General features: G+C 38.0%; 3 protein-coding genes and 1 long non-coding RNA gene across 6 annotated transcripts; 2 read left to right on the top strand and 2 right to left on the bottom strand.

Moving 5' to 3' along the window:
* The first annotated feature begins 521 nt into the window (after positions 1–521).
* Positions 522–103,218, top strand: WDR33 (WD repeat domain 33). 3 transcript variants are annotated; one of them, XM_079130430.1, is made up of 22 exons: positions 523–814; positions 38,386–38,612; positions 40,067–40,135; positions 40,955–41,059; positions 43,501–43,596; positions 43,785–43,936; positions 45,600–45,697; positions 79,987–80,113; positions 81,219–81,373; positions 81,471–81,549; positions 82,376–82,486; positions 83,005–83,099; positions 83,308–83,394; positions 83,724–83,863; positions 84,740–84,892; positions 85,544–86,632; positions 90,852–90,960; positions 94,224–94,662; positions 99,659–99,822; positions 99,921–100,013; positions 100,755–100,970; positions 102,568–103,218. In XM_079130430.1, exons 2-22 carry the CDS (start codon positions 38,409–38,411, stop codon positions 102,795–102,797), a joined length of 4,011 nt encoding a protein of 1,336 aa, XP_078986556.1. In that variant the 5' UTR covers positions 523–814; positions 38,386–38,408; the 3' UTR covers positions 102,798–103,218. The 3 variants fall into 3 exon arrangements, with proteins under 3 accessions (XP_078986557.1, XP_078986556.1, XP_078986558.1); XM_079130431.1 differs by lacking the exon at positions 94,224–94,662 and having other exon boundaries at positions 522–814; XM_079130432.1 differs by lacking the exons at positions 79,987–80,113; positions 81,219–81,373; positions 81,471–81,549; ... (10 more) ...; positions 100,755–100,970; positions 102,568–103,218 and adding an exon at positions 48,732–51,780 and having other exon boundaries at positions 549–814.
* On the top strand, positions 88,085–90,671 carry LOC306655867. The gene is made up of 2 exons (XR_013762333.1): positions 88,085–90,019; positions 90,069–90,671. It is a non-coding gene; the product is annotated as an uncharacterized lncRNA (long non-coding RNA).
* A 1,175-nt stretch (positions 103,219–104,393) lies between the features above and the next one.
* SFT2D3 (SFT2 domain containing 3) lies at positions 104,394–109,928 on the bottom strand. The gene has a single exon (XM_079130520.1). The coding sequence runs from the start codon at positions 107,541–107,543 to the stop codon at positions 106,623–106,625; it is 921 nt and encodes a 306-aa protein (XP_078986646.1). The 5' UTR covers positions 107,544–109,928; the 3' UTR covers positions 104,394–106,622.
* Positions 109,929–110,325: 397 nt separating this feature from the next.
* On the bottom strand, positions 110,326–111,713 carry LOC306657025 (PRELI domain containing protein 3B-like). Its single transcript, XM_079132681.1, has one exon. The coding sequence runs from the start codon at positions 111,636–111,638 to the stop codon at positions 111,054–111,056; it is 585 nt and encodes a 194-aa protein (XP_078988807.1). The 5' UTR covers positions 111,639–111,713; the 3' UTR covers positions 110,326–111,053.
* Between the last annotated feature and the right edge of the window lie 423 nt (positions 111,714–112,136).

Raw genomic sequence — 112,136 nt, forward strand, 5'->3', positions numbered from 1 at the left:
TGCATGAACTTTGGGTTACCAGTTTTTGTTTATTAGGAATAAAGGTGCTATAAACATTCTTAAACATTCTTTGGTGGATGTATGCACTCTTACCTTTTGGAGTGGAATTTCTGGGTCGCAGGGTGAGCATATTTAGCTTTAATTAGAACCATGAAATAAGTGTTCCACAGTGGTTGTACCATAAGGCTGTTTTTCTCACCTGGCTTCCAGAGAAAAGAAAATAATCTAGAGGCACAGTTGGGAACCGGTAATGCGTGAGTGAGCACTAATCATGTGCCTGATTCTGGTACGTTTTCATGAAACACAAGGAAGAACACAAAATTAGCAAGTTTAAGTGCCTTGCCCATAATTTGACTCTTGGTGGGCTTTACCAAACTGCCACCTTATCCATCTCTGAACAAGTATCGTATTCAAATTCTGAAAAATGGAGTGTTTTTGAAAGCATCCAGGCTGTGGATGTGAAAAACCACCCATCATTCGCGCTCCGGAAACCAGTTCACACGCTCTCACCGAAACAAAGGAAGCTTTGGCTAAGCCGCGTGGAGACTGTGCCAGGCCCTGCCCCTCACCTATGCACATGTGCAGAACGAGGATTACCGAGTCCGCGGCTTAGGCACGCGTGACGTAGTGCCGTACGCTGGTGCGTGATGACGCAAGGACGTGCGCTCGGTGGCTCATTGGGGAAGATGGCGGCTGCAGTTTTGGAGGAGAGGGATTGAGAGGGGAGGAGGAAGGAGTCTGGAGAATAGAGACGTTCCCAACTGTGAAGACGAACGCTTCGCTCGCCGTTAGGAGCTCTGCTCAACGCCTGACGGTGAGTGCAGCGGCGGCGCGGGACCGCTCGCCTGCAGTAGGCGGCAGCACTCTCCGCCATTTTCAGGCTCGGCCGTTGCGTGCTTTGGGGGACTGGAGGGGCTCCCAGGGACAGGTCGGAGGCATTGGGAGAACCAATATCGGGAGGGCTGATTGGGGCAAGTTTGAACCTTTGGGGCGGGGACTGGAGGCTTAAGGCCGGCCAGAAAAGGAGGGCATGGTGGAACCAAGGCCCTGCTCGGGGACCGGTGGCGATGGAGAAGACGTAGGTAAGGCAGGCATGGTTAAGACGTGAAGTTTGGAGGAGGGAAGCATGTTTAAACATTTTGAACGGGAATCGAAGGAGGTGGGCCTAGAGTCGAATGGAGTATGTGGTTTGAGTGATTGGTTAAGGAGGGTTCACGAGAAGTTAGTGTTAAGTCTATAAAACAGCGGAAGGTTTAGCCTTGATGTTATTGTGGCTTGAATTCGATGTTTGTTACTAGGATAAAGACCCCATCTTGACAAGCAAAGCCCTGCTCCTTCAGAATGTTCGTCTTCGTATTTGTTTTGCTTTAGATTACGCTCCCTACATATGTCCTTTTGATAACTTACTTCCTTTCTCCAATTTTAAGTTGCTTTCTGGCAACTTATTTATCCAAGTTTAAGCTCTTAGAAAGCATTCCTGTTTTTGCATTGTTTTGGTCTTGAGACGGGGTTTTCCCTGTGAAGCCTAGGCTTGTCTCAAAACTTGCGATCCTCAGCATCCCGAGTAGCTGGGATTATAAGGCGCCACTGTACCCGGCTAGCATTCCTGTTTTAAAGAAAGAAAGAAACAAAATGGAAACGAAAATAAATCTTGTTACTTGGTTGTGACCCTTATGGTTAGTGACTTCCGGAATACGGAGGAGATGTGTCGATGGGGAATTCAGTAGTTGGCTCTCTTTAAATCAAATCATAGAAGTACTGGTTACTTGTAGAAAGCCTATCAGCATGTTTTAAAGTAGTTTCTTTACAGACGTCATTAAGCTAACTGTTCAGGAACTTGGGAAGACGGCATAGGAACACAAAAGTTTGTGCTGAAAGGCATGCTTCTTAGAAGCATAGCTTTTAAGTACACACTGGAGATCTGTTGCACCCAGTATTTTATGCTTGTGAACGCGGTGTAGTGGTAGATCTATTTAATTCAAGCAAAACTATTAGTGACCGTTTTCCCCTGGTGGCATTTTTCTTTTTTCTAATCTTAATTGCATTTGACACTCATCTTTCCCTTCTTTTCTTTTTCCTTTTCGCCCAGGGGATTGAACCTAGGGGCACTTAACCACTGGGCTGCTACTTCCCCAGCCCTTTTTATATTTTATTTTGCGACAGGGTATAGCTAAGTTGCTTAGGGCCTCGCTAACTTGCGATCTTCCTGCCTCAGCCTCCCCAGTCGCTGGGATTATAGGCGCGGGCCACTTTGCCTGACTGGACACTCATGTTTTAAAAGATACTTTTGCATTTTTAATTGATCTCCTTGCCCAATAGGAGAAAAATATACTGTATAGATTTGAGTTTGTGCTAAGACTTAAAGTTCCATATTTAGCCTATTTTCTAGTAATTTAGGGGAAATTTTTATTTTCTGTACTCCTGGGAAGAATTTTGGTGGAAAGTTGGCTTACATCACAGTTTGTTAGGGAAAAGTTAATTGCTATCTGTGAAACTGAAGGCCTAATCTAAATTCTTTCCTTTAGTTCGTGAAAAATATCAGATTCCCAATTTTGCCATTACAGATTTATCTTGACCTAAACCTTTAACCATATTTTTATTAATGACTTAAGGTGCTTATTCAAAGCTCTCTTTGATAAGTTATAAGAAATTCATGTACTTTTCATGTTACTTTGGAAGGAAAATGTTACTTGATTATTACCAAGTTCAAACTGTTTTATATTTCAAAATAAGAAAGGAAGGTTGTATAAAGCTTTGTAACTACAACAGATACTTAAGTTTTTCACTTATGAATGCATTTATATAATCTTTTTGAGGTTACTTAGCAAAATATTTGGAATTTTACAAATATTTTTAGGACAGATAGGATTACTTAGTAATGTAAGTAGTCCCCGTGTTAGAAATCTTCGTTTTCAAAATATTTAAATAGCATAAAAGTTATTTAAACAAGCATGGATTCAAAACAGTTTTCTACAAAACTTTAAGAATTTCATGTGTTGAAACTTGCTGATAAGAAATGTTCTCTTTTGTTGAAACAGTTGAAGTTTCTTTGTTGCTGAAATATGTTGTGTGACAAGTTACCTGACCATAGTTTTAATACTTAGAAGTATTGTCTTTGGCCAGGAGTGGCGGTGCTTATCTGTAATGCCAGAGACTGAGGAAGCAGGAGGATTCCAAGTTCAAAGCCAGGCTCAGTAATGTTGCAAGGCCCTCAGCAGCTTAAGTGAGACCCTGTCTCAAAAAATAAAAAGAGGATGTGGCTCAGTGGTTGAGTGCCCTGGTACCAAAAGACAAAAAATATTGTCTTTTGTTATTAGCAGTGGTTTAGATTTAAAACTTTACTCTTGAACATGAGTTTTCAGTGACTTTTCTCTCCCCATTATAAACCATTTATACTAATCCTAGACATAGAAGTTTTTTAGCACATGACCCTTAGAACATGATCGTTTCTGGCCCTTAATTATTTTAATAACTTTGTAGTAGAGTTAATTGATTTCATAAAGGTTTTGTTATACCTTATTTTCATAATTTGATTGCTTATAAATCTCTAGAGCTGGGTAGCATTGAAAAAAAGCATTATGGGTTTCAGTAGCAGTAGACCACCCAGGTTTGAATTACAGACTCACCACTAAAGTTTTTTGTGTTATTGCTGTGGATTGAACCCAGGGCTTCACCCACCATGCTAGGTGTGTGCTCTACCATTGAGCCATACCTGTCAGACAGCCCTAAACTAGCTTTTTTGTATTGGGTCATGTAAACTCTGAGCTTCAGTTTCCTTATATATAAAAAAGTTAATTATAATCCCTCGGAGGTGAAAATGCCTAAAATATATAGTTGGCATTCAGTAAATTTTCACATTTTCTATATATATATTTGTTGTTGATGGACCTTTATTTTTTTATGTGTGGTGCTGAGATTCGAGCCCAATGCCTCACACATGCTAGGCAGTTGCTGTACCACTGAGCCACAACCCCAGCTCTCATATTTTCCTCTTTTTGTGACTGAAATTTACTTGGTGAAATCATTTTCAGTTTTTAAACAGAAACACAAATATCTTTCGTGAAAACTTATTGAGAATCTCTTTAGGTAAAATATTCTTTTCTCTGTGTTATGAAAGCCTTTTGAGTATATTTCTAATTAATGTGCTTTGTCTCTATTCTTGACTTTGTGAACCTTTTTTTATTTTTATTTTTTGGTTGCTGGGGTTTAACCCAGCGGTACTTTCCACTGAGCTATGTCCCCAGGCTCTTCTGTTTTTTTTTAATTTTGAGACAGGTCCTTGCTAAGTTGCTGAGGCTGGCCTTGAACTTGGAATTCTCTTGTTTCAGTCTCCGGAGTCACTGGGGTTACAGACATTCCCCTCTGTGCCTGGCCTTCATGAACTCTTTGAAGAAAGATACCATAGTGACTTATTTTTATATTTTTAAGACCTTACAAAAACTGAAAGATGAATGCATTTTCTATAAAAATTCCCCTGTGATTCTGCAGGGATCCATATTTCACAGTGACCTAGTTTATTTCTGATTTGTTGCTGTACTTTGACTTTTGCTTAGACTAATCCTTGCTAATTTTCTCCTTTCAACTTATTTATATCCTATTCATTGTTCAAAATCCAAAGTCTCATTGCATTGACTTTTCCTTTATTTTTGACTTGTCTCTTTAGTCAGTCTAAGGTCTGTGTAAATAAATGCCTTCTGTAGATTTGTGTCCCATAGTACTTATCATTTCTAGCAGGTCCTTGAATGGGTTAAATGCAAAACTCCTCAGGCCAAATTGTTATTAAAGGCACCTGATCTCTTCTCTCTTTGCTGTCCCACTTAGTAGGATACTTTATTTTTTTGAGACAGAGTCTCACTAAATTGCCCAGGTTGTCCTTGAATACTTTTGAAAGCCTCCAGAGTAGCTGGGATTACAGGCATACACCACCATGCTCAGCCCTATTAAGAAACTTCTAAGAAGCAATTTTCTTTCTTCTTTTTTTTTTTTTTTATTTAATATGTGAGATGTTATGATAACTTTCCAATATTGTACATTATGAAACATTTCAAATATGTAGAAAAGTGGATGAAGTACAGTGAACACCCATATAACTTGTGTGTAGATTTAACTATTACTAACATTTAGCTGTTTTTTTTGGAGGGGTACTGGGGATTGAACTCATGGGCACTTGACCGCTGAGCCACATCCCCAGCCCTATTTTGTTTTAGAGACGGGGTTTCACTGAGTTGCGTAGCACTTCACTTCTGCTGAGGCTGGCTTTGAATTTGCAATCCTCCTGCCTCAGCCTCCCAAGCTGGGTTTACAGGCATGCACCACCACACTTGGCACATTTAGCTGTTTTGCTTTAACTCTACTTACCACTCCACCACCACCATTTGAAATTAAATTGCAGAGATGCTGATTCTTTTAATATCTTAGGAAACATTTCTTTAGGATAATACTATTTCCTATACTTTCATGCATTTTTATTTCGAACCACACTCAAACGAAGTACATACAGAATCATAATGTCTTTATCAGGGTTATGGCAATTAGCACTAAATCTGTAGCATCCTTTTTCAGGCTAGGGTTGCTGGGGATTGAATCCAGCATCTCCAGCATGCTAATCAGTTGGTGTATCATTGAGCTACACTTCCAGCTCCTATAGCAACATCTTTTTTAAAAAATATTTTGGGGCTAGGGAGATAGCTCAGTTGGTAGAGTGTTTGCCTTGCAAGCATAAGGCCCTGGGTTCAATCCCCGGCACCGCAAAAAAAAAAAAAAAAAAATTTTTTTTTTAGTTGTAGATGGACACAACTTTATTTATTTATATTTTTTATGTGGTACTGAGAATCAAACCCAGTCCCTCACATGTGCTAGGCAAGCACTCTACTACCGAGTCACAATCCCAGCCCCATATAGCAACATCTTTAAAAAAGAAAAAAAAAAAAAAAGTTCCAGCTAGGCACCATTGGTGATGCATGCCTGTAATCCCAGGAAATCCAGGAGCCTGAGGCAGGAGGATCACAAATTCAAGGCAATTTAGTGAGGTCCTGTCTCAAAATAAAAAAATAAAAAGGGGTGGGGATGTGGATCAGTAGTTAAGTGCCCCAGGGTTCAATCCCCAGTACCAAAATAAAAATAAAAAATGTTCCACATTAGTGGGGCAAGGTGGAGTGCACTTGTAATCCCAGCTACTCAGAAGGCTGAGGCAGGAGATGCCTGAGCCTAGGAATTTGTGGACAGCATGGTGTGCCCTGTTTCTTTAAAAAAAAAAAAAAAAAAAAAAGTTTCATGTTTTGGGATTTCCAATTGTGTGCTTAAAGTATCATCTAACCTTTTTTCTCTGTTTTCTTATAAACTGGAAATCAGACCTCAAGTTTGTTTTTTTTGTTGTTGTTGTTTTTTTCATTTTGGATTAGGCGAGTGCTTCACTATTGATCTACAGCCCTACCCTTAAAAATTTCTTTTTTTTTTTTTTTTGAGAGAGGGTCTCTTGAATTTTCCCAGGCAGGCCTGGAACTTATGATCCTCCTGCCTCAGCCTCCTGAATAGCTGAGATTATGATACAGAAAGGTTCGTTATATTTAGCTCAGGTGTTTTAGCATTAAAAACTTCATAAGAGGCTGGGGATGTAGCTTAGTGGTAAAGTATTTGACAAGCACATATAAGGCCCTGGGTTTAATTCATAGTACCACAAACAAAACTAAACAAAACAAAACAAAAAAAAAACTTCCCACAAAAACAAAAACTTTATAGAAAGGTAGGTATGGTGGCTCATACCTGTAATCTCAGTAACTCAGGCATTTGGCTCAATGGTAAGGTGTCCCTGGGTTCAATCCCCAGTGAAAAAAACCTTCACAGATGATGATATGCAATTTACATTACATTACATCAGGACAATGTTATAAATAATGCTAAATTTACTTGGTTAGTGTGGTATCCACCAGATTCCTTCATTAAACAGGTGTATTTTCCCCTTTGAAATTGTATTTGATGTGTACAGTGATAACATTGGCATATACCCTGTTGCTCACATTTTTCATCTAATGACTGATGATTGTTAGCTGAGCCATTTCTGTCATTGGGGGTTTTCTAATTCTGGTTATTTGTATATACTTATTAGCAGTTTTCTGTAAAATAGCTTTTGGGGCCTGGAGGCATAACTCAGTTGTAGGCTGAGTTATAATGCAAAAAAACTAAAAACAAAAAACATGAAAGTGGGGGAAAGGTGTTTTTTTTGGGGGGGGGGGAGCAGTGCTCTGGATTCAACTCAGGGCTGCATATGCTAGGCAGGTGGTTTATTACTGATCCACATCCCCAGGTCTCACTCTCCATGTATCTATTTTTTGTTTTTATTTTATTTTTTGGTACTGGGGATTGAACCTAGGGGCACTTTACCACTGAGTTATATCTCCAGTCCCATTTGATTTTTTATTTTGAGACAGGGTCATACTAAGTTGCCTAGGCTGGCCTTGAAGTTGTGATCTTCCTGTCATAGACTTCTGAGTTGCTGGAACTGTGGATGTGCACTACCATGCCCTGCTTTTTATCTCTTCTTGATATTCTTGATATGAAACTTTTATCACACATATGATTTGTGTGTATTTTTTTTTTTCCCATTTTGTAGGTTGCCTTTCACTATGTTGTGTCATTTGATGCACAAGCTTTTCTTTTTCTTTCCTGAGACTGGGTCTTGCTGTTTCCCAGGCTGACTAGGAGCTTCTATACTCAAATGATCCTTCCAACTCAGCCTTCTCAATAGCTGGGACTGTGGCTTGCACCACTGTACTTTGGTGATGCACAGGTTTTTAAGTTTGATGTGCTCACATATGTGTGTATGGCCCTTGTTTTTTTAACTTCATAATTTGTCAGGAAATCATTCCATTATCGGTTTTGAGCTCCTCTACCTTAAAAAAAAAAAAAAAAAATTAAAACACCGTTAGCTTTGAGAAACTCCATTTTGTAGATGTATCATAGTCTGTTCCCTCAGCTCCTATAAGATTCAAATGGAATGTATTTGAAGGTGAAGAGGAGACTTATTGTGCCAACGGGCATAAATGGGCATAAACTCGGAATTCTGGAGGCTGGATGTGTAGCTCAGTGGTGGAGCAGGAAGTTTGCATGCATGAGACCCTGGGTTCAGTCCCTAGCACTGAAAAAACAGAACAAAACAAAAAAACCAAAAAAAAAACAAAAAAAAACAAAAACCGCATGTTTTGGGCAAATTTAGACATAGTCACTCAACTACTAATGGAATCCCTCCACTCCGTCCCCCAACTAGAGATTGAACCCAGGGCACTTTACCACTGGGTTATACCCCAGTCTTTTTTATTTTTGTCTTTGAAAACAGAGTCTCACAAAATTGCTGATGTTGTCCTCAATCTTTGGTGCAAGAACTTTTTTTCTTTTTTTCTTTTTCTTTCTTTTTTTTTTTTTTTTTGCGGTGCTGGGGATTAGAACCCAGGGCCTTGTGCTTGCAAGGCAAGCACTCTACCAACTGAGCTAGATCCCCAGCCCAGTGCAAGAACTTTTTAAATATTTGTAGGGCCTGGGGATGTAGCTCTGTGGTTTTAGAGGGGGGGAAATCCACTCAGGACAAGCAGAGTTCTTGGCATTCATGATGGGAAAGAATTTCAATATGTGTCAGTAGAATCACAAAGATTTATTTAAAAAAGCAAGGAATATGCATTCAGGAGAGAATGCAGGCCACCTTGAGAGTGAGAGACATATTTGGGGGTTCCTGGCTCCTCTTTTAAAGGATACTTGGTGAGGGCTGGATATGAGAAGGTATGTAGGGATGATACCAGTGCGGTGATCTTAGGATGATTTAACAGTTTTCAGAATCCATTATCTGGTTAATAGATAACATTGGAAAGCCCTCTAAATTATAGGTATATCAAAATATTGTATCTCTCTTTGCTTAATCTACTTATTGGTGGGCTAATTAACAGTGCAAAAGGTTATCATCATAAGTGGGTGAATTTATGGTAACTTTAAGATTTGCAGATTTCTCAGAAATTTGTGAGTGACAAGCCTGGGAGAGAGACTGGTGTGGGAAAAGTATGCTGAACTTTAAATTAAAATTGTATTTCCGTGTCTTTTCTTTGTGACTTCTTTCTACCTGGTTTTTATTTTTTCTATCTGAAGAGCATATGTTCATGCAGGAAGCCCTGGGTTCAATCCCCAGCACTGGGGAAAAAAAGTTATGGTAAAACACACATGTGTGACAACTTCTGATCATTCTTCTTTTCAACATACAGCTCCCCATCTTAAGAATGCAAAGTGAAGCCAGGCGTGGTGGCACACTCCTGTAATCTCAGTTGCTTGGGAGGCTGAGGCAGGTGGATCCCAAATTCGAAGGCAGTCTCAGCAATTTAGCAAGGCTTTAAGCAACTTAGTAAGATTCTGTCTCAAAGTAAAAAATAGAAAGGGCTGGGGATGTGGCTCAGTGGTTTAAGTGCCTCTGGGTTCAGTCATTTAAGCGGATATGATTTGCTGGTTTCTTTTCATGACTTACGTTCCTTTTATAGATTTCTTTTTCCAGGTGGGTTTCGAACTATATTTTGATAACTGCAGCTGTTTTTGTGTTATAAGAAACCTCCTTTAAGCCTGATGTGGTGGCTCATACCTGTAATCCCAGCAGTAGGCTGACACTGGAGGATTTCAAGTTCAAAGCCAGCCTCAGCAACTTAGCATGGCCCTAAACAACTCCATGAGACCCTATCTCAAAAAGTAAAAAGGGCTGGTGATGTGACTCAGTGGTTAAGTGCCCCTGGGTTTAATTCCTGGTACTCCCCCAAAACAAGTTATAGTAAAAAGAAACTTTCTCTGCTCATTTTAAAAATTTTACATAGTAATAGTAATATTTTATCAGTATAGGTGTTAATCAAAAGTTAGATATTGTCTGGGTGCTGGCACATACCTGTGATCCCATCTACTTGGAAAGATGAGGCAGGAGGATAGCAAGTTTGAGGCCAGCCTGGGCAACTTAGTGAGACCCTGTCTCAAAATAAATAGGCCTACTGTCATGTACAACTAATTAAAACAAATTTAAAAAGTAATAAAAAAAAACAGACCTGGGGAATGTAGCTCAGTGGTAGAGCACCCCTGGGTTCAAGCCCCATTACCCCCACCCAAGAAAACAAAAAACAAAAAACCCAAAACAACCAAGTTAGATATTGAAGGTTTTGAAGGTTTTACTGAAGACCTTTAACCAGTTTATTGTGGAAATTCTCTGTATACAATCACAAATATTTTTCAGTAGAAGGAAGGAAATTTCTGTTAAATTTTTGTTAAGTAGGATGCCTACAAAGAGCTCTAACAAAATTTCAGTTTCATGTACAACAGTAGACTCAAACTAATTTTGCATCAGGCCAAGTATAGTTTTAAAAAAATAAGCTTTATGAGTTCTTGAACTAAGTTCAGGTAGTTGCACTGAGACCTCTGAATTTTCTTTTTCTTTTTTTCTCTTATATGCATTACTGGGTATTGAACCCAGGTGTGCTCTACCACTGAGTTATATCCCCAGCTTTTTTGTTTTTATGAATTAATGCTGCTGTGAACACAAGTGTACACACTTTTATGTGGATATAATGCTTTCTGTTCTCCTGAGAATATTTCTAGGAATAAAATTGTTGGGTCACATGGCAGTTCTTTAACATTTGAAGAAACTTCAGACTGTTTTCCCAAGAGGTTGTACCATTTTGCATTCCTACCTGTGGTGTTTGAGGGTTCCGATTTGTCTATAAAATCCTGAGTTGAAGGGATTCTCCTGCTTTGTCCTCCTGAGTACCTGGGACTACATACCTGTGTTCCAGTGCACCTCATTATGGTTTGTTTGTTTATTTATATATAGTTTTGGAGATTGAATTTGAGGCTTCCTGCATGCTAGGCAAGTGCTCTACCACTGAGCTATATACCTCAACACTTGTGGTTTTGATTTGTGTTTTCCTAAGTGAACATCTTTTCATGGGTTTATTACCATTTGTATATCTTTTTGGACAAATAACTTCAGGCCTTTGCCCATTTAAAAAATTGAATTGTCTTTTAATTATTGAGTTGTAAAGTTTGTTACATATTTTCAAGTCTCTATCAAATACTTGATTGGGGATATGTTCTGACATTTGTGGAATTTGCTTTCTTCTTTTTTTATTTTCTGCTGTATTGTGTAATGAACCCCGGGCCTTGAGCATGCTAGAGTTTAAGCTCCAACACTGAGCTATACTTCCAGCCCTTTTTTGACTTTTTTAAAAATTGTGTCATTGAAGTACAAAAGTATACTTTTTGTAATATTTGTATTATCTAAGAATTGTTGATTGCACCTTTGGTGTCATATTGAAGGCAGATTTACTTAACCCAAGGTTGAGTGTATTTGCTATATTTAATACAGTTAGCAATTGATTACACAATTGATTTTTGCAGCTGGGAATGTGGATTGTTGTTTATAGGTGTAAATATGAGTTTTGTTTTTTGTTTATTCTTTTTTCTGGCATTGGGGATCTAACCTAGCATGGGTCTTACCCATGCTAGGCAAGCACTCCCATGTACCTACACTATCAGCCCTGAAATATAAATGTGAATTTGACTTTTTGACTAGAAGGCTATGGTGAGTTTGATTTTGTGATTAGAAAGCTATAGGCTTTAGTTTTGCCTCTAATGAAAGGAATATTCAATAACTGTATTGAACCCTAACTATTATGGAAAGGAAAGATAAAGTAAAAAGTAATGAAAGACGTGGTTTAATGGTGAAGTTTTGTTTCTCGTTATTTAAAAATATTTGATTGACATTGCATAAGTAAGTGGTGTACTTTTTTTTTTTTTTTTTGGTAACGGAGGTTGAACTCAGGGGCACTTGACCACTAAGCCACATCCCCAACCCTGTTTTATATTTTATTTAGAGACAGGGTCTCACTGAATTGCTTAGTGCCTTGCTTTTTGCCTGAGGTTGGCTTCATACTCAGAATCCTTCAATCTCAGCCTCCTGAACAGCTGGAATTACAGGCATCTACCACCATGCCTGGCTTTGGTGTTATTCTTTTGATAGCAGGATTGAACCCAGGGATGCTGTACCACTGAGCTACATGCCCAGTCCTTTTTACTTTTATATTGAGACAGGGTATCACTAAGTTGGTCTTGAATTTGTGATCCTCTAGCTTTAGCCTCCTCAGTACCTGGGATTATAGGTATTCCACTGTTCCCTGCTAAGACTGAGTTTTTAGAGAGGACTTATCAAACTATTATGAACAGTATATATTGTAAGACAGTTAAAAGGCACAGTGGGGTTGAGGGTGTGGTTTTGGGTAGAGTCAAACTTAAGGTCTTGAGTATGATCCTGAACACCAGCAAAAAAAAATTATACTGAAGAATTTTTTTTTAGGTCAGTATGGATACTAGACTAGAAACTGAGAACTGCTGTTCAGAAATCAAGTTTTTCTCAAAAGCTTAAGCTTGTCATCTCACTTTACTATTGACAGATTTTTTTTTCTTCTTCCTGGGGAATTGAACACAAGGTCTTGCACATGCTTGGCAAGTACTCTGAGTTACTTTCAGTCCTTTTTAAATTTTATTTTATTCAAAAAAAATTTTTTAGTTGTCGATAAACCTTTATTTTATTCATTTATTTATATATGGTGCTGAGAATTGAACTTGGTGCCTCACACATGCTAGGCAAGTACTCCACTACTGAGCCACAACAAAATATAACCTATATTTTGAGATAGGTTTTTGGTAAGTTACCCAGAATGGCCTTGAATTTGGGATCTTCCTGTCTTAGCCTCCTGAGCCTCCTGGAATTACAAGTGTATGCCACTATGCCTAGCATTAAAATCTTTATAGAATCTTTTTAGAATACCTCATAAATTGTTTATCTTAATCTTTATAAATCACTTATCTAGCTATCTATCGAATCTATCATTGTGCTGTGGATGGAACCTAGGCCTTCATTATGCATTTATTAAAGCTACTAGTTCATCAGGTACTTCCTTGAGTGCCTTCTGGTTTCCATGCCTGCTTTATTTTTAAAGATTGTGGTGAGTATGTGTAACCTAAAATTTCGTATTCTAACCATTTTTAACCAGTAGTGCTAATCACGTTCACTTTGTTAAGCAGTCTCTAGAACTTTTCATCTTGCAAAACTGAAACTCTACTTCGTTAAACAAGGAACCCCTAGCCTTTGCCAGTTACTTTTTTTTGTCTCATATGAATTTGACTATTCTAGGAACCTGAAGAGAAATGATACACTATTTATCCTCTGGCTTATTTTATTTGGTTTAATATCTTCAAAGTTCATCATATTGTAGCATGAGTCATAAGAGTCATAATTGCCTGTTTGTTTGGTACCAAGGATTGAACCCAGGGTTGCTTAACTACTGAGCCACATCCCTAGCCCCTTTTTAAAATTTTATTTAGGGACAGGGTTTTGTTGAGTTGCTTAGGACCTCACTAAGTTGCTGAGGCTGGCTTTGAACTCAGCCTCCTGACTGGGATTGCAGGAGTGTGCCACCTTGCCCAGCAGTCATAATTTCCTTTTTAAAGCTGAATAACACACCATATGTATGTATATATCATATGTATGTATATATCACTTTTTTTTTTTTTTTTTTTTGCATTGGCAATTGAACCCAGAGGTGCTTTACACACTGAGCTATATCTCCATCCCATTTTATTTTGAATTAGCATTTCACCAAGTTGCTTAGGCTTCAGTAAGTTACTGGGGCTGGCCTTGAACTTGACATTCTTCTGCTCAGCCTCTGGAGTCTCTGGGATTATAGGCATGTGCACTGTGGTACCTGGCTTATATGACTTTTTCTTTGATCATTCATCTGTTCGTGTATATTTGGGTTATTTCCACCTTTTAGTTATTTTGAATAATGCTATGAACATGAATGTACAAATAACTTTGTATCCCTATTTTCAGTTCTTCCAGTATATACTGAGAATTCTGTAGCATTTTGTACATACTTTGTAGTCTTTTGCTATAGCAAAATATTTGAACCCAGGGTTGCTTAACTACTGAACCACATCCCAAGCCCCTTTTTAAAATTGTAAATATTTGCATGTCTGAAGATTTTAAGCAAAGGCATAGTGGTTGGGAAGCTTCAGAGGTAAAGAAATTGAATCATGCTGGGCTTGGTAGCATGGTAGCACTTGTCTGTAATCGCAGAAGTTTGGGAGACTGAGGCAGGAGGATTGGTGTTCCAGCCAACTTGGCGACTTTGTGAGACCTTGTCTCCCCCCACCCAAAAAAAAAAAAAAAATGAATCCACTTCTAGAACTAAGTGATTATAATACGGTTTCAGAATACAAGGTAAATATTTAAGTCAATTTCTTTCTTATATGTCAGCAGCAGACAGTTGTAGTTTGAAATTTAAAATACAGTGCCATCCAAATTGGCATCGAAAAAGAAAATATTTAAGATGTAAATCTAACTAACAAAATATGTACAAGAAAACTACACAAAGAAAATCTGGATAAATGGAGTAATTTTCATTGTACATGGATAGGAAGATTCAGTGTCAAATTGGTAATGCTTCCAAATTTGATCTGTAGTTTGAATGTTATCCCAAACAGCATCCTTGTAAATTGGTTTGTAGATGTTGATAAACACAGTTCCTTTACTTAGGTCAGTATGGTCAGTGCCTACTAAGTAAATAGTTACCAGGTACTCACAGGATTCTTAGATAGTACCCAAGTGTATTAACAATTTTTAGACAAAGAAAAGTTGAGGGCTTGGGTTGTGGCTCAGTGGTAGAGTGCTCACCTAGCATGTGTTAGGCACTGGGTTTGATCCTCATCTCCACATAAAAAATAAATAAATAAAATAAAGGTGCTGTGTCCATTTACAACTAAAAAAATAAAATAAAAAAAGGAAAGTTGAAAGAATAGTACAGTTAATACCATGTAATTACCGCCTAGATTCAACGTTATAATTTTGCTGTATTTGCTCTTTCTCTGTATTAGTTTGTTAGTGCTGCTATGACAAAATCCCGCTGAGTAGTTTAAATAAGGGACATTTATAAGAGACATCTAGTACCATTTGTCTCATGGTGCTAGAGGCCTTGTTTTTGAGGATTACAGGGCCGCGTTTTCTCTGAAGGGAGAAAGGAAGGATTAGTTCTAGACTTGTCTCCTAGTTTTTGGTAATCCTTTGACTTGTGTTAGCTTAATTTTATTCTTTACGTGTATCCAACTTTCCCCTTATCGACGACACTGATCATTTTGGATGAGGAGCCATCTTACCCCTATATAATCTCATCTTCTTTAACTATATTTGCAGGGACTCTATATTTGAGGTCCTGGGAGTTTGGACTTCAGCATGTGAATTTTGATGTGATATAATTCAAACCTTAGCAACCATTATAGTCTATCTTTATGTACTTCCACTACTCAAACACACATAGCCCTTAACCATTTGAAAGTCAATGCAAATATAATGATATATAACCTGAATACTTCAGAATGCAGTATCTCATCTAAAAAAAAAAGTGAACAGTAGTTCCTAAATATTATTTAATATCTGGTTCACATTCAGAGGGTCTTTGATAGTTGGTTTATTCAAACCATGATCTATTCAAGGTTCATGTGTTCATTTAATTATGTCTTTTTGGTCTTACATAACTAGAACAGTGTTTTGCTGTTTAGTTTTATATATATATTTTTTGAAGAGTTTCAGCAGTTTGTCTTGCAGATAATTCTAATATGTTCTAGATATGCTTGATTGTTTAAGTTGTTCTTTTTAAAAATATTCTTTTAGTTGTCCATGGACCTTTTTAAAATTTATATATATATATATATATATATATATATATATATATAGCTGAGAGTAGAACCCAGTGCCTCACACATGCTAGGCAAGTGTTCTACCACTGAGCCACATCCCCAACCCTAAATTGTACTTTTATCATCTGTTTTTCCTGTAAATTGAAGTTGGGACTACACATGTTTGAATCAGATCAAACATTTTTGACAAGAATATATCATACCTGAGGGATAGGGGTGTAGCTTAGCATGTGTGAAGTCCTTGGTTTAGTCCCTGGCACCAAAAAATAATTAAATAAATAAGGAATATATGATAAGTAATGTGAAGTTACTTTGTAGTGTTTCACATCAGGAGGCATATGATGTCAAGTTTTACCAGTATTGGTGACACTCAAGTTTGATCAGTTAGGTAAGGTGGTAATAGCTCTCACCACTGTTTCTTTTTGAAATTAGCAAATTGAGGGGTAATATCTTTGAATCATGTGATAATCCTGTCCTGAGTTATCATTTTTTTGGTAGATGTTCACACATATTCAGTATTTTAATTAGATTATCCCAAAATACTCTTAGTGACTTGGTGAAAACCTTAGTTCATTCCTTGTCATGTAGAAACAAAAACATTATTGCTATTCTGTCAGCAAATGTTGTGTCTGTTGGACTTCTCCACTGTATAATTACTGTTCTTCCTTTGTAATTAATAAGTATTGTGGGGGAGGTACTTGGAAACTGTGCAAATAAATTGTTCTTAAACTTTTGCCCACTAATTTTCTAAAATTTTTTATTTATATATTGGTATAGGGGATTGAATCCAGGGGCGCTTAGCTCCTGAGCCACATCCCCAGCTCTTTTTTGTATTTTGTTTAGAGACAGGGTCTCACTGAGTTGCTTTGGGCCTCGCTAAGTTGCTGAGGCTGACTTTGAACTCTTGATCCTCCTGTCTCAGCCTCCTGAGCTGCTGAGATTACAGGCGTGTACCACTGCGCCCAGCTGCCAGTAATTTTAACGTTAATTAGATGAGCTTGCTTGTAGCGATTATTGGGTTGGTAGATCAATCCAAGGTTGATTTCTGTTAGTGCATATATATTTATATATATATATATATATATTTTTTTTTTTTTTTTTGCGTGGTGCTGAGGATTGAACCCAGGGCCTTGTGCTTGTGAAGCAAGCACTCTACCAGCTGAGCTATATCCCCAGCCCCTGTTAGCATATATTTTAAAACACATTTGTTAAAATTTTCATGTGTGGCTAGGCTCTGTGTGAGGCATGGGGGAATATAGATTTAAAACATTCAGTTCCTGCTTTTAGGAACAAAAACATAAAGTTTAGACAAAAGACATAGTTTTTACCAGTATGATAATGCTTTGCCTAAGATTTTGCATGTTATACATGTAAATAACATGTAAGATTTTACATGTTATACATGTTTTATGAAGTGAAACTTCATAAAAACTGCTTATAAATGAGCCTTAATTTACAAAAGTAATTCAGAATATTGTTACAAGACTGCACCAACAAAGGGTAGTGGGGACATGTGACAAGGTTAGTTTCAGAACCTTTTTTGTTTTTATTCTGCAATACTAGGTATCCAACCAAGGACCTCATGCATGTGCTTTATAACTGAGATTACACCACCAGTCCGAAAAAGTATTTATTTATTTATTTATTTGGGGATTGAACCCAGGGGTACTTAATCACCGAGTCACATCCCAGCCCTTTTTATTTTTTATTTTGACACAGGGTCTTGCTAAGTTGCTTAGGGCCTCACTAAGTTGCTGAGGCTGGCCTTGAATTTATGATCCTCCTGCCTTAGCCTCCTGAGCCACTGGGATTATAGGTGTGTACCACCGAACCCAGCTGCAAGAACATTTTTCAAAAACAGATGAACAACTAGGTGCCATGGTATACAGCTGTAATACCAACTTCTTGGGAGGCTGAGGCAGGAGGATTGCAAGTTTGAGTCTAGCTTGTGCAGTTTAGTGAGGCCTTGTCTCAAGATAATATAAAATTAAATTAAATGAAAAAGGGCTGGGAAATGTAGCTCAGTGGTAGAACACTTGCCTAGGATGCCTGAGTCCCTGGGATCAATCCCTGGTATCACACAAGAAAACCAAAGTGAAACAACCCAGAAAAATACCATCTCCTACCTCATTATAAAAACAACCCATATTTATTGTGGACAACTTGGAGAAAAAAGATAACAAAGATTTTGCCATATTCCTACACTCTTACTAATTTTTCACTGTGTTCTTTCTCATTTTTTGACTTATACATACAAGTACACATTATTTTTATTTATTTGTTTTTGAAGATAAAATAGAGTAATATGCCAGGTGTGGTGGCGCATGCATGTAATCCCCGTGGCTTGGGAGGCTGAGGCAGGAGATCATGAGTTCAAAGCCAGCTTCAGTGATTTAGTGAGGCCCTAAGCAACTCAGTGAGACCTGATTTCTAAATAAACATACAAAAGGAATGGGGGTGTGGCTCAATGGTAAAGCATCCCTGGGTTCAATCCCTTGTACCAAAAAAAAAAAAGAAAAAAAAAAGTAATTTATTTGGTATGTGAAAATGAAAATGGGATTCCTCATTAGTGTACAACTGATAAATATTCATGAAGATGTAGAATAAAATACATGCTTGCATATTCTATTTCCAAGTTTCTTAGATAAAAAATGAAGAAGTATCTATACATCCTTTAATACCTGATACTCTGGAGGCTGAGACAGAAGGAGCACCCTTCCAGGCTGTGCCCTGTTTTAAAGAGGACTGGGAATGTAGTTCAGTGGTAGAGCACTACCTAGCATGCTGAAGGCCCAGGGTTCCATCTCTGGTACTGCCCTCCCCAGTTTCAGAGGTCTTAATCCATAGATGGCCAACTCCTTTCCTCAGGGGCTGAGTAAGGCAGGACATCACAGCAGAAGAGTGTGTTGAAGGAAAGTAGCTCAGGTCATGGTACGAGGAAACAGAGAGAGAAAGAGCTTCTAGGTTTTGTTTTGTTTTGTTTTGTTTTTTGATGCTGGGGATCGAATCCAGGGCCTTGTGCTTACAAGGCAAGCACTCTACCGACTGAGCTATCTCCCCAGCCCCTCTAGTTTCTAAATAGTTATTTTACACTCTGATTTTTTTCATTTACCATTGTTTAAAAATTTACAAGCATTTTTAATGCTTATGTAAAATCAAAATGCATAGTGATTTATGGTACAGAAATACTGAAGTATAGTTGCTTATGTTCATGAACAGAACCCAGAGATCTTTTTGCAAAACATAAATTTTAGTTGTCTATGTGAATCTCTACTGTCTTTGGATGACTTTTGGAAATTTATTCATAGGTGAAGGTATTCTTGGAAATCACAACCAGTGTAACATGGTTTATAAATTTTTGCTATTTAGAAAAGATTTCTTGAGTGTCAAATAAAATATTTTAAATTATAACCATTCTGTGCTTGTGCTTTACAAATTTAAAATATTAAGTGATATTCAAAGCCCCAGTCCTGTTCCCTCATTTTAGAGATTGAAGAAACAAAGAATCAGAGTTGTCAAAAATTTTCTTCAAGCTGACAAAGTACCAGAGCTTTAAGTAAAACTTTAGATTCCCTAGTTTGCATTTCTTTGTACTCCAGTGACATTAGGCTCTGTTCCCTTCTCATGCTAGGAGTTCAGTGGGAGAGTCAAAAAGGAAGTAAAAAGAGTAGTCTAGCCATGTTCTCTCTCTTTCTCTCTCTCTCTCTTTTTTTCCATGTTCTCTATCTTGAACTTAATTCTGATATGACTTGAAGATGTTCTGCTGAAGGAATTTTAAAAGACAGAAAATTCTTGAAGTGTCCATCCAATTCTATTATTTTTACTTGTGATAATAAGTACTGCCAAATCCAGTTAATTCTTGTTATTCATAGTAATTAAATTCTATAAGGTCGCCATGAACAGTTTTTTTTTTTTTTTTCTTTTGGTTTTGTGTTTTTGAGACAGGGTTTCACCATGCTGCCTAGGGTGTCCTTGAACTTGGAGTACTGCCCAAGCCTCCCCAATGCCACCATGCTTTCTTACTGTGGACACTCAATTAGCAAATGTTGAGCCACTGCTCCTAGGGAAAATAGAGGGTTAGGTTGCTGCAATCCTCTGGTGACAAGAATATATAACCTTGTTTTATGTGTGCTTCTGTTTAAAGATAACTTATTTGCTGTATGTTGTTGATCCATTAAAATTGAACTCAGGCCCAATGGCACTTTAACTCATGCCTGAACCAAACTAATCTAACATGTATTTTCTCCATAAAGCACATCACAGCCTTGTTGCTCTTGGTAACACTAGATAGCACTTTAGCACTAGCTGGGATAGGCATTTGAAGTAGGAAAATCACCAAGAAAAAAAAGATACACATTAGACTGCAAAAAGAATGCTTGTTTATAGCATAAGACCTGAAACAAGAAGCCGAAGTGTTGTCCTGCATGACCTCCATTGACAACTTAGACTCTGAGCAGCTCAAATGTTTTCACTGCTTTGGTAGTCATTCGAGAATATATGCAGGTACTTTGTGTGACTGCCAAAACACTGTGTGTATTGATTTTAGGGTTACAATTCAGTTTTTTTTTTCCCCTCCAAATTTGCTTTATATAATTGGATGGATATAAATTAACAAACAGAAATTTAAGCAAGATACATTAACATTTAACAAACCCCAGTAATCTGATTTCTTTCAATTTTTCTCAAATTCATTTGAGTGTTTCCATCATGGTGCTCATAAGGAAATTAAACAACGTACGGCTTCTACAGTTGAATGTCAAATTAAGTACTTATGACATACTAAATTCCTCTGCAGTACAATTATGAAGAATCTTCAAGGAACTTATGTTTTGTATGTAGAAAAGTGTTAAGAGTCAAACATTCAACTCAATAAAAACAAGAAACATTTCTGGTTCCTTTGTTAGGTGGAGACTGCTTCTCCTTTTGGTAATGAATGTTTTTTAGCTGTAATATCACTGAGCTGAACAGATAATCACCTTGAGTACATAAGGAAAAATAAACACATGCTGAATAGATAAATTTTACTACTACATCTTTACAGACCATCTCTACTTCTAACACTTCAGAAGCTTAGAGATTTAGAGTATTCTTACATTAACTGCAAGAAAAATTAAAGGAGAAATTCCTTTTTTGAAATCACAACTATGAAGTCATGTGGTTATATAAATTCTGCATTTGTGTGCAAAACATGAAGCACATTTACCTTTATTCTCCCTACTTAGTCTTGTCAATCACCTAACAGGACTTAACAGATACCTTTCCAAGAAATAGAGACTGAGATGTATTTATAAAACTTCAGTTATCTCATCACTGCAGTAATGAGAGATGCAGTATCCTTTTGCTATGGTTCAAGACAACAGGGAAGGAGATCACAAGAAAGAGAAATCAAAATTATTACAACCGAGAAACTACTTCTCATAAAGTTTCACGGGGGTGCCACCTTCAGTTTTACATAAGCATGGTGACATAATTCAAGCTCAATAAATCAGAAATCTTAATATTTAAAATTTACCTTGACTTTCATTTATCACATTAACAACCAAATGAATTAGATAAAACCCATAGGAAAGGGTAATATTAAACCCACTCTGCTGAGTTGACTTACTGACACATTAACTCAATTTTTGTAGAAAAGGGATAGTGCATCTCAGTTTGCTTACAAGCTAGGAGATCACTTAAAATTCTGCATTTCCAAACTGCAAGCAGAATATAGCACTTACAACAGGTTATAAATAAACTGGTTTTCAAGCATAGAGCCAGCCCCAACGATAATACACTATTTTAAAAGACCTAAGGCAATGAATTCCATTTCCAGTGGAAAAAAAGAACTGTGCAAACAAGCTTAAAACTACTTTTTTTGTACCAGTGTTATAAAATGTAGCTTTTAATAAAACCTTGACCCAAATGCCAGTAACTTCAGAAAAGAATTTGGTGGAGAGAAGAAAGTTATTTCATGTAGGAAAAATAACTGCTATCTTCTTCCTAATCTTCAACACACACAATTTAAACATATACAGCTGCTTTAACACTTTACACAATTCCTGTGTACTGGAGCAAAAACAAGATCTAAATACAATTATATTTTTAAACACTGGGTCAAGGCTTTACATAAAAATACCATCCTACTTTTTCCCTCCTAAGTTTCTAAAATATCACATATTTTCCTCAACATCTGCAGCCATCCAGGAATTTTTAGGAAACTTTTGTGCATGATCTTAATTCCTAATCCTGGTTCTTTGGGTTCAGTGACGAAAGATCAAAACCACCAAAAATGATGGTTCACTTGAAGTCAGATGGAGACCCTGGCTCAATTAGTCTCATAGGATGAAAGCAGTGCTGCATCAACTGGCTCCATGCAGAAGGGGCGCGTGAAAGATCTCATCAACCAGGTGATAGATGTGCATGCACGGCAGAAATCGAATTTGGTCCCCATAAACAAAGTCCATCATACAGATCACACACTCCCGGATCTTTTTTCCTGATCCATCTCTTCCAGGGTCATAAACTCCGTTAGACAGATGCTGTATAAGGCCTATTCTTTGAGCTATCCTAATTTGTTCCTCTTCAGTCAGCTGAGTTGCTAGCAGAGTCTGGCTAGATGTTGGATGATAAACTGGAACTGGAACTTGTTCCTGATATGGTGGCGGTGGCTCCTGATCCGGCTCCGTCCCCTCACCAAAGCTAGCCTGGTCATCCAAGGTAGGGGATTTGAGGCAGTTCACCATCTTTAGGGGCTGGGGCGTGTGTTCTGACTTTGAAACCTCTGGCCAGTCTCCCGCACATCCACTGCTCCAACTGGGCTTAAGTTTCCCCTTTTACCTTTGCACTTTTCTGACAGTCTTCTCACAATTCAGTTTTTTGTGAAAACTTTATTTGCAAATTTAGAATCAGGATCATCTGTCACTTGAGCATAGAGAAACAACAAGTAATTTTCCTGTTAATTTTTTTTTTTTTTTAAGTGAATTGGACAGATGCTTCATGAAATATACAGATGGACCAATAAACATGAAAAGGGGCTCAACCTCCTTTGGAATCAAAGATGTGCAAGTTGTATCTTTAATTATTCTCTATAGCAGAGTAGCTAAAATTTAATAATAGACTAGTAATAGCAGTAATAAAACCTAAGAATTTTTAGCAGTATTATTTCCAATCCTGAACAAGAATCATTCCAAAGTCTTTCATACATAATAAAATAAAATAAATCATGTTACATTCACAGAGGGAATGTGTATCTATATGTAATAACACCCGTTTTGCTTAACTCCAAGAGTATAAGAAGTGTGCTTTTTTATTCAAAATCCAAACCTACCTCGGACCTAATCAGATAAGAGACAAATGACAAAGACCTTATTTTAGATTGGTCCACCAAATCAGTGTACAAAGGAGGGCAGGGGAATACTAAAGTGGTAGAGCTCATGCTTAGCATGTGTGAGGCCCTGGGTACATTCTCTGCGTGGTTGCACATCCTCCTCCCACCCCCATATGGGGGGCTCTCATGCTAGCTGCTGCACCCCTCCAACACACACGCACATGCAAATATGAGAAGACAGTGTACATAGGGATAGGAGTAAAGTGGTTTAAAAAAATGGAAAACAATAAACATTCGGTGTTACTTACTAAATCAAGAAAACTAAAACAGAAAAGAAGAAATGATTTTTTTGTTGTTTCTCTGACTCCAGCAATTCCTCTTATTTATGATGGGAACACATGGTTTTTCAGAAAAAGTTTTATGTACAAAACATAGTTCTATTTGATATTTTAGTAGGATAAGGTTGAAAACAATTCAGAGATTTAACAAAAGAAAGTTAAATATGTTAAACCTAATTTGTGGAATATCAAGGAAGTTGTTAACATTACAAAGATTTGTACAACATGGAAATTACCTTAAGCGTTAAAAATATATGATTCACCGTTGCAGATACAATTAGCTTGTAGTGGCACATTATATTTCTTCTTCTCTTTACTTTTCCAGATAATTTTGTCTTTTAAGTTGATAAACCCATATTTATTTGCCAGCACTAAAACCTTACACAAAACACATTTAAGAAATTGTAGTGCAAGCCCTTGCAGGGCAATCCAAATTTACTGAACTCCTGATGCTAAGTTATCCAAATTGTGCAACTTTAATCAAAGCATTTAGTTTATATTTGGCCATCTCAAAGGAATTGTAACATTTAATTCGGTAGTTTAAATACTGTGGCTCCCTGTTGAATAGCTCCTCAGTCTTTACACCCAAACCTTAATGCATACAAAGCAACAAGGCATTGTTAAATAAAACAGCAATAGTTTTTGCAAGTTAGATCTTTTGATCAATTACACATGATTAAAATTACTTTTTTTTTTTTTTTTTTGTACCAGGAATTGAACCCAGGGGCGCTTAACCACTGAGCCACACACACCCCCTCAGCCCCTTTTATATTTTATTTAGAGACAGAGTCTCACTCAGTTGCTTAGGACTTCACTATGTTGCTGAGGCTAGCTTTGAATTCCTGATCCTCTTGCCTCAAGCTTCCCAGGTGTGAGCTACTGGGCCCAGCCTCCCACAATATTTTTAATGGTTATAAAACCTTTTCTTAGAATGGAAATCTGTTATTTGCTTTACAATTATTGGTATTATTTTAATAAGAAAGAAAAGAAAAACTCGAATAGTCCCCCCCCCCCCCCCCCCAAAATGGTGTCTTTCTGTGTTGTCTAGGCTGGTCTCTAACTCCTGTGCTCAAGTTATTCTGACAGTTAATTGCAGAAAGGTGACTCTCATTTGATTTGGCAGCTGCCCAGTTATAGCACAAGTGGCTTATATTGGAACTACTGGCAATACCAGCAGCCTCCTGAGTAGCTGGGATAGTAGGCATATGCCACCATGCTTGGCCCATGATAAAATTCTTAGGAACTAGAAATAAAAGAGATATTTTTTCTGGCCTGATAAAGGGCACTTAAAAAATTTGATAGCGAATACCATACTAAATAGTGAAAGACTAGATGCTTTCTTCTTTGAGATTTGGAACAGTGTAAAAAGGCAAGAAAAAGAAATAAAATTGCCCTTGTTTACACATGATATGGTTGTCTTTTTAGAAAAATTGTAAGGAATCTATAAGAAAGCCTCTATAACTCATATGCGAGTTTATCAAGGTTGTAGTATATATGGACAGCATATAAAAATTAATTGCAGCTGGGTGTGGTATTGCATGCCTGTAAAACCCCAGTGATTTGGGAGGCTGAGGCAGGAGGATTATAAAGTTGAGGCCAACCTGAGCAACTTAGTGAGACTCTGTCATAAGAAATAAAAAGGGCTGGGGATGTGACTCAGTGGGTAAGCACCCCTGGATTCAGTCCTCAGTACCAAAGCAAAAACCAGAAAAAGAATCTTAAAGTAACATTTTTAAAATAAAACATTTCTGGCTAACAAGTGGTATTTATGGCTAATTCCTTAGGTATTAACATCATCTCAGATGTAACATGCTATTATTAAAATAAAGAATTAATTGCATTTCTGTGTACTGGCAATGAACAGTAGATACAGAAATAAGAATAAAAACAAGACTGCAGATATAGCTCAGTGATAGAGTGCTTGCCAGGCTGCATGAGGTCCTAGATTTGATCCCTATCACTACAAAACAGGATACTTTAGGTATACATCTGACAAAATGTATAAAGGATTTGTGCTGAAAACTATAAAATATTGATGAAAGAAATAAGAGAAAACCTAAATAATTGTTTAAACTGCTTCTAAAAATGATGTAATATGTCAGAAAAATGAAGAATGCTGAAACACTGTTTTTTCTTTTTTGTGTTACTGGGGATTGAAATCAGGGGTGCTTAACCACAAAAATGCATCATCATCCCTTTTTATTTGTTTCTTTAAATTTTGAGTCAGGGTCTCTCTGAGTTGCTTAGACCCTTGCTAAGTTGCTGAGGCTGGCTTTTTTTTTTTTTTTTTTTTTTTTTGGCGGTGCTGGGGATCGAACCCAGGGCTTTGTGCTTGCAAGGCAAGCACTCTACCGAGGCTGGCTTTGAACTTGGAAAATGTCTTGGTAGCTTTGACTTCAGTGAAGTTCCCCCCCGCCCCCCATGGATTGAACCCAGGGCTGCTTAACCACTGAGCTTCATCCCCAACCCTTTTTATATTTTATTTAGAGACAGGGTCTTGCTGAGTTGCTTAGGGCCTTGCTAAGTTGCTGAGTCTGTCTTTGAACTTGTGATTCTCTTGCCTCAGCCTCCTGAGCTCCTGCGATTACAGACGTGGGCCATATGGGGCCTGATTGAAGTTTTTTTTTTTTTTTTTTAAGAGATAATTAAAAGCACAAAATAACAAATTGATACATTGGAGTATCATCAAGATTAAAAATTTCTGCTCTTCAGGATTGGGATGGAATATTTGCTTAGCATGCATAAAGCATTGTCTTGCATCCCTAGCATGCAAAAAATCAAACCAAATAAAAAAAACTTCTTCTCTTTAAAAGATACCAGAAAGAAATTGGGCATGGTAGTGCATGCTGTAATACCAGTCACTTGGGAGACTGAGGCAGGAAGATGGCAAGTTCCAGGCCAGTCTCAGCAGCTTAGTGAGACTTTGTCTCAAAGTGAAAAATAAAAAAAAGAAGTTGAGGGTGTGACTCAGTGGTTTAGCATCCTTGGGTTCAATCCCTGGTACAAAAGTGGGGGGAAAAAATACCAAGAAGAGAATGGAAGAAGTGCCAGACTGAGAGAAAATATTTGGAAGTCATATACCTGACAAAAGGTAGATTACAGATAGAAAACTAAAAACTCAACAATAAGAAAACAATGTAAACCAGGTGTGGTGGCTCACGCCTGTAATCTTAGCAGCTTGGGAGGCAGAGGCAGGAGGATCACAAGTTCAAAACCAACCTCAGCAACTTAGTGATGCCCTAAGCAACTCAGACTGAGTGGGGGCATGGCTCAGTGGTTGAGTGTCCCTAGGTTGAATCCCCAGTACAAAAAAGAGAAAAAAAAAAAAAAAAGCAAGTTGGTAAGAAATGGGCAGAAGATTTTTGCCAAAAAAGATATCCAGAAGGCAAATAAACACAAGAAAAGTTACCAAAGAATGTATAACCTTCTTTAGTCATTATGGAAATACAAAGTGAAACCGCAATGAGATACTATTACTTACTTATTTGAATGACTAAGAAACAAACAATGCTCTCCTCCCCAAAACTGACAGTATTAATTATTAGGATTCAGAGTAACTGAAACTTCCAATTCCAACTTGGCAGATTTCCATAAGATTAAATATGGAATTTATATGACATAACTCTGAAACCTAGATGTTTACCCAAGAGAAATGAAAACATATTTACATCAAAATCCCAATCTCTGTGTGTGTGTTTTAATTTATTTATTTTTGGTACTGGAAATTGAACCCAGGGTGCTTTGTGACTGAGCTATACTCCTAGTTCTTTTTTAAATTTTGAGACAGGATCTCACTAAATTGCTGAGGCTAGCCTTGTACTTGCAATCCTGCCTCAGCATCCTGGGTTGCTGGGATTATGGGTGTTCATCCCTGTGGGTGGTACACACCAAAATTTATACACTAATGTTTATAGTAATTTTGTTGAAATTGTGAGACAGTGCAAATATTTTAAATGTCCCTGGTAAATAGATAAACTGTGATAGCTCCACAGAAGTCAGCAACAAAAGAAGGGATTTGGGGGACAGGGCTACCAGAGATTGAATCCAGATGTGCTTTACTACCGAGCTACAACCCCAAGTGTTTTCTTTTTTTAAACAGGGTCTCACTAAGTTGTTTAGGGCCTCTCTTAAGTTGCTGAGGCTGACCTAGAATTTATCAAGCTCTTGCCTCAGCCTACTGAATGTCTGGGATTACAGGCATGTGCCAGTGCACCTGGCAAGAAAGGAATTATTGTTACAACAGCATTATGGTAAATGAAAAACTGCTAGTCTCAAAAGGCTACAGCATATGTAGTTTTATTTGTATGATATTTGAGAAAAACAAACTGTGATGCTATGGAACAGGTTAGTGACTGCTAGGGTTTAGGAGTAAGTGGTAGGGTTTAGGAGTAAGTGGTAGGAGATGGATAATGGGAATAGTATCTTTGTGTATCTTCTTGTTTATCGTCAGGTACTTGGGGATTGTACTGAGGGATGCTATTCTACTGAGTTATACCCCAGCCCTTTTTATTTGTTGAGACAGTGTCTTGCCAAATTGCTGAGACTGGCATCAAACTGTGATCCTCCTGCCTTGGTTTCTTAAGTAGTTGAGATTACAGATATGTGCTACCATACTTGGCTTCTGTATCTTTATTGTAGTTGTTCCATGATTCTGTACAGTTATCAAAGTGTACATGCACTTTAACATGCACCTAAAAGTGAATTTTATTACATATAACTTTAAAGATTAATCAGTACTTTGAACGGGCAAGCTGTTTATGCAAGGAGTGCTTAAAAAGTCAGATGCTATGGCACATATCTATAATTCCAGCTTCTCAGAAAGACTGAGTTAGGAGTTCACAAGTTCAAGGACAGTTTGACAATTTACTGAGACTGACTCAAAATAAAAAGGGCTAGGGATATAGACCAGTGGTAGAGTGCCCCTAGGTTCAAAACAGGAAACAAGCAAAGAAAGAAAACACAGCAAAGGAGAAACACCAGGGGACTCCTGTCCAAAAGGCTATGATTCTCAAAAAAACTCTTTAAATAATAAGAAAACTTATAAGGCTGGGTGTGATGGTGCACACCTGTATTTCCAGCCACTCAGGAGGATCACAAGTTCAAAGCCAACCGTAGCAACTTAGTGAGACCCTATGCTCCTTAGCAGAACCCTGCCTCAAAAAAACAACAAAAAAAGGGGGGGTAGGTATGTGACTCAATAGCTAAGCATTCCTGGGTTCAATTCTCAGTCAAAAAAAAAAAAAAAAAGAAAAAGAAACAAGTGAGTTGATTATAAGATGGAAAAAGATTGAGCAAACACTTTATCAGAGAAGATACACAAAGTCACCTGAGTATATGGAAAGATACCTAACATCATATGTCATTAGGGAATTGCAGAATGAAACAACACACATCTACAAACCTGTAAGATGTACTAAAATCCAAAGCACTGGCCACAGTAAATGCTGTCAATGATAAGGAGCAACAAGAACTTCCACTTATTGCTGGTGAAAATGTGAAATGGTACAGCCACTTTGGAATACAATTTGGCAGTTTTGGGTTTTTTTTTAAAACATAACTAAGCATACTAATCATATGGGTGTAACTGTGTTTCTGGTATTTATCCAAAGGAGTTGAAAATAACCATCATACAGAAACCAGCAAATGAATGTTTATAGCAGCTTGATTCATAACTGCCAAAACTTAGAAATAACCAAAATATCTTTCAAGTCTGTGAGGTGCTGCACACCTGTAATACCAGGTGGAAGGATGGCAGGTTTGAGGTCAGCATTGGCAGCTTATTGACTCAAAGCAAATGGGCTGGGGTTGTTGCTCAGTGGTAGAGTGCTTGCGTAGCATGCACAAATTCTTATGTTTAATCTGTAGTATAGAAAAGGCGGGCGGGAGTCCTTCAGTAAGTGTATGGATGAACAAACTCTGGCATATCTGTAACATTGAAAAAGCCAAACAAGCAAGGCTGTAAAGAGTCATGGAGAAACCTTAAAAGCATATGGCTAAGTGAAAGAATGCAGTCTGAAGAGGCTGCATGCTAAATAGTGTAACCCTCTGACATTTTGGAAAGGGCAAAACAGAAAAATGAAAAGTAGCCAGGGTTTTGGTGGAGGGAGGGAGGAATAAATAGGTAGGTGCACAGGATTTGGTCTCCCCTCCTCCAGCACATACAGGAATTCTTGATGGTAGTTGCCTTCATCTTCATCGTCATTGTCTTACATAATAATTTATAATCATCTTTTCCTCTTCTTCCTTTTCTTTCTCTTCTTCCTTCTCTTCCTGCTTCTCCTCCTCCTCTTGTGTTGGAGATGGAATCCAGGGCCTCGCTCACGTTATGCAAAAATTCTACCCCTGATCTACACCCCCAGATCTTTTACACAAAGGATATTTTACAGCAGCAAATCTATGCTGTATGATACCTTGTATGATATGGTGAATATATGTCATTATATACTTGTTAAAACTCATAGAACGCACATCAAGAGTGAACTGTAATACACACCATGGATGCTGGGTGATGATAATATATCAGTGTTGGCTCATTGATTATAACGTGCTGTTCATGCCGGGGGGATGTATGTTTGTTGGGGAGATAGTATGGTAACACAGCACTACTTTCTGCTCAGTTTTGCTGTGAACCTAAAACTGTTCTAAAACGTAGTCTTATTAAAAAAAAAAAAAAAAAGCATTTAAAAGAAAAGAATGACAAACTTTGGTATTCAGACCTGTGTACATGACAGACATTTTTCTTGAAAATGAATGAAGGGGTCCCATTGCTTCAAGGGAAACAACTGTAAGTATCAACTGCAAGCAATAAAAAAATGAATTTTTTTTTTTTTTTTTTGGCGGTGCTGGGGATTGAACCCAGGGCCTTGTGCATGCGAGGCAGGCACTCTACCAAGTGAGCTATCTCCCTAACCCAAAAAATGAATTTTCAGTATTAGACTTTTGGAAAGCTTGTTTCTGTCATTGTGAAGTTAGTGTTCCCAATAATTAATACATTTTTTGATGAGACTAGTGATGACTTTAATGAAAATGATTGTGTTTTAGAAGAAATGTGACTATAATTGGAATGGTAAGCATAATTCTCTGAAATTAGCCTTTTTCAAATAATCAATGCATGATGTAACAAGATCATGAGTGGGTAGAAGTTCTATTCAAATTGCAAGAAAAAGTAGCAGATTTTAATGTAACTGCAAAAAGTTTATTAGTAAAATTTCAGATATTTTGTAGTTAATATTTGATAACTATCACTTGTCAAGTTTTTTTTGGAGTAGCAAAGAGTATCCATAATATCTTAACCACCTAACTACTGAAGCACATTCCCTACCCTTTTTTGTATTTTATTTAGAGACAGGTTCTCACTGAGTTACTTAGGGCCTTGCTAAGTTTCTCAGGCTGACTTTGAACTAGTGATCTGAGCCCCTGGGATTACAGGTGTGTGCCACCACACCTGCTCCATGTATTTTTGTATGTGACACAAATAATATTGCCAGTGGTGAAGCCAGTCCTGAGAAGATAGCTATTTTTAATTAAACTAGACCTTAAATTGTTTCACAGAAATGTGAAAAACAGTGCTGTTCTTCAAGACTTTAAAATTGACTTATTTTAAAATAAATTAATAAACAACTTTTATTTTTTATTTTATTTTTTTGCGGTACTGGGGATTGAACCCCAGGCCTTGTGCTTGCATGCAAGCACTCTACCAGCTGAGCTATCTTCTCAGCCCAATACAAAACTTTTTTACAGTCTTTTTCTTTAAATTGGGATTGAATTCAGGGGCATTTTACCACTGAACTATATCCCCAGGGTTTTTTTTTTTTTTTTTTTTTTTTTTTTTGAGACAGGCTATAGCTGAATTGCTGAGGCTGACCTTGAACTTGATTCTCCTGTCTCAGCTTCCTGAGTCTCTGGGGTTACAGGTATATGCTACCATACCCTGCTTATAGTTTTAATTTCTAATATGGCAAATACTTATAAATACCACAGCAAACAAAAATTTGGTAGGGATCTTCAGTTTTTTAAGGGTGAGGTAATCCTGGACTGAGATTGTATCTCAGTGGTAGAGTACTTTCCTACCTTGCTGGAGTCCCTGGCTTCCACACCTTCTCCACCTCTGCTCCCAGCTGGTGAAAAAAAAAAGAATAAAAAGGGTCCCTAAGATGACTAAAAGTTTAATGACTTGCTCTCATAGGGAAACTCTTTCAGAAGTAATCTAAATTATATTAATCCAGTGGTTCCCAAATTTGTTGTACTTTAAAATCACCTGGGGAGCTTTAAAAAAAGTCTCTGCTGCCCAAGTCATACCCCATGACATTAAATCAGAATGAAAATGTCTTGTTTTATTTACTCATTTATTGATTGCAATTTGTAGCAAAATTTGGGGACTGCTAGCCTTGACTCAAACTCAAATATTTGCATTCTTATTCCTGATTTTGGAGGTGACTTTATGGTTTTATTACATTATTTAGAAAATATTACATAGTTTTTATCTCTTTTTTCCTGAGATGAATTCATAAACCCCTTGACAATTAATTTGTCAGGGTTTTTGTTTGGGTTCTTTTTTTGGTGGTGCTTCATTTTTAAATCAGGTTTCATGCATGTTAGGAAAATTTTACCCCCAAGTTTCATCTTTAGCCCACTTTACCCAATTTTTTTTTTTTTTTTTGGGGGGGGGGGGTGGTGCTGGGGATTGAACCCAGGGCCTTGTGCTTGCCAGGCAAGCACTCTACCAACTGAGCTATCCCCAGCCCAACTTTGCCCAATTTTTATTGGCTAAAATAGTTGATAAAATATAATCCAGTTAAGAAAAATGATGTTAAATAGGAAAACCTTGCTTTCCATGCTGATGAAAGGGAATAAAACCATAACCAGTAATCTAGACTTTAATCTCCACTGAGAACTGTTGATGGTACAGATTTCTCTGTCACAGAATTGAACTTGAAGTACTGAGTTATTTATATTTAAGAAGACAGGGCTGGAGTTGTGGCTCAGTGGTAGAGTGCCTAGCATGTGTGAGGCACTAAGTTTGATTCTCAGCACTGCATATAAATAAAGTCCATTGACAACTAAAAACATTTTAAAAAAAGAAGACATTCTTATTTGTTACCAGTTGTGCTTTTGAAATGGCACATTAAAGTCATTGTTAAAACCCAAGCTCATTATAAAGTAATATACATCAGACATGTCTATTGCGGTATCCGTTAATGTTTTATTAACTCTGTGGCTAAGTACACATTTGGAAGCTACTTTCTCTATATATGCAGCTAAAGCTGTAGCTGCAAGTTAAAAAAGCTGGAAAACTACTGCATTTAAGGTTAATGAAAAGTGATCTTTCATGTAAACTAGTTTAGTTATTGATTTATGATGGCAATCTTTAAGGGTACTTGTCTTTGATTGTATGTGTATTTGCAGGGTTTTGTTTTGTTCGTTTTGTTTTGGTTTTGTGCTGGGGATCATACTAAGGCATGTGCTCTACCACTCAACTGTATGCCCAGCCTGTTAACTTTTCAAGTGAAATGTTTATTGAAATAATTATAGATTCACATGGGTTTGTAAGAAATAATAAAGGAATCCGTAATACAGAGAAGTTCTATGTATCCTACCCAGTTTCTCCTAGTCATAATAACTTACAAAATTGCTAGGTTATAAGCAGAGTATGGACAGTCATTTGACATACAGATTATATAGATTTCCCTCAGTTTTACTTGTACCCTTTGTGTGTGTGCATATAGTTCTGTAGTTTTATCATATGAATTATATGTTCTGGTATGTTATTACTCTTTGTGTATTTGTTACCATAGTCTAGCAGTAACAGTTCATCACTACAAGGGATCCTCTTTTATAACCACACCAGCCTACCTCCTCCATCTCTAACTGGTGGCAACCACTAGTCTTTTCCCCATTTCTGTCATTTCTTCATTTCATAAATGTCATATAAGTGGAAGCATACAATATGTAACTTTTACATAGATTCATGCTTCTACTACTGTAATCAAGATTCATAATCATGAGAACTTAAAAATTTTTTTTTTATTATAGATGGACACAATACCTTTATTTTATTTATTTTTATGTGGTGTTGAGGTTCGAACTCGGTGCCTCATACGTGCTAGGCAAGAGCTCTACCACTGTGCTACAGCCCCCGCCCCTCGAGAACTTTTTAAAAAAATAATTATGATAGCTAATATTTATTGAACATTTACTATACGATTTTTTATTACATTTTTTATTTTTACAGACTGCATTTTGGTTCATTGTACACAAATGAGGTATAACTTATCATTTCTGTGCTTGTACACAATGTAGATTCATACCATTCATGTAACCATACATGCATATAGGGTAATACTGTTTCATTATGAGAACTTTTAAAAATGTAAACCGCTTCCTTGTTGACGTTTAAAAGACTAAATGGTCTATTAATTTGTTCAGCCTTTATATTTATTAATTTTTAGACTTTGAAGAGAAAAAAATATTGATCATTTTGTATTGACCAAGTCCCAAAGTTCAGTGACATATTAGGTATTAGATCTTTTAGGAAGAATTTTTTTTTTTTTCCAGTGCTGGGGATCGAACCTAGGACCTTGTGCTTGCAAAGCAAGCACTCTACCGACTGAGCTATCTCCCCAGCCCTAGGAAGAAATTTTTTAAAAATCTCTTTTAGGTTAGATTGTCTAGCACGGAACCTAATGTTCTAGAGATAATCTAAATCAGAAGTTCCCAGGCTAAGGTTCTAACTCTGGGGTCCAGGAGTTTAATGTTAGTGTGACTCTCAAAACTTCCATTATTTTTAAGAGCACTTCAGTAATTGTATTTGCTGTCCTAGCTAGTTAATATATTAACTAATCTGCTTTTGGTTAGAAATCTGTTATCTCAGTTTTAGAAAACAAACTTGCTTGTGCTGACTAGATGCTCTGAGTAGTTGAAATTTTGGATTTGATAATTGAACCAAATTCTGATGTCATAGCTACTGAGGGTCAGGCACACTACCTGTACTGGACTGAGGCTATATGTGATTTTCTTTGGCTTATTGATGTACAGTGGCAGCAGAAATTAAGTAATCATAAGCAGAAGATGCAGAGGGGAGGAAACACCTTTAATATAAATAATTGTTTACATTAAGTTCTTGGCTTTCCCTTGATAGATTCTCTTGAAGAAAATGTTTCTTTTATAGTTTCACAAAAACAGTTCTATTAAATGTGCAATGTTCATATATTCTGTTAATTTTTTTTTTAAATCTTTAACGTTGCTTGTCAACTCTTTTGATTTCAAGAACCACCAATAGTTTAGCCAGTTATGGTGGCATATGCCTGTAATCCCAGCAGCTCAGGAGATTGAGGCAGGAGGATCTCAGGTTCGAGACCAGCCTTAGCAATTTGGCAACTTAGTGAGACCCTGTCTCTAAATAAAATATAAAAAGAGCTGGTGATGTGGCTCAGTGGTTAAGTGCCTTTGAGTTCAATCCCTGATACCAAAGGTGGGGATGGGGAGAGAACCACCAATAGAATATAAGTTTTTGGTTTAAAGAAAAATTGCTGCTTTATACTTTAGGCCTGTTTATGATCCTTCAGGGATTTTTGGCTTTGTTTTGTTTTTGAAGCCAGAGCCTCACTCTAACCTTCTCAATTTTAGTTGAAAGCTTATTGTACTAAATTGTATGAAGCAGTTAGTAAATTGATTTTGGATCAAATTTGTGGAATTGGTTGATTTTTAGCTAGGTCATTTTACTATAAAAAAATATATCTTATTCCTGTTTTTAGTTGGAGATGTACTATGGTAAAATTTTGCTAGTTACCAGTTTGAAACTTTAGTTGAGGAATAGATTATTTTGGATTATGTTTGGTAGGGGAAAAGATTATATTGACTGTGGTATGGTGGGTAAATGAGAAATAGTTTTACTTATTTTGTTTTCCCCTCACCTTAAGCTTCTTTTCCCCTCACCTTAAGAATGGTGTGTTTTGGCAGATTTCCACACATATCCCTCTTGCCTGTAATAATGGCTGACATGCATGTGTCGTACTAGTGAAAGTAATAGTAGATTCTTATCTTGTTCTCTTTGAGCTCTTCTCCACTGGTAACTTAGATTTTTGGGAACACAGAGTCTGTCTCTTGTCTTTCTGTGTTTGTTTCTGTGTGTGTCTCTCTCGCTCGCTTGCTCTTGGGGTGGGTGAGTGGGTGGGTGGGTGTATTCAGTACCTGGCAAGTAGTTAGTGCTGAGTAGTTCCCCCTGCCACATTTTTTAAGTGGTGCATTATAGCTGTAAATAATGATGGGATTTGTTGTTACATATTTGCACATACATACAATATAACAATATAATTTGACCAATATCACTCCCCAGCACCATCACCCCCGCCCCGTGGTCCCTCTCTTCTACTCCCTTTGATTTTCATAAACCCATCCCTCCTTTCTTTCCTTTTTCCTCTAGCTTTCTCGTAGTAGAAAGAACTTAAAACCCTCAACCTTCTGAGTTTGGCTTATTTCACTTAACGCAATGGTCTTTAATTCCATCCATTTTTCTTTAAATGACATGATTCCATTTTTGTTTATGGCTGAATAAAACTCCAGTGTGTGTATATGTATATATACACACACACACACACACACCATATTTTCTTTATCCATTCAACTATTGCTAGGCCCCTAGGCTGGGCCCATAATTTGTGAACTGTGCTGCTGTAAACATGTGTATGCATGTATCACTGTAGTATGATGACTTTAATTCTTTAGAATAAATACCAAGGAGTCATATAGCTGTGTCATGGTGGTTCCATTGAGGAACCACCATACTGATTTTCATACTAATTTTAATCCTACTAACAGTGTGAACGTGTTCCTTGTTTTCCACATCCTCTCCAGGATTTATTATTTGTATTCTTGATGACTACCATTTTGACTGGTGTGAGATGAAATAGTGTATTTTTGATTTACATTTCCCTAATTGCTAATGATGTGGAACTTTTTTCATATATTTGTTGGTCATTTGTATTTCTTCTTTTGATAAGAGTGTTTAATTCATTTACCCATTTATTAATTGGGTTATTTGGTGTAAAGTTTTTTTTTTTTTTTCCCCAGTGCTGAGGATTTGAACCCAGGGCTTTGGGCTTGCGGGGCAAGCCCTCTACCGACTGAGCTATATCCCCAGCCCTTGGTGTAAAGTTTTGAGTACTTTATATATTCTACATATTAATTATGTCAGAAGAGTAGCTAGCAAAGGTTTTCTCTCATTCTGTAGGTGTTCTCCTCACATTCCTAATTGTTTCCTTTGTTTTGAAAATGCTTTTTAATATAATGGCATCTCATTTATGAAATCTTGACACTATTCCCTGAGTTTTAGGAGTCCTATTGAGAAAGTGGTTGCCTGTGGAATATTTGACCCTGTATTTTCTTCTAGGGCTTACATGGTTTCTGGTCTAATTCCTAGGTCTTTGAGCCATTTTGAGTTGATTTTTGTACAGGGTGAGAAATAAGGGTCTAGTTTCATTCTACTACATGTGGATAACCAGTTTTCCCAGCACCATTTGTTAAAAAGGCTCTTTTCTCCAGTATATGTTTTTGGCATCTTTGCCAGGGATCACATGACTATAGAGGTGCAACTTTGTCATTGTGTCTGTTTTTATGCCAGTACCATGTAGTTTTTGTTACTGTAGCTCTGTAGTATATTTTGAAGTCAGATAAGGTATTGTGATTGTGATGCCTCCAGCATTACTTTGGCTTCTCTGGGTCTTTTATTCTTCAAATGAATTTTAGGAGGTTTTTTTTTTTTTTTTTTTTTTTCCCCCTCCAGTTGTTTTGTAAGAATGTCATTGGTATTTTGATGGGAATTGTCTTGAATCTGTATATTGCTTTTGGTAGTATGGCCATTTTAACAACATTAATTCTGCCTATCCATGATCATGGGAGGTCTTTCCATCTTCTTGTATTTTTTCCAGTTTGAATTCTCTTAAGAATATCTTCCTATTCATTCCGTTTGTTATCCCAAAAAGTTGAGGGTTTGTTAGTCCTTATATGTAGTTTAAGAATCCTTAAGGTTATCTACGTTAGCCCCATTTTACAGATTGGTCACGTAACTTAATGATTTGCACAACGTGGAGCTGAAGCATATAAAATATATGTGAAGCCTGATCACTGTATGGTGAGGTGGTTTGTTTTTATTTAAGGCCAAATCTTCATTTGAAATGCAATTGTATTTTCTTTTTTTCATGCTGAATCTTTATTTCTGGAATACAGATAGTACTTGGGTATTCAAGGATAAGTTTGTTTGTTTGTTTGTTTGTTTGTTTGTTTTTATGTGGTACTGAGGATCAAACCCAGTGCCTCACATGTGCTAGGCAAGCGCTCTACCACTGAATCACAACCCCAGCCCTCAAGTAAAAGTTAAAAACCTTTCTTCAGTACAAGTCTTTTGTTTGTTTGTGTACCAGGGATTGAACTCATGGACACTCAACCACTGAGCAACATCCCCAGCCTTATGTTGTATTTTATTTAGAGACCAGGCTCACAGGGTTGCTTAGTGCCTTGCTGTTGTTGAGGCTGGCTTTGAACTCACGATCCTCCTGTCTCAGCCCCTCTAGCCACTACAATTACAGAGCCCTGGGATTACAGGTGTATACCACCATGCCTGCCTCAGTACAATCTTTATTCAACAAATTGTTTGCATTTTACCTCAATCATTTTCCTTATATTTGTACAGAAGATGTTTGAATTGGGTCTTTGTTAGTGTTTTATGTCTAACACCCTTTTCAAATGTGTAATTGGTCTCTGCCATTGATTTCATATTTATTTTAAGTAGATTGTTTGGAAAGTAAAAAGTAATATCTTATTTTAAAAAGCATAAAAATGTACATTTAAAAATGTTTTCATGGACTGAGGATGTTGCTCAGTGGTAGTGCTTGCCTAGTAAATGCAAGGCCCTGGCTTTGATCCTTAGTACTAGTTGGAAAGAGAATGCTGATGTTGTAGTGAAAGTACTTTTTCCGTATCTAGTGTACTAGAAGGACAACATCACCATGGCCACAGAAATTGGTTCTCCTCCTCGTTTTTTCCATATGCCACGGTTCCAACACCAGGCACCTCGACAACTATTTTATAAACGACCTGACTTCGCACAGCAGCAAGCAATGCAGCAGCTTACCTTTGATGGAAAACGAATGAGAAAAGCTGTAAACCGAAAAACCATAGACTATAATCCATCTGTAATTAAGTATTTAGAGGTAAGATGACCAAATTTTGGTTTTCTAAATGTAGAGAAGTAAATATACTTGTATTGCTTAGATTAGTTGGGTGAACTGGAATTTCAGATGAGACCATGTAAAAAGGGCCTTGGCTTATTACCTTGGTTCACTTTTTAAAAAAATGGTGGTGCATGAGTCATCGTTTGAAAAATTATTTAAGATAGAACTTCACTTAGAAATTGACTTTATTCTCAAGTTCATAACAGATCAAAATAAGGTACTTTGATCTGTTTAAGATAAGGCCTATCTTAAAGTATTTGTTAAACCTCCAGTGTATTTGAAATAATGAGACGCTAATATACAATATTTGTATGAGAGTGCACATTTAGAACTGCAACTTTGGGTGTCAAGAGACACTGGCACTGGGAACGTGAATTCTCTCTCTTCCAAGCGCTTAGCTCTTCTAGTTGTAAAAAGGACTCTAATTAAGACAGATCCTACTACAGTCCTGTAGGGTGGAAGCAACTCTGAGATGGTAAGTAAGGCAAGGTAGGGGTCTGCCTAAACTTCTCTCAGCCCTACTTTTCTCCCCTTTTTTTTAAAAAACGTAACTTTCTAACATTACTTCTGTATTCTTTGAGTTTTGGTCTGCTCTAGCTTTCTGTGAAAATCTTATCAGCTTTTTACCTGAGACCTGCAAATTGAGACCTGTTTGCACACACGTGAGAAAGGCAGGCAGAGATAAAGATAGATTTAGACTTTTCTTCAAATTTTGGTTGGGAAACTAGAGTAGATGATAGAATTATTATGATTTTTGATACTGGGGATTGAACCCGAGGGTGGGACACTCTATCCCTGAGCTACATTCCTAGCCCTTTTTATTATTTTGAGAAGGGTTTCACTAGGTTGCTTACGGTCTCTAAGTTGCTGAGGCTGTCTTTGAGCTTGTGATTCTCCTGTCTCAGCCTCCCAAATCACTGGTATTATTGGTGTGTGCCACTGCACCCAGCTTTTTTGGGGGGCAGTTTTTGGGGATCGAACCCAGAGCCTTGTGCTTGTCAGGTGAAGGCTTTTACACTGACAGCCTCTAACCTTAGGTGATAGAATTTGAGAGAAATTCAGAAAGCCCACAGGTAAGATATGAGGAATCATTTTGTGCTGATGATTTTGGAAGAATCTGGGATGTCTGTCTACCTGCTATCCTGATTCTTTTTGTTAAGGTGTGGTTAGTGAGAAATTGTTGCAGTCAAAAGCATCTTATATGAGTCAGGTAGGAGCTAATGTGAGTCAAGTGAGCAGGGAAATTCTCAGTGTCAGTAGGAAAGGGGAAATCTCTTTAAGATATCACTATTACCTGTATTTTAGAAAATAGTATTTTTGAGTCATGCTTTCTCCCCATTTAACATACCTTACATTTTGTTATAATTACTTTAATTCCACAGTGATAACCAGACTGTATACTTATTAATTGATCTCTTTATTTATTTTAACAGAATAGAATATGGCAAAGAGACCAGAGAGATATGAGGGCAATTCAGCCTGATGCAGGTTATTATAATGATGTAAGTATAACACAGGTCATATAAACTGAATATAATATTTAATATTTAAGCCTAAAAATGGGTGAATTCAAGTTCCAAATATTCTTTTCTTTCTACATTTTTACTTTTTATAATTAAAATAAAAGGTTCCCGAAAGGGTTATATAACACATTTGTGTGACCCATGGGTTGTATTTTATCTCAATTTAAATATTCTTTTTATTAAAACTCATGATGGCTGAACTTTTGATTTGGGGTGTAAAGTGGTTTCAACAAAACATTGAACTAAAAATCTTGTAATAGGAAAGTTAGTTTAAAACTTATAAAACTTTAAACTTTAAATTTTAAACTTTAATTTTTAATTTAAATTTTAAACTGTTGAACATGTTCAATGGCATTGACTTTGAGAAGTACTTAAAATCTGATAATCTGGGACTTGATTTGTTTAATAATTGGTGTTTAGCCTATTTTAATTAATATAAGCTAGTTATAATAGTTTTTAAAAAGACTTTTGTAGTCCTAAATTCTTCCTCACCTCTTTCTTCCTCTCCCTTCCTCACCTCACCTGTCACTTCCCAGTGGTGTTTTACCACTGAGCTGCAACCCAAAACCTTTTTTATTTTTTAAATTTTGAGACAGGATCCCACTAAGTTGCCAAGGTTGCTCTCAAATTTTGTGCTCCTTTTCCCTCAGCCTTCCAAGTAGTTGGAATTACAGGTGTGCGCCACTAAGCCTACCCTGAATTTGTTTTCAGATGTTGAAATAATTACCTTGCCATGGCCCTTGTTTCTACCCTGAGCATAATCAGGAGCTCTAAAAACACAGTTTTCTTGTTTTGCAGCTGGTTCCACCTATAGGAATGTTGAATAATCCTATGAATGCAGTAACAACAAAGTTTGTTCGGACATCAACAAATAAAGTAAAGTGTCCAGTATTTGTTGTCAGGGTAAGTATTCTGTTGGATATTTATTTACTTTTTGAAAAATTAGTCCTACATTAGTCTGCAAATGAAGAATTTAGCTAAAGTATTATGTGGTACATACTTGTCAGCTCTGTGAAGGATGCTCAATACTGAAATTTTTAAAATAGTTTTACAGCCAGTCATGCATTCAAATGGCTTAAAAATTTAAAATTTGGAGGGATTTGCAGGAAAACATTTTCTCATCCCTGTTTCCCAGGCAGTCAATTAATATATTCCTGTAGATAACAGCACAATAATATTCTTTGTGTTTTGATTATTCTATTTCCTAAAAATGTACTTGTTGGTTAGCAGTGTTCAGAGGTGTAGGATGATTAATAGTCAACATTGAGCAAATAATTCAAAAATAAAGGGCATGGAAGAAAAAAAAGACAGTCATGGCAGACATTAATGGCAACTGAACACAATAAGATGTGATATTTGCAAGGTATGCAGATAGGAGGGAGAATTGGGCAGGGCTGAAAGATGCCAGCTTGAGCTACTAGAAATTGTTGCAGTTGGTTTTAGGCTCTTATTTGCTTTAGAAGCCTAAGGCAATAGAAGTATCAGTAAAGAAACACTTTTGTGTAAATAGAACCAACCAGTATGTAGCATAATTTTCTTTTCAAGAGATTTGGTCAGTGGGGTATGCTGTACAGCTAATTTTAATATCCTCCTGATAAAAAGAAAACCGGGGGTGGGGGGTTGGGGATACAGCTCAGTTGGTAGAGTGCTTGCCTAGCATGCACAAGGTCCAGGGTTTGATTGCCCGCAATGCCAAAAAAAAAAAAAAATTGAAATGAATAAAATCCAAATAGCCTAAAGGTATTAAGAAATGAACACTGCAGTTTCTGTCTAAAGTTTGGTGGTATGCCTTGTTGTTGTTCTTTTTTTTTTTTTTTTTTTTTCCATTTTTATAGTGTATTAATACTTTTTTTTTTCTTTTTTTTTTATTGTAAACAAATGGGATACATGTTGTTTCTGTTTGTACATGGCGCAAAGGCATACCATTTGTGTAATCATAAATTTACATAGAGTAATGTTGTTTGATTCATTCTGTTATTTTTTCCCTTCCCCCCACCCCTCCCACCCCTCTTTACCCTCTATACAGTGCTTCCTTCCTCCATACTTGCCCCCCTCCCTAACCCTAACTCTAACCCTAACACTAACCCTTCCCTCCCCCCCCATTATGTGTCATCCTCCACTTATTAGCGATATCATTCGTCCTTTGGCTTTTTGAGATTGGCTTATCTCACTTAGCATGATATTCTCCAGTTTCATCCATTTGCCTGCAAATGCCATAATTTTATCATTCTTTATGGCTGAGTAATATTCCATTGTATATATATGTGGTATGCCTTGTTAACTGGTTGGGATCCATATCAGATAATAGGAAAGTAGGCAGGTTTCATTCATAATGATCATAAACCTTGACCTATAGATAAGCAATGAAAAGTTAGATTGAAACGTATTTGTGTAATTTACCAAATAGTATTCAATTTATGTATTTTATCCTGCTATTCCTATAGGTTTACTTGTATTTTTCAGTTCTTTGACATACTTTTTATTTTGGAAAATATAATTGTAAGGAAAATAAGTGTATAATCTATTGTAGAAACCAAAAACAAATAGTAGGAAAAAAATACATTGTGAATGTTTTGAGTTGTCTGGCATATTACAGATTTGATTAAGTATGCATATTATGAATTAAACATATTTAGGTAATATTAGTTGTGGTTCTAATGTTTTTTGAGAGTAGATCAGCATAAGACTTGGCTATGTGAATGGCAGAGAGTTTAACCCCATATTTTAAGTACATTCATTTGCAGGAGACATTTGATAGCCTTATGTTGGTATTTATTGTTATCTTTTTTTTGTGTGTGTGTGGTGCTGGGGATTTGAACTTGGGGTCTTGTGCTTGCAAGGCAAGCACTCTACCAACTGAGCTATTTCCTCAGCCCTGTTATCTTTTTGTGTTTGTTTGTTTTTATAAAACACTGATAACTTTCTGCCTACATTAGTTGAATAGCAGTTGTAAGACACCAAATCTTTAATGAATGTAGCTGTTGAATTTTTCTGGTGACCAGTCACCTTATTTATGCTAATCTACTATGTAGCCTAGGAAAATGAAGTATTGTCTATTTTGTTTTGAAATGCTTTCTAGAGTGCATAGGTGTTTGTAATTTAGTGTATATATATATGTTTCCTCATAATGTACTTTCCCTGCGTGGTGTTAATACATGTTCTTTTCTGACAAAATACTTGCTTATAAAGCTGAGCTACACTTAAGTGAAAGTCAGTATTGTCTACTTAATATTGATTACTGGATATGTTAAAACAAACAAACAAACAAACTAGTCTTTGTAAATGTTTTAAAAATGAGTGAAGTTGCCCTTGTGTAACCTGTCATTTTTTTTCCTCCTCCACAGTGGACTCCAGAAGGAAGACGGTTGGTTACCGGAGCTTCTAGTGGAGAGTTCACCTTGTGGAATGGACTCACTTTCAATTTTGAAACAATATTACAGGTAATACTGAGTATCAGATGGTAGTGTAAGGAATGGTACTGTAAGGAATCTGAGATGTAGTCACTTTATTGACCCTGTGAAACTTTATAATTGGATGATTTATTGTTGTGCATTAATACATGCTCCTGTAAGCCTTTGATCATATGTTCTTTCAGACAGTACCTTACAGATATTTTCTGTTTTCACAGGCTCACGATAGCCCAGTGAGGGCCATGACTTGGTCACATAATGACATGTGGATGTTGACAGCAGACCACGGAGGATATGTGAAATATTGGCAGTCGAACATGAACAACGTCAAGATGTTCCAGGCACATAAGGAGGCGATTAGAGAGGCCAGGTTTATACACAATATACCATTTTCTGTAGTCCCTATTGTCATGGTTAAATTATTCTCTAAGTGTATTCTGGGTGCAGAGATGCATGGGCTCTGTCAGATTCTGGGAAACTTTCTGCACCCTATAAACACAATATTTTCCCTTGTTTTCACACATTCACCATTTTGCTGGCACCTTTCTGAAGTAGTGTTGTCCTGGTATCAGCCTTTGCAATATGTTAGAGATGTATTGTCTGCCGCATTTTGCACTGGTTTTCTCTTTTCATTTATGGTTAATAATGTGTATACGTTATTCCTTTTTATTATCTACTGTGTAAGACAAGACTATTTCATTCCAAATAAAGAATTCAGTCTTTAATCATACAACTGAATAAAATCTAAAGCCTACAGAAAACACCTTCAGAATTCACACAAAATACAAGAAAAAAAGGCTTAAGTGAAGACCTGGTTGGCTTGGCTATGCCACGACTTCAAAAGGAAAGTATAGGACTATAAACCCTCACAGATAACTCTCTGGATGTGGCAAACATTAATGGGTTAATGAATGGGTTCTTCAAGCTTTGCAGCTGTAAGCAGACCTTTGTCAAGAAGACTCTAGGACCTTTTCTTCTGATTCTCTGTTAACATCAGCTGTGCAAATGTATAATAAGTGGAGTTTAATATTTTCAGTGAGTTGTATGTTTTTACATATCAGTGAGATATGTCTAGTAAAACTGGGGGAAAAAAGTTACAAAAACAAGCCTGAAGAATTGCTGCAGCCTCAGAATAAAGCTAAGCAGCATTCTTTAAGGTTGTGCCACCCATGTGTGAGAGGCGGTTGACTCTGTAGAAACACCATCCACTGCAGTCACTTGTTTCTATTTTCAGAATCACAGAAATTGTTGGATATATGTGCTTCTGCTTTATAGACTTGACCTTGGTGTCATACCTCGAGTTTTCACAATCGATCCTTTCTATAAGATTCAAAAGTTCAAGGGAGTTCTTAGAGTTGAGAAACTTGTGGTCTTTCACTACCAAGAAGTAAAACTGGCTCCCTCTTTTGCAACAAATTCTTTGGCTTTAAACACAAATTTGAACGTCCCTATTTTAAAGTTTTCCTTCAAGGGTATGACATTCATTTGCTAGCTTGGCAGGAAGGTGTGAACGTTTTTCCACAGACCTTTTAAATAAATGAGCAACATTGTAGGAATGCTTAGTATTTGGCCTTCAGTAGCCTGCCCTAAGTTTTTCAGTTTATCTATCATTCCACAAAGTGTCTGAGACAGAACTGATGCTGATTTTTTGGGGCAGCATTCCTGTGTGATTTAAATGACTGTATGCAGGAATATTGTACAAATAGGTTGAGTTTCAACACTGTAACAGCTCCCTGTGTTTCCCTGATATGATAGGACATATGCTAAGAGGAGCATGGGTAGCATTAGGACAATACACTCCTAAAATTGTGTGAATATTGATGATTGAAAACTGAAACAACTACTCTGTTGAAGTCTTCTTTTGATGAGATGCGTGTGTTAGTTGTCAACATTCTCTTTAAGGGCCTCTTCACTGGATACTTCCTCTCCTATTTATAATGCAGCACAGTGTTTTTATTTTTCCCTGTCTGAGAAGCACAGATAATCTGTTAAATGCTGACTTCTTTCCCCTGCTGTGTGTCTTCACGTAACAGTTTCTCACCCACGGATAATAAATTTGCTACATGCTCTGATGACGGCACTGTTAGAATCTGGGACTTTCTTCGTTGCCATGAGGAAAGAATTCTCCGAGGTATGTGTACTAACAGTACTGATTGGAATATTTAAATAGGAAAGGCATTTGTGGTTAAATCATCACAATACCACAATACTGGCTTACATCTCCATTCAATTTTTTCACATGTACACCATCTCAGTCAGGCTCTTTAAAGAAACCCAAATGCATTCTCTCTAGTTCATAAATATTTTATAGGTTTTTACTACTAATACCTTAGAATTCTTTCAACTTTAAATTAAATACAAGAGTCCCCTATCTATTGTTTCTATCATTACTTGCTTGGTTTTGTGTGTGTCTTTCTCCCCAGTACTGGAAAGTGAACCCAAGGTCTTATATATGCTAGGAAAATACTTTACCATTGAGCTATATCCCCAGCCCTGCTTACTTGACTTTATGCCTCTTTTAGGGGCTGTATTGCTTTTCTTGTCTTGTCTTGTACCCAAGATACCTTTTCTCAACACATTGACACTGCAGTCTTATTCTTTCTTTTTCCTTTTTCCCCAGTAATAAGAAGTGAACCTAGGAGCACTCATATGGACTCCAACCCTTGTTATTTTTTAAGTAGCTGGAAATACAGGCATGCACCACTGTAATTCATCTCCTGACAATCTTTTTGCAAAATAAATTAGCTCACAAAAGAGAGATATCAACAACTACACTTTTCAGTGTTGATTCTTTTAGTGAAACACGTATTTGTACTACATTACCCATATGTAGATTGGGAAGGATTGCTTCTTTACATTTATTGATTCTATAATTATAAATAAACCTATATGAATTGCTCTTCCCCATGGAGCATATTTTCACCTGGAGCATTATACATTATAGTATTAGTTTATTGGACTTTATAAAGTGGGACTTAACATATTAACAGTTTGCCAGTGCCAAAATATTAGCTGCTCACCCACATCATTTAGTGTTAGAGTTAGGGAATTATCAGTTGTATATGCCACAGAAATAACATCTTCCTTTGACATGTTATTGCAGGGTAGGAGAATAGGTGTAATAGATAGTGGGTGTCAAGAAATTCCTGTTCAGAGATTTCCTCTTGGTTAGAGTCAGCAGTTAGTTGTCTTGATGGATTTATAAGTTTTTTACAACTTTTCAGAGCATTGTTTGCAACATATAATGATGATTTCTAAAAAGAAAAGAACATTAGTGATATTTTAACCCATATTCTGAGCCAGTGCCTTTGATCACATTTACCTTAACATTCCTGGCTTTGCATGTTTGTATGGTTCATCCACAGAATTGTGTCACTATAGGTTGTGAAGTCTGTCATATGCTCATGTGTATGATAGGTGTGTGCCTATTGTGTACTCAGCATGAGCATCATTATATTGTATAACTTGAGAACAAGATGGAGTCTTTAAAAATCATCTCTTCTGAGTTATATTATGGATAAGCTCCATGACCTAGAAGGTTTAAAGTGACATGTTGATAGAAAAATAGGTTCAGAGCCAGGACTAGAATCTTTTATATCTTTACTGGCTTCTTAATGCCACACTAATGTATGTTTTCTTACTATTTACTTAATAGTAAGTCTTAGCTGTTACTCAGAAATAAGACAATTAGCATTTCCTAGGTTTTGAATGTCTTTAGAAATACAGAGGTAATACTTATTTTATTTAAAGTAATTCTAAGGGATCAGAACAGTTAATTTTACAATGCACTATACTAACAAGTTTGATCTGAACCCCTCTGCAGGTTAGATTTACAAAAGCAGAAAATCTATTATATGATAACATTTTTCAGTCCTTTATGCCAGTGAAAAATTATTCAGTTTTGGAAATGCAGCTGTTTTAAAAGAGTACTTAAGAATTTCACCCTGAAATTTAGAATATATGGAACATATTAGCTATCAATCAAATATTTTCAGATTTGATTTCAGATAAATTTAGATAGAATATAAGACGATGCTGAATCATTACCTATTGAAAAATATTGGATGTAACTAAATATACTCATGTCATGTCTGTATTAGTTAAATGAGTACTGAGTTTTGTATATAAGGTCCCTTCCTCCCTTCCATCTTTTCTTCCTTTCTTTTCTTATTTGGTGTTACTGGGATTGAACCTAGGGTCTTGTACAAGGCTAGGCAAGTGCCCTACCATGGAGCTGTTTTCCCAGCCAGCATCCCTTTCCCTCTACATGCCTTTTTTTAGATAGCATCTTGCTAAGGCCTTGAATTTGCAGTCCTTGAGCCTTTTGAATCATAGAGATTATTGGCATGTGCTATCATGCCTGCCAAGGGATCTTTATTTTAGGTTTTTACTATGGAAATTTCAAAATATACAGTGTTTCTGTTCACAAAAATAATAATGAATCTCCATGTACTTTTAGGATTTATATTCTAGCTTATTTATTTCTTGCTTCCTTGTATAAAATATTATACTTGCTGTATAGTTGTTAATTGTTTCTTAGTACCTCAAGGAGTATGTCAGACAAATATGAATATGTTGAACTAAGTTAATTGTTTCATCCAGTAGTTCTGATAGCAAGTTTGCTGTAGTAGAAGAGTTGTTAGAGTCCAGTTATCCATTTTCTTTCTTTCCTCCCATTTATAATTTTATGAATCTTAAGAGATTTGCTGTTCTCCACTTTGTGGGTTGGAAATCAGAAGGAAGGTAGATCTGTAGTTGTCTCAAGGATGGCATGAAACTCTTCAAATATAGTTAGAGGGGAACTCTACTTAACTTGGCTGTACTTAAGTGAAGAAAATTGGATCACAAAGTCAAATAGTGACTGGGAGTTCTAGCCTCTGAAGTATCAGTTGCCCTATATGAAGGGTGATGCTTGTTGCCCACATAGACTTCAGCATCTGGCAGGGAATCGTATCCTTTGTATTGCTCATGTTGTGCATTAGGCCCTCACTTTTTGGGTTTAAGTATGTAAAAAATTGAAGAACAAAGTTCAGCCCTTTATTACATGCTTATCTTTTCTGCATCAGCCCTAAAAACCAGTCTTGTCCTCAAAATGTTTTAGTGATATTGTATTCACTACCTTATATGACTCACCTCTTTTGGTTTTAGATTGCTCTAATTTTCACAATGTTCTCTTATATCAGAAACGGGCTCCTCACAACTTGTCTTGCCTTTGGAACACCAGGAAAAAAAAAGGATCACAGTCTCTTTTATAAGGGGCAGCATATTAAGTATGCAAAGATAGCAATCTTCTGTGCCATCTTTCAGCTTTAAGCCTACAGTGTTCTTTTGCAGGAGACAGGGTTCCTTACATTTGAGTACACTTTACCATTGCTTTTTAGTGTCATTTCTGAGATTGTTCTTAACACTTTTTGGAAAAGGAAGAAGTTGTACAAAAGTAGTAGTTGTAGAAAAGTAGTAGAAGTTGTAGAAAAGTAGTATTTTCTAAGTTTAAAAATGGTCATAGTTGTATTGTTGGGAGATTTACTATGCAAAAGGATTTGTTGGTTGACTCATAGGTTGAAAAAACAAGACATTTATGAAATTGAATACATTGTAGCATGAGAGCACATATGTATGTCCAGCTACTATAAAAGCATCTATAAGTCACCAGAATTTGCACATATTTGTCCTTTTTTTTCCCCAGTATATATTAAAGCAGTCAGTTTGTGGACTGGGATTCAGAAAACATTTAAACACCAGGAGAATATGAGACTTAATGACTAGGTTACTGATATCTGTGCATTTGATTGCATTTGAAATAACATAATTAAAATATATATTTAAAAATTATGATCATGTACTATATGCAAACCACCTAGGTAAAATGATTTTTTATAAGGTATGACCCCCTACCTCATACTTCTTAAAGTTTTATAGGTACAGTAAGAAATTTTCACCAACTTTGACGATGTTAGATAAACATGGGAGAAGAGTCAAATTAGAGGTACACTTTTGCCAACTTAGAGGGGGAAGCAGATCACTACCTACTAGAAGGTTGAAAATATGGAATCAGTAAGAATACTGAAAGAAAAAAAAATTTTTTTTTTTTGCCAATTTTAAATACTGTTTTATTTAAGGCATTGTATTTTCCACTTAACTATAGAGTGTTTTACTTCCTTTTCCTCTCACATATTTCATATTCAAGTAGTGACAATGTCCTGTAATTTATCATAGCAACTCAACTTTAAAACTGCCACAGAATGAAATAAAATTTAATGAGAGGCATTATATATTTGAGTTTATGCTTTTAACCACTATGTTAAACTTCGTGTGTGTGTGTGTGTGTGTGTGTGTGTGTGTGTGTGTTTTGGGATTGGGGTTGGGTATTTGTGGTGCTGGGGATTGAAACCAGAGCCTTGCTCTTAGTGCGCTAGGCAGATGTTCTACCACTGACCTACATTCCAGCCCTTTTATGTTTTAAAAGGAATGTCAGCATGGATTTAGTATCTTCGTTCGTTGTATTGACAGGATTATGAAGTAAAAATTTTGATTGCGTGGAGAAGGGGGTATGGGGCAGTGGAAACTGATTAGGTAATCCAGTTAACATTCATCTTTAAAACTGTCCATACAGGTTTTTGAACATAAGACATACTTAATTGCAAAAACATTAAACCACAGTGAACTGTTAATACTGCAAATGGGCTGTAAGGTATTTATTTGCTAGTTTATATAATTGTACTGAAGGATTTTAATACTGAGATTTATTCAGGAGGTAAGGTTTGTCTTCTGATTTCAAATGTAGCACAGAGAAGAAATGAAGCCTGAGTACTCACCACACAGCTTGAAAAGAATACTATTAGCACTTTTGAAAAAAGTTTCTCTGTGCCCCTTCCTGATTATACTTGACTATAATTTTTACAGTCAAATGAGATGAATTCTGCTACAGAGATCTTTTAGTTCAGCAGTGTGTTTTTGAACTGTGCAAAGACACATTCACAAAGCCTCAGTGTACTGAAAAACTGTGGTGCTTTTCACTGGAAATTATTCATTAAAGTACTTAATTTCTATAAGGTCTTATAATACATTTCCCGGAATCCTTTTTCTCCCCCAAAATACTCTGCTTCCTTTAAGTTTGGACCATAGAGGAATAACACCATCCACAGACATATCACGTATTAATATTAAAAGCATTTCAGTTATAGGATCCATTTTACATACAGACACTTGTTTTCTTTATCTGTAGTTCCTTATTTTGAGGAAGAGTTTATGTGAGGCTCTTTTCTCTCTGCTCTCCTGAATAGTTTGGATCATACTTGTGATAGGTTCTCTTATGTAAGTTAAGAGACAGGAGTCAGTACCAGACACTGTTCTGGCATAATTTTGGTACAAGGATTTCTTTCTTTTCTTTTTTTTTTTTGGTGCTGGGGATTGAACCCAGGACCTTGTGTTTGCTAGGCAAGCACTCTGCCAATGAGCTATGTCCCCAGCCCAGGATTTCATTTTTTTTGATAGAAACAAAATTGTGAATGATTATTAAAGCAGTTTTCAGAAAGAGACTTTACATGTTTGCATCTATTAAATATCCCGTGGTTATCTGCTTTATTTTGACTAGTTACCCTGTTACAGAGTTTCTTTGAACTTTGGAAAGACTGATAAAATATATTAGATAATATTTACTGTGTTGGCTTTTTAATTTGTAGTGGGTAGGGCCTTTCATAAAGTATATGATTAGAATATATTAGGCTGAAAAATAAGGTTTGTTAATAGAGAAAGTGAAGTAACAAAATTAATACTATTTGTTTTTTTCAGTCACATTTTCCCCTTTACCCACTTTTTAAAATTTATTTATTTTTTGGTGCCAGAAATGGCACATAGGACCTTGCACACACTAAGCTGGCACTCTATTGCTGAGCTACACTTCCAGCCTATGCAGTTTTTAATATTGTACCAAAAACAAACAAACAAAAAATTCAGCAATGTCTAAGAAGTAGCTACAGTACTGTGGTCCTTTTAGTTTTGAAGAGACTAGGGTAAAGATTATGATTACATGAATGGTATGAATCTACATTGTGTACAACCATAGAAAGGAAATGATGTATCCCATTTGTGTATAATGAATCAAAATGCAGTGTGTAAAAAATTAAAAGCTAAATTAAAAAAAAAAAAAAACAGATATAATGTAGGGTGGAATCACAGGATAGTTTTCCAAAACAGTTTTGTTCACATTAAAATTCCATTGCAAAGAATTAAAATTATTAAATTTTGTGAATACATTTGAGAAATATCACTTATGAAAGTAATTGTAAAAAGTTGACTTGAAAAAAAATGTTTCTCTTTAAAGCAAGAAATGTTTGTAGGTCATCGATTTTCAGTAAAATAGTCTTAATTTCTCCAAATGCACTGTTAAATCTCTCACAGCCAATCTGTAAGACCTTTGTTTTCTTCTTCCTTGAAAGTATTTTAGTATTTAATGTGAATCTCTTTGAAAGAACAGAGTTCAAATTGAGTGTAGTAGCACTCTTAGCATGTCCTTCTCACTTTGCCTGTAAGAGATGGCAGGAGTCCTCTCAGTTTCCAGGTTTGAGTTTTTAAAAGTAGAAATTATCAGTATTCTACCACATTGAAATAATTAGGAACTCTTGAGGGAAACCAGTATGAATGCAGAACCAAGGAGCTCAATATTGTATCTCCCAACAGAAGTTTTTTATGGTATTAGACGAGAGTTATTTGTTTTGCTATGAGTCTTTAAAGGCTAGAGTTCTTAATTTTATCAGACCTGATGACTAATCTATTAATTTGTTATCTCTGCTCATATGAAATGAACTTTAGTAATGATTGCCACACATACAGCTTTTTAAAAAGGCACCAACACAAAGATACATGCACACAATAAATAGGCTCTGAGGAAAAATAATCTTTCCATAATGCTCCATAAGGCATATTAGTGCTTCCATTGAGATCCAGTAGTTTGGAATAAGTCCTGCTAAAGCCGTCCTGTTTTTGTAGGATAACTGGAGGTGACAAAAACACAGTAGCTAGACAATAGACAGTCTTGAACTATTGAATAGATCATGATAGAGGAATGTAGTTTTATAGCTGCATAATTGAGGGATCATTTCCAAAGTAAATCTCCACTGGATGTTTGTTTCCTGTGAGGCAAGTATACAGAGAGTGCAGTAATATTCTTTATTTGGCTATCCTGTGACATTTTATTAATCTAAATAACTCGCTTTGCAGATTTATGACAAAAATTTACTAGTTTTCAGGATTTGAGAAGATTTAATGTTAAATTTAATGGATAAAAAATTAAAATGTAAAATTTAGGTATAAATGGGGAAGTCGCCCTGTATTCTAGTTTCTAAAAATACTTTATTTTATTAGAGATCATATAAAAAACCATCCTGAGATTTAGATAATTGTGGGCTCTCTTCCCCATTAAATAGATAGAGATGTTCAGAATAGTAAGGTTCATAATGAGGTGAATTGATTAGAATGGGGAAGGATCTGGGAACCATGAGGAATAATAAAGGGAAGTTTAGTGTTCAATTTCATCAAAAGAGACTTAAAGTTATTTTTATCCAGATTTAAAGAATTTATATAGGTCTGGAACACAGATGCAGAAAATATATGACATCATACTTGTAAATAATTGTAGAAATATTTTCCAATAGAAAGATTAGAGAATGAGCTGTTGTGTGAGCTATTGGGCTTCTCTTTGTTGAAATTGTGCCACATTTAGCTTATTGACGTCATTACCTTTTTGGATGGATGATTGGATTCAATAATATTTAACCCAAATTAGATTGTCTGTAACCATAGTTTTGTTTTAGTAACCACCTAACATATGAAGGTCAAGCATGTGGATACTTTTATTACAACAGATTAAATGGATAAGATTGATTTCATAAGGAGATGTTACCAACTTCTCTGTTGAAATATAATGTTATTAACCCTTATTATTTGAAATATAGTGGATGTGAGCCTCAAAATCCTAGTCTTTAAAGTTTTTTAAAGTAGATTTTAATTATTTACACACAAATACAGTTAACTCCACAAATCTTAAATTTATAGCATATTTATATACATTTAAATATGCAGAATATCTTAAGTAATTCAAAGATTCCGTCATTCTTCTTTCCCACTATAGCATTTTATTAGGTAGTTTCCTAGACTTTGAAAGATTTTTTTCATTAAATTATCTTTCATTTCTCTGTTGTTCTTCAAGTGATTTTGTGTGGTCTGAGCAAGGGAAGCCAACAAACTACGATGATTGATATTAAAGGAGAGTGGGGCTGGGGCTGTAGCTCAGTGGCAGAGTGCTTGTCTCACACGTGTGGCACTGGGTTCAGTCCTTAGAACTGCATAAAAATAAATTTAAAAAAGTATTCTCTTCATCTACAAAAAAATTTAAAGAAAAAAAGAAAATTTTAAGTTTAGTGATTTTTGAACTTAAATCCTGGTTCCTTCTTGAGGTCATAGAGCATAGTATCCAGTTTTAATTGTTCTGTAGGCCCTGAATGTTAAGTAAGTACTTAAAAAGTTTGGTGTTACTAATATTTTATAATTTTTTTCTAATGGTCTGATCAGATCATTTTGTTTTCAGAAATTTATACAGACTATTCCATGTCCTTTTTTGGAGGGGTACCAGGGGTACTTAACCACTGAGCCACATCCTCAGTCCTTTGTTATATCTTATTTAGAGACAGGGTCACTGAGTTGCTGAGGCTGGCTTTGAACTCATGATCCTCCTGCCTCAGCCTCCTGAGCTGCTGGGATTATAGGCATGCACCAGCATGCCTAGCATGTACACCTTTTTGTTTTTTAAAGTGTATTACCAATCTGACTTTTAAGAACATTTTAGTTTCACAGTTTGAGTACTTTAATGTTTCATGCAAATGTAATTACCAAGGATCTTCTGGGTCAAGATGAAATATTTATATAAACAAATTCAAGAATATTTATTAGGCATTTTATTTGGTTTATTCAGTTCTAGCAGAGAAATCACTAAGTCAGTTCTTATAAAAGACCTTAACGTAGCTGGACACAGTGGCACATGCTAATCTCAAATACTTGGGAGGCTGAGGCAGGAGAATTGCAAGTTTGAGACCAGCCAGGACAATCTTAGCAAGACTGTCTCAAAATTAAAAAAAAAAAAAAAAAAAAAGACTGAGGGTGTAGCTCAGTGATAGATCATTACCTAGCATACATGTGTCCCTGGGTTCCATCCCTAGTGCTGCAGAAAAACAAAACCAAAAAATAACCTTTTAAAATTGGTTTGTGTGGTTTTATGTTGTTTTGGTATTGGGAATTGACCCAGAGTGCTTTATCACTAAACCACATTCCCATCCCTTTTTTATTTTATTTTATTTTTATTTATATTTATATTTTTATTTTTATGTGGTGCTGAGGATTATACCCGAGGCAGGCAAGCGCTCTACCACTGGGTCACAAACCCAGGCTCCATTCCTTTTTTATTTTTTGAGGGAGGGTTTCACTAAGTTGCCAAGGCTGACCTTGAACTTTCAGTTCTCCTGTCTCAGCCTCCTAAGCAGCTGGGATTACAGGTGTGAACCACTGCACCTTGCTAGAATTGTTTTAAATGTAGGGTGTTTTATTTTATTGATTGACTTTTTTATGTGGTACTGAGGATTGAACTCATCGCATGTGCTGGGCAAACCACTCTACCACTGAGCCACAACTGCACCCCTAAATGTTGTTTTTTACTTTTATGTTTTAGAGTTTTGAACAGTGAGAAGTAATATGATACATTTTTTATTTAGGAAGCATGTATTAAAAATTAAAGCCAGTGAAATGGGAGAAATTTGAGACAGTGTGAAGGAGGAGAGTTACTTTGATATGCAGGCAGGCTGAGAACACTTTTGTAAATGGCAAAGTTTATCAGTTCTTGAGATCTCATCTTTAGGGAGAGTGTACACAACATAACATTGTAGTGTCTCCATCATTATTTTAGTGTTACGTTTGAATTAAATATGTGCTAAATTAAATATGTGTGGAATAATTCTACATTTCTAAAATATAAAAATTAAGAAGAGATTTACAGGGGAGATTAGATTTAATAGAAGAATCAGCTTTCCTGTTAGGTTACTTGTAGTATCTTAATGCAAATGAAAGAAATAATCTTTAACATAGAGCTTATAAATACTTAGCCTTTTGTTCCTTAAAATATCTGTTAATACCCTAATTCACCACATGGGTTTAGGGAGACCCACAACTATATAAATATCTTTTGAACAAACTTGTAAACATTTTTTTTCAACTGGTTTTTATTACATCAAAGTTAGGGTTTTGAACTTCATGATAATTTCAGAACATGAATTTAAATCATTTCTCCTTCTGGTTAAGTTACCAAGTTTTCATGATCCATAAAAATTTAGTGGTAATGGCAGTCTTTACAAGAGACGTCAGGTCATAATATAGCAACTCAGATGGAGGGCAGTGAAGGTGACAGTTTTCTGTCTCAGCCAAAACTCCCATAGCCAATTCCTGAGAAATGATCAGTCTTTGAAGACAGCATTTGGGATCTTAGACTAAAGCTCAGGAAGGAAGCATTAGGAATTTGGGGTAACATTCCTTTTAACTAATGCCCTCAAGACCCTAGAAGCAAAAACCTTCCTTCCCGTTTTTTGGAAGGTAGGAAATGGTGATTTTCCCTGTGTCCTCATCCCTAGGGTTTTAAAAAAGCTGATCTTAGCATTCATAAAACATGTTTTCAGCCTTCTCTTTGGAGTAGAGAGGCCTTTTGGATCATCAGTTCCCTGAACTTTAAGACCTTCAGGGTTGGTTTTTTCGTTTTTGTTTTTTGTGGTGCTGGGGATTGAATCCAAGGTCTCATTCATACTAAGCAAGTACTCTATCCCACTGAGCTATGTTCCTAGCCCTAGACCTCTAGGATTTTTTTTTTTTTTCTTGGTGTGCGTGTGTTTAACGTATACTTATGAATAGAGTATCTTTAAGATGTATGTGTGTATGAATGATACGACATTTTTGCAGGAATCAATGGGAAGTGTAGTTTATTAGTTTCCTTTGTACTTGGCTTCACTGATATGGGCCCATATATTTTCATCTGTTTGTTTGTTTATTTATGAGATGGAGTCTCACTGTGTTTCCTAGACTGGTTTTGAATTCCTGGGCTCAAGCACTCCTGCCTCAGCCTCTTGAATGCTTTGACTACAGGCACATAGCTCTGCTCCTAGGTCTAAAATGTGTATTTTTGGCCAAATGCTTGTTTAGTGTCTATAATAGACTAATTTTATTATAGAAACTTGATATTTGGGCTAAGTTGGCATTTTTGTTTTTTGTACCTCTGTCTGGATGTTATTAGTACTTACAGAAACAACATTGAGCCTGGTGTGGTCACATAGACCTGTAATCCCAGTGATTGGGAAGACTGAGGCAGGATTTTGAGTTCAAGCAACTTAGCAAGGCCCTAAGCAACTCAGTGAGACCCTGTCTCTAAATAAAATAAAAGGACTGGGGATGTGGCTCAGTGATTAAAATACCCCTGAGTTAAACCCCTGAAACCAAAAATGAAAAAGAAAAATAGCATTGAACTGCAGCGTGGGAGATTTTATACATTAAAAAAAATGAGGGGTTGGGGGTGTTCCTCAGTAGTAAGTGCTTACTTAGCATGTGCAAGGCCTTGCATATCAGTTCTCAGCAACAACAAAAATCATTCAGTGAAAGAATATAAATGGTTCATTTTCTTCTCAAAGCTAACATATTATCCAAATATTCTAATATTAAAGGTGAGCACTTTTCTTCTTTGTCTTAACAACTTACATTGTGATTGTCAGTAGTACTTTTATGCCTCATCTGAATCATTCATCATGTTTAGCATGGTCTTGACATTAAAAGCAAAATAGAAGAAATAGTAATATCAAAATCATCCAGAATTACCCTCCCTGTGAATTATGAAACATATAATAATAAGCCATATATTTTTTTAAAACCGTGTTTTAGAGTCATTTTTTAAGTCTAGGTATGTAGTCTAATTTTATTCCACTATTAGTATTCACTAGTATCAATATCCTTTAGCAAAAGACAATGAGAAATATGTTTGAAAACGTTGGTTTTATTACTAATTGCAGCAAAGAACTTAGACCATAGGGAACCATGGAGTGTTTCAATATTAAGGTTTATAAAGAATCTATTATAGGATTTGGGCTGTAATTGGATAATTTAAGGATGGCCTAAGGGAGTCAAGACTTGGTATTGGGAGCTCTCAGAAAGCAGAGGCAGCTTTATGATTGGGTATTAATAAACCTTACAGGGTAGGGGGCAGACTAGAGTTAGGATAAAGCTGAAATTGGTAAGGAAGTAGCTATCATTTGTTGATGGGAGAGTTCAAATTTTGTGGGTTGTGTGGTTACTTTAAAGTCTTCCTTTATCATGGTCTCAGTATGACTTCATTTGATGAAGATGTTCAGTGACATTATCCAACAGGAGAAAGTGATTAAACTGTAAATGTCAAGTCAGTATATAATAATTATGAGACTTGACTTTGCACATAAGGGTGGTTCTAAGGGGTTGGGAGCTGTGTTTTTTCCTTTCTCAACGATAACTCAAATTCATTGGTCTCTCACTCTGTAGACTGGTCTAGATTGAGTAGGAGTAACTTGTTGGGTATATATAGGTTGGAATGAACTGCAGCAATGCTGACAGTTAATGTTCTTACAAAACAACAGTGGGGTGGCATATTATCCACTCAATGCCATAGTTCAGCTAGCTGTAAGAAGTTTAGTAGTCAAAATATAAGCATGTTCTTAAAAAATAAGATGAAAGAGTTCCTGCATTCACCTCTGTTCATCCTAGTGTTTACCCTGCAAAGTTCAGTGTCAATTAGTTTTTAGTGCTGTAAGAGTTGTGTATTTATAGCTGGGTGGAGTCACCGGTTCATTTTTTATGTGGTCTAAAATAAAAAATTAAATATTATTAAATATCAGAAAAATTTAAAGACTATGAAGATATGAACTGGTAAATACCTTACAACGATTGCAATTTTACAAGAATTATAAAATTCTTTTTTAAAATTTTTTATTATTTTTTATTTTTTAAAGTTGTAGGTGGACACAATACCTTTATTTTTTTTATATGGTGCTGGAGATTGAACCCAGGGCCTCACGCATGCTAGGTGAGCACACTGCCACTGAGCTACAACCCCAGCCTTGTAAAATTTTTTATTAACTGTAGGTAAAGAAAGAAACTTTTTTTCTCCTTCTTGGTACTAGGAACTATATTCAGGGCCTTCTGTAAATGCACATGCTAGGCAAGCATTCTGCCACTGAACTACACCCCTAGCGTAAAAAGGTCCTTGTTTTTACAATTTCACTCTTCTTAAATTATTATTTTTTAAGTTGTAGATGGAAAGAATGCCTTTATTTTATTTGTTATGTGGAGCTAAAGATCGAACCCAGTCCTCACATGTGCTAGGCACGTGCTCTGCTGCTGAGCCACAACCCCTGCCCCTACAATTTTACTCTTAAGTTTAGTTTTGTGCATCAAAGATCACAGAAGGAATCTTTATATTTATTCGGATATTCAGATAATTTGTATGTCCTGTGCCCCATGAGTTGACACTCTTAGGACTGGCGGGAGTGGAGGGGTATTATCGATTCCTGTCTTCGTGAGCAGTGCAAATGACAGCTGGAGATAGATGTGTTTGGATTATCACTTGTGTAAATTTCACACAACATATGTTCTAAAATAAGCACTGCCTGTTATACTATAGAAAAGACTATCCCGATGATTAGTGACATAATTTTGTTTTTGTGACTTTTTTTTTTTTGGGTGGTGCTGGGAGATTCGAACCCAGGGCCTTGTGCTTGTAAGGCAAGCACTCTACCAACTGAGCTATATCTCCAACCCCTGTTTTTGTGACTTTAAAAGTCATAACTGGGCTAGAGGTTGTGGCTCAGTGGTAGTGTGCTTGCCTAACATGCTTAAGACCATGGACTCTGTTCCCAACACTACAAAATATAAATTAATTAAAATAAAATAAATTTAAAGGGTTTAAAAATCACATTTATATTGAGCATTTGCTCATGTAAGTCCAGTGAAATCTTTAAAACATGGAGATCTTAAGACAGGCATAGTGGTACACATCTGTAATCCCAGTGACTGGTGAGTCTGAGGCAGGACGATAGCAAGTTCAAAGCCAGCCTTAGCAACTTAGCGAGGTCCTAAGCAACTCAATGAGACCCTGTCTCTAACTAAAATATAAAAAAGGACTAAGGATGTGGCTAAGTGGTTAAATGCCCCTGAGTTCAATCCCTGGTACCAAAAAACCAAAACAAAAGAAGATATGGATGTCTTTAGAACAAATTTGTTTTCTAGCAAACTCCCAAGCTAGGCTTCATTTTATCTTCACCTTGGATGATAGATTGTGGCTTTCTTCTGTTTAGCACCAAATCCCTTTATCTATAAGTAAAGACTGGGTAAGTTTTAAAACTAGAAGAGTTAGGTTTATAGTTAAGCATTAACCATGAGTATTAATTTGAAGACTAGAGCACATTTGAGTAGTGTCACATGATTAGGGAATTCAGCATATGTAGTTTTGTTAGGAGAAGTTAAGCCTCTTTGAGTTGTACCACTGTTTTGTCATTGAGATCTATATAATTTTTCCAAAGAAATAGTTTTTGTCATTGAAATCTTCATGGTTTCTCTCCCTGTCCCTCCTTCTCTCTCCCTCTCTCTCCCTCCCCCCATCTCTCTTTCTCTCTCTCTCTCTCCCTTTCTCTGTCTCCTCCTTTCTTATACTAGGGATTGAACCCAGAGGTGTTATGCTACTGAACCACGTTCCCAGCCCTTTTTATTTTTTCTTTTGAGACAGGGTCTCCTTAAGTTGCTTAGGTCCTAGCTTACTTGCCCAGGTAGTCTTTGAACTTGTGATCCTCCTGCTCATCCTCCTGAGGTGCTGGATTTACAGGTGTGCACCACCATGCCCAGCTTCATAGTTCCCCTCTCTCCTTCTTTCATAGCTTTTTTTTTTTTTTTTTTTTTTTTTTTTTTATGATAGCTTTAAATGTTTACAAGTACTTTGAAAGTTTTTAACAATTTATTTAGGTTATAAAAGATTTTAGATTATGAAAACATTTTTTCTTTAATTCAAGCAGTATAACCTTAAAATAATGTTGTTTTGGAAGAAAGTAAGAGTGAAAACTTTGCAGAGCAAGGTTTTTCTCCTAATGACTATTCTGCACTGAAAAATGTGTTCATTTTAGGTTGTATTTAATTTTATTTTATCTTTTGTGGTGTTGAGATTGAATCCAAGGCCTCACACATGCTAGATAAACACTCTACCTGTAAGCTGCACCACCAGGCTGTTTTAGGCTTAAAACATTGTATAATTATTACCTAGAGTTTTACTTACTACGAACAGTACATAATTTTGCATGCAAAATGCATTAGCATATTCCAGACTTACTACATATTTCAGGATTGGTAGGGAAATTATTACATAATCTTTTATGTCAATGTCTAAATTATATGTAGTTGCCAGAATACATCAGAGTACATCTTCGTATAATCAGACCCTCAGTTGGGAATGTAGTTCAGTGATCAAGATCTTGTTTGATCCCCAGCATTGCAAAAACAGAACAAAACAAAAAGGAAAAAATCAGGTACAAATGTATGCAGTATTTTCTTGGTTAAAGTGCTTTGATAATAATGGGTTTTGTATTTTGAAACAAAATCTATTTGAGCAGAAACCAACTTTAATGACCCCACTGGTCCTGTTATGTAATATAGTCTATACATTTACATTTATGTTTTTTCTTTTGTTGCTAGATATTGAACCCAAACCTTGTGCATGCCAAGCATGCCTCCTACCATTGAGCTAATTCCCAACCTCTATGTCACCAGTTTACTAATATCTTTTCATAGTCAAAGATGAATGACGTATATTCTTTATGTCCTTTTCTTTCTATACAAAGGGAGGGACAAACTGACATGTTGCTACCTTTGAAATTTAATGATAGAAGAATATAATGTAAGTAATTACTGTTTCAGTGGTTAAATGGCACGGAAGAAGAAAATCTTAATATTGTTGAACCTATGCTCTACTGGTTCCAAAAGTCTAGGTACATAGTTTCTACTTGGCAATCTTCATTCTTCCTCTGGGATACTTTAGCAGTATTCATCTGAAAGTCAACAGTTGGCTTTGAATCCTAGCTTTTCTACTGGGCAAATTTTCTCAGTGTTTGTCTCCTCCTTTATAAAGTGGGCTAATGATACCTACCTTACAGGGCTGTTGCGAAGCTGCAGACATTCACAGAAGACACTTCCCACAGTGTAGGGTGAAGCAGGTGTGTGTTTAAGTTATGTATGTCAAGAAGAGGTACAAAAGGACAGGAATTTTAAAAAGAATGTATATTTTAGTTAATTTAAGAGGAAGTTGGAATTATTAGGAAAAGTGCTAAAGGTTTTATTTAAAGGAGGATGTTATTGAACCAAGAGTTTAGATGACATATGATTATCCTATTTATTAGTGATTCTTAAGTTTAGGAGTATCATCCAGGGCTGGTGGTTTGGCTCAGTGGTAGAGCACTTGCCTAGCACGTGCAAGGCCCTGGGTTCTGCCCCCATCACTGCCCAAAGGGGGGGAAAATAGAGATGTCGTTGATAAAATTAATTGTATTGTAAGTCACATTTAAATAAATAACATTGTATTGAAATGATCTATGACTTTTTTTTTAAATGTTCTTTATGTAAATCCTTATACAAACTCCACTGTCATCTGAGAACCACAGGCTTACTGGAAATTTTTCACTCCTAACATTCTCCATGGACCAGCCCCAATGTTCTCTGTTTTGCTTGCTCTCTTACTTATATATTTAATTTTTTTCTGGGAACCACTAGCTGCTTTTTTTGAGCTCTAGTTAGGTAAACTCACACTTGGTGGATTTATCTGAGTCACACAATAGATTTATAGCAGAATATTCTGGCCATTGCTTCATTTTACTAAGTTTACAACGTCTTAAAAAACATAAGGCCAAAAATTGATTTATCTTTGTGGCATGAGTTGTTTATTTGGACACTTTTAATAGACATCATAATTTTAAGTTGGATTAAAATTAAATACTCCATTGTTATGAATATTTATAAAACCTTGGTTACATTATATCTCCTCATGTAATCTATTTTTCTTTAGTCTTTGGTTTCCTCCTTTTATCCTTGCTGTTTCTAAAAATGTCTAGTGAAAGAAAAATCATTCTTGAAGCACAGTGAAGGGTGAGAAGCCTTCAATCTGCTATATTGCTTTGAGTTTATGTTCATTGTGATGACTGAAGATGAGAAGTCCAGACCAGAAACTGGGAACTTCGTGGCCTACATATGTCAACATCATACTGTCCCTCAGAGCAGAGTGTCCTTGCTGCTTCACATATCTGGTTTAGCCAGCATTTTCTCATTGGGAAGCATTGTTTGTGTGATTATGTGATTCTTCTTTAGCAGGTCTGGCTAAAGAAATATGTACTCTGATCATACATATACACAAATATGTTCTTCAGAATGCAATAACCGTGCCATTGAAGCCCACTCTCAGTATGTATTTTACAAAAGTTTTCCCACTGCCTCAGTAGATTTATTTTGGTCTTTCCCTGTCTTGTCCTGTGATGGGGAAGATGATGGATGATGAATATAAAAGTAGACTGACTGCAAAACAATTACTGACCTATATGGTGATCTTACAACCTGGCTTCAAATAGCAGCATCATTCTTTGACCAACCAAGGTGAAGACCAAATCAAACACTCAGATGCATTTTTTTCATCATTCGGAGAGTTGTAAAGTGAATTCACACTGTGTTTTCTGAAAGCTGAGATCTGTGATGCAACAGTATTGGGAGATTGGAGGGGTGGAAAGGTAAGGAAAGAATTGGGTGGGACTAATGTACAAGTTTTTTTTTTTTCCTAGAGAATTTGTGCCTTTTATGAAGGTAATAAACATTGATTTAAAAGTTCACACAATTAGAAGTAAAAGTCAATATCTTCCCCTTCCCTTTCCCAATATCACATCCAGAGGTAAGCATTATCCTATTAAGTTTTTTGGGATCTTCCCAGAATTCCTATGTACATACAAAAAATATTTTTAAAATAACGACTAAAAGGTTTATACTACACGTGTTCTTTTGCTATTTGCCTTTTCTCGCTACATGCTCTATATTATGGTCATCCTTTCGTGTAACTACTCCCCAGCCTTTTTGACTGCTCAGTAACACTTCATAGCACAATTTATTTAACCATTCCTCATTAATAGGCATTTAGGATTTGCAAGAAGTTTTTGCTAAGACAAAGTTGTGCTCTGAGCTTCCTTGTAGCATTGTATTTGTGTCCACACATGTAAATTTTCTTTTAGGATAGACTTTTGTCAATAAATTCAGTGAACCAAAGGATCCAAATACTTAAAATTTCAAGAGATGAGTTGTCCTCACTGTTTCAGAAGTATTAATGATGAAGTTTAAGAAATCAACTGTTTTAGGGGAATCTTAACCTTTTAAAACTGTAATCTTATTAAAAAAAATAATAATACACATGGTAAAATCATTTCTCTGACTTCATAGAGGGTTGGAATTTGAAATGTAAAAATCTGTCAATCCTTATCTCTCCCCAGAGGTGATTTTATTTTATTTTTAAATGTATCTACTCTGGTGGTTACCATCAGAACTGTTTTGTTGCCTGGCACTGTATGTCTTTGCTTCCTGCCATACAGAGGGAGGAGTTTAATGGTCTTACACCACCAACTATGCCTTCTCCCTCCTGGGTTTTGCTCTTATAAATTGTAGTTATTTCAGTTTGAGGGGTCACTGATTTTAGGCAATATTTCTCCACTTACTGTTAGTTTTCAGAAGGAAACCTATGCCACTTAGCATTTTTACCACTTTTCTGCCTTGTAACTCCCTTTAGTTATATACATTGCTGAGGGTTTTAAGATATTTTTATTCTGCCCTTCAACTATAATTATCTTCTGTTCTTGTATTTAAACATTCTAAGAAACAAAAACCAAAAAAACAGTTTTTCTTCTGTAAAGGCTACTTTGATCACAGAACGAAGTAGTTTACTCAGGCCCTGGAGAGGGAGTGATAATCCTGTGGCAGTTGAAACAAAGTTGTTCTGCTTGAAGACTGTCAAGGTCAAGTTAAGAGTCTGTCTTCTTAAGTCTTGCTCTATCCGCTATTGAAGATGATGGCAGTTTATTTTGCTATAGTTTTTTTTTTTTTTTTTTTTCCTTAATTTCACTAAATTATTTGTCCTGGTAGATTTTTAGATTTTTAATTTTGCAATTTGAATAACTGAATTTTTTTTTTTTTTTAAGGCATTCATCACCAAGTTCTCTCACTTCTTGCTTTAATTTGCATTGTGTCCTATACTGTGACTGCAGTCATACTGGGGTTTCTTGGCTTCTTCCATGTCCACTCATTTTTTCAGTTCAGTTAAAAAATGTTTTCAAAAAGCTTTCTCAAAACTGGTGCTTGGGAAGTCAATTTCAAAATTGTTTTGCCTGGAAATGTCTTCAGTGTTGTGTCATCAAATTTAGACAGGTCTCTGCTTTCTCCCGGGTGTGAATTCTTGAAGTCTTTTTTTCCTCAGAACTTTGAAGGCTTCCATTGTCTTCCAGCAGTTTGATGGCCAAGAAGTCACATGTGATTCTAATTTTCCTGTGTGACTGTTCTTTAAATGATCTCTTTTTCTACATGAACTTTTTTTTAAGACTGAGTTTAGATGCAGAGAGTTGAAGGTATATCTTTTTTGGCATTGTCATAATCTGCAGTCATATCTTTGTTTATTCCATTCTTTTTTTGTTCATTCTTGTTTCCCATTTCTCTATGTATCTCATGGAATTCTCAGTAGATTGTTGGGTGTCTTGGTGCTGTCTACCCTGTGTTACTTGTGTTACATTTTCCTCCATATTTTGTGTTTCTGTATTGGGAGTTTCTAATTTATCTACCAGAATACTAATTTAGTCTTCAATCATGCCCAATCTGTTATTTAGCCCTTTCTAAATTTTATCAACTGCATTTTTAATTCCCAAGAACTAGCAATTCTTTGTTTTTGTTGTTGTTACTGTTTTTTTGTTTTGTTTTTGTTTTTTTGTAATGGTTTGTTGTTGTTATTATGCCCTCTTCTCTACCCATACTGGGGATTGAACTCTCCCATTGAGCTATATCCCCAGCCCTTTTAATTTTATTTTGAGACAGGATCTTACTAAGTTACCTAGACTGGCCTCAAACATGTAATCATCTACCTTTAGCCATTGGAGGAGCTGGGATTACAGTCATGCATAACACCTGGCTTTAAATTTTTTATAATGATTATAGCCCTTAATACTTTGAGTAGTGACTTGAGAATGTAGCTCAGTGGAAGAGCTGTTACCTAGCACACATGAGGTCCTGTGTTTGATCTCCAGCACTGAAGAGAGGGAGATATTAAATTGAAGTGTTTGTGTGTATATTGTTTGGTTTGATGTCCTGTTCCTATTTGTTTTTATCAAGGCCACTTAATCTATTTCTTTTTCCTGGTCTTTCTCTTATCTGCTATTTTCTCAAATCTCCAATGATCCTTGGTTGACCAAATATTGACTAGTAGTTTGTTTTGATTAGTATTTGCATTTCTTTTACAGTTGCTTAAGTTTGCTTATATAAAAATGTACTCTCCTGCATGATAGGTCTCTTGGATTCTGTGTTAGTTAGGGAGGTAGGGAAGGGCAACCTTGGAATAAATTGCCAAAGTAAGTGGGTTGTAGTCTGAGGCAAAGTGCCCGAGTTTGTTCCAATCAAACTGCTTTCTCTTTCACCCTTCCCTTTCTCTCCTTCCCTCTCCTTTCTGTTTTCTTACTTCTTTCTTTTGTCCTTTTTCATCTTTCATGGTCATAGTGTGGCATTTCTATAAGCTTCATACTGCTTTAGTGTTTTTTTTTTCCCTCAGGCTTATTTTTGCTTTGTTAAGAAAGCAGTTGTCTGGCTGTAACGGAGGTCAACTGTTCTACATAAATGGCTCACATTTGAGTTGTCAGTTTTTTAAATTTAAAAAAAAATTTGGTCAACGTACATGAGTCTTGGAAATAAGACCGTCCTCTGCAAACCTTTGAAAGCAAGAATGAGCCTGATCATGACTTGATTCCAAAGCATGATTCCTTTTCATATTTGTGACCTTGAAATACTTCCCTCCTGATGTTCTTCCATTGTTTTTCCATTTCTGAAGAAATCTTAAATATTAAAATTAAAATATGGTTATATACTTAAGTTTGAGGTAATCCATGGCATTGGAGGATTTGGAGGTATGTGATTAACTGAAAGACATTTAGTTAAACCTAGTATTTTCCCTGGAGGTGTTTCTCCCCTAAAAATGCATTCATAATCTTTAGAAATAGAGAAAATTGTCAAATATTCATACCCCAAATCAGAAGTATTGGAATCATGTTCTTAGTGTTGGAGATGACATTTTAGTCCCATAGAATCTATAGTTACATGAAAAGTATTACCTGTTATTTTATGTATGTTTTTGTGGCACTGGGGATTGAAACTAGTGCCTTACCCATGCTAGGCAAACCCTCTTTCACTGAGCTACATTGCCAGTGCCCTTTCTCAGTTCTTTAAAATAGTCAAAATAATGAAGGTAATAGTGGCCTCCCATTTTTAGGTCTTCCAGCGTTGATATATAATGGGTAATATATCAAGTCTAATGTTTGAGTTGGACATTGGTAATGATAAAACACTGAACAAAAGTTCAGGGGTCATTTTGAAAACTGAAATTTAAGTCTTAGAAAATCTTACCTTGTGTAAGTGCTCTCAAGTTGAGCCATTTTCTGCCTGCCTTATATTCAAAGTAGCAGCAGCTATTGCTGCGTAACTAAGTCTGTCTGCATGATGAGCTCTTTCAGGGCAGAGCTTGGTCAAAGTAGAAGGTTTTGTTTGTTGATTATTGAGAATGTATGCTGGAGCGATGTGCAATGACTGGGGCCCTATTATAGTTCCAGATTCTTGGTAGGTAGAGGTAGGAGGATCACTTGAACCGGGAATTTGAGACTAGCTCCGGCAACATCGCAAGACTCCACCTCAAAAAAAAGAAAAAAAAAATACTAGGCATGATCCTAAATGCTTCACGTATTTCATTTAATTCCTGCAATAAACCAATAATTGAGTAGTAATCTGCATTTTACACATAGAAGTGTTAAGGGTTAGGTAAATTACATGAGAACATAACCAGTAAGTGATACCTGGTTACTAATAACTATTACTTGAACAGTGAACCCTTGAACCCTGTACCAGTTGGACTTAAATTATATTTAACATGTTCTTTTCTTAATTCCAATGGAACTGATTTGATACTGTACTTGCACTCCTGTTGGATAAAGCTAATGTCATCTGGGTTATTCCCTTCTCATAGTATGTTGTAAATGAGGATCAGAGTTCTCATGATTCACTTCCTTTTTTTCCCCATTATTGGGGAGTGAACCCAGGCCTACTCTACCACTGAGCTACTTTCCCACCCTTTTTTATTTTTTATTCAAAACAGGGTCTCAGTAAGTTGCCAAGGCTGACCTTGAATTTGCCATTCACCTTTCTTAACTTCCCAAGTCCCTGGGATCACACACATGCATTATCAAGTCTGCCTTGTTTTTGAGAGATTTTATCCTGTTTAGTGGATCCTGTTGGGATTTTTCAGATGCTTTTCTCTTGGTTAGGCTTGGGTTATGGGTCTCTGGGGGAGGAAGATCCCAGAAGTAAAATATCATTTCCAGCACATCCTATCAAGGCTGTGTACTTCCAGCATGACTTGGTATTCACCTTGATCACCGGCTTGAGGTCGTCTTTGTCAGGTTTTCCCAGCCTAAGGCTATCTTTCCTTCCTTCTCTGGACTGTACTTTTGGGGGCGGGTGGCGCCTAGGATTGAACTTGGGAGCACTTGACCACTGAGCCACATCCCCAGCCCTATTTTTGTATTTTATTTAGAGACAGTGTATCTGTGAGTTGCATAGGACTTTGCTAAGGTACTGAAGCTGGCTTTGAATTTGAGATCCTCCTGTTTCAACCTCTCAAGCTGCTGGGATTACAGGCTTGTGCCACCGCACCTGACTGGACTGTACTTTGTGAAATGAAGTCATGCACAGCCCACACTTAGCAGGTGGGGAATTGTACTCTACCTCCCTCGGGGTGTAGTAGTGACAAAAGTTGCATGGAATTTTTTTGCATGAGAGATTTGACTTTACCCCCATTTATTTATGCATTTTTTTCTTCTTTTTTTGGTACCAGGGATTAAACCCAAGGGCATTTTGCCACTAAGCCACATCCCCAGTGCCTTTTTCATTTTTTAATTTTGAGACAGGATCTCATTATGTTGCTTAGGGCCTTGCTATGTTGCTGAGGCTGGTTTTGAACTTAACGATCCTCCTGCCTCAGCCTCCCAAGCTGCTGGGATTATAAGCATGTACCACCATGTCTAACTTATGCAATTATTTAAATCAGTATGGCTTAATTCTGGAGTTATTTTTTGGGATATGCTGTTAATGAATTAACTAATATAATTATCTCACAGTTGAGGTTTTTCTCAGTTATCTGATTTCATCTTTGAAATAGAAATGGGGGTATTTGTCAAGATCCAGTTGGAGGTAACTCGTCCCAGATTACTCATTTATAGACAAAAACAATCTTAGCGATAGCTTTAAAGTCTCTTAGAAATCATGTGATAATAGACACCCTGTCCCCCAGCAAAATTTTAAGGGTTCATGTAACCTTACTCTGATAGGTACATTTTGTCACTGCCATTGTTACCTTTCTTTCAAGATGTAGGTAGCAGCATTAGGAGGACAAGATTATAGGGAGTCACAGTTACCAAAAATGTGCAAATATGCCCAAGAAGATTCTGGCAAAACAGATTCAAAGTACAGTGGATGCTGTAAATGGCTGTGATTGCCAAGGTGTTAATTAAATACTTCTTTGACTAGGATTATTTGTTGCTTTCATGTATGTAAACTTTCAATTTAAAAGAAATGTAGCCATTATCTGAGCAACTGAAAATGAACCTGTCCACCTTTTTAATTTGCTTTCAGGAGGAAGGTTTACCCTAGGAAATCTTCCTAGGCTCCATATATCATTTAAAATCTCTTGTTTTTCTTCTTGCTTCTGTTTTTTTTCTTCCTTATTAGAGAATTCAGTCATGGTTTCTCTTTATTCTTGGTCCAGCTTATCTGCTGACATTAATAACTATTACTAATGTAGCACAGGTACAGTTCTTTCTGGTAATCTTGTTGCCAGACTTGCGTCAATCTTGTAAATGTTTTTTCTTTTGGGTTTCATAATTTTTTAGTTTTTCAAATGATATTTATATTATATGCTTCTTTTTTGACTGTATGTTGCTACTGAATTATGAGTCATGTTTAAAAATGTTTACTAGAGAACATTTGACTGTTGAATTATACACATGTGCACATACACACACAACCAGTGCATCTCTTTTCATCCTTCCTTCTAAAGAACTTTGTGCTTCTTCCTGTGTGCCTGTGTTTGGGTCAAAAATATCTACCACCTCAGACAAATGGCTGAAGTGTCTTATGATATTGGTGTTAACATCTAGGAATCGGAAGAGAACAACAGCAATGAAGTTGAGAATATTTGTTACATTCCCTTGAAGCTGCTCTCCAAAATAGCCTTTAAAAATGATTTGAACTTTTGAACAGCTAACAGGAAAATTTGCTCCTTGGCCAAAACACTGCAAAATTGCTTCTTCTCAGTCATTGTAAGTTAAGGATATAGAGGATTGATACATTTTAAATACTGTTAGGCAGTATTTTTGAAAAGATTTTCTTATTTTATCAATCTGATTGTTTTTCTCCATTTCATAATCCTGAAGGTTTTTCTAAAAACAGTCTTTAAAATCGACTCAAATTGTTCTTTTCCTGTTTATACCTTCCCCCCCATGTTATTGTATGAAGATCTAAGCAGTCCTACATACACATTTCAGCAAAATTTATGCCTGTGCGTTTCTTGTCTCACACATATATTCAGCATACATTCATAAGAATTTGTTCACTTGGATGCTAAAAGTACTTAATCTTATAGCATTAATCTTATGCATTGTATGCTTAATTTCAATTTCTAACCTACTTGACAATTTGTTTTAGGCAAGCCTTTGTCAATTTTCCATGTAATTACATGGTATAATCAACAAGTCATTTTACCTGCTTGTGCAAATTAAATGTGGGATTTAAGTAGGAGTTTGGCAAGTTTATGATACATCATCTCTTTTTTTCCATTGAGTTGCAGTGTTAAGTTTGCGTATTGGTTGCTCTTCTGACATCTCAAGATTTTTACAACTTGGAAAACACTTCTATGCTACCACTCATTTCTAATCAAACCTTACATTTTGCCATATTTATTTCTGAATTTGTTTTTGAAGAAATACACATTACAAATATGGTTGAAGGCCCCTTGATGTGTCCCCCCCCCCACTCCCTTCTTTTCCCTTCCTCAGAGGTAGCCACTCCCTGAATTTAGGTTCATCATTGTCAAACATATAGAGCTAGGATTTCACATTTCAAAATCAATCTCCTGATGAACATAGAAATAATCTTGAGAAAAAAAAAAAAAACTCATGATTAAATTCTCCTAAAGATTAATAACATATATTGCAAGCACCAGAGGCTCTCAGATGTGGGGAAAAAAACTTGTCCTTTTAAAAAGTTCAGCATTGACCAACTTACATGATCACCAGAACCCTTCACCCATGATTCTGTGTGCTATTGTTGCTTGGAACACTTTGAATACTGCTAGAGGTGTACCCATTCTGGAATTGATCTAGCATTAAATTTTATAGTTTTTCACTAATGGAGCTTTCTAGATTGGAATGACAAAGGTTCTAATAGTAATCACTCACATTTAATGTTGATGGAATTATGGTGAGAACCTTTCCAAAAAAGAAGGTAAAATGCTCATAAATTATACATTTATTGATGGATGTGCAAGTTACCCTTCTTAATTTTTCCAGTTCTTGAGTTCTCTGATCTGAACTGTCTTGCTATGGACCTTGGCTTTACTTACCCCTTTGCCTTAAACTGATCTGTTTATGTTTTTGTGGCCAGAAGTAGCCTGAGTTTGCTGTTAATGTTTAACACATTTTCTTGAGTGACAGTTCTTAAACTGTTAATATTGTACAAGATGACACTTGAATTCTTTGTTTGCTTTTTTTCCTTCCTGTATTAGAACATCTTGGTGCTTTTTATAAGTTATGTATAAAAGAAATTTTTCTTAATATTTGTTCATATAATGACCTGATCCAGGAAAAATAAAATGGGAAAATGGACACTATTTCTGACCTTCAAATAAAACTTATTTATTGGTTTTCAGACTGTTCACCGAGCCTTGGGTTCTACACATTGTCTTAGGGCAGAGTTATATTGGGTGACAGGTCCTTTAGGATCTGATGAGGCTGTGGAGGAGGGGTGAAATTCTGGGAAAATGCACAGGGACACAAAATTTACATACAATTTCACAAAAGCCAGGGAGTCACCTTCTTTAAGGGAAGTCTCACAAAATAGCTCCTCCCCTTACCAGCTTCTTGCCTTCACCACACTCCACTTTGTGCTTCTGGGATAGGAAATAAAGAGCAGGAAGTTTCCGCTATCCACAAAAGTAAGTCTAGCACTTCTGTTTACCAAGGAATCTAAATCCTAGAGCATTTATTGTGTTGTTCTTACAATTAAAGGGTTAATAATTAAGGTGAGTCTGCTTTGTTTTCCTAAGATATTTTAAGCACATGAATGAATTTTTCATTAGGAAGATCATCTTGTTTACATTCTGCACCAAGCTATTTCAGGCATGATTATATATTTTAAAGTGGGGGGATTTTTCTATTTTATTTTATTCAGAAGTCTCAAAAAATTACATTTAAAAGTAAGTTCCAGTTTTAATTCAGAAAATTTTTAAATTATTAAGTATTAATGATCTTGGACAAGTTAATGTTCCAGGGCTACATAATCCCACAGCTATTACCCCAGTGTTCAGCCCTCGTTTTACTTGGTGATCACATTTCAGAGGCTGGCACCCATAATAGGAACCTAATAAATGTTGGTGTCATGCACACTTACTTTGAATTAATGAATGAGAGGAGGAGTACGTAAAAGAATGTGTGAAAGAATGATCAAGTGGAAAGAGTGGAGGAGTACATAAAAGAATGCATGAAGGAATGATCAGGTGGAATAAATGAAATCATTTACTTCCTATTCACTGTAAATTTTAATGCAGTTAATGGCTGCTTTTGCAAGTAATTTGTTGAACACTATCTCTGATCTGTTAGTTAATACACAAACCTGTGTCACGTGTCTCCAAAGATGCTAAATTGATCAATCAATTGTTGGTAGGACACTGAGGAAATGTTTAGCTAGCTGACTTCCTAGCTAAGAAATGGTACAGGATTCATGACCTTCAAGGCGTGACCCCTAAACATAACCGAGTGTGGTTAGATTAATTTGTAGTTTATTTTGGTGGAGTTAGGTAATAGACACTGGCCTTCATAATCAATCCAGTTATTCTCAGACATTTAAAAGAAATAATTCTTCCTTGTACATATTTTTTTCTTCCTTGTATATTTGTTTTTAGATTTTTATCCCTAACTAGTTTTGAGAAATGAGAACAGATGTCATACACAGTCTCCTCAGTTATATTTGAGCAAGTTGAAGTTGATTTAGAATTTGAACAATCAGTTGGAACTATTCTGCCACTTCATTTGGATGTTACATTTAGTGAAGTGAAGAGAGGATTAAATCCAAAAGAAGAAAACATGTGCCATCTCCCACCACTGTTTAACCCTTCAAGGCTGCAGTGTTCTCATCAAAAAATTGTAGGGGCTGGGGTTGTAACTCGGTGGTAGAGCACTTGCCTAGCATGTGTGAGGCACTGGGTTCAATCCTTAGCACCACATAAAAATAGTTAATGTGTCCATCTACAACTAAAAAAAAAAAAAAAATGTACATCTGGATAATTTTGTAGGTCCTTCCTAGCTCTGATATAATTAAAGATAACTTTTTGTTGCTGGTTTTCTTTGTGTAACTGAGATAGTGAATAAAAGTAATATGACATGGAAATTTAAAGAGAAACTTTTTTGAAGGCTGATTATTGTCTTGAGAGGCCTTTTTGTAAGGATGGGAATATTCTGTTATCTGAACTATTCAGTGTGCTAGCCACTAGTAACTTGAGTACTTGAAATGCCACTAGTATGAGTGAGGAACTAAACTTTTAACTCTAAATAGTTACATGTGGCTCATAGCTACCATATTGGACCATGCAAGTTAAGTTCCTAAATATTTGTGTTCAAAGGGAATTCCACACACAGATTTATGTTAGTCTGGTTCTTTATATAACGATTGACAACTGGAATCTCTAAATTTAAAAAATTTGCAATTGCACCTCTAGTCTAACCACTGGAATCTTTCTTCAAGCATATCCTCTGTTTCCAATTGTAGTCAAGTGTATATAAGGTGCCATGACTTTTCCCAGTCATCCTGGATTCTTAGTAACCATGTTCCTATATTATTGATTTTAAAGTTCTGCCATCCTTTTGAGGATCGTGTGTGTACACTATGGCCTACCTGTAGGTTACTGTCAGTCCCCTCTAGAGCCAGACTGTCCCTGTAATAGACTTTGTAGTGCTAGCGCAAGTTTTGTGTTGCTCAGTCTGACCTTTTTTATTTTATATTTTACATGCTTGATTCTGATAAGTTTAATTAAATACCATTTTAAAAAATAGTCCTTCATTTGTAAGAAGTTTTTAGTCCTAAAATCCAACCATCAGCAAGATTTTTTTAGTACTGAAACATCTCTATCATTAGGCTATAAAAACAGTTACCAACTGAATGAATTCAGCATTGGATATACTACATTCTTGGGATTTCCATTTTTGGGGATCCCAGTGAGCACTGATCAAATTTAATATAGAGGCATTCTTTAGGGATGGTGTTTGAAATTGATAGACCATGTGTTTGGTACTCAGTCATTTTTCTATCAAATACTAACTTACATAAGATCATGTTTTTATATGTGGCTTGCCAGTTCACAAATATCTTCAAAACTTGATTCAGCTGTACTGAGCCTGAGGTCTCATTGAAAATTCTACGGCCCTGCTGAGGATCTGAAGCACATCTTCCTGAAACCACAAGTGCTGGTTAGCTCTGTATTACAGAGCAAAGTCAATAATTGATGTTATTCCTTTGATTTTTGAATAGAGGGAGACCAAAGGCAGCTGTCATTAAACAAAGCAATAAGAGGACATGTTAAGAAACTTCAAGCAGCACAGAAGTAGGAGAAAATGCTGCCTTATTCCCATACTATTTCTTCTCTCTAGTATGTTATTATCTTTTACATGTTCTATTATACACATGGGATCGATCTTAATGCCTTGGTTTTTTGTCTATATTTTTTACAAGGCAGGCTTATTGAGGTATCATTTACTAAGATACAGAAAATTTCCAGCACCTGAAAGGTACCTGTATCAGTTTTAATAACCATATTGCATTCAGTTATGTGAGTTTACTTTAATTTCCCTTAGTAACCCCTCATTTATTCATATTTAGGTTATTTCCAGTCTTGACAATTCAAACACAGTGCAGTAAATATCTTGGAACATAAATTCTGGTATGCTTTTCAGTTACAGGATGAATTTCTACCAGAGGATTTATAGAATCATAGGCTATGTGCCTTTATGATTTTGGTAGCTATGGCCAAATGGCCTCCCCCCAAAAATGTAGCAATTTTCTTTCCAAACAGTTACAAATGAGAACACCTCTTAATCTAACATCAAGGGATACCACATGATTTATACTAATTTGGTAGGGATAGTATGAACTAGCAAAGTAATTTGCATTCAGTGGTGGTTTTTCTCATATTAAAAAACATACCAAAAGTTTTGTACACAAAAACTAACCTGTGTTATTTATTCTTAAAACCATGGTATCACACTAGAGGAAATGTGAATAGAAACACTTTTATGTTCCAATTAGCCCAATATAATTTTCACTTTCGCTTATCTTTATCTGTAGTTTTGTAACCATGTAGATTTTTATAATCATCCTGTCAACATATTAATGTGTTTGCTTTCAGTGTACATTATTTCATAAGCCTTTTTTTTTTGTTTCCAGCATTTTCATTTTAATAGATGTGTGATTGTTTAATATTGGGTTATGGCAAGTTTTATCCGTCATTCTATGATAATTTGTTTCCTACTTTTCACTATTATGAACAAGGCTTCCGATGCTATCATGAAAGTTTTCCCTCCCTGCTCCCTCCTTTTTCTGCCTCATTTTTTTTTTTTTTTAAAAGAGCCCTGGTCTTGCTGTTTTCCCAGGTGGTCTCGAACTGCTGGGATCAAGCGATATGTGACACAGCCTTCCAAGTAGCTGCAAGTACAGGTGTGCACCACTGCACCTGCACGTATATAGGTTTTTAAAAATTATTGTCTTAGGACAGTTTCCTACTAGTTTTACTTTTCTTGACCTAAATGTATGTATTGGCATTGGCATGATAGGGTAGCTTTTTATCATTTGAAATAATTTTTGTCACTGCAGAGGAAATCCAGTTCAGTTTTTCTTCCGTGAAGAAGGAAACAGTTGCATATCAATTTGCTTCCGTGCTAGCTTAATCTATTTTTTGTTTTTTATAAAGTATAAAGATTTCACACCTACTTTCCTGATGTAATTTCCTGTTACTTAGTTAATTCAGTAAATATTTTTTTGTGGGGGTGTACCAGGGATTTAACTCAGGAGCACTCAACCACTGAGCCACATCTCCAGCCCTATTTTGTATTTTATTTAGAGATAGGATCTCACTGAGCTGCTTAGTGCCTAACTTTTGTTGGGATTACAGGCGTATGCCACTTCTCCCAGCTCAGTAAATTTTTTTTTTTGATTGAAATTTTCCCTCAGTAGACTATGTGTTTTAAAATTTAAAACTGACAAAACAATATATATATATATATATATATAATCACTTACCTGAAATACTTATGAACAAAAGTTTTTCATATTTCATTTTTTTTTAATTTTTCAGATTTTGGAATATTTGCATATATATAATGAGATACTTGTGGGGGGGTCCTAAGGCTAAACACAGAATTTATTTTTATTTCACATACACCTTATACACGTAGCCTAAAGGTAATTTTATACAATATTTTTAATTTTAATTTTTTTTAATCAGGGATTGAACCCAGGGGTGCTCAACCATTGAGCCACATCCCCATCCCCATCCCTAGCCCCCCCCCCTTTTTTTTTTTTTCTTGATACAGGGTCTTGTTAAGTTGCTTAGGGCCTCTCATTTGCAGTCCTCCTACCTCATCCTCCTGAGCCACTGGGATTACAGGCTTGCACCACCATTCCTGACTTAGTTTAATATTTTTAATAATTTCTCTAAGTGTCATAGTATGAAGTTTTGTGCCTATGGCATTGTTTCAGCACTGAAGAAGTTTGAGATTTTGAAGCATTTTGGAGTTTGGAATTAGGGATGGTCAGCTTGTACAAATTTACCTTTGTCTCTAAGCCTTCCTGGTTCCCTCTATTGGAGGAAGTTAGTATGAGATTCTTGTGTATTCTTTAAGATACATTTTATGCATTTTTGAGCAAGTGTTAGTTTGTGCTTCTTTGTGTGGATCTGTGACCCTTTTGAAGCCACAAATGTTAGCGTGTTGCTTTATTTGTACTTAATTTTTAAAAATATATATAATACAGGCACATGATTTAGAAATAAAACAATGTAAAGGCTGAAAAATGAATTATTATCTATCCCAATTTTCTATCTGATAAGACATCCTTTAGGAGTCTTTGGGTAGATAGAAGCAAATAGGAAAGTACATGTTGTTGTTCCTTTCCCCTTTTGCAACTCTAAAACAGACATTTTTATGTCTAAAAAGATAATTAGTCCTTAAGAGTAGAGGCTCTTGAATCATTTCTCTATTATTCAACACCCTGAATTTATTTTGTAATATATTCAGAATGTATTTGGAGATGTGCATATATCCTGAGTGCTCCCTGCATGCAGATCTCTACTCTGCCATGTATCAGCTGTGTGATCAAGAGCCAGTTCTTTCATCTGTCTTTTAGAGTATTCATTATACAATGATGAGTTAGCATTACTGCACATTCTTCATTAAGTATAGTACCTTATATAAATATATGTTTTCTAGTATGATTTTTTTTTTTTTGCAGTGCTGGGGATTGAACCCAGGGCCTTGTGCTTGCAGGGCAAGCACTCTACCAACTGAGCTATCTCCCCAGCCCCTAGTATGATTATTTTTTAAAATTAAGAATAGTTAAAATAAAATAAAATAAAATAAAATAAAATAAAATTAAGAATAGTGACCAAAAACATAATATTTGAGAATAGGTACCAATCAGTTTGACTTTTATCTGTGATGTGAGTGAATGTGAGTAAATTCATGGCATTCTTTCCTTGTTTGAATTTTACCCAAATAAATTATAGAAAAATTCAGAAAACAAAGCAGCTAAAGTATATTTTATAGGTTTTTTATGGGTTGATAGTTTTATTTTTGCATATACTTCTTTAAAATAAATATATCTTTTCACTACACAGGTATACTTTTTTATGTAATAAAAGTATTCCAGAAAAGGTGAAGGTTGAAATGGGTCCTAAGAATGCATTCTCATGCATTTGCCAGAAATTCCTATTTGTTTGGTTAAAATTCATACATAGCTATACAAAATATTCATTTTTAGGTGGGCCATAAAGGTTTGAAATTCCTGATCACATTATTTTCAGTGTCAGATTGGTAATAACATTAAAGATTTTTAAGGAAGGAAGGGGCCGGAGGACTGAATTTTGTTTCTATTTCAATTTTTCCATCTTTAGTTTTAATAAAATATCAAGCAACAGCAAAATCTGCTTTCCCCTTTCCCACCTTCAGATCCATGCTCATGGCACGGGAGTTACAAAATATGTTCCTCGATAGGGCACTTGCCTAGCATTTGTGAGGTCCTGAACAAAAAAAGTTCATTGAAGAAAATATAAAGACACAAGGAAAAGGAATCTCCATAATACCACCTCCCAGCTTTATGGCATTTTTAACAACTGGTTGTCTAATCTTCTTGCTATTTTTCTCTGCACAGATATGTACATGGAGTCACTCCTGTTGAATTGTTTGCCTTTTACAGTGAGGGGACAACTAATTTCTTGAAAGATAAACAGTATCATGGATGTTTTAATCACATCATTAAATTATCACAGGATCATTTATAATAGGTGCATCATATTCCTTTTGAGTACATATGCCATGCTGCAATTATTTCCTTATAGAAAAATCCCTTTGGACTTCCATTACTTCCTGACGATAGAATCTGGACCATGAAGTTATTAGGTTGTGGGATATGCACTTGTTTGTGCTTTTAGAACAATACTTGTTCTCCAGATGATTAGCCCTCTCCTGTGCTTGCCAGCATGGCCTACTGTGTTGGGATAAGCCTAGCCCTCTGTGAGACATGTTTCTCCTCTTTATGAACTGCTGCAGAATACTTCCAATGCTAGAGACCATCTTTCCTTCTCCCTGTTTGCCTTTGTCTCTTTTATTCCAAATTCTTCTCTTCCCACCTAAAATTTTATGAAACCGATTCATATGTTCTCTTAACTTTTCACCTGCCTCTTAGTGCATCTGCTTCATAAATCTCCATTCCTGGCTTGTAAGTGTGTGTGTGTGTGTGTGTGTGTGTGTGTGTATTGCTAGAAATTGAATTCAGGGCTTGGTGCATGCTAGGCAAGTCTCACCTAGTGAGCTACATCACCTTTTTATTTTGAGGTAGGCTTTGGCTAAGTCGCCCTGGCTGGCCTTGAACTTTTGATCCTCTTGCCTCGGCCTCCTGATGCATAAACTATTCTTGAGACTGTACTATACCACGTATTTAAAAAACCATACCCATTTCTTCATTTTGTTAATCCTGATTTTCACGTTTGTTTTTTTTAGTAACTCAGTTTATTGTGATTATGTGTTAACCTAACATGGGAATCTGACACAGATTATTTTTCTCCTGTACTTCAATAAATGTACTAGTAGAAAGCTGGAATACTTTTTCCCCTCTCATTTTATATACCAAGGAGTTTTAAATGATAATAAAGTAGGAAAACCAAAGTTTGCTGTTTGTGGGCTTGAGGACTGCAACTTTCAAAAGGACTTGGCCTATGTGTCAGCAAGTAGGCTTGGAGATATACTTAGTTCCAGGAGGTTTTTGTGCATCCTGGCACTAGAGGAGGGCTTGCTGTATCTATCAAAAGACTTCCAGACACAGACCAAAGAGTCTTTTAAAAAGTTTAACTTGACTGGGCAATGAGATCAAGACATTTAGTAGATTTCTCTACTTTGGTTAAATCACAATGAAGACTTGCTTTAAATGCACATGACTGATTAGGTTTTTATCCTAACTTGTTTCCGACAGGGCATGGTGCTGATGTGAAATGTGTAGACTGGCATCCAACCAAAGGGTTAGTTGTTTCAGGAAGTAAAGATAGTCAACAGCCAATCAAGTTCTGGGATCCCAAGACTGGGCAGAGTCTTGCAACACTGTAAGTGATAGGAACCCCACCCTTAGTCCTGGAACAAAGGAGAACACAGCCTGTATTCTTTAACTTTTAGCTTTCTCTTACATATTCCTGTAAAAGTTTAGACACCAGATGGACTTGGATCTGTAGACTTCTTATTATGTTTTTTCTCTATAAATCCCTAATGAGATAGGCTTGGTATTTGTTCTGCCACATATGCCTAAATTTAATTTGGTGAGCATATTGGGGGAGCAGGAAGAGGAAGTGCTTATTACCATTTGGTTTCACTGTTTATTCCTATCAGAATACCTTTTGGCACTGTATGGAGTTGCTGTATGTGCCTCTTAGAAGTCAGAGCCCAGCCTTCTCCATCTAATCTATTTATAGAGAAGGTCCTCCTTACTGCCCCCCCCCCCCAATAAAAGAATAAGGTTTCCCTCCATTTTTGAGCCAATTTTCTTTTTTTTGGTCTCATACTTACAATGCAACTGCATAATACAATTTTTCTCTTTGAATTCTTTGTAAATATTCACAGTTCTATGAATATGTTCACTTTTTTGACTGAGCTGCTGCATCTTGATCCTTCAATTGGGAATTAAACCATCCACAAGTGGATTGGTTGGAGTAAGCCTGCCTTATTGTGTAATTCCAGTGACTCTGACCAATGCTGCACCTTGTGACTGGTGCCCCTTGAAGTTGTACATCTCACAGGCTGCAGAGGCATTGTCTTTAGTTCGAATTAACCCTCACATTATCCAGTGCCCACTTTTATGCTTTGTCTTAATAAGAGGAATGTCATTGACTTTTTAAAATTGAATGACCTTTACTGAATATTGGTTTGTGTGTTCCAAGTGCTTCCCCTGCTTCACAGATAATTTTGTCCAATTGAAGCTCTGCTGCTGTTTTTTCTGGGTAGTGAGAGCCGCACTTCAGCAATGGACATTATTTCTATTAACCTAATTCTTTCAAGTGTACTTTAAACTCTGGCCCCGTAATTTTATATACTTATTACTTCTAGGCCACACCAATTGCTATCTTGATCCATGGTGCTTTCAACCAAAATGGTCATTTCGTTGATCGATGCTTGTTTTAAATTCCGACGATTATTTTCTTGGTGCTCTGTTTCTAGTCATGCCCATAAAAACACTGTAATGGAAGTGAAATTAAACCTCAATGGCAATTGGCTACTCACAGCATCACGTGACCATCTCTGTAAACTTTTTGACATTCGAAACCTGAAAGAAGAGCTTCAAGTCTTCCGAGGTCATAAGAAAGAAGCCACAGGTCAGTGACTTTGTTATGCTTGGGTTTTTGATGATTATTACCAATAGCATTCTCAGACCCAAACAATTTTGTCTTTTCCCTTGTTACTGTTTTACAGCTGTGGCCTGGCATCCTGTTCATGAGGGACTTTTTGCCAGTGGAGGATCAGATGGTTCTTTGTTATTCTGGCATGTTGGGTGTGTAACATTTATTATGTAAAGAAGCTGGGGATGTAGCTCAGTACACGGGTAGACCTCATGTAGAACCGCAAAATAAAAGGAGAGAAGTATCACACACAAAATTATTATATTTTTCATGGCATAAAAGTGGCATTTTATTCTGGAGGTCAGGGATTTGGGTTCAGAACTTTTGACAGGGCACAGCAGGTATGGTTCCTCTGTTTCTTTGTATTTGAAGTCCCTGCTGGGATGACCTGAAGGCCGGGCTTCACTTGGGCACTGTTTACTGGAATACATGGCCTCTCTGTGTGGCAGAGGCTTCTTGAAGAATGGGCCTGAGTGGGAGCTCTTGGAGAAAGAGTGTATCCAGAGACTTAGGTGGAAAGTGGTTGATCTCTTCTGGTCTCTGAGTCATACAGTGTAAATTTTGCCACATTCTACTGATTATCAGTAAGTCCAGGAAATAGTATATTTCATGAAGAGAGCATTTGAATGTGTGTAAGCATGATAAAACTTCATACTTTTCTGAGTGTTAGTATGTCTTGTATTAGTCTCCCTGCAGTTTTAAATTCTGTATATCCAGCTTAGAATGAAATATGTAGCACTTCTACTTTTGACTGTGGAAGTTGTTAAGGGAGAATAAATAGCTTTCTTAATCTCTTATTGGTGAAGTAATTCTTGGAGCATTTTCTCCTCTGCTGCTTTTATCTTTGAATAAAAGAAGGTATTTTTGATGACAAGTCAATACCCCTAAAACATGTAGAATTTACTAGATTGATAGCTTTGTTTTAAGGCTAAAAGAAAATGTCTTTCTTTGGTAACTTCTTTCTTTGTGCTGTTACAGAGTAGAAAAGGAGGTGGGTGGGATGGAGATGGCCCATGAAGGAATGATCTGGAGTCTGGCCTGGCATCCTCTTGGACATATTCTCTGCTCAGGTTCAAATGATCACACTAGGTAAGCTTTATAGTGAAAACAGCAAGGAATTATTGTACTTATAGAGCAATGGGAAATAAATATTACATATATTTATTTTTATTTATTGATGGATATGTTTATTTGTATTTTACCTTTTCTTTAAAACATTTTTATAGTGGCTAGGGTTGTGGCTCAGTGTAGATCAGTTGCATAGCATGTATGAGGCCCTGGGCTCAATCCTCAGCACTACATAAAAATAAATAAGGATATGGTTTCCATCTATAACAAAAAATGTTTTTAAAAATCATTTTTATAGCATTTTATAAATATTTTTGTTGCAATAAGGAGATTGGATATTGTGCAGGACTTTGGTTGTTTGACTTTTGTTTGGCTTTCTTATTAAAAAAACATTTGCCACATTTTAAAGTTTGAGAAGGAAAGAATTGTAAAAAATTTGTTGTGTGTACCAAGGAACTGGCATATACTACACTATTAATTTTCCATAACAACACTGAAACTATGTTCCTTTTCTTCTCTCATGACTTTTATTTTGACAGCAAATTCTGGACTCGAAACCGACCAGGTGATAAAATGCGAGATCGATATAATCTAAACCTGTTACCTGGAATGTCTGAAGATGGAGTAGAATATGGTGAGATTTGTACATTTATTTTCTTTAAAATGTTGATATTCTATTATAAAAGTGTTAATATTGGGAAGATTATGCAAAACTGACTAATTTTTTAGTTTATTGGTTTATAAATCACCACAGGTATGATTTATTTTTATAAAGAATTAATTTTTATTGTCCGCTGCTTTCATACACTCTGTGTTGACAATGGATATATTATTCTTTGTAGATGACCTTGAACCTAATAGCCTGGCAGTGATTCCAGGGATGGGAATACCAGAACAACTAAAATTAGCTATGGAACAAGAGCAGATGGGTAAGAATAGTTACAGTAGTTACTTTTTTTTTTTTTTTTTTGGTGGTGGTGCTGGGGATTGAACCCAGGGCCTTGTGTGTATTAGGCAAGCACTCTACCAACTGAGCTGTACCCGCAACCCTACATTCATTTTTTTAATAAAATTTTCGTGTTCCTGTTTTCTTACCTTCATGACTATTTGTATTGAATGTCACAAGATTTATGTCGAGAAATGCTGATGAAAGGGATGCAAACTACATAGTATTTAAAATCTTCCAAAAATGTGTTCATTTACCAAGTGGCCAATTACTTTCATTTAATGAGCTAATTACTTCTCTTTATGGTTATAGGGAAGGATGAATCAAATGAAATTGAAATGACAATTCCAGGTTTAGATTGGGGAATGGAGGAGGTGATGCAAAAGGATCAGAAAAAAGTACCTCAGAAGAAAGTCCCTTATGCAAAACCTATTCCTGCTCAGTTTCAGCAGGTAAGTAACTAAAAATGGCCCCCTCCTCAGCCACTTTCTCATTGAGAAATTGTGGTTAGTTTGTTTAATTGACATTGAGCATTAAGTTTTCTCTTGAGAGCTGGAGTTGTGGCTCAGTAGCAGTGCGCTTGCCTTGCATGCATGAGGCTCTGGGTTCAGTCCTCAGCACCACATAAAAATAAAGGTATTGTGCCCACACCCACAACTAAACAAACAAAAAATTTTTTTAAAAAAAAGTTTCTCTTGGATCATCTCCTCTATTGAAGGTATTTTTGTACTATAAACTCTTCTGAAACCGCCTCACATATTCATGTATTCTCAGACAGTTGCCATCTGATGCCTTGCAGTTTTACTGTGTTTGCCATGAATCTTCTCTGTATCTTCTTTTATTCTTTTTTCCTCACCTACTTATTTTTTCTAAGTTGTTAGAGGAAAAAGGAAGAGGTGTGAGTCAGAAAGTATGTTGACTCTCTTCTCATCTGTCTTCTGCTTTGCAATGTGCCCTTTTGAAGAGACTGGCAAACTTTTCTTTTTTGAGAACAGGTCTTACTATGTTGCCAGGCTAGTCTTAAACTCTTGGGCTCAAGTACTCCTCCTGCCTCAGCCTCCTGGGTGGTGGAACTATAGGTGCAGGCCACAGCATTTAGCTAAGTTTGTATTCTTACTAACATGTGGGATCTTTCAGCTTTTATCATGTTAGTAATTTCCACCTAGTAATGCACCAGTCTCACTCCATTCCTGAGTCACTAGGAATTTGCATTAGAAATAAGAACAATTTTGCAGGTTGGATTAAGCAGATTACACCATAGAATGATTTTCTCATCCTATTATTATAATGTTCAGATTTGGGATATATGTTAATACTTCTTTTCCAAGGCCTGGATGCAAAATAAAGTACCCATCCCTGCTCCAAATGAGGTGCTGAATGACAGAAAAGAGGACATTAAATTGGAAGAGAAGAAAAAAACACAAGCAGAAATTGAGCAAGAAATGGCCACATTACAATATACCAATCCACAGCTTTTGGAGGTGCGTGAAGCTCTTTAGCAGGGTGCTAGGTGATAAAAGAAAGCAGCAATAACATATTTTTTTACTGATGTGCTCTTAAAGAAAGGGAAGAGATTCTCAGGTGGGTCTGACAAGCTTCATGATTTCTTACTGCTATGTTAGGAAGCTAGTTTCTAAAAGAGTCCTTTTACTTAGACTTTTAAAACTGTATCAGTGGAGCAGTGAGTACCCAAGTTAAAAACACATTTTAACAGAAAATATAAAGCCAACATAGTTTTAATTTGGATTCATTTAATTATCTGTAAGTAAAAGAATTTTTCTTTTTTTGTCAGCTGGCAGAACAAATGACTTGTTCTTATTTTCCCACCTATGACAGCTACCAAGGATGAAAAAATAGTAATAAATTATTGGGCTTTTCCTGCTCAAGATCGATACAAGTAATCCTAAGAGGAAATGGTCTGAGGGAGTCTGGTAGCCTCAGTGCTGGGGAATATTGAGTGGCCTCTGGACATTTTGAGTGTCTCAATGGACTCTGGTTACCACTGGGCCATTAAGAAGTTGAGCATTTTGTATATTTTAAGGCTTCCTTGATGAAGTACTTGATAGCAATATTGTCAACTTTGAGGTTTCTGGCTTAATTATTTGGCATTCTTTTTTTTTCTTTCTTTCTAGCAACTTAAAATTGAAAGACTTGCGCAGAAACAGGCTGAGCAAATTCAGCCCCCTCCCTCATCTGGCACCCCTCTCCTTGGACCCCAGCCCTTTCCAGGACAAGGTCCAATGTCTCAGATTCCTCAAGGTTTTCAGCAGCCCCATCCATCTCAGCAGATGCCAATGAACATGGCTCAGATGGGGCCTCCAGGTCCACAGGGACAGTTTAGACCCCCTGGACCTCAGGGACAAATGGGACCACAAGGTCCTCCACTGCATCAGGGAGGTGGGGGTCCACAAGGATTCATGGGACCACAGGGGCCCCAGGGCCCACCCCAGGGGCTCCCAAGGCCTCAGGACATGCATGGGCCCCAAGGAATGCAGAGGCACCCTGGACCTCATGGCCCTTTGGGACCTCAAGGGCCACCTGGACCACAGGGTAGTTCTGGTCCTCAAGGTCATATGGGTCCTCAGGGTCCACCTGGCCCACAGGGTCACATAGGCCCTCAAGGCCCACCTGGTCCCCAGGGCCACTTGGGCCCACAAGGGCCTCCTGGTACTCAAGGTATGCAGGGACCACCTGGTCCCAGAGGAATGCAAGGACCTCCACATCCTCATGGGATACAAGGTGGACCAGGGTCTCAAGGAATCCAAGGTCCTGTGTCTCAGGGACCTCTGATGGGATTGAATCCAAGAGGAATGCAGGGGCCTCCAGGTCCCCGAGAGAATCAGGGTCCTGCTCCCCAAGGGATGATGATGGGCCACCCACCTCAAGAGATGAGAGGACCTCACCCTCCAAGTGGACTGCTGGGACACGGCCCTCAGGAAATGAGAGGTCCTCAGGAGATGAGAGGCATGCAGGGGCCTCCACCCCAAGGATCAATGCTGGGCCCTCCCCAGGAACTGCGAGGTCCTCCAGGCTCACAAGGTCAGCAGGGGCCGCCCCAGGGCTCTTTGGGACCTCCACCCCAGGGTGGCATGCAAGGGCCCCCTGGACCTCAGGGACAGCAGAACCCGGCAAGAGGGCCACATCCATCTCAAGGGCCAATACCATTCCAGCAGCAGAAAACACCACTGCTAGGTGATGGGCCCCGGGCCCCCTTCAATCAGGTATTATTTATTTCCAACTTACAGGCATTAACATGTTGGGAAAATACTCTGCACTTGAAGTAGTACTGCTGAGAATAGTGAAAAGCAGTTGCAGCTAGGTATAACCATTTCTCCACAAGTGATGGTGGCTTAAGATAATAGCAGCCTGGCTAAGGAAGGAAGTAAATGACTGAAGAGTTTGGTTACACCATCATTAAATATTAATCTTCAATGTTTCACCGTATTTTTTTTTAAGAGAGGTTTTTCAAGAAAAGATCAACTTTGAATCAAATACGGTTTTTCATTGTGCCAGGGAACCCAGAGCTATGGCTTTGAGGAGGGAATATGTTATGTTGTATATATCTCAGGTTGTCATGTCCCCCTTTCTGTATTCTTTACTTTGTGGCCCAGTGTTCCATGGGACTGCCAGCAACCAACCCATGTCTGACCTCTCTTTCTGCTTTTCTTTTAAAGATACTGTGTGATATTTATATACTGTAAACCATGTATCTCACTATTTTCTCTCGGTGAATGCTTTCACAGACCTCCAGTTCCAGAATGGAGCATTCCAAAATAGTGACCCTTTGGACGAAATTCTTTTCAAGTTGTTTTCAGCTCTCTCCTTTTTTTTTTGGTACCCGTGCTTAGCCACAACCTCATATCTTGTTTATATTTTATTTAGAGACAGGGCCTTGCTAAGTTGCTGAGGCTGGCTTTGAACTCAAAATCCTGCCTCAGCCTTCTGAACCACTGGGGCTACAGGTGTGCATCACTGCACTTGGCTGTTTTCAGCTCCCATATTAAAATATTTGCAGGGAGGTCTATTTCTGTGAACATTTCCTTGGTCCATTTCTAAGGACTCTTGTGTGGATTTTTTTTCCCCCCTCAGGATAGGAGATTGAACCCAGGGATGCTTTACCATTGTGTTACATCCCCAGCCCTTTTTAATTTTTTATTTTGAAGCACGGTTTCACTAAGTTAGTGAGGCCCTCACTCAGTTAATGAGGCTGACCTTGAACTTGTGATCTTCCTGTCTCAGCCTCCTGAGTTGCTGGGATTACGGGCATGTGCCACTGTGCCCTGCCAGGAGGACTGTTTTTGTCAACCACATTTTATTACTCATTTGCTGGACGGTGTGAGGAGAGTTGCTTGGGGCAAATTATAAAGACTGCTTAGGCATGAATGGGTTCAACACTGTTTAGCTATGTAGATTCTAAAGCTCTTAGTTTGAAGGTATTATTTGGATACAGACAACTGGATTTTGTCCCTGAAGTCAGTTATGGGGGAAAAAGTGAGTGAGCGAGCTAATGCTAACTCCTTGAGTTGTCATTGGATGCCCTGAATTACCTGGGAGAGGAGTTGTTACAGATACTTCCTGTAGAAAATATGGTTTTTTTTTCTTCAAATATCACTGAGAATCTATAAGATAACCATCAGATTTTTTTTTTTTTTTTTTTTTTTTTTTTTTTTTTTTTTTTTTTTTTTTGCGGTCCTGGGGTAACCATCAGATTTAATGAACTAGGTAAATAAATAAATTATATGTTATTCTTCAGATCTTCTAGAACTTAAAAATGTCACAGCAGGGAAGAATCTCTTGGCACTTGAGTTTATTTTCAGATTTTTATTAGGTACTTTTCAGAATTTAGGATGAGTTAAACAAAAATCTAGAATTGCCATCCTAGATTGCCCTAAAACTTGAGGTTTTTAAAATTCATTGAGTATTTGTGTGTGTATATGCAACATTTATTTCCTAGGTTATTTTCTTACTTTTTTTGATGGTGAATTGGTAGTTTATATTTAGGAGTATTTTAAAAATGAACTTTAACTAGTATATTATGACTGAAATTATAAACATGTTAGATTCAAGAGAATAGGCCTAAATTTCTGGAACAATTCAACAAGAGTTTTCATTGTCCATGTGTTAAAAGATTTTATGTGTGAAAAGCGTAACAATTTTAAAATTTTAGTTGACCTATACAACTGGTAGAGTGAATCAGAAGATCTGACATTGGTATAGGTATTTCAAATCTCAGAAGTTGCCTGATCAAAAACCTTTGCTTATATTTCTCATATACTGAAATCTATTTTTCTTCCCTTTGGCCTGGCCAATTATTTAAACCAGTTGTTTTCATGGTTTGATGTGGTGGACTTGTTTTCAGGGCTTTTAAGTAGCAGCATGAAAGATGTTAATTACAGCTTTCCTGGGCTAAAAGTAATCAGACAATGCAGCAGTATATTACTTACTGGCATTCTGTTACCATTGCCATTGTGTTTTGGCAATTAATGTTTTTTGTTTTTTTTTTTTGTCGTTTTTAGATGTACATGACAGTAGAGTATATTTTGACATATTATACATACATGGAGTACAACCCATTCCAATTAGGATCCCATTTTTGTGGTTGTGCATGATGTGGAGATATACTAGTTGTGTATTCATATATGATCACCAAGGAAAGTTACATCTGACTCATTCTACTGTCTTTCCTATTCCCATCCCTTCTCCCTTCTCTTTATTCCCCTTTGTCTAATCCAGTGAACTTCTGTTTTCCCCTCCTCACTGTCCCTTGTGGGTTAGCATCCACATTTCAGAGAGAACATTTAGCCTTTGGTTTTTTGGAACTGGCTTATTTCACTTAGCATGATAGTCTCCAGTTCCATCTATTTACTTGCAAATGCCATAATCTCCTTCTTTATGGCTGAGTAATATTCCATTGTGTATATATACCACATTTTCTTTATCCATTCATCTGTTGAAGGGCACCTAGGTTGGTTACATAGTTTAGCTATTATGAATTGAGCTGCTATAAGCATTGATGTGGTTGCATCACTGTAGTATGCTGATTTTAAGTCCTTTGCATATAAACAAAGGAGTGAGATAACTGGGTCAAATGATGTTTCCACTTCAAGTTTTCTAAGGAATTCCCATATTGCTTTCCATAATGGCTGCACCAATTTGCAGTCCTACCAACAATGTGTAAGTGAACCTTTTCCCCCACATCCTTACCAACATTTATTGTTTCTTGTATACTTGATAATTGCCATTCTGACTGGAGTGAGAGGAAATCTTAGAATAGTTTTGATTTGCATTTCTCTAATTGCTAGAGCTGTAGAACATTTTTTCATATATTTTTTGACCATATTTTTTCTTCTGTGAAATGCCTGTTTAGTTCCTTTGCCCATATATTGATTTTTTTTTTTTTTTTTTTTTTTTTGGTGTGAAGTTTTTTGAGTTCTTTGTATATTGATGGCCGTTTTTAACTGCCAATGATACCTCCTAGTAGGGCTGCTAATAGATAGTTTGGGACCTGAGAATAATTCTGCTATTGATTTTTTTTTTTTTGAAACTGTGTTCTCATAGTAGATCCATTCAATAAACATGCTTTTTTTTTTATAAGAAGGAATGACTAGGTATATTTTAAATAAACATGTTTTTTTTTTTATAAGAAAGAATGACTAGGTATATTTTAATTTATTTATATGTTTGTCAAGAGACTTGATCCAAGGTCATTGGACTATGTGGGCAATCAGATATGGCTCGTTAAAAACAGAGAATATTAGGACAAGGCACAAGTTGTGATTGCGCTCTGGATCATGAGCAATGAGGTGAAAATCAGAGCTGCAGGTTTGTATCAAACAGAAGCTGCAGCAAACAAATGAATCCAGCACGATGGATAAGGGTGACTAACGTCACATGAGCAGTGGGTGTTTAGCAATGGGGATCTTGGAGAGCAGAGCAAAGAGGGAAGCAAAAGGGAATGCCTTTCTTATCTGTGTACTCTCATAGTAGGAGAGCCCAGTTCTAATATTACTTGGAGACATTCCTTGCTTTGTGTCATGGGTGGGAATCATGGAAGTGACAGCAGAGTTTGATTATCCTGGCAGATTGGCAGCCCTTTACTTTTGCCAGAAGTTAGGAAGACCTTTGCAGAGTGGTATATTGTTTTCTGACTTTCCATTAAAGTTCTTCCTTGGCATTACAAAAAAAAAAAAAAAAAAAAAAATCTGACTTTAAATAAAACCCGTTAGCAGGTCTTAAATACAAGTGCTTCCTTTTATTATGGCATGAAAATTATCTCCTTCCCCCATTTTAGGGACAATTTTGTTCTAATGTTACTGAATATTTATTGCTGTAGTCTTTGGGGTAACCTAGTGTTTTTATCTTGTCACATTATAATGCATTTGTTACTCATGAAGCAGACACCTATGATTTCACACCACTACTTTGAAAACATCTTTTCAGGAAGGACAAAGTACAGGCCCCCCACCCCTCATACCAGGCTTAGGACAACAGGGAGCACAAGGCCGCATCCCCCCTCTGAATCCTGGACAAGGACCTGGCCCTAACAAAGGTAAATATCTGCTTGGCTTAATAAGAGATTGTATCCTGCCTCTAGTGTATATATTTTAAAGTTAGTAGATATTTTCATTGGTAAGTAATTAATAGAATGGTCGTTTGAACTGCCGGGAAAAATATGGGTGTGGTCGTTTCAGGTAACGGCCTTATCTTATGTTATTTTTGTATATGTGTTTAGTTAGGCAACAGTGCTGGCCAAAGGATCTGAGGTCCTCACCACCAGTTGCTGGTGGTGTCATCACTGGACAGGTCTTGGCAGGAGCAAATGTGCTATAGGCCAGCCTGTCCCCATGTGGAGTTGGAAGTGCCTTCTGAGCTCATAGGATGCAAATGCACATTCATCAACTTTAAGAGCTCAACTGTTTCTACTTAAATTTTTTGGTCAGGGTAAAGAAGTCAGGATTTTAACAGTGTTTATCCCCCCAAATTATGTCCTCTGGTGAATTCTTTAACTGCTTTTGTTCTCCTCTACAATTTGAAAAGAAGAAAACGATGTGCTAATGGTGGTGCCTCAGTTGTTGATATTGTGTAAAGTGAAGGAATGAGAATTGTCAGCATTTAGGTGTGGGGCTACTTGGAAGTTAAGAGTTAAATCCCAAGAATTGAAAGAGCCATGTGGATGCCAGTGGCCCTGGTTTGGCTAACATGTTGCATGTTACACCCTCTTGCCCCTACCACCTCCGAGTTGGAGAACAGAATGGAAGCGGTGCTGTTAAGAGGGTTAGCGGGGGCACGATTCTGAGGGGTGTGAATCAAGGGCAGTTAGGAGACAAAATGGTCACTTTCAGCACCTTTCATGGAAAAGAGAACTCAAAATCAGGATATTTGTGGAGATCGTACTTTGCAGCACTATATTCTCATTTTTAATCGGCTGGGCCCATTGTGTGGCACGTGTCAGTTGTCTTCATTTTATCAGATTACGAGAAGTCCTTGTTGGCATTTGTGGCCCTGGAACTTTGGAAATTTAAAGCTTAGTCTTGAGTTTATGTGAGATATCAGAAGTAGGAAAGGGTGAGATCTAGGAATCGGAGAGCATTTATTTCTGTCACATTATATCGAAGTGGTAGCAGAGGATATTCAGGAGGGAGGTGACTCATAGGGAGAGAAGGAAAGCATTGAGAGCCAATCTCTGAGACTTGGGGACCTTAAGAAAGTCTAACCCCCAAGGTACTGTTAGCCACAAACTGAGAGCTGCTTCTCTTCCTCTCCCTACTTGTGTCTGTCTCCACTTGTCTCCTTCTCCTTGCTCTTCCCCTTTATCTCTACTCTTCCTCCCCCATCCCCCTTTTTCTTCTTCTTTCTCTTCCCAGGGACCAAAAGTTGAAAGGAGAATTGAGAAAGTGGCCCTTCCATCCCCTACTGTATTAACCTTCATTGCCACCCATCACCAGTGGCCACATCCCTTCTTATTTGTAGTGGTGGGTTTCTCTTCTTGGAAGAGCAGGGTACTTTAAGCAGGTAGAGGTAATGGGGGGGATTGATATTCATAGGTAAGTCCAAATGGAACATTTGCAGCTTTCTTCAAATCAAAGGATGGCCATGTCTGAGGTTATACTAAGTTAAGGTAACATCAAGTCAGAGAAAGCCTCAGCTGCAGGGACACCCCGAGAATTGAGTGGCCTATATACCAGAGGGAATTGGATCCAGGATATTTGCAAACTGACGGAACAGAGAGCATCTTAGAAGGGGCTTGCCTCAGCGTGGAGAGGACAGCAAGGAGAAAGAAGGGACAAACTGAGCTAAAGAGAGACTTTCCAATGGCATATTTTTCTACTGAAATGTTTAAACTTTTATTCATGTTGAATGGTGAGGAATTGAAATGGCCAAGAGAAATTGAGAGGGAGGGAGATTGCAAAGAAGAACTATGTCTGTGTTACACTGAGAGGGTTATCTTATTGCCAGGGAACTTCAGTAAAAAGCATGAGTTGAGCAAGGGATTTCATTTTTTTTTGTTTTTAGTTGTTAATAGACCTTTATTTTATTTATTTATATGTGGTGCTGAGTCTTGAACCAAGTGCCTCACATGTGCTAGGCAAATGCTCTACCACTGAGCCACAACCCCAGCCCTGGGGAATTTCATTTTTAAAACTTAAGGTTTAGATTTTTTTTTTTTTTTTTTCTATACAGGTGCTTAAAGCTGGGACCTTATACATGCTAGGCAAGTGCTCTACTACTAAGCTACATCCCCAGCCCATAAAAACTTAAGTTGTTTTAGTAGAGTGCTGCCTGGCATGCATGAGGCCCTGCGTTTAATCCCCAGTACTGCAAGAAAAAACACTCTTGTTTCAGAAGCAATATTCCCCTTTGCTACCCCCTTTTAAAGAATGTTTGATTTAAAATGTATGTTGACAGAAAATTGGTATACATTTGCAGTGGCTACTGTAGTAAGCTCAATAGACAGGAAAACAATTCCTTCAGAATTAGGAGGTAGACCAATTTAACCAGCACATATTTATGTCATTGGACTTTTCCAGTTTTATTAAGCCCCTTGCCTTGCTGGAAGTCAAACCTAGAGGCTGCCATGTGCTAGGCAAGTACTATCTTTAGTGGATTCCAAACCCTGTCTTCAAAGAATGGTGATAATATTGTAAATGAGAGACATCTTTCCTAAAAAGGTGAAGAAAAGATGTTCTTGTAAACCCAGAAACAAGCACAGCAAAGGCTGTGTGGTCGCCAAGCAGTTATTAGAGGGGCCCATGTTTCCATGAACCTCACAGAGTAGCATGTGAGATTTCTAGTGTGAATGAAGGAATTAAGTTAAATGAGTCAGGAGTTGAAGGAGTGGCATCTTGGGTGGTAGCAGTGTAGACCTGGAGCTTTGTAATGGGCTTGGTAGCTTTCGGAAGTACAGAGGAGATTTACTTTTCCCTGCTGTGTCCGTCTTGGGTGTGGAGCCAGTGGCCCTAATGAAATCATCGGAAGAATAGGTACTAGGAGGGGAAGCTCATTCTCATGCCCAGGAGGTTCGCTCAGATGTTTTCTAGTATATAGTAGGAGGTAGACATTGCTGGTCTCATTTGATATTAGTTGTTTGCCCTAGGTCAGGCTACTTGCTAGTGAGAGGTGAAGCTGAATTCTTCACCCAAAGCCCATGGTCCTTCCATTATATGGTGCCTCAAGGATATTGTCTTCTAAATATGCTGAGAACCCAGAGCGAAAACGTTCTAATACATCCTGAAACAGGGAGATGCTGCAGGTCAGACCTGTGTTGGCAGGCTTTCTGGATGCCGTGGTAATGGTCAGCTTTGTTTCCTTCAGGTGACTCCCGTGGCCCTCCAAACCATCACCTGGGCCCGATGTCAGAGAGGCGGCATGAGCAGAGTGGTGGCCCTGAGCATGGGCCTGAGAGAGGGCCTTTTCGGGGTGGCCAGGACTGCAGGGGTCCCCCTGACAGGCGTGGCCCTCACCCTGACTTCCCCGATGACTTCAGCAGACCTGACGACTTCCACCCCGACAAGCGCTTTGGCCACCGCTTACGTGAATTTGAGGGGCGAGGAGGACCTTTGCCACAGGAAGAGAAGTGGAGGCGAGGGGGCCCTGGGCCTCCGTTTCCTCCTGATCACAGGGAATTCAGCGAGGGAGATGGCCGGGGTGCAGCCCGAGGCCCTCCAGGGGCATGGGAAGGCCGCAGACCTGGAGAGGAGCGCTTCCCTCGGGAACCCGAGGACCCACGTTTTCGAGGGCGCAGAGAAGAAAGGTGGGACACATACTGTGCAGGTCCACCACCTCTTCCCTGGGACCTTTAATCTGTTCTCTCCACAAAGGTCTCTTTCCTTGTTTATTGGACAAGAGTACTGCATTGATTATTAACCCTGTCTTCTCTAGGTTTTGCATTTAGGCTTTAAAAAAATTATGCTTTATGTTTTTGTTTTTTTAATCTTTGCTTCTTAGAAATCTTTGTCTTTCTGCTTTTAAAATTCTTCTATAAAAGAGATGGTAGGATCCGTATATTATGAGAGGGTCTTGGATCTGATTAAAAATTTCCAGGTTCATCTTGATTAGATGGTGAAATGGGAGCCAGATACCTAAATTGAGATTGACATAGATGCAATTCTTATGTAATTGCAAAGTCAAGTGGAACTGAAAAATAATCTTTCTGTTAAACTTAGATCAGGCTTGAACTCTAACCTTTTGGAGCATAAAATAAATAGAAAAAAAAACAGGAATTGGGGTAATCTCAAGTAAGAGTCAGAATAATCTGTGATGACATTGAATGTTTGCTCTGTGTTAGGCACTGTCACCTCATTTGATTGGTACATGAAATCTGTGAGCTAGGTGTTATTTTGAGCATCCTAAACAAAGGATCAGACAGAATCAGGTGGGGCTAGACTTTCTGAATCTCATAGGTGTGAGTGTTGAGAGCCAGGCTTCAGGCCTTTGTACAGCATTTCTGTCTCCACTGTCCCTCAGGCATTGTCCTTTGTCTTCTCATTACATTTCTCTGGGGATTTTTTGTTTTTGTTTTCTTTTTGTGCATAGTAGCCAGTGGTGCTCTATCACCCAGCCCTTTTCATTTTTTTATTTTGAGATGGGGTCTCACTAAGTTGCCCAGGCTGGCCTCAAAACTTTTTATCCTCTTGCCTCCACCTCCTGAGTTGCTGGGATTATAGGTGTGCACCACTGAAGTATTGGCCATCCTCATGCTTTGGGGATATGTTCAAGAATGGCTGATAATGTGGTCAGGAAGGCTAAGGGAAGCAGCTGTTAGGAGGAATTAAAAAAAAGATATAAGATCTTTTTTTGGTACTGGGAATTGAACTCAGGGGCTTGTAACCATTGAATGACATCCCTAGCCATTTTTTGTATTTTATTGTGAGACAGGGTCTTACAGACTTGCTTAGGGCCTTGCTAAATTGTTGAGGCTGGCTTTGAACTCATGATTTTCCTGCCTCAGCCTCCCAAGCTGCTGGGATTACACACTTGCACCACTGTGTCTGACCCTTTTTTTTTAATAATGTCTAGGCATTTTCTTTTAAATAAGAACTTGGCATCTACATAACTTCCACTGATTTCTTGACTCTGATCTTGTATAAAATTTCACCTTTTTTTTCCTTTCGTCTCAATTTATGTCATATTTTATCTGTCAGTGACAGACCCACAACCTAGACTCTTGTGCTGTCACATATTTGTGCTGATCTTCAAATACACTAGACATGCTCCTACCCCCAGGTCTTTGTACTCCCTCTTCCCTATGCCAGGAACACACTCCCCAGACACTTGTGGCTCAGTTTTCTGCCCTTTATATTTCATTGTAACACACAGCAGTGCTTGACCTTAAGTAATATTCACTTGTCCCCCAGTATCTGAGGGGCATTGGTTCCCTCCATGCATGCCAAATTCGCAGATGCTCAAGTTCTTTATATAAAATGGGCTAGTATTTGCATACAACTATTTACATCCTTCCAAACACTTTTAAATCATTTCTAGGTAACTTATAATACCTAATGCAATGTAAGTGCTATGTAAATAGTTGCTGTATTTTTTGTTTGGAGAACAATAACAAAAAGAATTTTTTTTAAAAACTTGCAATATATGATTGGTTGAATCTACAGTTGTAGATACAGAGGATGGACTGTATTTATTTCTTTATTGCCTATATCTCTTGTAAGCACATCAACTTCCACTGTGTCCTTAGTACCTAAAGCAGTAGTAGCAGCATGATGTAGGTGCTCATGACCATCTTCAATTAATGCACCTTTTTGTTTATCAGAAGAGTGATTTGAGAGGGGTCAGTCCATTAGAACGTGTGTTAGTCTGCTTGGACTATCATAACAACATTCCACTGGCTGGGGGCTTAAGTGGCAGGAATTATTGTCTCACATTTCTGGAGCCTGGAAGTTCTAGATCACGGTCCATTAGGGTCAGTTTCTGGTTGGGGCCCTCTTCCTGTCTTGGAATCCTATGTATCTTCACATTAGTGAGTGGAGGAGCTCTCTCTTTTCTCTCTTCTTCTTCTTTTTTTTTTTTTTTTTTTTGGGGGGGGGTGCTGGGGATCGAACCCAGGGCCTTGTGCTTACAAAAGCAAGCACTCTACCGACTGAGCTATCTCCCCAGCCCCCTCTTTTCTCTTCTCTTATTGAGGGTTCTATTCCCACTACCAGAGCTCCTTACCCATCATTTCATACAAATGTAATTACTTTCAAATACTATCATGCTGAGGTTGAGAGCTTCAGCATATGAATTTTGTGAGAACAAATATTTAATCCACAACAGGAGGTATGTTCTAGTAAGGGGAATTAGACTCTGAATCTCTTTGTAACTAGAGCAGTGGTACAGCAGATGCCTAGACATAAGAGTCCTGCTGTATTTCAGGGAAACAGTGCCCCTTACTTAACTTGTTTTAGCCCACCCACCTCTCCTCACCTTGTCTAGTCACATCCTGACCCTGGCTTGTTAGCTCCACCAGTGTCTTAGGCACACCTGCCTTACTTTGGAAAGCACGATTTGGTAAAGTCACCTCAGGCCAAAAAAGTTATTAAAAACCAAGCTGGAGGGAAAGGTGGAGGGCAAGAGAAAGCTCCTTTCCATCCCCCCTTTTTTTAAAAGTTATGAATGTAACTTTCATAAGTTACTTAGGCTGGCCTTGAACTTGTGATCCTCCTGCCTTAGGCGCTGGAGTCACTGGGGTTACAGGCATGTGCCACTGTGCCTGGATCTAGAGAAAGCTCTTTTAAGTAGAGTGCCAGGGATCAATGTAGGAGGAGTGATGGAATTAGAAAATCACCTCTATTAGGAGCAATCAGTGTTGTAACTGATATAAACAAGGATTGCCATTACCCAGGATATTTGGGGAAAAGATTGTGGGACTCAAGATCACCCCACAGATTGCTTATCAATTGCAAAGGAGAAAATGTACCTTTCTAGCAGCAAAATCTGTTTACCACACCACCTTTGCATTATCAACAAGGAGACAAACTGATATCTTGAGGTCTAAATAATCCTTGTCAAAAATGTTTAACCTGGATCTAATCATGAGAAAACATAGATTCAGAAAACACCTGGACAGACCCTCACAAAGATCCAGGTCATAAAAGACAAAATACCAGAGACAATTAAAGGAGACCAAAGAGACATGACCACTAAAATAACAACATGTAGTCATGACTGAATTCTGTTGAGAAACAACTGGCTCTAATTAATGTTTTAGGGACAGTTGTGTGGGGGGATTACATTTGGACTATATGTTAAATAATATCACATATTACTGAGAATGACAATGATATTATGGTTAGATAGGAGAAAGTTCCTGCTCTTATAAGGAACACTGCAGTATTTAGGTATGAAGCATCATGTTGTTGGCCTCTGATTTTCAAATGGTTTAGAAAACACATTTGTAAGTAGACAAGATAAAGCACTCATAGCAAAATATTAACTGATGAATCTAGGTGAAGGGTCTAGGGCTGAAGGGCATTCATTGTACTATTTTTTCAACTTTACTATTAGTATGGAAACTTTCAAAGCAAAAGATAACTGAAGAAACTCAAGAAAGAGCAGAAGGCCTAGTTGAGAGGAGGCTACACAGGGAGGGCAGCACATGCAGACTGGCCTGTGCCCAGCTCCTTCTAGCCCTTTTTGCAGTGATTGTGGCCTCTCTCGGTGTGCTTGCACACCTTTTTCTGCTTGTAGGTTACTCTCTCTGTTCCCCCATAGGCTTCTTTGTGACCTCTGCTTCAGCAGTATTCCCAGCCATTTTAGACTCCCAGTTGCAAGGTTCCTGAGAGTGAAGGGAAAGTTGTCCACCCACCAGGGCACCAGATTGTCATCCAACCAGTTCATGGGCTGCCTGCAGACCTGGTGCCCTCTGCATGCCAGTCAACAGTAGACTGAGGCCACTGGGGCAGCTCATGTCAGTTAGGCCTGCCCCAGGTGGAGGCTGTGGGCAGGTTATAGAGGATGCACTCCAAAACATGTCCAGGACAGTTGGCTAGCATAATCTGTATCCCCTTTTTTTCTTATTATGTAAGTAACACATGTTACTATATGTTAAATAATAACACGTTACTTATATAATCATAAAAATGTAGATGATCACTAGGCACAGTGGCGAGTGCCTGTTGTCCTAGCTACTTCGGAGTCTGAGGGAGGAGGCTGACCTCAGCAGTTGGAGACCAACCTAGGCAACATAGTGAAACCCTGTCTCAAAAATGTAGAGGATAATGAAAAGTACTTAGGAGGCAATGATAAAAGAACGTGGACTGAGCATCAAGACTGTCTGAGTTCAGAGCATAGCCTTTATTTCCTGTATGTCCCTAAATAACTTCAGTTCTCTGGGCCTCAGTGCACTCATCAGAAGAAAAGAACCAGAGGAAAAGTGCTTCAGATGGTGGTTATAAGGAAGAACTGAAACCAAATAATATATGGAAAGCACTTGGTATGATATAAGCACTTAAGAAACACTGATCACTCCTGAAGACATTTTATTAAACATTTTTGGGTGTCGCTTCACAAACATAGAGTGATCACTCTTATTATTCCTAAAACCATCTTGAAGTAGCCCCACATTCTGGAATGTTTTTTTCTTGTCTGCTTTGACCTCTAATATGAGGATTATAAAATGAATATTTTAAAAAATATGGTTGCATTTTTTTTTTTCCCCTCACTATTAACATTGTATCATGGCTTCTCCTATCACATTTCTCCAACACAGAGTTTCAGGGTATTCCAGGAGGTGGACGTTCTGTTTTTCTTTACAGCTTCAGAAGAGGAGCACCACCGAGACATGAGGGCCGTGCCCCACCCAGAGGAAGGGATGGTTTTCCTGGTCCTGAAGACTTTGGTCCAGAGGAGAATTTTGATGCTTCTGATGAGGCGGCCAGAGCACGAGATCTCCGAGGCCGAGGTCGGGGTGCCCCACGAGGTGAGCAGTGTGGAGGACACTTGTGGTCTGGAGGGACAGGCAATTGTGAGCACAGCTGAACAGTCTGTAAGCACAGTGTTGTTTGCTCTGTTGTGTAGGAGGAAGGAAAGGCTTACTTCCCACCCCTGATGAGTTCCCTCGATTTGAAGGAGGACGGAAGCCAGACTCCTGGGACGGAAACCGAGAGCCAGGTGTGGAAGAAATGCTTGTTGAATGTCACAAAGTGGGGCCCAGGGCACTCCCAGGGCCCTCCAGGTCCTATCTTTTCCAATTTGCATATCCATGGAGGCCGAATTGCCTTCCCTTCTTTCCAACACAGCTTTTTGGTTTTTTTTTTTAGTTGTCAATGGATCTTTATTTATTTATATGTGGTGCTGAGAACTGAACCCAGTGCCTCACACATGCTAGGCAAGTGCTTTACCACTGAGCTATAACCCCAGCCCCCATCTTATCTTAGTAGATAGAATGTAGAAGTAGTTGGGAGAATCCGTTTTTTTGTCTCTTAAGTCAAACAGGAAAGGGGCTTGTCTAAATATAAAATAATAACACTCTTTTTCACTTAATTGATTTTGTAGAATAAAGTTAAATGAATTAAAAATTTTTGGGTTTTAATTGATAACACTAAATACAGTAAATATGTCTTTTCAAGGGAATCTGGGGCCCTCAACAGTTTTAAGATTGTAAGGATGTCCTGAGGCTAAAACATCTGAGAATCACTTACCTGGACCATACCTGCAGGTGCATTGATTTCTAATCTTGGCCTTTCTTATATAGTCATGGTGTGATTTACACCTGGCCTATTAAGCAGATGTTTTGTACATGAAGTGAATGGTCGTTCTCAAGTTCCTCCGTGTTCTCAGTGGTATCATTTCCATCTGGTTTTGGTCACAGTTTACCGAAATGTCATTATCAGATCTATGTTCTTATTTCAGGACCAGGTCATGAACATTTCCGTGATGCTCCCCGCCCTGATCATCCCCCTCATGACGGTCATTCCCCAGCCAGCAGAGAACGCTCTTCTTCTCTACAAGGCATGGACATGGCATCCCTGCCACCCCGAAAGCGCCCCTGGCATGATGGGCCAGGCACTTCTGAGCACAGAGAGATGGAAGCCCCAGGGGGCCCTTCTGAGGACCGAGGAGGCAAAGGTAAAGAGAGGCTAGTGGTTCCAGTTCAGGAGCTGCAGGGGCAGTGGGAGACCTAGTCTATGCCTGTCACAGGTGCCCCTACTAGGGTACTTCAGGTCTGTTCTCTGTTCTGACCTCTGGACCTAGGCTTTGTGGAGGCATATGCTCCCAAATGTGGTACAAATGCAGTTTGCTTGGGTTCATAACACAGATGGATGTAGCAGTATCTGGTGACTGCAAATTCAATCTCGCAGTCTCCAGTTGCTTCTGGGAATCTGTGGTTTGTCACAGTTTCCACTTCGGCTCTTTGCTGAGGGGCCTTGGCACTCTCCCTCTGCCAGACTTGCTTTCTGGTGACTCCTGATCTGATTGACAGTTGTGGCCTCTGCTCATAGCTCATTGGAGCCTTCAAGTGTGTCCTCAGTGGGAGAGGAACAAGTTCAGTGTTGCTTTTTTCAGCTTGGGCACAGAAGGGATGTCACTTGTGCTCGAAGTCACAAGACTTCGGGGAACATGGCCTGCAGGAGGTATTTCCAGGGTGGCAATAGATTTTTTTTACATTTCAAAACATTGAATCTTTATCATATTGAAAGTGCCACGAACTTTAAAAGTCAGGAGTATACTGAATGCTAACCACAAGTCTGACCTCAGTTTGGGCTGAGCAGTGGCATATGTGGTGTGGTTTGCTGGAAAAACAGCTGCCTAGTATTCTAACATGTGCTTTATGCCCCAGGTTCACTTGCTTTATGTTTGCAGTCCATCCATTACAAAGTTCTGGCTTTTGTTCTTGACAGTTGTTTGGTTCTTCTCAGAGTAAAACCCTCAGAAATAACTCATGTAGCCAGGCATAGTGGTGCATGCTTGTAATCCCAGCTCAGGAGGCTAAGGCAGGAGGATCGCAAGTTCAAAGCCAGCCTCAGCAACTTAGTAAGGTCCTAAGCAACTCAATGAGACCCTGTCTTTAAAATATAAAAAAAAGGGCTGGGAATGATCATTTCATGAGAAAAGGTTTTTAAAAGAGAATTTTAATAATATCTAACATTTGTGTTCAAGTCTGAAATAAGCCATCTCTAGGAGAAATAATTTTGAAAGGTAGTGTTATTCTTCTTGTGCTTTCATTTCATTTCATATTTTCAAGAAATATTCTATTTTATTAAACTATGTAAAAGGAAGTCTAAGTGCCAAATGTTATGGAACAATCAGTCAACACTGAGTCTAGCTGGAGCCCTTGTTATTATAAGCAGCAATGGTTTCTGTATCTTAGTTACTTCCAGATTTAGTCACTGCTTTTGAAACCTTTCCTCAAATACCCCAGTGCACAGGAGAACGAAAATACACTTTGCATAGTTTGGGGGGCACGGCCCAGTGTGATATAGATTTCCCTGGGGTACTCTGTGCCTATTATCTCTTGGCTTCCTGTCATCTGCCACACAGCTTTGAGGACCATGACCTCTAGCCAGGATGGGATAAGGTAGTCATCATGAAGAGGCAGAAGTATACCCATTAGATCTTCCTGAAGTGGTCAACTATCATCATGCAGTGAAAAGTTTATACTAGAGTTATTGATAAGCAATCTCTAATACAAAAAGTCATGTGTGAAATCAATGTTTCATTTCAGGCCGAGGCGGCCCAGGACCTTCTCAGAGAGTGCCAAAATCTGGGCGTTCCAGCTCTTTGGATGGAGACCATCACGATGGATACCATAGAGATGAACCTTTTGGGGGTCCTCCGGGCAGTGGCACCCCCTCTCGAGGGGGCCGGAGTGGGAGTAACTGGGGTAGAGGGAGCAACATGAACTCTGGCCCTCCAAGGCGAGGTGCTTCAAGGGGTGGTGGAAGGGGTCGGTAGAAGTGGGGACTAAGTACCACTAGGCCTCTCTGGACAGTATTTAAGAACTTGTGGACTTACCAAGTGAAACACAAGGAAGCCCGCACCATTGTAGCCCTGAACTCTTCTGGGGTAGCTGAGTCCCAGGAGCCCCTCATGAGGTCTTCAAGATGAAGAGACTGCTGCCAGCTACCCAGAGTAGCTAGACTTGTTTTGTCCTGTCCACCCTCATTGCCCCAACTCCCATGTTGTTTTGTGAAGATAAAGCTGGAAACCTTTTTTTTTTTTTTTTTTTTTTTTTTTTTAAGTGTCATGAGACACGGAGCACCTCTACAACTTTAAGTTCATGTCCAATTGGAAATTTGTTTCTATATATGTACAGTTTGTCAGAGAAAAAGCATTGTTGTTTTTGTATGAATACAGAATGTGATTTACGCAAGAATTAACAGAAAACCAGTCGTGAAGTGCTTGACTTAATGGAATCTTTGGTTTCCATTGTATCTAATCTGTTGAGGGTTGTAGAGTTATTACTGATGTTCATGAGCAGACTTAATGGGAACTGGTAGGTCATCTAATTTCATTTGTAAACTTGGTGTTTTTTAACAAATTCTCATCTACATATTCTCTCACACTGTTTTTATTGTATAGTGAGGAATAGTTTAAAACTAATGTAGTTCAGAAGCCTCAGTGATTTGGCAGATGGAAAATTATTATATTTTTAAGAAAAAAATTCTTCTGGTTGTTCTGGTAGGGGCTCTGGGGCACATCTCCTGGTATTCACACTTTAGATTTGAATTGCTTTATTTGATGAGAACTTGGTATAAGTCATATACCCTTTTGATAACTTTAAAACCATTTCACACACTAAGTTGAAAAGGGACTGAAATTTGTTTTACAAAATGTAAATTCTTCCATACTAGCTTTGTGGAAATACTAATGTTTAAGGTAGAGAATAGATCTAACTTAGATTAAGACAAAAATTCAGTTTTAGATATCCCTTTTTATGCTGGTGATTTTATAAGTAAGCTTTTTATTACTAAAAGCAGTCCTGTAGCTGCCTTAACATTTCATTACATTGCTAGCTTGTTTGGCAGTGGAGACAGGTGTACTTGGCAGGCTTAGTAGTGCTGGAAGTCTGAATGGTTGCTTAGGAAAGGGATACTGACATAGTTGGATGGCATACAGAAATAGTAACTGGTTCTATTAATGGGAAAAATGATAAAGGTCAAGTTATTTCTGTGGCATGAGAAAACACTGAGTACCTACACTGTTTTTTGGGTTACTACAACCTAAAAGATTCCAAGTAAATCTCATTTTACTTCAAAATTAAAAACATTTATCTGTACCCTACTATTAACAAACTATTAGGAGAATCAAGATTGCTTCAGGTTTGTGGATATTTTTTATTTGTCCTCCACTAGTATAGCATTAAAAAAAGAAATCATAATCAAATTTCAGGAAGCTAAAAGGATCCAGAGACCAAATCCTTACAGAGATTAGGTACCTTTCCTTCATGTGGAATTATTAACATTTTAGAGTTTAACTTTAAAAACAGTTCCTGGGAAAGCAGATAACCAGATCACATTTTGAGAATGAATTCATTAGAGAAAACAGAAATCTCGACAGTATACCTTTATTAAAATACTCAGAAATATAGTATATATGGCATTTTAAAACATCACTGTCCAAATAAATACAAGATATGGTGGTTTGAATTTTTTAAAAACTAGATTTTCAATGAATTGAGAAAATGCTGGAAACTTTTTTTTGGCTGTACTAGGCATCCACCCAGGGCCTCAAGCATGCTGGGCAAGCTTTCTACCACTGAGCTATGTCCCCAGTCCTTTTTTGTATTTTATTTAGAGACAGGGTCTCACTGAGTTGCTTAGGGCCTCACTACCCATTCCTTTTTATTTTGAGACAGGGTCTTGCTAAGTTGCCCAGGCTGACCCTGAATTTGAGATTCTCCTGCCTCAGCCTCCTGCATAGCTGAGATTACAGGCATGTACTACTATGTCAGGATGGAAACAGAATTTGTAACATCCTGGCTAAAGAACTATAATAGCATCAACATAAAAATGTGTTAAACACAAAAATCTTCATCCATGCAAATTGTAGAGAAATTCAGAACTAGAACAGAAATTTAACTAGGGGACTAGAAAGAACAGTCAATGGCATAGGTCTTTCCCATTAAAAATATAACTTACCCCTGAAAACTCGAAAGTACCCCTTTGAGGTAGGTAACCCTATGTACTAATAGGGGAAGAGGTGGTATTACTAAGTTCTAAGCAGGGTGGTAGCTCACAAGTCCACCTGTTGATCACTTCAGTCAGTATCACATCTTGGGGAAGGGCTCAGAGCATTATTAGGGCAGAAAATGTACATTTAGTCAGGCTGGAGGAAGAAGCAGGGCTCTTTTGCTGATTGACACAATACTGGGCAACACTGGAATCCAGTCCCAAAAAACAATTATTTTCAAACTGTGCAAGCCAGTGCACCTTTGGTCTTTCTCAACCTTGGCTGAACATAGAATCATCAGGGGAGCTTTAATAAAATGTCAATGCCTGATCCCACTTCCAGAGATTCTGAATGAATTTATCTGAAGTGTTGCTCTTCAAGTAATTCTGATGTGCCAGTTAAGTGTGAGAACCACTGGCACAGAGTTTTTAAATTCTATATTTTACTAGTTTATAGCTATTGACAAAACCTGTAGTTTTTCTGGACCCTCACTTTCTGGCAATAAACTAAGGTAAGTAAAAGTAATTAAGCACTGAACCTAAATTGAAGGAAATACAACAATTACAATTGAAAAGCATATTACCCTGTGTTAGGATCACCATGGAAATTGTAAACTGTGAGCTGGGGTTGTAGCTCAGTGCTAGAGCACTTGCCTAGCACGTGTGAGGCACTGGTTCCACCCTAAGCACCACTTAAAAATAAACAGAAGTATTGTGTCCATCTACAACTAAAGTAGAAGAAAAGAAATTGTACACTGTTTTAAAAAGGAAATACAATTAGAAATGATAGTCTACAGAAATTCATCATTCCCATCAAATATGGGAATTCTGGATGTATAATTACCTTCCTGATCCCAGGATTTGCTAGCCCAGTTCTGCACCGAGTCCTCTCCAAGGGTTTATGGGCATCTTACAGGATATCAGGCAATTTGGTCTCTGATATCCAAAAAATGTATCTTGTTCCACTGCTTACATATCTAATTCAGGACCAATTTTCCTTTAATGTTACATAAGGCACCAAATTTATAATTTCTCTTAAGGAAAAAACCGAGGTAAACCGTCTTAACTAATTGCTTTTTAAAATCCAGTGATTAGACGTAATACTTAATCTGATACTCTTCTTAGATTCATTTATACTGAACATTAAGGGAAAATAATTTCCAAGTCTTAGGTAGAGCCAAAAAAAAAAAAAAAAAAAAAAAGGTAACAAAAGAAAAAAGTTAAGCCTGAGAAAAACCACAAAAACAGCTAATGCAAAGAGCCATTCCCTTTTTACTCAACTCAATCTAAAACCACAGTGCAAAAACAACTTCTAATGGCAGCTTCATAGCATACTGTCATCAATTCAACCGCAGAACTTCCTTTTCAGAGCACATGCTACCCAGTACAGCACGAAAAGATGAGATCAAGACCATCCGAAACTGCTGGTGTCTCAGTTTGAAACAGCTGCTCAAGGTTTACACTCGCCAGCACTGTCTAGATTTCGCCTTCATCCTTAGCGGCAGTGTCCTCAGGATGTATTGCGGTGGTACAGTCCAGGAACCGACGGGTCTTTGGCTCCGCAGGCCCCGGGCTCTGGGGAGGGTCCACGTCGTTCTCTGTCCCGGGCTCACACCGGGAGCGCATTAGCGAGACCTGCGCGGCGGCCCAAGCGGCCGAGCGCCAGGCGTAGCGCAGTGCCACCGCCCCAGGGCAGCAGGCTAGCAAGTAAGGCCAGCAGGGCGGCCACCTGCGCGCAGGCGCCTAAGGCCGTGAGCGGCGTGCTGCGCAGACCCAGCGCGGCGTACAGCGTGGCTCCTAGCGCGGCCGCGTAGAACAGTGCGGGTCTGGAAGGCGTCTCCTCGCAGCGCAGCAGACGCCCGCACGCCGCCCCGCCCCGCAGTAGCGCGCCGCCGGCTAGAGCCAACGCCGAGCCCAACGACCAGAGCAGTGCGAATTTGCGCGCGCGCAGTACCAGCACGGGCGCGTAGAGCGCCGCCAGGCCGAAGCAGAGGGTGGCCAGTAGCAGACATGCTCCGCCCGCGGCCAGCTGCTGCCCGCGCGTCACGCTCGGCAAGCACGCCTGGCTTGCAGCCGCCGGCTCTGAGGAACTTCGCGTCCACGCCCACCGCAGGCCGGCGCGGCCAAGCCACGCTCCCGCCGGTCCGACCCCGTCCGCGGGCTCTTTAGCAGTCCCCGCAGCGAGCAGAGGCTCCGCGTCCGCCTGCCTGCCCGCTTTCCCCTGCGACAGGTAGTCCTGCAGCTGGCGATGGAGGTCTGCCATCTCCGACCGGACGGAGGGGAGGGCTGTCATGCGCTTCCTGCTTTTCTCGGTTGCGGCAGAAGCTCGTCTGTCTGATGGCGGCGGTTGGTCGACTCGGCGGAAGGGGCGGGGCCTGTGGCGCTCGCGGCAGTGCGAGGCAGACCCCGTGCAGACCTGAGCAGTCTCGAGGCGAAGTCTCCTGGCACGTCGCGTACCTCTTGCCAGTCGTTCTCCCAGCGCCTGAACTGGTTCTTTGTATTTTAGCCGCTGGATGAGCCCTGTCAGCATTGAAAGTTAGTTGGGGTGTGTGTGGCTATGAAAAGGCATACAAAGGACTCCTCTGGAAATATTGTTTTGACTGTCATTGGCTGCGATACTGTGCCATGGTTTTGCAAGGTAGAGGGATCTCGTTTCCTACAGCAGCACACAAATCTAGTTATCTCAAAATAAAGTTTTTAAAACGTATAGACCTACAGAGCTTAGTTGATTTCCCTGGGAACCAGGTCAAAGTTGATAAACGAAGGGTTAACACCCATCCCAACCAACCTGCTTCTCTTCTGGTCTTCGTTTGGGCCAGAGGCGTGGCAATATCCTCGACTAATCTGTGCCCCGTGTCCCCTGCCTTATCTGGTTTGCCTCTCCAGTGCCTCAGCCATATCTCCTGACTGCTTGGGTGGCTTGCATTCCAGTCAATTCCTTCTGTTCTGCAACTTTTCTCATAGCTTTCTGGAGGGTTCCTCTCACACAGGCCTCACCCCTCCAGGCCTCCTAGGGCAGCTGCTTTCCGATAGCCTCTGCTACTTCTTTTGAACTTAGGTGTACTTTCTGAAAGCAAATAAAAGGGAATACAAAAAGAGAAAGAGAGGCACACCTCAACGGATCAGCGATGAGCAACAGAGGAGCATATTTTCAAGGAGAAAATGGCGACGGGCTACAACAGGGGTCTAAGATTTATAGGGTTTAGCAGGGCCAGGTCATAGGAGTAATTTTGTGGATCCCTGGTGGTGGGTTCATTTAGGGCGGGGGAGGCAGGGGAGCTGTTGTAGATAGGGAAGTTTCCTGGGGCCTGTTCTTTTACTGGGGACAGCCGGTTCAGCTATAGGTGAGGACCAGGTTCGAGTCCCTTCTGTGCTCTCCCCATTTTTCCTTCCTACTTTCCCTCTGGCTCAGACCTGGGCTTCTACTTTATCCCACTGCAATGACAAAAGGTCCAGTTTACCACATCTCCTCACACACATGGCAGGAGGCTGGGTAGGGGAACATTTGTAGATAAGGGAAGTTCCCTGGGGCCTATTTTCCATTTCCCTCACTTTCTGTGTTTGCTGGTTCCAAGTGACAGTATTTGTTCACAGCTTTACCAGGTCCTTGAGGACAGGGTCTCTTTCATTGGTCTTTTCCCTAGGATCTGACAAATGAGCTACAAAGGATACAATAACAATCTGGAATGAACAGACACAACTGACAATTTTAGTGCAGTACATGCTTGAAAGGCTTTGAAAATACTTACTTAATCCGTTGATTGAAAAACCGAACCTAATTTGTAGAAGTTTTAAATGGCTGTTGTGGATTTGAGATGTGATGGATGGAGGTCCTGTAACTGTAAGGTGCAGTTACAGGTAAATTACCCAGTAGTTTTCTCTTGTACAGATCTTTGGCGTATTTGCTCCCCAAGACCATTCTTTCCCTGCCTTCCTTGTATTGAGCTGGGAGAGGGGAAGGAGAGAGCTATTCTATGATCTCTTTTTGCCCACCCCAGGACCTACAACTGCATTCTAAATACAGGCTCTACCACTAAGCTACATCCCCAGCTCATCTTAATTGTATTTAGCTCAAAATATTTATATGAGCGAGGTATATATTGAGGTGACATGTTCTAGCTTCCTTAAAGGGCATTTTGGGCTGTCGCTGTGCCCAGGGTACGCTCTTGGCATTTAGTTGTAGAGTCTTGGGCACAGTGGCAGGAACTGGTGAAGCTCGCACACTTGGGCTGAGCAAGCGCTGATTCCCCACAAGGGGCGCTGGAGAGCAGCGGGATCAGCCAGCTCTGGGGCCCTGGGGGAGGGTTTTAATCCGGGCACTTCCCTTGCGAGGTCTCCTTAAACTTCCTGGAAACTGAGTAAACAAATCACCTCAAACAGGAGTGTCTTGGGTGCCTAACCGAGAGCTTATCCCAGGTTTTCTCACTATTCGCAGAGGCTTTCTAGCGGCTTGCCTGATGAGGAATCCCTGAACCGTTTTCTGGGTTCCTCGGGCAGACCTCCAGCACATCTCCGCCTCGGAAGCACCCTGCGCTCCGGGTCGGTCTGTTTGAAAGGAAAATACAAAGCCAAGCTGAGCACCGCGGGCAGGCCTCTTGCACCCAACTACTCCTTTCTGTTTTTAAAAAGCTGTCCGGGGACCTCGGGGTTGCGGCTCCGGGTTCCTCTGGCTGCAGCCAAGCGCTGCCACTGCAGGCGGGTTTGAAGTTAATGATTTAATTGCGCTTCTTTCCAAACTCATTCCCGGTCCCACGCTGGAGTGTACTCACTTGCCCTGGGGTTTCTCTGAGCTCCCAAGACGCCGGGTGGGACCTGGAGCACACCGCTCCAAGAGGTCATGGCTGCGTGGTCGTCTGGCCCGCCAGGCCCGGGCACAGGGCTTGGGGAAGCTTCTTGTGGGCAAGAGGAGTGCCCCTGCTTGAGCCTGTGACCCCTGTGAGTGAGTGCGACTCACTCAGGGGTTAGTTTGGGCCAGTCACTCCGTCCCCACCCCCAATTTTTCTTTTCTTCCCCAAACGCCCCCACACCCCTACGGTGGCACCGTATTATTAAAAACATCCAGTACCTGGGATTTATGCTTCACATCAAGACATCATTTGAGTAATTTCAATGATGTACAGCTCTTCATGTAAAAAAGATGTTTTGTGGTCAAAATTACCTCAAAAAGTAATTATATTCAAATAACCTGACATATCATGCCTTAGCAATTACAAAACCATGATTTTTGACACATGGCAATTTATAAGTTAGGCAAATGTGAAATGCTAAAAGATGTGAACAGCTGTTCTGTTTAAGTGTTCTGTTAAGAGTGCTGCAGAACTCAGGTAATGACTTTATTTTTTTAGTTAACATCACCAGCCCACGATACAGCATGCTAAATCATAAAGTACAGATCCAAGGAAGGTAATACCTTTACTAAGTTACAAAACTTTGGCAAATCAATACAGTACTCTTTAATACAATAAAATATTATTTATGTTGAAGTCACATATTAGACTTAGTGATGATTTTCACTCCAAAAATATCATTTAAGTACCAAATCAAAACACTATGGGTTTTTAGCAGAGCAAGTTATTTTATACAATTTAATGTCTTTCAACACTATACAATTCCTCCTTTTAGAGTCAGTTCCCCCACGCAGGCTGTTCTAGTCTGTATTAGCAAGGTGAGTGTGTAGGGGCTCTGCTTGCTGGTCCAAAGTCAGGTACAGTTCCAATGTCTGAAAAGTGTTAAAATTCTATTTTAAGGAGACACAATGTCAACGCCAATTTCTCCCAAGTACTTTTTTAAAAAACTGCTAAATTTTCACATAAATACTAGAACCCTAGAAATTAGTCATTTCAAGCCACACTAACCTCAGATGATCCCTTGGATTTTAGAAGCCCTGTATCTTTTTGTTTTGATCAAGTCACATAGCCTTACTCCAGATTATTAAAAAAAAAAAATTCTAACTAAAATATAGTTATAATTTTTAAATAACAAATAAATACACTGTCTGCTTGGAGATTCCTGGGGACCTGATGTTCTATATCGACTTTTATCATTTCTCTACAAATGCCGCCGCCGCGATTGGTGTCCTAATGCTTCCTCTTGCTGAAGCTGTCAACTCTTCAATTTCAGCATTTAATTTATGTATTACCCATTCCATTGCTTCTCGGCCTTTACTAGCATTAGAAGATATCATGCTTGCCATCAGCCCTTCCAGGTAACTGCTAAGGCTGACTCCCTGCACAGAGATGATGGCTTCCTGCGTCAAAATAGTCTTTTCTGGGTCTTGAGGATGTGGTTTGTATATAAGTCTCTCATCCACTGAAACCATATTTGTAAAGGAAATATTAGTAGATTTAAGTTCCATTGTTTTCTCTACAGGATCAACTACAGAATGTTCTTGCACATATGTTTTGGTTCTTGCTGAACCAATAAGAGACTTCACGATGGACGGCAGTCCCCACTCTGTGCTGAGAAGTCTGTGGCTGTGCAGCTTTCCAGAGGGATCTACATGCCTGTCCAGCACATCAACTCCAACCACACTCGGGTTCATAGGGTTTGGGTATTTCTGCATAGCAGCTGTTGTAACAGTTTCCCATGGGTGGTCGAAGACGTGCTCTGAGGTCCAGATCTTCATGGTACCGGCGGCCCGAGCCCTGTCCGGAAGACTCTGGGGGACAATGAGGCACCGGGGCACACAGCCCCGCCCCACCCGCACCCCGCGGCAGCGCATCGCGCAGGCGCCGTCGGGCCCGGCGGGAGGACGTCCCAACCCGCGGCCTTGCGCCCTATCCCGGCCGGGCCAGGCCTCAGCGCCGCGTGGCGCAACTGGGCTGAATCACTTTTAAATGATTTTCTTTTGTCTGACCATTCCAAACTTCAAAACTTATTGAGTATTCATATTGCTATGGGCATACCAGTTATTGTCATAAATTCGCCTTCTTGTTAATGGGGAATAATCTGTAACACTGGTTATACAACAGGGCCTTACCTGGAAGGTCATATTTGAGAATGATGGTTTTAATTTTATTTGTTTTTGTTTTCAGTGCTGGGGATGGAACCTAGGGCTTCAGCATGCCAGTCAAATACGCTCCCAGTCTGATAATGCTGCTTATTTAATCCGATATACCAGACC

The sequence above is a fragment of the Sciurus vulgaris genome (genome assembly GCF_902686455.1).
Source record: "Sciurus vulgaris genome assembly, chromosome: 3".
NCBI classification, from domain to species: Eukaryota; Metazoa; Chordata; class Mammalia; order Rodentia; family Sciuridae; genus Sciurus; species Sciurus vulgaris.

Coding starts and splice junctions, on each gene's coding strand:
- WDR33 (XM_079130430.1), top strand. CDS start 38,409: ATGGCCACAGAAATTGGTTCTCCTCCTCGTTTTTTCCATATGCCACGG. Junction 84,893..85,543: donor CCAATCCACAGCTTTTGGAG/GTGCGTGAAGCT, acceptor CTTTCTTTCTAG/CAACTTAAAATTGAAAGACT. Junction 94,663..99,658: donor CGAGGGCGCAGAGAAGAAAG/GTGGGACACATA, acceptor TTTTCTTTACAG/CTTCAGAAGAGGAGCACCAC.
- SFT2D3 (XM_079130520.1), bottom strand. CDS start 107,543: ATGCTGACAGGGCTCATCCAGCGGCTAAAATACAAAGAACCAGTTCAG.
- LOC306657025 (XM_079132681.1), bottom strand. CDS start 111,638: ATGAAGATCTGGACCTCAGAGCACGTCTTCGACCACCCATGGGAAACT.